The 134464-nt window shown below is 38.5% G+C and overlaps 1 protein-coding gene and 1 non-coding gene across 7 annotated transcripts; one reads left to right on the top strand and one right to left on the bottom strand.

Moving 5' to 3' along the window:
* The first annotated feature begins 6996 nt into the window (after positions 1 to 6996).
* Positions 6997 to 111883, top strand: LOC145978423 (uncharacterized). Of its 6 annotated transcripts, none has more exons than XM_083111057.1 (6): positions 6997 to 7149; positions 72201 to 73213; positions 81315 to 81469; positions 88322 to 88441; positions 97342 to 97423; positions 110872 to 111883. In XM_083111057.1, exons 2-6 carry the CDS (start codon positions 72229 to 72231, stop codon positions 111036 to 111038), a joined length of 1509 nt encoding a protein of 502 aa, XP_082967183.1. In that variant the 5' UTR covers positions 6997 to 7149; positions 72201 to 72228; the 3' UTR covers positions 111039 to 111883. The 6 variants fall into 6 exon arrangements, with proteins under 6 accessions (XP_082967183.1, XP_082967182.1, XP_082967179.1 ...); XM_083111056.1 differs by lacking the exon at positions 6997 to 7149 and adding an exon at positions 65573 to 65722; XM_083111053.1 differs by lacking the exon at positions 6997 to 7149 and adding an exon at positions 65760 to 66047.
* On the bottom strand, positions 62491 to 62562 carry TRNAT-UGU (transfer RNA threonine (anticodon UGU)). The gene has a single exon. It is a non-coding gene; the product is annotated as a tRNA-Thr (tRNA).
* Positions 111884 to 134464: the final 22581 nt, after the last annotated feature.

Consider the following 134464-nt stretch of genomic DNA (forward strand, 5'->3'; position numbering starts at 1 on the left):
GCTGAACATATTTTATTCAGCAGGCTACATGGAACGAAGGAAAACATAAATTTCCGCTGCAACGCAGCAATGTATGGTGTCCACACAAAATAAAACATTTTCGTCCATCTACACGTGACATTGAAGTTCGACCACTGTTAGAGGGGATCCTGTTTACCATGGTGTGACGCCGCCCCGTCGGCGAATAACTGTGGCAATGCGTCGGGGCATGCTGCGGACGAGTCGTTCAAGGTATTTCACATCGATGCGGTGCCATTCCTCCTGCAGGCAGGCGATAAGAGCAGCCACTGTCGTGGGTCCCCTCTGTTGCACACGTCGCTTAAGAACACGCCACACATTCTCAATGGGCGAGAGGTCGGGACTCGATGGTGGCCATGGCAGAGTTCGCATGTGATGGCGAGTCAGCCATTCTCTTGTCAGCCATGCTGTATGAGGCCTGGCATTGTCGTGTTGAAAGATGAGACGCCGCCTGTGGAACAGGTGCCTTCGCACTGTGGGAAGATGCCGCTCCAGTATGCGTGTATAGGCGTGTGCATTCACAATGCCCTCACAGACGTGTAGTGGGCCAACCCCAGATGCCGTCATGCATCCCCATACCATCACTGACGCAGGTTTCTGTACCCGACGTGCATAACATTTTGCTTCATTCTGTTCCTCCTTCCGACAAATGACTGTTTTCCGTATTTTCCCGTACACAACATTGAAAATGGATTCGTCCGTCCACAAAACCCTGTTCCACTGCCGAAATGTCCATCCCCGGTACATTCGTACCCACCGTAGTCGATTGCCTTTGTTCAACATGAAAAGGAAGGGTTTACGTTTCTCCTTGTACACTCGATAACTGCATCGCTGTAGGTAACGGCGAATGGTTCTGGTTGACACTTCAATGTGAAAGCGTTCTCGAGTCCACAGTCGTAATTCGGCCACAGAAACGTGATTGTTGGTCTGGATATAGCACCTAAATATCCGTAGGTCACGCACGCTCAGCAGGCGTTTTCGACCGGGGGCCTTACCTGGCTCTGTAGTACCCGTATTTTGGTGGTGTTTGATGATGCAGTGGACGGTTGACTTGGGTACGTTCAGTTGGCGCCCTATTTCCCGTTCACTGAGTCCATCCCGTTGCAACTCCACCACTCTTCTCCTCACGGTGTTGTCAATAGGTTTGCCCCTGGCCATGGTGACGATGCACTGCGGTTCCTCGGTGCACAGCACGCGCTTATATACGGCGGACTCCCTTATCGTGTCCGTGACGTCATGCTTCCGTCGAATGCGCCACTATCTGGAATTTCCCGTATGGGTCTGGTGCCTGGTCGAAGTTCAATGTCACGCGTATAGTTCCCCGTTTTCGTTCTTTACGTGACCTTGGGTTCAACATGCTGGGATCACGATTCTTACCTGCTCACACGCCTCCTCTTACACACATGCGTCACTTCTGCGGGTCACCCATTCCACCGCCTATGCCTCTGTGCATTTAATCAAGTATTCCTTTCTGGTCGAACTTCATTGTCACCAAGGTTGTAGGTGGCTACAATCACAGAGTCCATTTCCCTCTCTTGCTGATAATCTGCTATTTGTTGCTCAGAAAAGATGAAAGCACAAAATTGCAAGCTCAGAATCACGACCTCCAATACCTTACGCACCTTGTTTATACAGGAGGGTGCAAAAGTAGGTATAAAATTGTTACTTGTACATTGTACAGGAGTGTGCTAATGCTGAAGGTAAACAATTTAAATATGCAAGAGATTGTTGTTAATTCTCGCTTTTATGCGTTCCTTATTGTTATTTAATAAAAAATATATTATATTGTATTAGAAGTTACTTCTACATGTACAGGATGGTCATAATTGAAGTTGCCCTTCTCAGAGCCATCTGGAGCCCGTTTGATGCAATAAATTGCCGTTAAGCTTGGTATAGAGACTATGGAGACAATGAAGAAGCGAATTCTGATGAAATGAATAGATCAAGTTTTCACCACCAGAACAGACATGCCCAGGTCGGGATTCAAACTCCTGTGTCCTGGTGTCGTAGCGCGCTGTGCTAACCACTCCACTACGAAGGTAGGCTTGAGATCCAGTATCGAACACTGTACCCAGAGGTACTGCAGGCTAACTCTGCCTAGATTAATAATTATAGATACTCGAGTTTGGACTACAATTAAAACTTAGCCAGTAGAGCTACTGTATATAGAAACGGGTTAGAACAAAAAAGGGCCGCTATTGTCGACTTTTGCAAACGGTCCCTCTCTTTGAAATTCTATAAATAAAAAAACGGTTTGTACGATCCTGATGAAATTTTAGTATGCGACAGACATAAAGGTTCTAAACACAATATTTAATTTTCAGATTTATTTAAATTTGTCAAAAAACAGTTATTTTCAAATGTGCGAAACAACCTTTCTCGGTATTGGGTAGTCCTACAAATACAATATTCGTCTTGTTTTTAAGAACTTTGCATCTGTTTTCAAAGTCCATTTTCATTGTCAATTCACATTGCGAAACCGATTTTATGCCGATTTCTATTCAACGAGTAAAGATGCATGTGGGATGTGGCAACATGGTACACAGCAATGTCCGTTGAACCCATTGAAGGAACATGGAAGGACGATTTTACGGCGCAAAAGTGAAGCCGTTCTCTCGCTTAGTTACGCCAGGAAACGTGGGAGGAAAAGCAGAAGCAGACTAATTTTTCTGTGGCCGCAAATGGATTTTTACGACAGATTATTTCCGAAATAAAAGCCATAATTTATGAGAACTCATTACAATGACTACATTACCTGCATTCAGACACCACTTTCTATACATATTATTGTTACTTGTGATTAAAACGTGTGTAAAATACCTTTTAAAGAATAAAAAACGCCTAACATGTAAAAGTGATAACAAGAAGGGAAACTGAATAGAAACTAACCATTGGAAGGTGTTATCAGGGGTGAGCTTGTACGTAATAATTGGCATGTATTTACTTGTGATTAACGAAATATTTTTATTACATGAAATATCATAATTATAGCATAAATAATGCATAATTACAGTAAAAGTATCTGAATTATTCCTCATATCAACCAAACAAAACCTAAAAATTGCAAAATAAAGTGGGAAATTTCGAAACGTTACCTTTTCATAAAGTATTTAGTAATTACTAGTTATACTCAGTATTTAAAATTGATTAGAGTTTACCCGCAATAAATTTTAAATGTATTGAATATTGTTTTTTTTTTTTCAAAAACCTACTCTTCATGCATTATTACGAAAACGTTGATTTTTCCACAAATACACCAAATTTCTCTGATTTTTCCAGGATTTGTAGGCTGGTAGACACCCTGATAACATGCTTTTGGGCACAAAATTAATGCACAATTAACAGTTTTGTAAATAAAAGAAACTGAATCACGGTCAACAAACCTCAAACAATATTTAACATTTACTTCGAAGTATACTTTTTTTTCTTCCTGTGCGTCTTGCGCAAAACATACTTTGTATAGAAGTTAGGGGAGTTCCGGGTTCGATACCCGGAGGAGGCACATATTAGTTTGGATCCCACTTTAAACTGTAGGTGCAGTCCCGATTAGCCTTACTGTGCATAAAGTGGACTTAAACACCAAATCAATCAATCAACTGTATAGAAGTTGGGCCATAATGTCGAGACACTTTTTTTGGTGCACAATTAAAATTTCGGAACTACTGCTTGACATGCCAACAATATACACACATTGCTCGAGCATGGCATGTAGATAAAACTAATATTTTACGACAAAAAAATCTATCCGGAGGTTAATTATTTTAATTCCCTTTGTTACTTCTGGTTAACTTCTCTTCTTGATTCAATTCATTTCATATATAAATATTTATAAGTTATGAAAAATTCCAATCGGTTATTGCAAAATTTAATCACTTGCGACAGTGTATGAAACACGTGGGTGTAAACTCATTCGAAAGCTTTCGCTATAACATTTAATTATCGTCATCGACATTTGGGCGTAGTATATGTCGTATACCAATTGAACATATACGCCGGACTTGATCTGCATCAGCAGTGAACGCCAGACCTGGTTATTGAACGTTGTTTGTTATCAGTCTGTGTATTGCTTCTGTCATGTATGTCTCACTCAAAGTCATAGCCGTTCTTCGTGACGAGACTTCTTTCATTTATACCGATATGTAAGTTTTTGTACTTGTTCTGTTACTGTGTTCCTGAATTATACACTTTTGTTTGTGTTACAAATTCTGTCTTATTCTTAAATCCATTTCCTGGATAATCGAAGAACTGAAAGAACCCGAAACTCAACAATGGCGACGAGGATCTTGGAAACTTCATTTGATACTTACTTCTCGTAATTTTACATATTTCTTGTGATTGTCAAGCTGTCTGTTGGAGGTAAGAATATCTGTACACAATGCAAAAGTTGTCACAATTTTCTGAATTCTGCAGGGAGCAGGAAAGTATTAAACAATACTTCGATAGATTCGAGCATTTCTGCAAAGTTTCAGACATTCCCGATGATAAGACTAAACATGTTCTATTAGCAGCAATAGGGCACAGAACGTATGCTGATTTATACAATCTCATACAACCTAAATCAATATCAGAGCTCAGTCTTATACACATATTTTAAGAATGATACCGATAAAAAGTGAACCCCGGAAAATTATTTAAACGATTCTTATATCCAGACCCCGAACACCCACTTAAGACTGGATAAATTGTTCGAAGAAAACACGTCAACTATTAATGTAGCGAAGAAACACTTAATAAGACATTCATTTATAGCACTGAATGCATAACTATGGTTAAATTATGTTTCTTTTGGTGCTATACGAAAGCAAAAAGGCGAGTAAATACACGCTAGCTTATGGGATCACCATGTTTTCTTCCCTTCTTCCTTGGAGAAACTAATCGCAAAAGTGGCTTCAGTTTTCGCGGCCGATCAGCGTTGCAGCGAGCGTTCCAGATACGTATATATTGTTCAATGGTTGAACCGTGGAAACCGCTGGCCGAGAGAGGCAATGCGTGCCTCAAATTAAGAGACACACACACTTGAAGGATGAAGGGGGTGAGTGCTGCTTTCCCTGGTCCTCTTTTGAAGGCAGTGTCTGCCGCTGTTGAGTATTATTTAGTTCAAGGACTACTCTAAAATTCTACAGAACCCATCTAAAAGTTCTGGTTTCTGATATCAGATCCAGGATTCTAGATTTGATGGTGAAATTCTAAATTCGGAATTTGAATACAATTTTTAATACACACAATTGGAATTCGAAAGTCCATTACAAATTTGAATTTTGTCAAAATCACAAGAAAATGTATTTGAAGTATATCGGCTTTTTACAGAATTCACGTGTGACTGAAAACATAAAAAAATTGCATTTTACGAATACAAAATAAATCCACCACAACGCTTGACTGCCTTTCTTACAAATTTCATTCGAATATGATTTAAGTGCTGTCGTACGTAGGAGGAGTTGATGGGACTACAGCTCCTCCAGAAATTTTGAGATAATGAACATTTTCAAATAGAAGCAGTGAAGAGCACTGGAAAAACGAAAGTAGGAAAATCAAACTTCCCTTCAAATAACTTCCGATCACCATTTTCGTCTTTGAACAGCTTTTAAAACGAAGGTTCAAAATGATTGGTGCTTGCAAAATATTTTATAGTTTAACCCACCCATACCTTGAAAGCAAGTATGTGATTATCATTTTTATTAATCCAGCCCCCTCGGAAAAATCCTGCGTACGCTACTAGCTTTAAGTCAAGTCTATTATTGAAGTTCTCTGAACAATTCTGTATTCCTGAGGGTTGTATTCGGTGAAATGAATGCTTAATATATGTAGCGTATCTTCGATTTTTTTCGAATGGGTTTATAAAAGTTGTTTGAGATTGGACACGTGTATTCGTGTATAACATATGGGCACCCGCAGGGGGGTGCAGGGGGCATTTCCCTCCCCCTGAGATTAATGGAAAGAGTTAATGTAATTCGAATGGTGAAATTGTAGAGATATTTTACAACAGAAAGTGCCTGGGTTCGATACCCGGTGGAGCCACATAGTGGTTCGGATCCCACTTTAAACTGTAGGTCCAGTCCCGATTAACCTTACTGTGCATAAAGTGGACATAAAACATTAACTCAACAACAACAACAACAAAAAGTATTTTTTTCTGTGACTTACAGGCCCTAAGTTACAGCAACAATTGTTATTATTATTATTATTATTTGAAATAGGGTTACATTTAAGCTTAGTCTATTTTACACTGATTATCTAACTATAGAAAGCTTTTGTCCTACATGAATTAATGTTAATCATAGCTACAGTTATGCAAATTATACATAAACAGAATATGGAAATTACAAATGTATGTAATTTTAAAAAATACATATGTGGTACTAATAAAAATGTAATAATAATAATAGTAATAATAACAAGAATAAAAACAATAGCAGTAATAATAGCAATAATAATAATAATAGCTATATTATTATTATTAATAATAATAATAAAAGTTTCTGTGGCTGTCCCCCTGAGAAAAATATTCTGCGGCCGCCCTTGGTATAAAGGTATATATTTTTTAATGTTTAGCCTCCAACCTCACATTTCATCACTGCAGAGAGAATTCCCGAAACAAAATCTTTTGTTTACTTTAACAGAACACTGGCTACAAAGTAAACAGCTGTTTTACCACATGACAGTCACAGCATGTGAACGATAAACATAGCCTTGATAAACAACGAGTGAAGTTCGTTGCCTTATATTCAAGAGATAAGGTCACGCAACAGTTCGTAGCTTAGAGATCAGAGGTAAGGAAATCACACGAACACAGTATTAGATGATATATTTTGCCTTGTGGTGTTGCTAACAAGATTCTTTGGAACGTGGCCATTGTCTGAGCTATGTTTGGATCAACTTTAACTTTGCAAAAGATGTTCTCAATCTATTACATAATATCACGGATCGTTGCACAGTGTTGCCACATTTACTTACGCAAACATCTCGGAGCTGTGGGCAAACATTCTTCTACAATGCCATGATAATCTTGGATCACAGTGTAAGTGGCAAACATCCCGTTCTTTGAAGCAACCTCGCGGTTTTTGACTTCTTAAAAAAAGTAGAAGAAAAGGAATTCTCACTGTTCTGAGATAGATCGTGCAGATTGGTTCGGTAAGTGTAATTTTCCTCTTGTCAGGTTACTTTACATTCTTACTGTCTTCTCATCTTACTAACAGATGTCACCACCGAAAATTGATCTTCAAAAGTTACTTTTTAAAAGTAAATGAGTTAGTTACGGTGAATAAAAAGTCGACATAAAAAGTGACAAATATTGAATTAGATTTAAATTTGTTATTAATCACTGGACTAATGTAATAATGTAGCATATTTAACCTTCCTCAGACCAATATCATCATATTGATTTATGCTTATTTTTATTGATATATATCTCTTTCTGACCGAAAATGTATGATTGACAAATTTAGATCTTGATTGTAATTTTAAATAGATGTTGGTTTTAAGAACTGTACTGAGAATAATGTTTATGCACTGTAACTCACCCACATAAGTCAACTGACCGGACGAAGAAGCAGAAGGATGTTAACTTGCTGACGAAACACTTTTTTGCCAGATACACACGCCAAATATATACGTGCAAACTAGTCCAAACACTAATTAATACCGTGAATTTAAAAAACAGCACTTATCATCACGAAAATAAAGGTAAAGCGTTTCCCTGTGCTTAGCACCACGCCCTGATCATCACGTGCACACAGCAAATATGTATATATGCAAACTATGTAAATTAATCAATAAACAATAGTTCCAACACAAATGTTTTAAGGTTAAGTAAGCAGCACTTTAACACAGCAATTATTGAAAAAGTTAAACTTGCTTTAATTTATTACGTACAACTGAGTATTTATAGGTACATTATGATAGTGAGACTTGTTGATGTTTCCTGTCCGTTAAGTTATTAATTATGGAATGAATTTTAGTAACAACTAAACTGTGACAGTCAGACAATTGCAGATGGTTTCTGTCTTTCGTTTTAATCACAACCATGGCAAAAATGCATTTTAACAAATAAACAAGAAATGTCATTGCTGTACATGTAAATTTGTGGGGGGTCTCTTTTCAAAATCTTTAAAAACGCCAGCATCCATGACGTCACAGGATTACAACATTTAATATATCGCATAAAACGTTAATATTCAGTTTTCTGGCTGAAACGTCCTTTCTTATTCGTTCAGAAAATTGCTTTCACCTCAAGAACACTTCAAATGTTATATGGCATTAGAAAATATGTAAAGAATATTGATGAAAGTAAAACCTAAATCCAGTGTTTACCGCTCTGCATAATCAACCTTTATATTTCAAATTACCAATGAATGAACGGAGATATAAATAAAATATTATCCTACATTTGAAACTTACTCCAAAGAATTATCATCGTTAGTATATAATTGCTATTAAATTGCTGTGTTATGAAAACTTACGGTGCAAGTTACGTGTGCAAGACACTTTTGTAAAAGTTAACGTACAGAAAGTTGAGGAATGAGCTTCAAGATTGGAATTTCATACTAAATAATCTTTCAAAGTTTGTCAATTTCCATGTGTAATTTTAATAAATTTCTGCCCGTTATACAGTATCTCGGAGGCCCAGGTTGAAACCAACACTTGAAACCAAATTTATATAGGCCAAAGCTTATGTAATCACTTGTATTTGTTTATTTCGTTAAAAATGTAAATCAATTTAGCAATATCCACAATTTTTATTGAATGGAGTATTGTTAATTTGAATAGTTCTAATATTATTATAACAATACCGTAAATCAACACTCTTGAGTGTGGTTTACCTCCACGAATAACACCAAATCACGGTTCCTCAACATTACCTTCATGGCACCGGGATCGAACCTCGGGATGCGTTACTCCCGTTGCGTTGGACTTTAATACCTTTATCACTGAACCGGCATGATTAATGAAAAGGGATTACCTGTCTCGTGCAGCAGATCTCATCAAGTAGGTGTTCCTTAGTCTTCCACACACAGGAAGTCTATTTAACTGGAACTCGGTAAGTTCACTCCGAATGACATCTCCCTTCTCTCGAAATCGTTAGAGTCCAAAACTCAGTTTTTCTCCTGAACTTTAAACGACAGACTCACACCCAACTTCGTCCCAAGATCAACCCTTTCTCTTCAGATCCAAAAGTCAACCCTCCTCTCTCTCTCCAAAGCAACAAATGACTCCCTCCCTGAAAGAACACTCCCTTAACCTCTCTCTCGACCTCCAAACATTCGTTCATTCCACTCAATTAACTCCTCCTCCCTTCTCCTCTTTTATCATTCAAAGCTTCCAACAATGTACAATACCTTCTACCTTACTTGACAGTTGACACATTCTTGACTTATCTACCAGCTACAGGAAGACTGAATTACTCAGGAATGCTAAGGATGATACGATACTATTTGATTATTTGATTGAATATCTTTAATTTTTATAGGGTTAGTTATATATATTTCTTCACTCGCCATTTCGAATAACATTTTAATGTGAAACGCGATCAAGATCAGAAATACAGTGTGTCCCACGAACGGCGCAACTGGGAATTAAGAGTGGCGTTACTTTGTAACCGAAACCTGTACATACATAAGTCATACACCAAATGTTAGCCCTGTCCAAGTAGATATTTTTAAACATAGAAACAACAAATGGGGTGCAGTGTTGCCAAATGTAAGTGAAAGTGTAAATTTATTTTTTCACAAAGCATGGAGAATTGCATGTCAAACATTCGTACGGAAATTTGGACGTCAATTTCCACCTTGGGTAGGTGGACTATTTCGCCATCTACAGTTCAGAGAAGAAAACCGATCGTTTTCGCGTATAGCCAATCCTGAAATGCCTCGTAAAGGCGAACCGGTCCAAATGGGTGTTTTAAAAAAAATATGAGGTACAGTGGCAACACGGTTGATGTTTGAAGGAAACAAAAGGTGTGTTTAGTGATGGTCTATGACATGGAAATACTGGAAACAGGAAAAAAAGAAAATGAAAATTATGGTGAAAAAAGTGTTATTTACCTACTCCTGGCAACCATGCAATGCGATAAGAGCGCCCACCGAACGAGAACAAAAGAATCAGTTAGTTGTGTACTCAGAACTGTTTGAGCCGTGCATTTCGCATTGTTCGTAGGGGAAGATTAGAATTGTTCTGTGAAATGAAGTACTCTTTGGAAGAGAGGGTGTTCATTGTGGAACATTATTTTTGTTCAAAATCGTACGCTAGTGTAAAAACTGTGTTTCGCGAGAAATATACGAATAACAGTGTTCCAGAAAATTCGACGATATATCGACTTGTTTCCAGATTTCGTGAAACAGGATCAGTTAATGACAAACCCTACCACAGACAACCACCAGTTTTGACACAAGGTGTGCTGCAGGATGTGGAGCAGAGAATATCACAATCTCCCAGGAAATCTGTTCGTAAACTTGCTGCACAGTCAGGTGTATCAAAAACAACAACTCGCTGAGCGTTAAAACAATTGCACCTACGTGCATATAAGGTACAGGCTGTGCAAGAACTGAAGGAAGCAGACAAAGGTGCACGTGTAAGATACTGCCAGTGGTTTAGAAATTTTATTAGAGACAATGGTGTGAATATTTTGGATAAGGTTTTTTTCACGGATGAAGCATGGTTCCACTTAAATGGATATGTCAACAGTCAAAATTCTCGACACTGGTCAAGTAACAATCCCCATTTGTTACATGAACAATCACTTCATCCACAAAAGATCGGTGTGTGGTGCGCGATTTCGCGGAGAAAAATAATCGGTCCATTCTTTTTCAACACAACAGTTGACGGAATAGTTTATCGTGACTTTATCACACAGTTTATTTCTCTGTTGGAACGTGATGAACGTGATTGTTGGTTTCAACAAGACTCCGCAACATGTCACACGTCTAATGAAACTTTAGACATGTTGGCAGAGTTTTTTGGCGATCACATTATAAGCAAAAACTTATGAGCCAGTCGCTCCCCGGATCTGACGTCTCCAGATTTTTTTTCTGTGGGGTTATTTGAAACAAACAGTTTACATTAATAACCCAAGAACACTTGATGATCTAAAAATAAACATTTGCACAGCCATTAACAATATAAACCAATCAACCTTGCATAAAGTTGCTTCCAACATGATAAAACGTGTTGATGAATGCCTCAGGGAAAATGGTTGTCAATTTCAACATCTTTTGTAAAGCTACACTGCCTGTTACGCGCATTGCATGGTTGCCAGGAGTAGGTAAGTAACACTTTTTTCACCATAATTTTCAATTTCTTTTTTTCCTGTTTCCAGTATTTCCATGTCATAGACCATCACTAAACACACCTTTTGTTGCCTTCAAACATCAACCGTGTTGCCACTGTACCTCATAATTTTTTTAAAACACCCATTTGGACCGGTACGTCTTTACGAGGCATTTCAGGATTGGCTATACGCGAAAACGATCGGTTTTCTTCTCTGAACTATAGATGGCGAAATAGTCCACCTACCCAAGGTGGAAATTGACGTCCAAATTTCCGTACGAATGTTTGACATGCAATTTTCCATGCTTTGTGGAAAAATAAATTTACACTTTCACTTACATTTGGCAACACTGCATGAACAACACTGCACCCCATTTGTTGTTTCTATGTTTAAAACTATCTACTTGGACAGGGCTAACATTTGGTGTATGACTTATGTATGTACAGGTTTCGGTTACAAAGTAACGCCACTCTTAATTCCCAGTTGCGCCGTTCGTGGGACACCCTGTATTTACCAATAACATTGGATTCATGTACAAATGCAAGTTGGAATTTGACAATTATACACAGTAGAATGACAGCACTTCGTTCCTACGCGTCAGCAAAAATTTGATGCTGCTGGTGTTATGTTACATCCGGTAGTAGCGGGCCACGAGCGGTTTTATTGTTGAGTCAGCAGAACGTGTCTGATCACGTTGAAGACATCGGAAGCGGTGGGGGGAGGGGGTCAATGGATTTGTCACGTTGTTTCTTGATGTATGCTAACCTAACACGTGCATATGTTTGTGTGTGTGTGTGTGTGTGTGTGTGTGTGTGTGGAGGAAATGCGATTGATAGATTGAGTTAGTTTTTTTTAAGTCCGTTTTATGCACGGCAAAACTAATCAGAATTGGAGCTACAGTTGAAAAGTGGTGATTCGGACCACTATGTGCCTCCACCGAGTATCGAACCTGGGACCCTTTGATTACAAGGCGACGATGTCAATATTGAATGTTCTCGATTAGCCTGTGTGTAAATAAAGGCAACAAAATGGTTGAGTTCGAAAATCGAGTTGGGTTAGTGGTTAATGTTGTCACCTGGTAATGAAGAGGTCGCGGGTTCGATTCTCTAGGTAGTTAAATTAGGCCAATTGTTTAATCCCGCCATTATAGGTCCCCGATTAGTCCATCTGTGCATAAATAGTGTTTGAATAAAATCAATATGGCGGCCTTGGGTTAGTGGTTATTGTTGTCGCCTGGTAATGAAGAGGTCGCGGGTTCGATTTTCTAGGTAGTTAAATGAGGCCAATTGTTTTGTCCCGCCATTATAGGTCCCGATTAGTCCATCTGTGCATAAATAGTATTTCAATAAAATCAAAATGGCGGCCGCGTTTTGTGTTTAGCGGCGGCGGCGGCGGCGACCGGGGCGCGGCGCGGGGCGGAGCGGCGCGGGGCGGGGCGGCGCGGGGCGGGGCGGCGCGGTGCGGCGCGGCGCGGTGCGGCGCGGGGGGTGTTTTTTATTCCGCGAGATGTTTCAACCAAGTGGTTGAGGGTTCGATTCCCAATGTTGGTGAAAATTGGATATTCAATTGTATTTGTTTAAAAGTTCCGATTAGCTTTTTGTGCACAAAGAGAAAATGAACTAATTGGAAATAGGATGTTTATGCTGTAATGAAAAGGTCCCCGGGTTCGATTCACAATGTCAAATTGGCTGATAATGATGTTGTTTTTAAAATAAAAAAAAAAGAAGTGTGAATAAATTAGAATCTGTTGTTTTGCCGTGTGGGGCCCCAGTAACGATTATCTTAAATGCATAAAGAGTAGGTAAAATAAGCAAGATGGCTGTCACTATTGTTTTGTGATCAAAGAGGAGTCACAGGTTCGATTCAATCAAAGGAGGCAACATTCTATGTTTCAATTCCATGTAAAAGTCTAAAGTTATGTTTCGATTAACCTCAATGCATAAAGAGGAATTAAACAAAAACAAGCAAAATGGCGACAGATGTGATAAAAGAAAAATTGAATTAGTTTTTTTATAGTGACAAGAAAAAATAGCGAATCACTGTTAGAAATAGAATGAAAATAAAGATACTTGCCTTTGCGTGTCCAGCGCTGTGCAGAAAAGCTCTCATGCTTTATCTCCGACAAGTCCACAATACACATTTTTTTTTATTGTATAGTTAATTATTAATGTTATTAACACAGATTCTTACCAGTGTGAAGAAAAGCTCTCATGCTTTATCTCCGACAAGTCCACAATACACACTTTGTCATTATATAGTTAATTATTAATGTTGTTATTAATACCGATTTTTACCAGTGTGAAGAAAAGCTCTCATGCTTTATCTTCGACAAGTCCACAATACACATTTTTTTCATTATATAGTTAATTATTAATGTTGTTATTAACGATTGTTACCAGTAAAAATATAAACCATGAGGATTTTTAAAGGGGAGATAAATGAAAAAAAACCAAGACATATATTTTATCCCTGTTTATTACCAATATTTACAAAATTCAAAAGAGCCGCACACACACACATACATATGTAAAATGTTTATATTGTGTCACCAGTTTATCAGCATGTTATTTAACAAGTTTTTATTCTTCAAGTTTGTTCACTCACCCACATAATGAATTGTGTCACTATCATATCCATTTTCTGCTGCAACCACTGAATTAAAATGTTTCACTATTTTTTCCACAAGCATGTTCTCGCAAAAAAGAAACACTTCTTTGGAAAGTCTTTTTCCGTCGATGTTTTGTATAGACAAAGGCTCAGGTTTTGTACATCCATGTAGATGGGAAAGCACAAACTTCTCCTTATTACATGCATGGACAGGGGAAATATCTGTGCAACCGAAACATTGTTCGCGAAGGTCGAGAATGCAAGATTCCACACAGTTTCCAAAATATGATTTCAGATACGGCGACACTGTTTCACACATAACTTTCGCATGCTCGATGCACACAAATATCTTCATAAAGTTCCGCCACGAACTTTCTGCGATGAACATATCTCCAGGGAACCGTAAGCTGGTTTTTTCCTTATAATGATCTGACGACGATTGTACAGTGTGGTTATCAGCAATTCATGTTGCTCACTTAGTGGGTAGGAAACACGAGGCTGCTCACCTGGAATAGCGATGTAATTGTCGATTACTGGAAACAATTCCTGAAGAGCGTGCCACTCCTGCAACTGTAGTTCAACACCGGCCGCCCCGCTTCTGTGTAGCCTGACCACAGGTTGGAAATCCAGATGAGAGGAAAGTCCGATTGAGATAACCTTTGTTTTCGAAGCATTCAAATAGTAGACGTGATCAAATAATATCGACTGGCGTATAAGACTAGTTACTTGTTTTTGTTCTTCAGGTAAATGCTGATCGCTCTCTTTCTGAAGAACCCCCTTGAAATTAGTGTACGGTTGAAATCTTTTTTTCAGCGGCATCGAAATAGAGGATTCCATGACTAAGAACTGCGAGATACTGCATGTCGCAGCGTGCAGATATACATTTGAAGAAATGCGTGGGTGTGTTTTTGAGACGCATGCGCGCGTAGCAAACCAAGCATGTGCTGGACAAAAAAGGTGGAGGGGGCGGGGCGTTACAAAGATCAATGGTGAGAGAAAAATCAGCAGAATATCATAAACGTCATATTGAGGAAATATTGGATAACAAATATTAATTAATTTAATTAAAGCATCAACCGCATTGTCGATCTGAAATTATGTTTATAGACAGGGGGCAAAATGGAAAATATCGACGATGTTCTAGTATTGGATTGTTTCTGTATTTCCATCGGTATAATCCTCCACCACATTTGAAGCATACTGTTTTATCCTCTTTTTGAATGTAAAATAATCCTGCTTCGGACAGAGCTTCTACAAACGGAATTCTTTTGATTGCCAGTTTCTGAAAGAGGACAATCTAGCATTGAAAGATCCCATCTCTGGATATTGCGTCATTGTTCTGTAAAGACACAAAACAAGATAAAGATTATAAGTAAGCTGTTGTAAACTGTAACGCTACAAAATTATTAATATACTATTAGGACTATATGTAACTTGTATAAAATTTCAAACAGTATTTACTGTCAATATTTTCTAGTATACGTACCGAGTATTATAAATTTAATTTACGAGTCAGCAAATAAGTTGTTATAATATTGTCGTTTTCTATCGGTACTGGGAATAAAATTTGAAATTTATGCATGGGTTTATGGAATAAATACAGAAAACAGTAATGCCCACAGTACACAGACCCGTAACTTTGTATCTGATGAGTGTTGTACGTATAGAATTTAGAGTTACTTTCCAAAAATCGCAAATGGTTATGCACATGTGGAGGTTTTCCGTAACTATCAAAAAATTCCCCCCGGGAGTTACTGTCTATGTAAATTGCTACCCAGTGCTTCCCGGGGCTATCTTTGGGGTCTGTATTTACAATCAACGCTGCTGGTAGTTCCACATGTACAGGTAATTCATTAGCTGCGAAAACCCCAACATGATGATTGTCAAAGGCTCTATTTGATATTAACCCGTGAAGCAAATTTAAAGTCGACAGCATTGCTGGACACTAAATAGTAATATTGTGCAACTCACCTTTTTATACTTCAAAGTAGACGGTACACGTCACAGTAGATTCCAGAACCAATTTGATCTGGGCCACCAAGCTGTTTATCGTTGTTGAAACAATGGAGAGCTATCTAACACAACGCTGATGCTCGGAATATGTAGGCGGGGTTTACAAACGCGCATGCGTACAATGCTATCTGGCATTTGTTGTGCTGTTGTAAAATGAATTTTGTACTATAAGAAAATTGTCTGTATGTGTGTGTGTGTGTGTGTATATATATATATATATATATATATATATATATACACACAGACACACACGCATATTTATTTATTGATGAAGTGTGTATATATATATATATATATATATAATACAATACAATATAATATATATATATGTAATTTGAAGATACAGCATATCAGTAAAATCTAACAACTAGAAAAATATTCATAACATTCGACTTTTATATTATATGTAATTTAAAACATTCTTCACAGTTTGAGAAATGGAGTGCTTGTGGAAACACCCGTTCTCTGCAATATTGGCTGGTCCATCAGGATGTGGAAAGACATATTTTGTGAAGCATTTTCTCCAGTGTTTACCCCAAATGGTAAATGTAAAGTTCAACAATATTTTGGTGTGCTACGGGGAATGGCAATCTGCATACAATGATTTCCCTGGTTTTGTATAATTTCGGGAAGGAATGCCTAATATTGACCAATTTGTGCCAAATTCTGGACCTCATCTTATTATTATCGATGATCAGATGAGGGAATGCGATCAAAGAGTCACAGATTTATTTACAAAAGGGTGTCATCATCGTGATATTAGTATTTTCTTTATCACTCAAAATCTATTCCATGAGGGAAAAGGGAATAGGGATATATCTTTAAATAGTCATTATATTGTATGCTTCAAAAATCCAAGAGACAGAGCCCAAATTAATTATTTATCTAGACAAGTATACCCGGAGAATCCAAATTTTATAAAAGATGCATATTACAATGCCACCGCTGAACCCCATGGATATTTGCTGTTTGATCTGAAGCAGAACACTCCGGAAGAAGTACGTTTTCGGTCGCGGATATTTCCCGACGATGATATCAATTATGTATATATTCCTACAAAAAAAGCAAGCATAATCACTAGTCGTTTATTCTGTCATCATGGCTCCAAGAGTGAAACACGCTAAAGTGCTCCAAGTTTTGTCGGATGCTAAACCAGCTCTTCGCACAGCGATATAACAAGCTGCTGATTCTTCCTTAGTTAATTCAATCTGTGAGTGTTGTTACAATGTTCTAAAAGGGAATGTTCCTCTTTCAACACCTCAGAAAACAAGATTGAGCCGGTACAAGAAGGTGATACGTAATCTCTCTGCCAAAGGACACTCTACAAAGCAGAAGAAACAGATACTAGTGCAACACGGAGGATTTCTACCTGCGTTATTAGCCCCTTTAATAGGAGGTGTGTTATCAAGTTTATTTAAGTGAAAAAAAATCTGAACATGGAGCATGCCAAAAAAATTGTTATAATACCTCAAGAATTTATGGATAACATGAGACATCCTGTTATGTCTGCACCGTCTACATCCTTATCGCAATTGGATCAGGATATGCAAGTAATTTTGAATCTCAAAGGTCTTTCGGATGATGAAAAATGGAATCGTTACAGTATTGTGCTAAAAAAATTTCTGTCTATTAATCGAAAACAAAAATAACCTGTGTCGCTACCGATTACAGAATCTACTGAGAAGTTGACTGATATGAAAGAAGAAATTCTAGCTGCTACACCTAGCATGTATCGTAGAAAAGCCGAACTGTTGTATGAACGTCTTTTACATAATAGTAATATTGATTGGGATAAATATGGGGCAGTTTTTATTAACAATAATAAAATTGAAGGCTCAAATATTATCGATCTAGTATCGGATATAATTCGACCACGAAAAACAAGCAATCCTGTTGGGTGGCAACTATTCAATAGAGCTCTGGCGTTATCTAATATTCCTCAAGAATATATTGGAAACCCCCGGAGACAGGAGTTTATTCAACAGATTGTTTTTGGCAACCCCGGACGCCATGTTCCGCTGTCCGGAGCTAACCAAGAAGAGGCACAAGAATTAACAGAAGCAGAAGAAGAAGAAGAAGAAAAGGAACCAATTTCTTTTGTATCATCATTTCCAGGACACAAACGTAAACGTACTGTTCCAGTTTGGTCAAGATACAAACCATGAGCGAAAAAATATTAGAGAATATCTGGTACAATCCATCTCATCCACCATCCTATTCTACAGCTTCAACACTATGGAAAGCTGTAAAAAAAATCCATACCATTGTCAACAATCAAACATAGGTTGATAAAGCAAACTGCATACACTTTGCATAGACCTGTAAAGCGTTGATTTCCGAGAAACTTTTATTTTATGCATAATATCGATGACCAATGGCAGGCTGACTTGAATGACATGCAGAGTTTGCGGAATCACAACAAAGGGTACAGATATATACTCACAGTTATCGATATTTTTAGCAGGCATGCTTGGGCTGTCCCTGTAAAAAATAAAACTGGTGTATGTATAAAAAAGGCTTTCCAGCAAATTTTCAAACAAAGCTAAAGAAAACCTTTGAAATTACAAACTGACAAAGGCCGTGAGTTTACCAACAGTATTGTGCAGGAATATCTCAAAAAACAAAATGTAATTTATTTTACAACAAAGAATCCTGATATTAAAGCTAGTATTGTTGAAAGATTCAACAGAACTTTAAAGGAACGCATGTGGAAGTATTTTACTAAGCAAAGAACCAGCTGTTATGTTAATGTACTCCCAAAGCTTTTGAAAGCTTATAATCATAAAATTCACTCGAGTATTAAAATGGCACCAGCAGATGTTACTCCTGAGAAGGTTTTGAAAGTATGGCACAATATGTATGACAAAAAACTCAAATCTGATTCATCTCCACTATTGTCATTGAAGATGCCATTCAAAATAGGAGATACAGTGAGAATAACAAAAACCAAAAAACGCTTTGACAAAGGTTACATGGAAAATTGGACAAGAGAAATATTTGTGGTGGAACGTATTTTGAAAAGAAATCCTCAAGTGTATGAATTAAAAGATCTACAAGGACATAAAATCGATGGAACATTTTATACGGAAGAGTTGCAATTGGTCCGCTTACCGGATATGCATGAAATTGATAAAATCCTTGCGACCAAAGGTAAAGGAGCCAGTAAAAAGTTGTTAGTTCATTGGAAAGGTTACTCCAGATTATTTGAGAGTTGGATTAGCGCATCGTTTTTGGAGTCAAAAAAAGAGAGAGAGAGGCATACATTTTTGTAGGTATTCTCATCAGTGGTACAAATAACCTTCATAACACATCATGAGAAAAGCAAACGCTTTCTACCTTACTTTGCCTAGTAACAGTTCCATGAAATATTTCCCAAGTAATACTCTAACTAATTACACCACAAAGCTTCAGAACCGTGTGGAGTTGGACACCAACAAATGGGAGATGGCATTGGTAGAAGTGCATTATCCCTATTCAATACTAAACATTACAAGATTTAACAACTATATTCAATATAAATCTATGGATGATGTCAAATGGAACGAACTTCGAATATCCGAAGGCTATTACGCATCTATAAACAGCATTGTTGCAGAAATCAATAAATATTCTGAAACATTAAATTTTAGTCTCCGAAATCATCCTGCGTACAAACATGTGACTGTTGATATATCTACCAAGCAGAGAAACATAAATGTACGATTGTCACCTCAACTGGCACGGATATTAGGTTTTAAACCGACCGATGATCTATCAGAAGTAAAAATTGGACGCTCGCCTCCAAATGTTGTGAGAGAAATTCCTTCCCAGATGTATATTTACACAGATATTGCGGAATCACATATGGTGGGAGATGCTGTCGCCCCTCTATTACGTATTATAAACATTAATCCTATGGAACATACTTTTGGAAGTGATGGTGTGCAAATTTTCGATTCACCACATTACATCCCAGTGCAGAAACATAATTTCGAACAAATAGAAATTGACTTAAGGGACAGCACTGGTGCACACATCCCATTCTCCTTCGGACTAGTGTGTTTGAAACTTCATTTTAGACGTTGTGGTGAAAAGCTCTGATTATGAATGACCCATATTTTCAATACTACCATCAACAAGCTGGATCTGGTGTGGGTAACATATATTACGGTGCTGCCTATCAAAAAGGACATGGCATTGGAAGTTTTCTTGGAGGACTTTTTCGGTCAGCTTTGCCTCTTATCAAAAAAGGAGCGAAAGCTGTAGGGAAAGAAATGTTAAAAACAGGGGTAAATGTGTTAGGTGATGTTGTAGACAAAACACCCCTAAAACAGTCACTACAATCCAGAATTTCGGATGCCAGATCAAATCTTAAAAGAAAAGCTGAAACAAAGCTAAAGGAAATGATTGGTTCAGGTTATCAGGGGCATAAACATTTCAAAAGGAATCACTCTGCTTCGGGACAGCGAACTGGAAGAATCGCTCAGAGAAAGAAGAGATCCAGTGCCAATACAAACACCAAGAAAACAACCAAACGCAACCGTAAGAAAATTCAAATAACATCAGATATTTTTGATTAGATATGGCGCTAATTAGGGAGAAATCATGTGAGTGTTTTAAAAGTGAACTGGATATTTTCTCGGTAAAACCTACTCAGACAAGCATCTTAGAACACCACACCATCGGATACAAACCTGTTAGTTCTCTGGCAGATAATGCCCCCACCGAGTTTGTAATACCTGGACATGGTGATGATTATATGGATTTAGCACACACAATGTTGAATATAGATGCCAGGATTGTAAAAGCGAATGGTCAGTTATTGCTACCCACAGATAAAACAATTGGACCTGTCAATGATTTTCTCAATGCAATGTTCAGCGAAGTACAAATCTACTTAAATAACAAACTCATCTCGTTTCCATCTCACATGCACCCATACAGGTCTTATTTTGAAAAAGCACTGAACTATGACATATCTGCAAAATCATCTCATCTCCAAAGTGCATTGTGGTACAAAGATACAGCAGGCGCTTTTGATAACGTTTCGGAAGACAACAAAGGCTTTACAAAACGTAACCAACTAACAAAACAGAGTAAAACATTTGATATGTTTGGTTACTTGCATTCTGATATTTTCAATCAAGAGAAATTTTTGATCAATGGAGTGGAAATGCGAATAAAACTGATTCCTTCGAAAAACACTTTCTGCTTGATGGGATTAGATGACAGTGAAGGCAAAGTGGAAATTCTGGATGCTACACTATATGTGAGAAAAGTATCGGTCAGTTCATCCATCAAACTTAGTCACAATCGCATATTGCAAAAACATACAGCAAAATACCCTCTAACAAGAGTACAACTTAAAGCTGTAACTATTCCAAAAGATATTGTTTCAAAAACAATTGACAATGTGATACTTGGACGTCTTCCGAAACGATTAGTTGTGGGGTTTGTTACCAACGATGCATTCAACGGCACTCTGTCTACAAACCCATTCAATTTTCAACATTTCAATTACAACTTCTTTACTCTATATGTTGATGGAGTCCAAATTCCCGGCAAACCACTTCAACCAGACTTTGAAAACAACAAGTACATAACAGCATATCACACATTATTCTCTGGAACAGGGATACACTATATGGATGAAGGAAACAATATATCGCGTGAGGAATACCCCCAGGGATACGCATTACTTGTTTTCGATATAACACCAGACGCAGCTGCAAGTGCCATATCCCACTGCAGTCTTCAACGGCAAGGGGCTGTTAGCTTGGAAGTCCACTTCAAATCGGCTTTGGAATCTACTGTGACTTGTGTTATCTACTCTGAATTTGACGCTCTCATGGAAATTAATAATCAAAGAGATATTCATCTGGATTAATTGTATAACAAGGTGAGTTGCACAATATTACTATTTAGTGTCCAGCAATGCTGTCGACTTTAAATTTGCTTCACGGGTTAATATCAAATAGAGCCTTTGACAATCATCATGTTGGGGTTTTCGCAGCTAATGAATTACCTGTACATGTGGAACTACCAGCAGCGTTGATTGTAAATACAGACCCCAAAGATAGCCCCGGGAAGCACTGGGTAGCAATTTACATAGACAGTAACTCCCGGGGGGAATTTTTTGATAGTTACGGAAAACCTCCACATGTGCATAACCATTTGCGATTTTTGGAAAGTAACTCTAAATTCTATACGTACAACACTCATCAGATACAAAGTTACGGGTCTGTGTACTGTGGGCATTACTGTTTTCTGTATTTATTCCATAAACCCATGCATAAATTTCAAATTTTATTCCCAGTACCGATAGAAAATGACAATATTATAACAACTTATTTGCTGACTCGTAAATTAAATTTATAATACTCGGTACGTATACTAGAAAATATTGACAGTAAATACTGTTTGAAATTTTATACAAGTTACATATAGTCCTAATAGTATATTAATAATTTTGTAGCGTTACAGTTTACAACAGCTTACTTATAATCTTTATCTTGTTTTGTGTCTTTACAGAACAATGACGCAATATCCAGAGATGGGATCTTTCAATGCTAGATTGTCCTCTTTCAGAAACTGGCAATCAAAAGAATTCCCGTTTGTAGAAGCTCTGTCCGAAGCAGGATTATTTTACATTCAAAAAGAGGATAAAACAGTATGCTTCAAATGTGGTGAAGGATTATACCGATGGAAATACAGAAACAATCCAATACTAGAACATCGTCGATATTTTCCATTTTGCCCCCTGTCTATAAACATAATTTCAGATCGACAATGCGGTTGATGCTTTAATTAAATTAATTAATATTTGTTATCCAATATTTCCTCAATATGACGTTTATGATATTCTGCTGATTTTTCTCTCACCATTGATCTTTGTAACGCCCCGCCCCCTCCACCTTTTTTGTCCAGCACATGCTTGGTTTGCTACGCGCGCATGCGTCTCAAAAACACACCCACGCATTTCTTCAAATGTATATCTGCACGCTGCGACATGCAGTATCTCGCAGTTCTTAGTCATGGAATCCTCTATTTCGATGCCGCTGAAAAAAAGATTTCAACCGTACACTAATTTCAAGGGGGTTCTTCAGAAAGAGAGCGATCAGCATTTACCTGAAGAACAAAAACAAGTAACTAGTCTTATACGCCAGTCGATATTATTTGATCACGTCTACTATTTGAATGCTTCGAAAACAAAGGTTATCTCAATCGGACTTTCCTCTCATCTGGATTTCCAACCTGTGGTCAGGCTACACAGAAGCGGGGCGGCCGGTGTTGAACTACAGTTGCAGGAGTGGCACGCTCTTCAGGAATTGTTTCCAGTAATCGACAATTACATCGCTATTCCAGGTGAGCAGCCTCGTGTTTCCTACCCACTAAGTGAGCAACATGAATTGCTGATAACCACACTGTACAATCGTCGTCAGATCATTATAAGGAAAAAACCAGCTTACGGTTCCCTGGAGATAGTGTTCATCGCAGAAAGTTCGTGGCGGAACTTTATGAAGATATTTGTGTGCATCGAGCATGCGAAAGTTATGTGTGAAACAGTGTCGCCGTATCTGAAATCATATTTTGGAAACTGTGTGGAATCTTGCATTCTCGACCTTCGCGAACAATGTTTCGGTTGCACAGATATTTCCCCTGTCCATGCATGTAATAAGGAGAAGTTTGTGCTTTCCCATCTACATGGATGTACAAAACCTGAGCCTTTGTCTATACAAAACATCGACGGAAAAAGACTTTCCAAAGAAGTGTTTCTTTTTTGCGAGAACATGCTTGTGGAAAAAATAGTGAAACATTTTAATTCAGTGGTTGCAGCAGAAAATGGATATGATAGTGACACAATTCATTATGTGGGTGAGTGAACAAACTTGAAGAATAAAAACTTGTTAAATAACATGCTGATAAACTGGTGACACAATATAAACATTTTACATATGTATGTGTGTGTGTGCGGCTCTTTTGAATTTTGTAAATATTGGTAATAAACAGGGATAAAATATATGTCTTGGTTTTTTTTTCATTTATCTCCCCTTTAAAAATCCTCATGGTTTATATTTTTACTGGTAACAATCGTTAATAACAACATTAATAATTAACTATATAATGAAAAAAATGTGTATTGTGGACTTGTCGAAGATAAAGCATGAGAGCTTTTCTTCACACTGGTAAAAATCGGTGTTAATAACAACATTAATAATTAACTATATAATAACAAAGTGTGTATTGTGGACTTGTCGGAGATAAAGCATGAGAGCTTTTCTTCACACTGGTAAGAATCTGTGTTAATAACATTAATAATTAACTATACAATAAAAAAAAATGTGTATTGTGGACTTGTCGGAGATAAAGCATGAGAGCTTTTCTGCACAGCGCTGGACACGCAAAGGCAAGTATCTTTATTTTCATTCTATTTCTAACAGTGATTCGCTATTTTTTCTTGTCACTATAAAAAAACTAATTCAATTTTTCTTTTATCACATCTGTCGCCATTTTGCTTGTTTTTGTTTAATTCCTCTTTATGCATTGAGGTTAATCGAAACATAACTTTAGACTTTTACATGGAAATGAAACATAGAATGTTGCCTCCTTTGATTGAATCGAACCTGTGACTCCTCTTTGATCACAAAACAATAGTGACGGCCATCTTGCTTATTTTACCTACTCTTTATGCATTTAAGATAATCGTTACTGGGGCCCCACACGGCAAAACAACAGATTCTAATTTATTCACACTTCTTTTTTTTTATTTTAAAAACAACATCATTATCAGCCAATTTGACATTGTGAATCGAACCCGGGGACCTTTTCATTACAGCATAAACATCCTATTTCCAATTAGTTCATTTTCTCTTTGTGCACAAAAAGCTAATCGGAACTTTTAAACAAATACAATTGAATATCCAATTTTCACCAACATTGGGAATCGAACCCTCAACCACTTGGTTGAAACATCTCGCGGAATAAAAAACACCCCCCGCGCCGCACCGCGCCGCACCGCGCCGCCCCGCCCCGCGCCGCTCCGCCCCGCGCCGCGCCCCGGTCGCCGCCGCCGCCGCCGCTAAACACAAAACGCGGCCGCCATTTTGATTTTATTGAAATACTATTTATGCACAGATGGACTAATCGGGACCTATAATGGCGGGACAAAACAATTGGCCTCATTTAACTACCTAGAAAATCGAACCCGCGACCTCTTCATTACCAGGCGACAACATTAACCACTAACCCAAGGCCGCCATATTGATTTTATTCAAACACTATTTATGCACAGATGGACTAATCGGAACCTATAATGGCGGGACTAAACAATTGGCCTAATTTAACTACCTAGAGAATCGAACCCGCGACCTCTTCATTGCCAGGTGACAACATTAACCACTAACCCAACTCGATTTTCGAACTCAACCATTTTGTTGCCTTTATTTACACACAGGCTAATCGAGACCATTCAATATTGACATCGTCGCCTTGTAATCAAAGGGTCCCAGGTTCGATACTCGGTGGAGGCACATAGTGGTCCGAATCACCACTTTTCAACTGTAGCTCCAATCCTGATTAGTTTTGCCGTGCATAAAACGGACTTAAAAAAAACTAACTCAATCTATCAATCAATCAATATTGACTCTACCAGGAATCGAACCCTCGACGCCTCTTGTTTTACAGAGCAATAACCTTAGCCGCTAAGCTTTCGGGGTAAAGCACCTTCGGCGCCATCTTTAAATCATTTCTTCATGTGTTTGCATCATACGCAATGGTTGCGCGCGCATTTCCTCCAAAGACACACACACACACACACACAAACATACGCACGTGTTAGGTTAGCATACATCAAGAAACAACGTGACAAATCCATTGACCCCCCCTCCCCCATCGCTTCCGATGTCTTCAAGGTGATCAGACACGTTCTGCTGACTCAACAATAAAATCGCTCGTACACCGCTACAACCGGATGTAACATAACACCAGTGGCATCGAATTTTTGCTGACGCGTAGGAATGAAATGCTGCCATTCTACTTACACCGCTACTAATACTGCTAAGAGTCTACTGTATGTAATTAATAATATTGTAATCCTCCCTTTCACGCACTCCACGAGTAACAAAAAAAACTACCGTCAGATGGAACTGAAATATAAAAACAGAAATTATATCTATAGACGAAGAGTGTAGACAATACATAAATGCAAAAGCAGGAGCTAGAAAAACATATTCAAAAGGAGTAAACAATATTACCAAAAGGTTTCTCTCGTGATAGAACTCATCCAAAAACAATAAACATAGTGAAAACTTGATAAACAATATCATCGAAAGGCCTTTGTATAGAACGCATAGGCTACAATATCCAATTTCGCCTTACATTTTATTCAAAAAAGCATTGTTGATATCGCTGCGATTAACACCCAGTATATCGTTTTACAAAGATACAATTACAACAAGATGCTGTTAACATATTAACATTTGCTTGAGAAAATATTAAACAAAAACTTAATATGAAACATGCTAATTCCGATTGGAAACATTTTTTTAATATTTTGCTCAACTCTTAATTCGCTTTAATATATTTCTTGTACAAGTTGAAGTCCACATTGTGAAGACCGCACAAAGTTCTCTCTTAATTTCAAAGAACAATTAAATAACAAATATTTTATTGAATCTTATTTGTTTACAGAAACATTTTTATGCCCTTCCTGTCTTCAAGATATTTACAACGAGATGCCTCGCAAATCATTTCATTCATACTGCTAATCATCGACTTCCACATTCTTTGGACCACAAGCTGACATAAACAAACGTCCATTTGAAGTTTCTGTCCGTGAACTCAAAGTTGATTCTCTGATCTCCAAGCTTCTTAAACAAACGTTGATTGTCTGGCTCATAAGCTATTTAAACAAACGTTGATTGTCTGGTCTCCAAGTTATTTAAACAAACGTTGATTCCCTCTTGCCAACAGGCTATTTAAACAAATGCTGATTCTCTCTGGTTTCCAAGCTAATTAAACAAACGTTGATTGTCTGCCTCATAAGCTATTTAAACAAACGTTGATTGTCTAGCCTCCAAGCTATTTAAACAAACGTTGATTCTCTCTATGGCCTCTAAGCTACTTAGACAAACGTTGATTTTCTCTGACCTCCAAGCTATTTGAACAATCGTTAATTGTCTGGCTCATAAACTATTTAAACAAACGTTGACTGTCTGGCCTTCAATCTATTTAAACAAACGTTGATTTTCTCTCTGGCCTCCAAGTTATTTAAACACGTTGATTTTCTGGCCTCCAAGCTATTTTAACAAACGTTGATTCTCTCTGGTCTCCAAGCTATTTAAACAAACGTTGATTGTCTGGCATTCAAGCTTTTTTTTTTCTCTCCGTGAAATCAAAGTTGATTCTCTCTGGCCTCCAAGCTATTTAAACACACGTTGATTCCCTCTTGCTTTCCGGCTATTTAAAGAAACTCTGATTCTCTCTGGTTTTCAAGCTAATTAAACAAATGTTGATTGTCTGGCTAATAAGCTATTTAAACAAACGTTGATTGTCTGGTCTCCAAGCTATTTAAACAAAACGTTGATTCCCTCTTGCCAACAGGCTATTTAAACATATTTAAACAAATGCTGATTCTCTCTGGTCTCCAAGCTAATTAAACAAACGTTGATTGTCTGCCTCATAAGCTATTTAAACGAACATTGATTGTCTGGCCTCTAAGCTATTTAAACGAACGTTGATTCTCTCTGGTCTCCAATCTATTTAAACAAACCTGATTGTCTGGCCTCTAAGCTATTTAAAAAAAAACGTTAATTCTCTTTGGCCTCCAAGCTATTTAAACCAACGTTGATTCCCTCTTGCCTTCAGGCTATTTAAACAAACGCTTATTGTCTGGCTCATAAGCTATTTAAACAAACGTTGATTCCTCTGACCCCCAAGCTATTTAAACAAATGTTGATTCTCTCTGTATCCAAGTTATTTAAACAAACGTTTGGTTTTCTGGCCTTTAAGTTATTTAAACAAATGTTGATTCCTCTGGCCTCCAAGCTATTTAAACAGACGTTGATTCTCTCTGGCCTCCAAGCTATTTAAACAAACGTTAATTCCTCTGGCCTCCAAGTTATTTAAACAAACGTTGATTCTCTCTCTAGCCTCCAAGCCATTTAAACAAACGTTGATTCCTCTGGTCTCCAAGCTATTTAAATAAACGTTGATTGTCATTCTTCCAAGCTATTTTTATACAAACGTTGATTGTCTGACTCATAAGCTATTTAAACAAACGTTGATTGTCTGGCCTTCAAGCTATTTAAACAAATGTTGATATTCTCTCTACCCTCCAAGCTCTTTAGACAAACGATGATTTTCTGGCCTCCAAGCTATTTAAACAAACGTTGATTCCTGTGGCCTTTAAGTTACTTTTATGCAAACCTTGATTGTCTGGCTAACGTTGATTGTCTCCTCTCCAAGCTATTTAAACAAACGTTGATTTTCTCTGGCTTCCAAGCTATTTAAACAAACGTTGATTGTCTGACCTCCAAGTTATTTAAACAAACGTTGATTGTCTGGCCTCCAAGCTATTTAAACAAACGTTGATTGTCTGACCTCCAAGCTATTTAAACAAACGTTGATTCTCTCTGTGGCCTCCAAGCTATTTAGACAAACGTTGATTTTCTCTGGCGTCCAAGCTATTTGAACAATCGTTAATTGTCTGGCACATAACCTATTTAAACAAACGTTGATTGTCTGGCCTTCAATCTATTTAAACAAACGTTGATTTTCTCTCTGTCCTCCAAGTTATTTAAACAAACGTTGATTTTCTGGCCTCCAAGCTATTAACAAATAACAAAATTACAGACAAAACATTGGGCATGACTAACAACTATAGTGTGATTGATTTTATGCGTATTGTAGGCTATATTTCGCCAAGAATATTGCCTGCTGCTCGTTTTTATAAGCAATAAATACATTGCTTCGATGATTTAATATCCTGCACCAAAATATGATAACAGAGAACGTTTATTCTCTCTGGTCTGCAAGCTATTTAAACAAACGTTGATTTTCTGGCCTTCACGCTATTTAAAGATACGTTAATTTTCTGGCCTCCAAGCTATTTTGATTGTCTGACCTCAAGCTACTTAAACAAACGTTGATTTCCTCTCCCCTCCAAACTATTTAAATAATCTTTAATTATCTGACCTGTAAGCTCTTTAAATAAACGTTGATTCTCTCTGGCCTCCAAGCTATTTAATCAAACGTTGATTGTCTGGCCTCTAATATACTTAAGCAAACTGTGAATGTCTGTCCTCTAAGCTATTTAAACAAATGTTGATTGTCTTACCTCCAAGCAAATTAAACAAACGTTGATTCGTAGTTTCTCCTTCTCTGCTCCAAGCTATTTGAACAAACGTTGACTTTTTTCTCTTCGGTTCACTGTATTTTTCCTTGTGTAAGATCCGAGTTTGAATCTTTTGCTCCATAACTGTAAAATCCGAAAATAAGAACAAATATAATGGTGTATTGTTCATATTTGACCCTAGAAACGCATTATGATATTTATTTGTTATTGATACCTTGCTTTAGCAATGATTATTGTTGTTTTCTGGCTGCAATTCATAGAAGGACAAATCGATCGAGGTATAAAATACGAGAGGCATGCAGAAAGTAATGAGCAACAATTTTTTTAAAAAAATAGAATCCATCAATACACGCAAACAAAGTAGAAAATCGCAAAATATAGACTTTACTGAACATGTCGAGGTAGTGTGACGTCATTAATCTTGATCGCATGAGCGCAGGCAATTGTTTCAAAATGGCTGACAATGATGTATCATTTCGACTACGTGCTGTGATTGCATTCCTTGTTGAAAAGGGAATTCCTGCTACTGAAATTCACAATAGACTTCAGTGTGCGTATGGAGATGCATGTATGGGTGCTAGCAGTGTTAGAAGATGGTAAAACATTTTAAGGATGGAAACACGAGCATCATAGATCAGCCTCGGAGCAGTCGCCAACGAATTGTTGACAAATTTATGGGCACAGTCTTCTGGGATGCAGAGGGGGGTGCATTCTGGTTGAATTTCTTGAACCTGGGAAAACCATAAATGCTCGCCGTCTTATTCAATGCTCCGTCGTGCATTGCGGAATAAACATCCTGGAAAGAAAATCATCCTTCAACACAATAATCCACGCCCGCACTCTACTCAGTTCACCTCACCAAGAGGAATTTTCGTTAAAATGGGGTGGAAACTTCTGCCTCACCCTCCCTACTGTCCCGACATTGCAACCTCCGACTATCATCTGTTTGATCTTGTAAAGGAATAGTTACGAGGCCAACGCTACCAGATGATGGAGGACATAGAGAAAGCAGTGTCTGTGAGCACCTGGAACGGAGTTCTACCTTAAGGGTATTTTCAAGCTTCCAAAAAAATAGGGGAAATGCGTGCAAGGGAATGGAGACTTATGAAAAGTAAAGAAAATTCTGTAGATTATGATGTAGCCTAGTATGTTCTTCAATGAAACCAAAACTTATTTCATGAAAAGTTGTTGCCCATTAGTTTCAGTATGCCCCTCGTATATCATTTTACCTGCTATAATTTCAGTCCACGAATTTTATCATCCTTCGTGTAATAACTTTATGAGCAATCAATAGATATGGACAAATTGGGAAAATTTTGTGAAATTACGTTAACATATATATTTTTCAGTACATCAAATTACATGTACATTATATTTACTTCTTGTGTAAATAGAGCTATATGAATAGAAGGTCAACATATATGGATTGTTGACCTTCTATTGTTTAAAAGTCGTGGAGAGAAATTCAGATCGAGGTTCTTTGTATGAAGTTGGTTTAGTTACAGTGCCTTGAATAATGTAGTGTGGAAAACGAACGGTTTTGGCCCCTCAGGCAGGTTCCAATCAGAAATGATACCGCTAGAGGCGCTGGTGTCAGTACAGGTGCATGGCATTCGTCTGCTTGTAATGGAAGTAAATGGAGTTTTCGCTGCAAGGTCTGATTCTTTTCCTTGTAACATTTCTTTGTATCAGAAAATTGTTATGATATTTGGTACAGTATTCGCGAAAATATTAAAGAACATTCTGAACCGTCGATCATGACCTGTCCTTGAGTTTTATTTATTAACAATACGGAAGAAAACATAGGTATGGATTGTTACTCGTAACTCGTAATATGACAATTGCAGCGAGAATTAATATTGCGTATGCATTATCCTGAAAGGTTCATTAATATTGTCATTGCCACAAGTAGGTGAAATGGGCGACTCTGGGCCTGTCCTTTGACCTACTTTTGAAATGACTTACGACATTTTACTATAAGGCTGTCTCCCCTTATGATGTTTTTCTGTAAGGCGTATGTTCTAGCAACGCCTATTGACCTACTTTTGAAATGACTTACGATATTTTACTATAAGGCTGTCTCCCCTTATGATGTTTTTCTGTAAGGCGTATGTTCTAGCAACGCCCATTGACCTACTTTTGAAATGACTTACGATATTTTACTATAAGGCTGTCTCCCCTTATGATGTTTTTCTGTAAGGCGTATGTTCTAGCAACGCCCATTGACCTACTTTTGAAATGACTTACGACATTTTACTATAAGGCTGTCTTCCCTTATGATGTTTTTCTGTAAGGCGTATGTTCTAGCAACGCCCATTGACCTACTTTTTATTTTACGACGTTTTACGCACTAAACTAACCTACAATGAGAGAAAAAATGGAGAGAAGAAGCTCTGGCATCACTTTTTAAGCTATTTTTTATCCTATTTCAAATGTAGCTCTTATGCTACCTCACTTTTTGACCTACATTTGAAATGACTTACGACATTTTCCTATAAGGCTGCCTCCCTCTTACTGTAAGGCTGCCCTCAGTGTAATCTACTACAACCTGCTAATAGGCTTTTGCTCTCAGCGTAATCTGTTTTACGCACTAAACTAACCTACAATGAGAGAAAATTAGACAGAAGAAAAGCTCTGGCATCAGTTTTTAAGCTATTTTTTACCTTCTGCAAATGTAGCTCTTATGCTACCTCGCCTTTTGACCTACATTTGAAATGACTTACGACATTTTCCTATAAGACTACCTTTTTTTATTGTAAGGCCCCCCCCCCCTCAGTGTAATCTACTACAACCTGCTAATAGGCTTTTGCTCTCAGCGTAATCTGTTTTACGCACTAAACTAACCTACAATGAGAGAAAATTAGACAGAAGAAAAGTTTTGGCATCAGTTTTTAAGCTATTTTTTACCTCCTGTAAATTTTGCTAACATCGCCCTTTGACCTACATTTGAAATGACTTACGACATTTTCCTATAAGGCTGTCTCCTCTTACTGTAAACTCCCCCTCAGTGTAATCTACTACAACCTGCTAATAGACTTCTGCTCTCAGCATAATCTGTTTTACGGGCTAAACTAACCTACAATAAGAGAAAATTAGACAGAAGAAAAGCTCTGGCATCAGTTTTTAAGCTATTTTTTACCTTCTGCAAATTTTGCTTTTATGCTACCTCGCTTTTTTGAGCTACATTTGAAATGACTTACGAAATTAAACAAAAATATGTTCACTCGAATATGGAGTAGGTTGCGAGAATGAACAGGAAATTACATTGTGTTGGTTTCGAAATACCGTCCTCTTATCTCTAATGAAATTCTAAAGCCTTTTTATTACATTGAAATACCTGTAATGCGAAAGGAATTTCCCCGTGCTATCAACATTGATGCAATAACAAAAATTCAACAATATGTAGACCTTGGGATGACGGAAATATATATAGTAATGTCAGTTAGCAGCATAGATACCAGTAATGCAAGTCCTCTTATCTCTAATGAAATTCTAAAGCTTTTTTATTACATTGAAATACCTGTAATGCGAAAGGGGATTTCGCGTGCTATCAACGTAGGCCTTGGGATGACGGAAGTATATATAGTGACGTCAGTTAGCAGCATAGATACCAGTGATACAATACGATACATTATTCAAAATGATGTGGCTGAAATGTAGGGGAAGAATCTTCTAGAGCATTTCTGCAGTATTTTCCAAAAGTAAGTAACTTTGTTTCTTAGCTTGCATGAGTTGGCTTTGATTTATAAGTATGGCTTTGCTTTTGTGAGTTGATTTTTGAAACTAGCCAAACAGATATAAGAGATTGTAGAAGGAAGGTATAACTTCTTGAAAACCAAATAGCTCTTATGTATTGTGGAAGAAAATATACTCACAAAACATGCAAAAAGAGAGAGAATATAGAAGATGTTTCATGTCTCTCTCTGCTTTTATATATTTGAAGCATGCATCTTGGTAGCTGGAATATCTTTTTTTGTTCCGTGTGCCGTTGTTGGTAGGTAGGAAATATGTGTGGGGGGCATATTTAAAAAAAAAAAAATGTGTTAAATTGTTAGAGGAAAGCAATTAAAAAAATAGAGGAGAGTTGCGTGTTTTTTATATCTAGTGGAAGTACTGATTGATTTGATGTTTTAAGTCCACTTTATGCACAGTAAGACTAATCGGGACTGGACCTACAGTTTTAAGAACTACTTGTGTGGGTATCGAACCCTTGATTACAAGGCAACGACGCTACCGCTGCGCCATCGCAAAGGCTAGTGGAAGTACATAGTTATTCGAATCTTATTTATTTAAAATATTTAGTTTTTATGCACGCTTATTGATATTAAACCTCAAATTAAATAAAATCTGACAACTATATCGAATTATACTTATGGCTACAGAACGAGCATTCGCAAAAAAGTGGCTTGAGATTATTTTTACCACGTAAACAAAATGGCCGACATGCCGAATATTAACAGGCTATATAGATTTGAGAGAGAGATGGATAGGAAAAAAAAGTTAATTAAAATTTAATTTCATGATTGCAACACACGGAACTTAATGATTGATTTATTGATTTAGTTTATTTTACTTCGCGTTTTGTATCTTTTGGCTAATTTGCGAAGATTGGGGGTGAGTGATGAAATGGATGAATAGACATTCACAAACAACCAAGCCCGACCGGGATTTGAACCCGGGACCCTTGGCGTCGCAGTGCGATGTGCTAACCACTCGGCCACAGGGTTGGGCAAACACGGACATACATAAAAATTAAATGTTTGGTGCTGATCACATCACATATTACCAACTATGTATTGGACTTCCCATATGCACAGATATGAATTTATTTTTGCTTGTTGTAGTGCAAATATGTCGTCTGGGGCCTCCTCCATGGTGCTGTGGTAGGTAGGTTTGTATTCAAGGGTTCGATACTCGCTGGAGGCACAAGTGGTTCTTGAAACTGTAGGTCTAACCCCGATTAGCCTTACTGCACATAAAGTGGACTTAAAAAAATACCAACTCAAATGTTGTCCGGTTTGGATGACCTAGATATACAGTCTAAAATATCATGGTATTATTATTCCTGCAATTATTTGCAATCTTGGCCAGAGAGAAAGGAGGAGGAAAAAAAATAATATTTTGTTTCAATATCGAGCTTATATTTAAATTTATACATGTGCGCATGCGCGCAGGGGGTAAATTTTATTTTTTGATCGGGGTGGGTTGTAAGGTGAGTGAACATGTAGGAAAAGTACTGGTATATTAATTGATTTATTGATTTAGTTTATTTTACTTCGCGTTTTGTACTTTTTGGCTAATTTGCGAAGATTGGGGATGAGTGATGAAATGGATGAATAGATATTCACAAACAACCATGCTCGACCGGGATTCGAACCCGGGGACTCTTGGCGTCGCAGCGCGATGTGCTAACCACTCGGCCACAGGGTTGGGCAAGTACTGATATATACATAGATCAAAGTTACATGGTTCTAGGTCCCATAGGAGCCAAGAAAATCAACGTCTTGGAAAACGTCTTAAGACAAATATCTTAATCTTTAAGAAAGTCGACTTCCGGTCTGTCAAGATGTTACTTCCGGTCTGTCAAGAAAATTTTCTTAAGACAATTATCTTAAGACGTTTTCTAAGACATTGATTTTCTCGGCTCCTAATTGAGCTAGGATGATGATTGCGGGTTTGTTGGATAGGTTTTGATGATAACTACTCAACTACAAGCAAGCGCTCCCCCCTTTTTTTTCCTCCCCCCCCCTCAATTTGTTTAAAAAATTCGATTTGATCCTAAAAAACACTCTACATCCTATTAGAGTGCTTTGGATGTGTTTTAGATTAAAAAAAAATTGTAATAAGTTTTAGAAAAACTATTTTTGCTCGATGAAGGCAATATATTTTAAAACTGCTCTGTGACCCTCTCGTTCTTCACGTCGTGGATGAAGGACTTCTCTGCGACCAGGATGACGCTGCACAGAGTATCGGCAGGCAGCGCGTCGTGGAACTCGCAGACGACCTTGATGTTGGTGCGATCGTTGACTACCACCTGCTTCCTTTTTGTGGTGTTGATGACGAACATCGGCCTGCGGATTTTGAATTCGCTGGGGGTGTAGTACATGTCGACGTTTCCCTCGGTCACGCGTTTGTAAGCCGTGTAAGCTTCGTAAAGTTTGAGGTAATCGTCTTTGGTTATGTCCAGGTTGTAATTTTCGCGCGGGAACACTTCGTTCCTGCCATTCTTCAGATAAACGTTCTTGATCTTGCAGTCGTCGAATTTACTGGAATCTTTTTCCTGATTGTTATCGCGCCCGGTCTGAAAGAGCACCACGACGAAATCTGGCATGTCGAACTGTATGTTGTTGAACTGAGTCGTCACGTCGAATTCCATGTGACTTCCCGACGCCATCTTCTGCACGCACTGGTAACCGTGAAAGTGAATCGGCACCTGCGGACTTTTCAAGATCTCCGCTTTGTACTTGAGGGCGTAGTTCGTTTCGTATTCCACGATCGGCATTCTCAATTCCATGCTCCGGATGACGCACTTGGCTGCTTCGGGTAATGTGTTGGCTATCGACGTACCGTCGGCGTTCAAGTTGGTGTATCGCATCAGTGCGTCGTTGTCGTTGGCCGCCCTTCGAAAGGTGACGCGCAGTCCTCCCTTCCACATGATCTCCTTGTAGTCGGAGAAGAATCCCGGCAGCAGACGCATGGGAAAGAGCACCGTGTGACTTCTCGTCGATATTTTGGTCCCCGCTTCGAATCCTCCCGCTTGATAGTATGCCGCGTCCGTTTTGGATAATTTCAATGTTCCCACTGCCGTCGACGTGATGCCTGGATAATCTATTCTGTCGATGACGGTGTTGTGTTTCCTCACCTCCACCTGCGAGAACAGGTGAGGCACGAAGTTGTCCACGAGTTTCAAATTCGCATTGGGCGGAAACGCTTCTCCACTTTCCTTCTTCACCACGTCGAATTGAAGGTAGAGGTCTGCTCTGTGAGGATGAACGAACCCATCCCGTACGTCCACGTCGTATTCGATCTCCCTGTTCGCTTCGTTGAGATTGGCAAACGTGCGACGGTTGGGAGGGAAAGATTGCAATTCGTAACTTTCGATTTGCTCCATTTTTTTTTTTCACTATGTGTGTTATTTATTATACGTTGATCTCCACGATGGCAGTGGTCGTTGCACCTGCGAAATCCACCACCTCTCCTTTCTCGTTCGTCACCACCAACTCTATGTCGTCTATGCGGTTGCGACATACTGGAAAATAGATCGGCGAAGAAGGTGTGTAGATGATTGGTTCCATGAACTCGGAACTGGGTTTGAACGTGGCGATGATTCCCGTCTGCTTGTGACTTCCTAACAATCCGTCCGAGGATTTCGTGATCATGCCTTCCGCCACGTTGCAGTGAACGTTCAGAGTTTCGATGGCTAGAAATTTAGGAATATTGACTGCCGTGTGCTTGATGCCAGCTTCGAGTTTGGTGTTGTTCTCGAAACCTAGAAGTTCTCCTATGGTGCCCAGGTCCACGGTCTCCGTCGCGGATAGGATTTCCACTCTGTGCGTGACCGAATTTTGAGAAAGGTACGTGCCTTTGGGTAACTGAGCTTGCAAAGTGGAAAGATTGTATTGACCTGGCGTGACGACGATGTGTTCGCTTCCGACGCTAATTTTGTTGTTGTGCTGCGTGACGTTAGGTATGAGGTACATGCTGTAGAGTGCACGCAGAGCCACGGATTTAGGATAGACGATGTCGTCGTGCAGCGTGAGTTTCAAGATTGAAGATTCGCTCGTGAGATGGAACACGCCCATCGTGTTTAAGGTTCCACAATGCTTTCTGAAAATGTTCCACCGACGGGTTATTTATTTTAGACATGTATGCGAGAACGGAAAGGCATAGGTGGCCGCAGTTAATATCGGTGAAACCCTGGATGCGTTTGTCATTGTAGTAGAGGTTGGCAACACTGAGATACTTCACCAACCTGGCAGGTGGTGTGCCACCGAACGAATCGAAAACAAATGCATTGTTATCGTCAATTTTGAGGTAGCATATCCAATGTGTACCAGGATTTTTGTAACTGTCCAGGTTGACCACGCCATACTCCTTTTTCTTCACAGCAGTGGGTAGAGAATCGGACATGAAAACACCCCTGAAGTTTTTTATTCCCAACAGTTCGATCAGAGATTCAATATCGAAGTTGGACAGGGCTTCTTCTTTTTTTTATATTTTTTCAAAGCATCGAGGTTGCTTTTTTGTTTTTTGGTTATACCTTTCCCCTTCTTCTCCATAGCCAGGTTGTGACGTTTCTGTTCTTCCAACTCGGCCTTGTTCTTCTTTGAGTCGATGACGGTTTTCGCGATGGCGGCACTTCCGCCGGCCAAACTTCCAACGGCCCCCAATGCTGCCAGGATGGCTGGGATGCTGAATATGAAACCTCCGATTTTTTGCTGTTTCCGCGAACGCTGCAACCGTCTCAATTGAGGTGTGCTGAGAGGTAATTTCATTCCGTGTCCTTTCGTCAAGCAAGAACGTTTCTTCTCGCGTTGTTTCTTGGTGAGTAACCCATCGAGGGCACCTAGATTTTTTAGATTGGAGTATGGTATCTGGTACACGACACCCTTGGGCTTCATGTTTTTTTTTTTCACGGTATGTTATTTATATATAAATGTTCTGAGATTTTTTGTGTAATTTTTTTTACGGTATGTTATTTATATATATGTATGTTCCGAGATTTTTTTTTTGTTTCGTGCAATTTTTTTTTCAAGGATATACTCCGCGCAGCGTTGTTAAACAAATTCTATTACGTGCTTTGTTTTTTTACCAAGAAGTTCCTTTGTCCCCTTGTACACGATTCGAGTTTTGTTCTCGATTAAAATAGATAGCTTCTCGTCGGATAACATGTTAGCGTATCGATCCGGTAAAAATAGACTGTATTGTGCGTTGAGCAACAGACGCACCCTGGGACCATACTGGGTAGAAACAATTGAACCGGAAGTTATCGTGTAAGGTTTGTCGACTTCCAATTCCTGAATTTTTACATACTCTACTGACAAATTTAGCATTTGTTTTAATGCTTGGAGGTCACTCATTTTTTCAGTCGTCATATTGAAGAGAAATTTTTAGTGTTAGAGAAATTTAATTTTTTTTCACAATGTGTGTTATTTATATATACACCGAAGATTATTTTTTTTCGCGATGTGTGTTATTTTATATATATTTTTTTTTCACGAGATTTTTGTATCGAAGATTTTTTTTTTGTCTGTGTTAGAGGAAGAAAGTTTGTGCTTCGGAAAACGCGATGATGTGCGTGATGATATCTTCCGTCTCTTGTTTCGACTTATGCCAATCATCTGAGAAACGTCTTCTCCCCTGCCTCGCCTCGTGCAGTTCATCTAACCTATTGTTTAATTTTTCCCCTGCGACCGAAAAAAGAGTGTCGAGATCGCCGCACCTCATGCCGCTAATTTCCCGAAGATAATCCTTGACAGCCATTTCACAAGGGGTGCGAAATTCCGGCGTTGATCTGGCTATGATCAAAAGTTTTCTTATATCCTCACAATCTCCGTTTACTGCATGTTTGAATATTTTACACAGCAGTTCGTGTGGCAAGTCGGTTATACCAGACATGATGTTTTTTTTTTTACTGTATGTTATTTATATACCCCACCCAAGTTTTTTGTTTTGTGTTCATGGCTATGGTGGTGCCCAGTGCCGCAACTCTTTCTCCCAGCGATGCGTCTCTGCTAACGAATCTTTCGAAAGCTGCGTGCTCTAACTTTCTGTCTGCTTCGTGACGTGCATCCAGATCGGTGCGAGTGGTGTTGTAAGCGATGTCGTGATCTTTGCACGCGGCATCCAACGGATTCACACCCTTGTCTCCTCTCTCCAATCTTTTTCGAGTTTGGTACCCGGTCCACAGTACTGGTAGCCAGGTAAATGCATCTCGAAAGGTAACTTGTTGATGATGTCGTTTACGAGTCCCTTTCCTTCGGCCACGTTCCAGAATCTCGGAGGCAGCGTGTTGATAATTTTGATGAGGTAACCTATGCCCTTGTCGTCGTTCACGATGAAGTTGGAAAGTTTGGCGCTGATCATGTCCACGATGCCAACCTTCTCGTTGTAGAAATTACGATTGCCTGCATTCTCCTCTCCTGCAATAACCAACAATCGGTCTATGAGCTTGCGCACGTCGTCCACCCACACAAACTCTTTGGGCAGGGTGTTGTAGAGTTTGACGCCGCTGCCTGTTTTGACCTGGTTACAAATCGGTTTGATGAGATTTCTGTACTTCTCACCGCTGCTCGATTTCACCCTATTCTGCGAGGCGTCGTTGTTCTGGTACAAGGCATCCGTCATAATCAAAATTTCCTTGTAACTTTGGTAATCTTCGTCGGTGTAATCTTTCGGCTGCTTTTTGGCAACGAGTTCCCACAGTCCCACCGTACCCGGATACCTATTCCAACTATCCTTCTCGCCTAAATTAACCTTAATGTCGTTGCCTTCGAAGGTCACCTTCGATTTTCCAATCTTCCAAACCACACCGCCGCCTTCGTTGCTCTCCATGCTCGGATACAATCCGAACACTTCATCCTTGTCGAATTTCCCCGTGCTCAGGTAGTCTCGTGCCAAAGGTCCCAACTCAATCTTATCCAAAGACGTGGACGTGCTACCTATGGCTCGATGTCGTGCCGGTACGTCCTTCAGTTCGAACGGCGTCGAAGGAATGCTCGAAATAGGCGTGGGTACGGTGTAACTTTTAGCTGCAAGTGGTACGAGTTCGTTGATCAAATTTTTATTTTGTTCCGTGACGCCTTTAATTTCTTTACCTAGATCGCTGATGGCGTCGATCACAGGTTGATCTTGACGTTTCTTCTCTTCGTAGAATCCGCGATTCTCGGATTTCCAACCTTTGAAGCGTTTCGCGAGGTAATCGCGAAGCTTGAGATTTTCGTCTTCGATTTTTCGTTTCGTCATAACGTTATTTATACACGTCGTTTCTTACAACGTTGCAACGTTTAGAAAGTCGTTGATTTTGTTTCTGTATTTTCCCTCGTTGGGTTTCCTCGTCATGTCGATCGTCGCGAATCCGAAATCGTCACTGTTCCAACAGTGGGAGCAGCAGCGTTCCGAAAATTGATTGTAGTTCATGTCTCCGCCTACGTAGTCATCGTACGCGTGCTTGAGGTTGGTGTGATCTTGACGAAACAAACATATGAAATTAGCATTGTCGCGTACTAACTGTTTTGGAATTTTGGAAAACGTTTGAGCTAGAAAGAAGCAATCCATTCCTTTGTGACGACCTTGCGTGAAAAAGTTGCGAATTTCATTTTGATTTTCCAGGATGACATCGTCGAACACAACAACTGAATTTTCACGACAATCATCGAGAGGTTTTATTTCCGAAGAGAACATTGCAATGTCCAGACCATCGTACAGTTTCATCAGTTGCTGGTATTTGGATTGCTCCAAACTTTTCGAGAACACGTACAGGTGCCTGTTCTTCCAATCTAACCAATTCGGTGCGAGGAGAAAATTGTCCACGAGCAGTGTCGTTTTCCCACACCCCGAAGGACCTACGATCAGGCAGCGGATGCTGTCGGGGAGCAACTCGCCGTTCCTTTTCTTCTTTCGATTTTCCGAATCAGGTAGACGTTTCACGACATTCCACGCACTCATAGAATCACTTCGTTTGAATCGATCCAACTCGTGTCCGGAAGTCCCAGCCATTTCACCAAAAGTTTGTCGCCTCTCTTACGCAAAACTTTTTCGATAAGGTACGTGTCGGGGTATTTTGTTTTAGAGAGTTCCTCCTCGTAGAAGCGCCCCAATAAAATTTCACCGCCACCGTCCTTTATTATATACGTGTGACGGTTTCCGGGTAGAACTCGAACCACGGTAAAAAGTTCCGTGCTCCAGTTTCGTGTGAAACCCCTGTCGAACGTTCGCTTCAATTTACTGACCCTCACCTGGTCTCCAATTTTGTATTTAGGTTTTTTTGTCGTGGGAGTGTACTTTGGACAGTAAACTGTATAAATTAATCGCTGCTCATCGGACTTGGTAACGTCAGCTGGCTTCATGCCTATCATTCTGTGTACCGTATCATTATAGGTATCGACGAGTTCCGGCAGAATGTCGACCCATTTGTAATTTCCCCGAAGCGTGAATCGTTTCCACATGTGTGTTTTCAAGGTTCGATTAAATCTTTCCACGATGCTGGCTTTGATGTGACTGAAGGTCGAATAATGTCGAATGTCATGTTTTTGAATAAACTTTTGGAATACGGCATTGTAAAATTATTTACCGTTGTCTGTTTGCAAAAACCGCGGTCGTCTGCCGCTTTTGCGAAAAATTGTCTTGAATGCTTCCGTGACGCACGTCCCCGTTTTCGCCTTCAAAGGTAGAGCCCATGCGAATTTCGAAAATGTGTCTATGACTGTGAGGAGGTACTTGTTGCCCTTGTTCAATTTATGTACGTTTTTTAGATTGCCGCTGCTCATCTCCACGAGGTCACTTTGCCAGAGGTCATCGATGCTCTTGGTTACCACCGCCAAACGTTGGTAGTTGCGGCGTGCAGGTTTATGCAATTCTTCGACGATGGCTTGCCTAGACATTTTTTAGAGATTACGTTTGAAGAGAAGCACAAGCGTGATGGGATTCAAAGAGGGTGGCACTTCGCTCGTGTTTTGAATGATCAGCTTATCGCCGGCACTCACGTCAAAAACGGTGAGATCTTCGTCTTCGTGTATTTCATATATGTTGCGCGTTTCGTTCCAACGTGCCAGAGGAATGTTTCCTGCTTTCTGGACACCACGATTCGATATCAAGGTCATGGTAGGAACGCTAGCTTTTCTGCCGTGAGACCAGTACGAAAATTCATTTATCTGAATTGTGCCATCGAGGAGAAACTTGTAGTACGGATGATAAGGATGTAACATGTACAGTTTGTTACCTTCGACGAACGTGGAGATTCTTTGTTGATTGGGTACGCTGTTGATTTCGATGGCTTGCAGAGAATGCAGTTTAGCGAATTTAGTATCGACGCTAACGAGGTTGCTGTGAAGCTGTCCCAGTGTATTTTGTACGGGCAACAAATGTTCGACGATGGTATCCGTTACTGTAGAAAATGACGGTTTGATTTTCACTTCCACGTTCAACTGCTTGAAGTTTTCGTTGAGTTCTTGCAACTTGGCACCGAAAGAGGCCAGCGTCGATTCGTGCGTGGATTCCAGCACTCCAACTTGATCTCTGATGTTGACGACAATACTCTGAAGGTTCTCGACTTGATTCAATTTCGAACTTTTCTCGGTAAGATCGTTCACGATGCTTCGCATCTCGGTAAACTGCGTGTGAAGGTCGGCGACGCTCTGCGAAGTGGGCAGCGTCGACACCAGCGAAGCAAGTTCGTCTCGAATCTGTTCCACGTTCGCCGTTTCCGTTTCCAGTCGTTTCAGCATACGTGATATGTTCCTTTTCAAAGCATGTAATTCTTTGGAGGTGGGGAGATTGGCCACCCTACTCTCGAGATCGCTCAACGAACTTTTGATGTCGCTCGATTCGGATAGTGCCGTCACCGCCGTTTTCAATTTTTCCAAATCTTCGCTCGAAGGTACGCTCGTCCGTAACGATTCCAAATCACCCTGTATGTTGTCGAGTACGTGATGAAAATGAGCAAGATTGGATTCGACGTTCAAATTTTCTAAATATTCGATCTTCTGCTGAACCGTGATTAACGTGTCCTGAATGCTCGTCAACGCGCTCGCTTCAGCGTGAATATTTTTAATTTCTTCGTTGATCAACTCCAGAGACGCCTGAAGCGTAGCGATGGTGGTTTGAATGTGTTCGAAATCTTGATAAGCCTCCAATTGAATTTTTATGTTCGCAACGCTTTTGCCGATGACCTGCAGTTCGTCTGACGATGGTAGGTTCGTCATTGTATCTTCCAAAGTCTGTAACTTGGATTTAATTTCTTCCAACGTGCTGGCAAATTCTTCTTGTAATTTGGAAACGACGACGTGCAAGCGTTCTACATCAATATCCTTCACGACGGTTTGAAGTTCAGAGAAATTCTTTTCGATTGCAGAAGTTCGTTCTTCGATTTCGAGTTTCAATTTTTCCAAATCTTCATTTTTCGATTGAAATTGCTGTAATTTGGCCAAATCATTTTGAAGCGAATCCACGCTCAACTGTATATTTTGAACGCTGTCGTAAGAAGGTACGTCGACATAATTTTTTATGAGCGTTTTCAGTTCGGAATCGATTTTCAGAATGGGGTCGAGACATTGCGTTTGGAGCGTAGCGATTTCCGACTAAACTTTTGTTTAAGGTCTCCTGCAAAGCGATCAAATCGCTCCTCAACTTTTTAATTCGGACGTCCAACATGAGAATCTCTTCTGCGTGGTCTACACGCTTAGTGTGGCCGAAAATGTCGTTAGGCATTTTTGGTTAATGGTTATTTATAATAGGATAGACAATACGTAATTCTACGAAGAGAGGAATGAGTTTATCGTAATCTCCTAGGAGTTGAACGTAAAGATAATCTCCTGCAGAAACATCGTACGTAATGTTAGAAAGCATCTTGTCGTGCTTGATTCGAAAAATGTTCTTGCCGGTAGATATTTTGATTTCGCCTACGTTTTCCGGATTCACGGTGATTTGAAGTTTCCCACCGATCGGAATTTCGTAAAAATGTAAATTGTTGTTGAAGACGTAAAACATCTTGCCCACATCATCATCCAATTTCGTCCAAATACTGTTGAGATGAACAATCAGTAGACCATTGAGTTTAGTTAACATGGAAGGTAGATCTGTCGTCGTGCGGTGTACAGTCTCCATGTTGGTTTGTTTTCGAAAACCAAAGAGATTCATGCTGGTTATTTAAGAAAAAAATTGAGAACATATCTAATATAAACAACACCACAAATAGTAACTTCATCTATGGTAGATCATTTATGGTTTTGGGGGCTAATATAAATAACACCACAAATAGTAACTTCATCCATGGTAGATTATTTATGCTTGGGGGTCTAATATAAATAACACCACAAATAGTAACTTCATCTATGGTAGATCATTTATGGTTTTGGGGTCTAATATAAATAACACCACAAAAAAAATGAGTGCAATTTAGTAACTTCATCTTTTTTTCTTAGCAAAAAAAATGGAGAAGAAGGAAGCGAAACGTGCATGTGACTACTGTGGGAAATATATATCTATTTCAAACTTGAGTAGACATCTGAAGACTGTGCATGGGGAAGGATCAAGTAAGAGAGAGCTCGATGTTGACGATCAAGCGCCACGAAAAAAGCAGAAGAGTGCCGGCGAAAATATTAGAAATATTTTAACCAAGGAGACTTTCCAATCTAAAGAAACATCTGATCTAAACAACTTTTTTCATTCGGTCAAAAGCAAGTTAAGTTCGTCTATCACCAAAGCTTTGTTGCAATGCTCGTTGAAAATCCACCTCATCGTTTCCGTCATTTACGAAAACGTAAAAAAAGAGCGAGAAACTTTCCATCATTACACTGGTGTAAAGAGCCTCCACGCCGCCGATGTCGATGAGCTGGATGCCATTTGCAACCAGATGTTTGACGCTTTGTTGAACAAGCACGAGACTTTCCAACAACGTGGATCGGGTTGGACACTTTGTGCTTCGCCTCACACTTTAACTTTGAAGGTGGCACGATACAACCCGATGGGAGCATCCAGCTACATCGATTTGCCTCTGGAAATAGCTGGTAAGAAAGCCATCATCAACATTCAAAATGAGGATAATAGATGCTTTTTGTGGTGCATCATTGCCGATCATCACCCAGTCAATGATCACAAACATCGTTTATACCACTACAACAAGCCAGAATATCTCTCAGAATTTGAAAAACCTATGGCTGGTATTAATTACCCTGTAAATCTACGAGACATTAGTAAATTTGAGGCACAGTACAAGACAGATAAAAACGAAAGTATAGCAGTACACATCTTCGGATTAGACAAAAACAACACCATCTACGTTCTCAGACATAGCAACATTAAAAGTAATCGTGTCATCAGATTACTTCTGATCGAAGATGATGATAATTATCATTATTGTCTAATTCAGAATCTTCCAAAATTAATAAGAAGTCAAATTACCACACATCAACATAAAATTCAAGTATGCGACAGATGCCTGAGTATATTCTACGGTCGAGGAAAAAAGAATGCTGATGAAGAACTCCAAGATCATCATGAAATGTGTAGTAAACATCCGGCTGCGGCTATCGAAATGCCTTCTCGAGACATGAAATTTTCCAACTACAAGGCGCTACTTTGGCATCCCGTGGTGATATGCGCCGACTTTGAAAGTTTCCAACTTCCACTCGCCATCTGCGAACCGAATCCCAGCATATCGAGCACCACCGAAATTCTACATCACGAAGCCTGCGCTTTTGGATTGATGGTCAACAACACAGGCAATGTTATTTTACATCGTGGCAATGATGCTCCACAAAAATTCGTTCAAACCTTGAAACAGATGGCCATACAATTCGCTCCTCTACTAAGAGAAGACAAACCAATGGAGCCTCTTACCCAGGAAGAGATGGAAGCATACAACCTTGCCTCTCAGTGTGATGTGTGCGAATGTAACTTCACCCTCGAAAATGTCAAAGTTCGCCACCACAATCATCACACGGGAAAATATGTGGCCCCCCTGTGTAACGACTGTAATATACAAATCAAGAAACCGACTTTTATTCCTGTATTCATTCACAATTTGGAGGGCTACGACGCCAAAATCTTCATAAAGGAGATGGGATGCGACGCTCAACCCATTAGCGTCATAGCTCGCACCAACGAGAAATTCATTTCATTCAGCAAGATGGTGGACGTTGGAAATGGCAATCACATAGAAATTCGCTTCTTGGACTCCTACAACTTTCTGTCTTCGAGTTTGGCGACACTTGTGTCTCAACTCACCGACAATGATTTGGTTGCCACCAGGAAATGTTTTGGCGACCAACATTTAGCACTGTTGAGACGCAAGGGTGTTTACCCCTACGAATACATGACAGATGCTTCCAAATTCTCAGAAACATCGTTACCACCGAGAGAAGCATTCTACAGTCGTCTTAGCGACACCTGTTGCACTGAAGAGGACTACCATCATGCTCAGCTTGTCTGGTCTACATTCTCTTGTCAAACTATGGCCGACTATCACGATCTGTATCTGAAACTGGATGTTACGCTATTGAGCAACCGTTTTCATCTCCATCGCTCGAGAGGAATGGCAGCATATGGTTTGGACCCCGTTTTCAGCTACACCACACCGGGTTATTCTTGGCAGGCGATGTTAAAATCCACGAAGGTGAAGATAGAACTCATCAAGGACGTCAATCAACTTTTGTTTGTCGAAGAGGCAAAACGTGGTGGAATCGTCCAGTGTCCCCTTCGATACGTCAAGGCCAACAATCCATATGTTGCCGATTTCGATGCAGGGAAACCGACAAACTTCTTGGCATACTGGGACATGAACAACCTGTATGGTTATGCCATGTCCGAGTCTCTGCCCATCGGAGAATACAAATGGATGAAGGAGCAGGAACTTCAAGATTGTTTGGAATGGAGCGAAGATCATGAAAATGGATGTTTTCTGAAAGTAGATTTGGAATATCCTGCATCGCTTCATCGAGAACACCATGGATTTGCGATGGCACCTGTGATGGAATCGGCTCCGGAGAAGAAGCTGATGCTCACCTTCAAGAGCAAAAAGAATTACGTGGTGCATTATCGTCTCCTACAATTCTACCTCCAGCATGGATTGATTTTGAAGCGTGTGCACTCGGGATTGAAGTTTAAACAGACCAGGTGGCTAGCACCCTATATCGACGGCAACACTCAACATCGAGCATCAGCTTCTTCTTCCGCAGACAAAGACCTATACAAATTGATGAACAACAGCATCTACGGCAAGAGCATGGAAGATGCCAGGAAAAGAAGAAATATCAACTTGGTCTCCGACCCGAAGAAAATAAACAAGCTCGTCGCTCAGCCCACGTACAAGAACTTCACGATACTGAGCGACACATTGGTATTGATCGAACGTGCTCTCAGGAACATAACATTCGACAAACCAATCGCCGTGGGAGTCGCGATCCTCGAGTTGTCGAAGCTGGCCATGTACAAGTTTCACTACGACATCATGAAACCACGCTATGGAGAGGCGATCGAGGTGGCATACACAGACACGGACAGCTTCGTGTACAACATCCGCACCGATGATTTATACAATGATCTCAAAAGCATGAGCCAACATTTCGATTTCTCCAATTATCCGAAAGATCACGCTCTCTTCGACGACAGCCAGAAAATGACGATCGGGAAGATGAAGGATGAAGTCAACGGCCACATCATCACAGAGTTTGCTGGTCTTCGAGCGAAAATGTACGCCATCAAAGTTCAGGATGAGACCGAAATAAAAAAGGCAAAGGGGGTGGGGCGTTCAAGCACAAACAAACTAACCGTAGAAGATTACAAGTCGTGCTTGTTCGACAAAAAAATCAAACGCGTGACCGAACATCGGATCACGAGCACCATCGACCAGTTGCGTACATCCGCGATCAACAAAGTGGCGCTTGATCCCCACGACACCAAATTAAGGCTACTGGACTGCAACATCCACACCCGAGAATGGGGATACCATGACGAGGAAGAAACCTGCTCGCACCATTAGACTTCTTCATCAAAAAAAGTACGTATTATTTCTTGCACCACTTTTTTTTTTAAAAAAAAACAATCATTCACACTTATTTTTGCATTCACACTTTTTTTATATTTTTCTATCATATTATGTTCACTATTTTGAGGATATTTTTTTATTTCTTTCAGATGCTGCACCCCCTACGGAAACTTTTTTAGTTCTTACACTTTCCATTCTTAACCAAAAATTTTTCTTCTCTTCAATCATAAAACACACACATTACACACGGAGGTCCTCTGTAGGGAGTCATGGGGGAGTTAAAAAAAAAAAAACCATGAAACTCTACAAAGGCAAGGCTTTGTTAGCCGTGGCCATTAGAACTGTGTTGGGCACCACGCACCCCTGGCGGGATATTTTCTTTTTTTGGGGGCCAGGGATTTCCTTAACAAAAATAAATTTTGATTATCACACACACACACACATTGTAGAAGATCACACCTGAGAGTTTTAAAAACAAAACATCGTGGCAGATTACGCTGAGAGTGCAAGGTCGTGGTAGATTACACTGAGGAACCTTACAGTAAGAGGAGGCAGCCTTATAGGAAAATGTCGTAAGTCATTTCAAATGTAGGTCAAAAGACAATGTTAACATAAGAGTAGGAGGTAAAAAAATAGCTTAAAAACTGATGCCAGAGCTTTTCTTCTGTCTAATTTTCTCTTATTGTAGGTTAGTTTAGCCCGTAAAACAGATTATGCTGAGAGCAGAAGTCTATTAGCAGGTTGTAGTAGATTACACTGAGGGGGAGTTTACAGTAAGAGGAGCCAGCCTTATAGGAAAATGTCGTAAGTCATTTCAAATGTAGGTCAAAGGGCGATGTTAGCAAAATTTACAGGAGGTAAAAAATAGCTTAAAAACTGATGCCAAAACTTTTCTTCTGTCTAATTTTCTCTCATTGTAGGTTAGTTTAGTGCGTAAAACAGATTACGCTGAGAGCAAAAGCCTATTAGCAGGTTGTAGTAGATTACACTGAGGGGGGGGGGGCCTTACAATAAAAAAAGGTAGTCTTATAGGAAAATGTCGTAAGTCATTTCAAATGTAGGTCAAAAGGCGAGGTAGCATAAGAGCAAAATTTGCAGAAGGTAAAAAATAGCTTAAAAACTGATGCCAGAACTTTTCTTCTGTCTAATTTTCTCTCATTGTAGGTTAGTTTAGTGCGTAAAACAGATTACGCTGAGAGCAAAAGCCTATTAGCAGGTTGTAGTAGATTACACTGAGGGCAGCCTTACAATAAAAAAGAGGCAGCCTTATAGGAAAATGTCGTAAGTCATTTCAAATGTAGGTCAAAAGGCGAGGTAGCATAAGAGCTACATTTGCAGAAGGTAAAAAATAGCTTAAAAACTGATGCCAGAGCTTTTCTTCTGTCTAATTTTCTCTCATTGTAGGTTAGTTTAGTGCGTAAAACAGATTACGCTGAGAGCAAAAGCCTATTAGCAGGTTGTAGTAGATTACACTGAGGGCAGCCTTACAGTAAGAGGGAGGCAGCCTTATAGGAAAATGTCGTAAGTCATTTCAAATGTAGGTCAAAAAGTGAGGTAGCATAAGAGCTACATTTGAAATAGGATAAAAAATAGCTTAAAAAGTGATGCCAGAGCTTCTTCTCTCCATTTTTTCTCTCATTGTAGGTTAGTTTAGTGCGTAAAACGTCGTAAAATAAAAAATAGGTCAATGGGCGTTGCTAGAACATACGCCTTACAGAAAAACATCATAAGGGGAGACAGCCTTATAGTAAAATATCGTAAGTCATTTCAAAAGTAGGTCAATGGGCGTTGCTAGAACATACGCCTTACAGAAAAACATCATAAGGGGAGACAGCCTTATAGTAAAATATCGTAAGTCATTTCAAAAGTAGGTCAATAGGCGTTGCTAGAACATACGCCTTACAGAAAAACATCATAAGGGGAGACAGCCTTATAGTAAAATGTCGTAAGTCATTTCAAAAGTAGGTCAAAGGACAGGCCCAGAGTCGCCCATTTCACCTACTGCCACAAACATTATTTTTATGGAAATTCACACAGACAATACTCGTTTAATTTTCAAAGATCCGTTTTACATCCACTCGCGTGTTGTTTAACTTACCGCCCAAAAACTCGCAAGCGTGAAATATGACACTTTTCGTTTCCCGCTTACGTAAAACTGCCGACTCCTTGGCTCTTCCTCTGTCTGCCTTACTCAACAAATGTTTCTCCAAGGGTGTGTTTCCTAAAAACTTCAAACCGGCCAACATTGTGCCCATTCACAAAACAGGAGATAAAAAATGTGTAAAATCCTATAGACCAATCTCACTTCTATCGCCACTATCAACTAGAACTAAACTAGAACTAAACCCTCAGAAATGCTCTTTCCTTACATATTCCCTAATAAAGAACAAAGTGCTCTCTACTTATTCTATTGAAAATAATCCAATCCAAAACGTTTCCACCCAAAAGGACCTAGGTATTATCATGGATGAAAAACTCACTTTTAATTATCATATTATAGCTATCACTAAAAAAAACCATGCGCCTTCTCGGTCTTCCATACAGATTTAGCGAAATTCAAAACCCATCATCTCTTGCTTTATTCTTTAAATCTTTCATCTCGCCCATCCTTGAATACTGTTCCCCAATTTGGGCAATGGCCTCAAAAACCAATCTCACCAGAATAGATTCTGTTCTCAGTTTCTTTCTTGCAATTGTTCGCCATAGAATACCTTCCTTTCGACATGTATCCAAATTAGACACCATTACTGCTCTGAACATTCACTCTCCATCCTTTCGTCGTGATCTAGCTGACATGAAATTTTTATACAAGATAATAAATGGCAAAATCAGAACAGATCTCCTAATCAGTGAATTCACACTTAGGGTACCCCAAAAGCAAACGCGCAACCTGCAACTCTTCCACAACCCAACCACTAGGCTATCCCTTCTACAACGCTCCTTGTTTTACAGGCTCCCAGAAATCTACAACAAGCTTCCCCTGAACGTAGATATTATCCTTCCAGAACGTAATTTTTGTATATTACTGACCAACAACATGTAAATCTATCCCATCTTGTTATTGTTTTTATCTTTTGTTATTTTTTGTTACTACTTTATGTCGTTTCAGTGTAAAATGGCCAAATAGACTGTGTCTGAAACTTTGAGTAAATAAATAAATAAATTTAAAAAAAATGTAAACAACGCGTTGGTTGAGTTATATGTTCACCATGTCTCGAAGATATGATCGCCACTGTTTAGTGCCTGGTTGTTCTAGTGGATATCGTTCAAGTAAAGAAAAGGATATTTGTATATTTAGTGTTCCCAAACAAAAATATAAATTAGCCGAGTGGAATCGAGCAATTCCCAGAGCTGACAAGGAACTCTATGACACAGCTGGTGTTTGTGAATTGCATTTCGATAAATAATACATTAACAGAGATTTTGTTCATGTAATAAATGGTAAGGAGGTAAGGTTGCCAAGGGAGAGGATATTATTAACAAAGGATGCAGTGCCTACGAAGTTCCCAAATCTGCCAAATTATTTAAAAAAAAACTGTTCCTAGAAAGATAAAATGCAGAGAAATGTGTGGATCAAGTGCAAAAAAGCCAAAGAACAGTTTGACATTTAATGAAAGTTTGTCCATTCCCTCGCTTAAAGAAAACCTCACGGTACCCACAGAATTTTGGGGAAGGCATGTATTTGTACGCCACGAAACATTTTTTCTCCTTCATGACACTATTTCGATTTTATTAGCATACAAAAATAAACTTGTGTACACAATCCAACGTTTGACGTCCAGTCTCACATTGCGATGTTGCTGCTTGTGTTGCGTTGCATATAAAACGTATTTATGTTACTTTTCTGTGTAAATTAATGCCATTTCGTGACTGCAAATCGCTCCACAAATATAACTGTTTCCATCAATTTACTTAACGCCTTTCAAGACAAACAAAACTAACTAAGCCCCAAAATTAGCACCTGTACGGATCGCACTGCCATCTATGTTGCCATCGTCTCGGGAACCAGTTTCTTGGGTCGTTTTCCACACTACGTTATTCAAGGCGCTGTAGTTTAGTATTTGGCAGATGTTCTGTTGGCAGATATTGTTTCTATTTTTGATTTCTGCAAATTCCACATCTGCCATAGAATCCATGTGCCCTATGGGACTCACTAAACATTGTGTTTGTGTGAGGTCAGTGTGGTTAATGATAGAGAATCACAATAGTTATTAGAAGGTACACTAGATTTCAGAAAAGTATTCTTGTGCAACTTTTAGATGTAGTAGAGAAACTTGGCTCTATCTGATTCACTGAAATCTTGTTGTCGTAGCATGACCATCATGTTAAGTAATAGAGGCCATAGATAATTGCTCTAGTAATTCATGTTTTTCTACATATGTAAAAGTTATCTCTATTTGTATGACTTGGATATTATTATAAGTGCTCTAAAACCTCAATAATCTTATTAGTGGTATTCCAGCTTTCTACTAAGTTCCATGCATATTTTTAACTCCCCAAATTTCATGAAAATCGGAGAGGTCAGGTCGGAAGCTGTGTTGATTTCGCATGGAATGACTCTTTGGATGCTTAATTAATATTGGGCATTGTTCAAATTGGTAAGATGGTTCCTAGGTTACTTGTCTTGCATTGTTCAAATAATATTATTACACAAGCACGTAGACGAAATTGTTGTGACAAAAATGCCATTGATACGATGGGAAGTGATACAAAACTTAATGCTTCCCCTACGGTCTACATTTTCTAGGCGACTGCATGAGAGCTACTTGATAGATGTATTTCACCCTCCTTCAGATTGTTCAATTTTTGATAAGCAACCCCGCCTCTTGAGTTAAGTGTTTTGTTTCCCATGTCCTTCATACAGGCCCGTACCCATGGGAGGGGTCATGGGGGCCATAACTTCCCTCAAACTCTGAAATATTTAAATGTGAACCTATAAAGAGCTACGAGAAGGAGATGACGATTTTTCAAATTAAAAATTTCAATGTTGTGCTTGCATAAATAAATGAATGGGTTGTTTCTGGAGAGAAGCAGCCACCAGAAGTTTTCAATCTGCAATATTGGGAGTTTTATTTCATAACCATTGATGCGAGGTTACAAGATTTAGTCAAGATAGTCTATTCTTTTAAATCCCTATTCCGACTTTTTTTTATTGCAGTCGTGTTGCGAAAATTTCTATTTTTTTGTTAACTCACATTTAGACATGTTCTTTATTTTGATAATCATTGATAATACTCAACATTTAATTCACAAATATATATTATTGTATATATATTATAACTCGTATACCATTCAAATACTTATGAAAACTGAATGTAAACAAAATGCATCAAGCTATACGCCGTGTGATAGTCTCTGTGTCTGAAAGCGATACAAAGAATTAAATACCTTAATACTGGGTGTTCCATTTACAACGCAACCTGGAGTTGGGGATATAGTACAACTTTTGAACCGGAAGTGGTACACATATAATCCTTATACCAAATTGAAGCCTTGTTCATGCATGTATTTTTAAACCGGAGAACTATGATTGGATTTCATTAGTGTCCACGCAGTGTTGCCAGATGTATTCACAAAGCATGAAAAATTGCACATAACACACATGTACGGACATGCCGTCGGTAATTTTCAGTTTGGTTAGGTGGATTAGCTCGGCATCTATGGCAGTGAAAAAAGAAATGTTCATTTCTACCGATAGCCAATCGGATGAGGCGTCTTTAAGGGAGAAGTAGGAAAATCGTTGTTTTTAGAAATTAAGACTGTTCATTGACAACACTGCTGGTTTTTCAGTGCCACAAAGGATTTGTTTCAACTGTATACGTCATGCAATTACTGAAACAATAAGAAAGAAACTTGGAAATTTTCATGAAAATAGTGTTACGCACCTGGCAACCATGCGATGCATCAGGAATGGAATTCTACTCACAGCGGCGTTGTACAGACGGGATCAAATGAAATGTACTTCCGTTCTCCTACCAACTCAGAAGCGAGTTGGAAACTCTTCATTGCTCCTGCATAGATAAGAAAGTGGGGGAGGGCAGTAGGAGACAAGGCCATCACGAAAACTTGTTTCCGGCAAGCTTTCCGTTGAAGTCTTGGCAGTTTGTGGAAGGATTTTGTGTTCCTACCACCCGTCTCTCCGCCTCTCTCTCTCTCTCTCTCTCTCCTTGTGTTTGAGGGTGCGTGCGCGTGCACGACACCTGTTTCATTTTAAGTTTGACTTATTTGTATTGCATTGACTAATTGCTGGCACGACTGGGAATGAACCAGGTTAGCAATGGAGACATAATGAAGGATCAAAAATACAAAAACTCCTGGCATAAGTAGTTAGTAGTAGTATAGGTAAAGCAGGCGCGGCTCGTGCATAATTTTCCTGGGGGTTCACCAAAATTATGAAAAGTGGACTTACCTAAACCTTTTGAGACACTACACGCTTTGGTTCGTAGAGATAGTTCTGGGAAAATTATCAAATTTTGGCCGGTAGATTACTGACAAAGTTGATTTGCTTTATGTTCAGATAACAGTGACAGCACCAAGGAGTGTGTGTGTAGGGGGCGATCATTTTAATTTAAGATTTTCGTATGGTATTGTATTTAGGGGTATCTCAGAATTCAGAAAATATTCTCGCCTCAATTTTGCCTCTTCCACTCTTGCCAACTCTTTTCTGGTCCCACCACTGTCAAATAGACTATATTATTGAAACTGGATCCTGAACCTACAGTTAAAAAATACAAATCTCTGCCTGCTAAAATGAGTATGTATCAGTAATCGAACCCAAGACCCCTTGATTACAAGATAATTCTTATATAACTATTCGAAAGTATATCGCTAAATCAAAGCGATTAGATTCTATTCTATGCAATATGTTAACTTCTCGCACAGCAACAACTACACTCCTTCCAATACACAATCCACCTCACTTCACTCAACGTATCACTATGCCATATATATTTCAATCACCAGCCATGCACTTCAAAACAAACTAACAAGTATGCAGACAATGACACGTAACAAAGTTAAATGCGCGCGTCCCTTCGAACACCCTCTCGCGCTAGAGTATAACTGATCGCACGAAACCCAAACAACTTTTTGGTCGTCTTCTGACGTAAGTGCGAAATGCCTTCATTGTTAGGTTAGGCTTGAATAAATAGCAAATATTACATTTTTGGTCAAGCACGGTAAGCCCCGAAAATTGAGTGTATATATTCTAAGACAACTAAACCTAAAAAGCCTAACATGTCAACGAAAGCATTTAGTCTGACGTAAGAAGACCAAAAGGTTGTTTAAGTCTTGTCCGATAAGCGACCACTCGTCCTCGCGCTATTTTTGACTTTTCGGCTCCTTCCACCTGAAGTGTTTCCATCTTAAAGATGAAAACTCTGAATGTGTAGGCAAGTTGTTTTCTATCATATTTATCTTATTTGTCCCATCATCTTTACTTCTAGCTTTCGTTCGGAGTTACCTCTACATTTGTATTACACCCTCTTCATTAATCTAATAAGTCTTGTAAAATATAAAAATACAAAGAGAATGCCAAATGAATTCAAATTGAAACACATAGTGCAACACTGGAAGAGAGAAGAGCGTGATTCACTCCAGCTCGCTGGTGATCCTACGAACTGCGCATGTCCGTTTTGACGAGACGACCTTCCTGGAGTAGCCGACCGCATGTATTTTCGCCATATGTACGCGTCGAGCTTCTGCTAGCCGTCCTAAGCTTTTAGCATGGTAGGGGTTGCCTTGCGGAGGTTCAGCGGAGACTTTGCACGAAACGGAACTAGAGGGGAGCTGAGTGGCTCTGGCCAGCGGTTTCTTCTTCTCACTAAGAGAATTTGCCACTCTACGCTTATGAACATCTCAGTTATTGTTTATTTTGTATATTACTGGGGGTTCACTGCACATTTGCGCTATACAGCCAACCGCGCCTGAGGTAAAGTAAATTTGGTCGTGCCTATAGAACCGTGCCATGAAGGAACATTTAGGGGATGTGGCAGTAGGGAGCCGTATATTCTCGAATCCGGCCATTTTGGAGATCATATGATCAGCACCATGCTCCAGCCGTCTTTACTCCCCAGGGATGTAGTAGAAACGATTTTGATTTGATTCTTTATTTTATTTCGCTTTTTGTGCCACTCTTGGCTAATTTGCGAAGATGGGAATGAGGGATGAAATTGATGAATGGACACTCAGAAACATCCATGCCCAGGCCAGGATTCGAACCCGGGACCCCTAGCGTCGTAGCGCGATATGCTAACCACTCCGCCACAGGGGCCGGCTAGTAGAAACGAGAACAAAAAAATACATTCTGACTATGTGACAGTATATTTTTTATATTGTCTTGGAAGTATCTGTTAACATCCTAACCTGCAATTTTGTTTAAGGATAAAACTAGTTGAAGGCCACGAGTGTTCCTGAGAAGTAATGAGCATATCACATAGATTAATGCGAAATAGTATAGCTCGGGTTTTTCGAAAAAAAGAAGGAAGGATATACAAATCAATTCTACGAATGCTTACGTCATTGTGACCATGGAGTGCATTTTGCACACTAACGAGGATCTGGCGTCTAGACATAAGGCCCGTATAATGGTCTGTGGGGTTTGGACTGTGTCCTATCCATCTACGTTTGTAGTTGTCCTTTCACAAATTTCATCTTAACACACCTTTTATTACCCAAAAGTGGAACAAAAGCGAAATAAAATAAATCAATCAATCTGTTATTGTGTCCCTGCGTTTTTCAATTTTTCTTCATGACCGAAAATTAATGTTTCACTGATGTTATGCATCATTATAATCATGTGAATTATTTTCCATCATCATCGTGTGCTTAATCATTCCTTAAATCATAGACTCTAACGCTGTTGTCCTTAGTGTAATTGATCTTATTGTGTGGAAGTTTTGATGTAGGCAAAATGATGGTTAAGAATAAATCTCAATTGATTGTTCGAAATTTAAAATATTATAACTCCGACGTGACGAATATTAATTGTTCTTAGATCGATGTCAAAGAACGATTTCTCCTAATTAAAAGGATTCCGGCCTCCGTGGTAGAGTGGTTAGCACAGCTTGCTTAATCACCGGCCTTGGCATTGTGTTCATTCGGTGTTCATTGTGAATGTCCCTTCATTAATTTCATCATTTCATAGGCCATCCTCATCGTCGCGTTTAGCCAAAAGTAACACAAGAAGCGAATTAAAATAAAACAAATCAATCAATCAATAGAACATAGGGTCTCCAGTTTCATAGAGCAGTATGCAAAGCACTCAGTCATGGAGGCCCTCAAAATTGAAATAATAATTGCAACAGAAAACCTGATATTAGAGTATTTTAAGAGTTTAGGCATATTAACAATTCACGTCAACCAACAACACTTTCACCTGTATTGTGTGATATATGGTTCTGCCCTAACACTTCATTGATTAATTTGCTTTTATTTTACTTAGCTTTTTGTGCTACTTTTGGCTTATTTGCGAAGATGGGGATGAGTGATGATATGATGAAATTAATAAATGGACACTCACAAACATCCATGCCCAGGTCGGGATTCGAACCCGGAACACCTGGTCCTGAGATTTCGGCCTGTGTATGGAACCGCTGGCCATCCACAGTCGTGAGGAAATTGGGGAGCTAAAAATGAGTAGCGTGATTCGGTCACGGAAACCTACAACGACTGAAGGCTTGTCTTGCTGACCACAAGTCACCCCATAATTCCCACCTCAGCAGGTGGATGTGAGGCCGGCAGTCTGTAGGTAGGACCTGGCCTTCACGGAGAGAGAGAGAGAGAGAGAGAGAGAGAGAGAGAGAGAGAGGCAGGCGGGGAGGGGGGTGGTAGGAACACAAAATCCTTCCACAAACTGCCAAGACTCCAACAGAAAGCTTGCCGGAAACAAGTTTGCAAGATGGCGTTGTCTGCTACTGCCCTCCCCCACTTTTTTATCTATACTGGAGCAATGAAGAGTTTCCAACTCGCTTCTGAGTTGGTAGGAAAAGAGAAGTACATTTCATTTGATTCCGTCTGTACAAAACAGCCTAAGAATGTCCGCCTTTTGGTGGATGGACTTCATTTGGTGATGCTAATCCCTCTGCTTTTCTTTCTCTCTCTCTCTCTCTGAAAGCAGTGGTAATTAAACGTTGACTATGACTACATAAAACTCGTCATGTTCGAAGTAAATTAAATTCGGTCTATTGTTCCTATTACCTGTTCCTAAGGCAATACGTGCTAATAGAATTAATAAATTAATATAACTATACAATAGACAAGAGACAAAAATAAGAATTTCAACTAAGACATGGAGATAAAGCCACAACATGAACTAGAACAAAATTGTCGAAACTTCAAAATAACTTAACCCGCCATAATAACTTTTCATCTTGATCTTTGATGTACTAAATTTAGATACAAATAAGTTATGGACATAATCGACTTACATAAGAGTAATTCGATACCATTTTGACCAATTTTGAATTAATTTGTCTCTTCACCAATTTTAGAAATATTAATGTCCCCCAAGTGTTCGACATTGAATTTATTTCAGACTTGCGTATAGATCTGGCGGCCACTTTCAATTAGTCGGCTGTTGTGATTTTTCAGTTTTCAGACGTTTGTGAAAATTATTGTAACTTCTGCTCTATAATTCCAAATGCAATTATTCAAAAAACATTTTCTTCAAAAATAAATGCTCTTTCATTTTGTTTTCACCATTTTTGCTCTCACATTAGTAGTTTCCATGATAATGAATCGGATGAATATTTTTTTCATATTTTTTATTTATTTATTAGACACAAAATAACCATGAAAGGGGCAAAAACGCCTTAACTATATTTCTTGTGTTTACTATGCGGTTCCAAGTAAGTCCGAAAATTGTTACAGGTTTGAGGGGTTCGAATCCCGGCCTGGGCATGGGTGTTTGTGTCTTCATCATTTCACCATATCATCACTCATCTTCATCTTCGCAATTAGCCAAAAGTGTCAGAAAAACGAAGTAAAATTAACCAAATCAATCAATGAACATTTGATGTGTCTGGGTCCCCTCTTTTTCTATAAGCTCCCAAAAAATAAATTATTTTTTTAAAGAAGTTTGACGCTCTGACAGAGAAAAATCTGAAATTTACACTACAGTAAGCCCTTTTGTGGTCCAACATAATATTAAAATTTGGTGAAGGTGTTTTTTCGTAATAAGAAAGATATTTAAGATAAAATTTAGCCAAAATTAGCTTCTTTACAATACAAATAAGTGTGTCCAAGTGTGATTTAAATTACCCAAAAAATGTCTGAAATAGAGTTCATCAAATATGTTAGAAATTCTCTCATAAGAATCCCACAGGACGCCATACTTTCCAGGAACAAAACACTGAGACCGACGCTCTTAAAGTCGATAAAATAACTGATATCATGTTCGCAAGGTCAGTTATTCTCGTGCGTTTCGTTATGACTTAAGGAACGTGCCCCCAGTTCGGAACAAATTACCACTGGTAACAGGTACTGTACTAAGTCTCTTGTTGATGTTTGCACTGAAACAGAATCGAATCCATCTCGCATTTAGTCCTAGCAAAATCCAGAGTAACTCGCCTAATAAAGGGAAAAGGGTGACCATTCCTGCTAAATTGAATGCACACCCGAATCATGTGGACCACAAAGCAGTGGGAATCCAACGCAATGACAAAACCACCCGTCAATTAACGTCAAAACTTGACATGTGGAGAATTTGCTGGCATGCGTGGCTCCTAGGCGTTTAATTCATCACACATTCTTGTACAGATTGTAGGTCACGTGTAGGGTCAATTCAATTCTTTTGTTGGTTTTTTTTTTTCCTACTTTAATGTGCGCAAAATATTCTGGTTCGTTGTCATCGTTGCTGTGAGATAATTGCTGATATTTACATCTACACTGTAGTCTGTTTCACTGTGGTATTTAATTATAGTGAACAGGACATTTTGCGAGGATTTTACCAAACCATCATTTGTAAATGAGAATCAGAAGTACCTCAATGTAAGAAGGAATGCTGCAGGTTCACCTGCCCTGTTGAAAGCAAGACCTTTCCCCAAAAATACTCATTCAGTTTCAAGTTATTGTGTTACTGCGCCAATTTGCTTACGAGGGTCACTATTTATATTTTCAGCCTAACAATGAAAAAACAGGAATTTGGCATTGAAAACTGCTTTATTGTTTTTCGAAGTATTCTCCTTTATGTGGTTTATTTCCGCGTTCCGCAACAACAGAAGATATGTAAACGAGGGCCCGTGGGTATGAACAGGGCCCTCCCGATTGCGTTGTGTAAACGTCGTCGCCTTGTAAACAAGGGGCCCCGGGTTCGATACCCGGCGGAGGAAAATAATGGTTCAGATCACATGTTAAACTGTAGGTCCAGTCCCTATAGGCTATGTGCATAAAGTGGACTTTAAAAAAACTCAAGCCCATGGTTAAGAACCGTTGGTACACTTGCTGCAGCTGTTGGATTGTTGTTTATTTATTTTTTGATTTGGTGTTTTAAGCCCACTGTATGCACAGTAAGGCTAATCGGGACTGTACCTACAGTTTAAAGTGGGATCCGAACCACTATGTGCCTCCAGCTACAGCTGTTGGAAACTGCTTTAAAGTTTGTTTCTATCATCTTTTACATTAAGTGACAATTTATCTCTACAATTTTTCAATCGAAATGATGTTATGCTTATTTTCGTTCATAGATAGTTTCGCACACGCACACTTGTCCTTGGCTGCTTGAAGCTGTGAACACCGTTTCGTTCGCTATCACGTCATACAAGACTCCCTCGAGTGTTGCTAACTATGTAATTCTAAAATTATATACAGAATGCCAAATGGCGCTGATGATTTTTAAAAAAGGTTCAAAATGTAAATCTTTGTTAGACGTTTTATTTTTAAACTGGTGACAATGTTATAGCTGAAACTTTTAAATAAATGTATTGCATACCAGTGGCGGAGCGTGACCTTTCCAACAGTGTAAGCCTAGCATGATGAAGGCTTGTGTTTATTTTTGGGCTGGGTCAGTGATTTATCCACAATCATCAATCCCTCCCCCATTTTTTTAGAACACTTCCCTGAAATTTTTCACCAAACCCTAATTTTGGCACTAAATTTAACCTTACACCCTTTAAAAACGAAGTTACACTAAATCAGATTAAATATTCTGGATAAATCCCTGAGCCTGGTGTTTTCTTTGCTAGGCTGTATATCTCCTACATTTCAACTGATAATTACGTCAGTTTTATTCCTATCACAATGAGTAACTTATCCATAAAAAAATGCAAAGTTAGATAAAATGAAGAATAATGATAATAAAGAAACGAAAACAGAAAGAAACAGAAAAGTGCTGAATACTTTTTACAACCGCTGCATAACCAAGTATCAGCTCGTACCATGAATCACAAAATCGGGGCACTTTATTTTTCGTTTCTGTTACCGTGCCTGCTAGACAAGTGGTGGGCCTACCATCCACAAGTTTCTTCTTGGCAGCAAAATCCTTGCTGGACAACGGCGTCTTCAACAAGTTCTCCACCCCACCACACAATCATACTCGTTTTCTTTCATAATGCAGTTGTTGTTGTTCACTATAACACTACAGCAGACGAATGACAGCCCCCTTTTCAATGGATGAAAGTCGCAAAGAAATACCGCGAGACTTTAACCATGCACACAACAAATGAAAGGGGAAACAAAAACAAATCACATCCAAAAGCGGTCACTGCTCAATGCTCTGATGTTTCGGACTCAAGAGGGGAATATCCCTTTCGGACATAAATAAATGCCCTCTCTTGCCTTAAAATTCCCTTATATTTCGTAAAAAAAGAAAGACAAAATAAAATATGAAAGAAATGCTCGCTAATTCTGAGGATTTATCCAGAAATTTCTGTGAAAGGAGATGTAAGTGCTATCTAAGGGTAGTGTAAAAGAAAATCCTGCACCTGAAAGACCATAAACAGCCATTTCGTACGTTGTTCGAAGAGTGTTTAAACCACGGACTATGTAATTAATAATATTTTGTTCACATTTGACATGAGATTTGTAAAACTGGCTCAATATTCAGTTTTAATTAAACATTTTAATTTTTGAAAAAGTTATTGCACTTGTTAGCTCAATTACTACCAGCTGAGTTCAAATATAAACGAAAAACAGAAATATTAATATTTCCAATGTTTGTGCTCTCCTACAAGCGAAAAACAGAAACAAGCGTTTGTATATCTAATTTTCACGTTTCTCGCTCATTTTTAGATGTTTCTCCTTTTTCCCCTTCCTGTTAGTTTTTTGCTTCAGAATTCCCTGTTCCTGGAAAAAACCTCCTTGAAACACCACTGGCTCAAATTTCCTTTGCAGCCAACCATTCATTCATACCCGACAACGCTGGAGAACCCTCCTCTTGCAGGACCTGGGTCTCGCTCGCGCGTGTTCACGGTTAGCCAGTGAAGCCAACCCAAGCATAATGGTGCTAAATCTCGCACAAGTTTGGTTTGGTTTGAGTTGCTGTTTTAAGTCCACTTTATGCACGGTAAGGCTAATCGGGACTGGACCTACAGTTTAAAGTGGGATCCGAACCACTTGTGCCTCCACCGGGTATCGAACCCGGGACCCCTTGATTACAAGGCAATGACGCTACCACTGCGCCATGGAGGCCCATCGCACAAGTTTCAAATGTCGTTTGGAAGTTGGGGATATAAATTAAACAAGAGGGCCGCTGTTCGTGGTGGTTGAATTTTCTCAAACTTTTCACATATGACGTCGAACTCATCCCGTTGGTTGAACCATTCGAATTTATATTTATTTCTTGTTACAAATAAATATTAATAATATGTAGATCGAAGAACAATTTAGTAGTATGTAGCATAATTATGGAGTTTAAACGAGACCATGGATGTCCCGAAGGTGCAAGGGGAGGAAGCTCTTCCTGGAAAATGAATGTCAACCATAAAATAATATATTTCACACATATCATTTCATTTCAGTCACATCAAATTATGTTAATTATTGTAAGGGCGTTGCAGAAAAATGTTAACTTCAAATTGAATTTGTATCTTTTGAGGAGGCAACTTTATTATGGGGGAAATATACCTAGTTTACCCCCACCCCTGAAAAAATTACTATGCTTAATCCTCCCTGGTGGAAAGAAATACTGCGGACATCCATGAACAACACTTTTTGTAAACATAAGGTTTGCAACGCTGTTGTAAGCCTCTGGCCGGAAGGTTTACACACGTGGGTTTTGGCCCGCTCTTCCCCACCCAGAGAACGGGCCTTGCACCCAGATAGGGTAGGCACTGCTCGCTCGCGGTCAGAAATTTGTAAGGCAAAATTCAGAAGGCTTACAGCTTTCCACAAGCAGAAGGCGGGAGATCCCATGTGCCGCCTGGCGCTGAAGTGTTGCAATCTAACAAACATGATCTCGAACACTGGTGTCGACCCGATTTGAACTTGGAAGTTGTTTACGAATTTTTGCCAGATAATTACATACATTTTACTACAACTAATGAAGTGTAAGCCCGGCTTACACGGCTTACATGGACGCTCCGCGCCTGTTGCATACCATTCCTGTGTTCCACAATAGAATTAAGTAGTTTGTCTTAATTAGCAACACTGGTGCACCTGCTAGAACTTTGTGACAGTTGAAGGTTAGTCCGCGTGCAAGCAGTTCTCCCAACCCTGAAACAGTTAGTTACACTAAAGTGAACTTCAGGCTGTATGAACTATAGACCGTGTTAAAAATGTAAACATAAACATTGGTGAGGTCTTGCCCGGTCCCCCCGGAACTTCCTGTTTAGGCCAGTGCAGATTCACCAGCATACGAAGTAAGAATTGAGCGCTTGTTTTCATCAGTTGTGCGACGATAGTCCAGAAAGGTATTTGTTAAAGTTCTACTATGAAGGAGTGGACGTCTAGAATCCGTCGGATGATCAACTGCAGAGCAGATTATTAAAATATGACGTGTCTTTGTGGCCGCCAGTTGTATATGTATATTACACTACGTACATACAAGTATCTCATGTACGTACACGCACGACGAACGTTTAGATATATTCAATTATTTTGTAAATGGAAAAGTGAGGGAAAGATAATTTTATAAAACTAGTGATATTATTATATTATAAAGTATGCTTAAGTGAATGTTTGCCAACAAATCTGCAGAAGTAATGACACATAACAAATGCTAATAAATATTTGTGCTTTCAACGTCGCCTTTCCGCCTGAGCGATTTAGGGAAAACCTATGATATGGCATGCCACTTTCACTTGCACGAATTTACTTCAAACAACAAGGGAGTTTTCAGACTGAAGCGACAAGCGATATCGGGATTTCGCACAGAAGCATTCGATCTAAAGCAAACCATTCACCAATCACGCTTGCGCAAATAATACAATACAATGCACGGTATTGATAAAACGGCCCAGTCCGAGCGACAAACGACACCTGCAATTTGTCGTTCGGAAGGTGTTGTTTATTTTTTAATGTTGGTATCCAAGTGACACGTATCGCTGCAGTCTGAAAGCTTCCTTTCGAACCAATTCACCACGAGAAAATGCACGTGTCGCTTGGACTGGACTGTTGTTTTCTCAGTACCATACATCGTGTCGCCTCGCTCTGTTGTACTTGTATGCAAGGTGAAGTGTTTCCTTTAGAGTAAAGGGACTGTTGCTTGTCGCTTTGGTGTGTAATCTCCGTGCCACTTAAAATAAAGTGAATCCTCAGTTATCAATGAAATTTTTCGAACCGAAGTGACACAACAAGCTGCACGTGTCGCTCAGATTCCCAATGGTGTGTATTGTGCCGCATGAGACTTGATTTCCCATGAGCGGTAAATGCTTATTTATAGACTAAATGGGCCTGTGCCGCTTCTCACTTCGGTACGAACCACTGCTGTCGCGTGTCGCTTCGGTTTGAAACCTCACTAAGAGGCGTGCTTTTCACCACACCACAATACGCAGATAAACCATTAACATGCTTGTAACAAAATGCAAGTCGCAAATATCCTTTCCAGGTACCAATCCTTTCTCGTTTTGCTTGTATCAACAGGTTTCGTCTCACTACGTCCTTCGGAAACCTACGAAGTGACTTGACTCAATAAATATGTTCCCGATCGAACTGTGCAACCATATGCTACACAGCTGACACCCTATTTCCTTGTAAAAGAATCTCCACTTTGCCCTTTCATATTAACGTCCATAGCATCGTAAGCGTAACCGGATGTTCGAGGGGGACCAGACGAGTGCGCATGCTCCGCAGTAGCTCCGCCTTTAACACCGTCTATGCAGGATTTTTTCCAGGGAGGGGCAAGGAAGGTATTTTCTTCCAGAGGGGGCACACAAGTCACATTTTCCCCCAAAAGAGAGTTGTTCCCTAAAATACATTGCTTAAATTTGAATTTATGGTGTTCATGCAATAATTAACACATATTATTGTGGCTAAAATGAAATTTTATGTGTGAAATACATAATTTTTGATGGCTTTCATTTTCCAGGGGGGGCCACGGCCCCCCTTGCCCCCCTTTCGGACGCCCATGGAACTATATATTGTTAATTATTAATTGAATAAACGAAAGTGTGTGTATTTTATCGTTTTAGCACGAATAAGTAAGTGCCGTAATACTTAAACATGAAGTGTCGTAAGAAACCAACTCTAATTACTTTTACTGTGGGTTGTCAACACTGAGAAAATGAAGAGCATCCTTTTAAAAAGCAATCAAGTCATCACGTAATGCGAATATAATGATCCTTTGCTGATTAATGTGACCGGTCAGTGTTTCGTAGTGGACACTGTGCGATAATATACTAATCTCGGCAAGGTATGTACGGGCACAAAGCTCAAAGCTTTTATCGTCTGCTTGCGCTAATTGGTTTCGGTGGAGCTGTTTATTTTTATCTGACACAAAAGTATCTTTGTGTGATATTATGTTTTATTATAAGTCTGATATGGTCTTGGAATAAGCAAGCAACATCAAAGCTATTTTGCACAAGATGGGCTATCTGTAAACACTCGTACGGTATAAATGTGTCGGCTCCGCAGCTGAGAGGTTAGCTGCTAAATTTGGAAACTAGGTAGGAAAACATAAAGAAAGGACAATTGTGTGCCTTTGTGTGCAGCACGTCTGGGAAGGAGCCGTACGCCGGGTAAATTGCTCCTAATGTAAGACTAAAATAGGATATTTCGGTAAAACATTTAAGGCATGCCTAAGATTAGTATTTTTGTGCAATTAGTGATTTTATATGCTAGAAACATCTGTGAACTTTAGAAGTAATTAAGTATTTTATTAGTGATTTATATTTTAAGGATGGCCAAGTCCATATTAAACACATGAATATGTGTCCGTCCTTGTGTAAGTGTGTGTATGCTTCAATCATAATCATGTAATGTGAAAATTTGATAGTGTGCATAATGACTAAGCATATATCACATTAATATGTATTTCTATTGAAATTTCACATAGAGTATGTGGAATGAGTTTTAGAATTTAAGTGCAGGTCGATCCTATTGAACGAAAGTATTTAATTATTTTCTTTGCTTCCCTTATTTTCACTTTTTGCAAGTTTTTTCACTGTGACTACTGCATGTTCATATAACATCGTTTATTTGATGCAGTACTGGTTATTTATTTGCATGGTATAGTTTTCTGTATACTATCTTAGCTTTCGAGTACAATCTCTTTCATTTTTTGTAAATAATCACATGCCAACATCAAGACTTGCATTAGGAATTAAGGTCCAGTAAGCATGTGTACTCCTTAAGAATCAGACATATTTTTTATTGTTCTGTTTGAATGCTTAATTTGTTACTATTCAGAGCTGTTTAAGGACTGTGGAAAATACTATGGTAAAAATTTACTATCCTTCAGACACCTATGACTTCTTCGTTTCGTCAATGTTTGGCATTCGTACTTGCCTAGTATCCTTCCCAATACCTGGCTATTGATGTTCACTGTACTACACCATGGCAGAATTCTTCATTCTTTTGTATTTCCTTTAGATTAGGCAATTTGTTTCAGCTTTCCTTCCTAAATATTTTATTACTGCCCCAGTGGCCAATTTCTTTGTACTTTTACCTTTTTTTGTTCGTAAAGAGCATTTGTATGTACACATAGTTAGTAGGGGAAAAGCATGTGTAATTGATATCGCTACCAAACTTAGCACTCCTAACCTAACAAATACATTGAAAATTACAACCTAACACTCCTAATGATAATTTCACTTCTATTTTGGTTTTGTAACTTTTCAGTCCTTTGTGTTTCATTTACTCTATTTTACAAAACATTTTACTATAGAATAATGAATATTTGTTGTAAATTTATTGACTTTTATCATTACTATGTCGTGTTTATGAAGAGGTGGGCACCTTCCCATCTGGTGCTGTTTTGGATTGTCATGTCAGGTGCTATTTTCAACTGCATGAAAGCTTCAGCCTTGGTTGGTTCGAGCTAATGTAACAGATGTATTACTTAACTATATCGGAGCGAATTTACAATACTGGACCCCTCCCCGATTTTTGTAATATTCCGCATACTCACTAATTGAGGCCTCCTAATAACGAATTTGAAGTTAAAATTTGGGGGTCACATGTAGAAATTGCAAAATAAGCGAAATCGAGTGGTCCGTGATCGGAACAGACATGCACGATTGCTCATTATTTACCTGAAGATTTTGTTTAAAAAACTTAAAAAACGAAATATACATTCCTGACATTACTATGACCCCAAATTTTAACTAGCCTTGCATAACCTAACCGTGAATGGTTCGTGGGGCTATCTGTCAATGGTTTGTGCCTTTCTGGGGTTACCCGGGCATGGTTTTACGACCCCAATTGTCAACTGTGTTTGCCTAACTTAACCTAACCTTACCGAGAATGGTAAGTGGGGCAATCCGTGAATGCTTTTGCGCTAATTGTGATAACGAACCAATAAAAAATCTTATTTTCGTAGCATTTTAACGGCAAATGTTCTTCATCGAAGATGCCATTTTCGTATCCTGCAATTTTACCATCGATGCATTGTTGCCAAACTTACCTGTAATCAACGACTTTTTTACTGTTCTCTTCCGCCATTCTTACACGATCCATGCTCTCCAAGTATAAAATCAACAGTGTGGCAATGCTGTAGACAGCGTAACTAATTGCGGCCGTCAATTGTTCATATCAACAAATATGGTTCCCATACTTGTAAACGGAGAATCGTTGCAAGAATAGAAAAGCTTATTTTACAACTTCTACACGTTAATGAACAATTTCTACACCTCTTCCCAACATGTTAACCTCAGATAAATCATCGCGACTAATTATTTCGTGAGTATAAGCAGTAGCATAGAAATTACAGAAAGGCCCAGTATTGTAAATTCTTGCCACTATTTTATATCTCTGTAACAGTGGCATATTCTAAAAATTTGAGCCGGTTTACCGCACCAATTCTTATTTATTGTATATATTAATTAGATATAATAGAGATAAAACACCAATGGAGGCATGGAAAAAAACAAATACAGAAGCCTGACAGCTGCAAATTTTCTGTCAACTTCTACATGTGTGAAAAATGTCGGTTTACCGGCAATAAACCAAGTAACATGGGAGAATACGCCACTGGTCCATGAGCTTATAACACTAGAAAATGTGGTGCCAGTTTCATAGATCGGAGACACATTAAAATCACATATTTTGTGTTTCACATGGTTCGTACTTACCAATTGTGTATTGCGGAACATAGTTCAAGGTGCCATTATGCTTTTTACATGAAAACAAACACAATTTTTCACATTCTGAGTACTTTTTTTATTCCTTTCTTCGGTTCCGGAACACACAATATGGCGGAAACATCATGACTCACGTTGTGGGTATGCAGTGTTTCAACCGTCTTCACCGAAAAATTCCTACTATCGTGTTCGTCACCGGTGGAAATTATACATTATGCATGGGTAGCTAACTGATAGCACCATGAACCATTCACGGATAGCCCCACGAACCATTTCCAATAAGGTTAGGTTAGGTTTGGTTACGTTAGGCAAGCACAGTAAAATAAAAGGGGGGTTGAAAAACTGACAGGGGCTTATGTCATCAAACGTATGCAGCATCTGGTTGTCGTAGAGCAAGCAAATGAAAGCAATGGCAATTGTGCGTCGGTGAGATATTTCTCTTGAAAAATACATGATTTCCCGGTCAAATATATTCCACGATGAAAGAAAATACCTTGACGAACGTTGTAAACCTTGGAAAAACTCATTTCCGTAAGTAGTTTCTTGTGTAAAATTGAAGAAATGTGTCTCCGATGTATGAAACTGTTACCGAAAATGTTCATAAACATCTTCACAAATCTTGCAAGCAGAGTTTTTCACTTTCTAAGGAATGTGCAGAAGGTCAAGGGTGGTATTTCCTTTCAATTTTCTTCCTTCAGTCATCCTAATTGTTGCACTGGTTGAAAAACAATGTATACAATATACTTTGCTAAGATGGTGTAAGAACTGATGTATTTTATCATTGCATCTATTTGACAATAGTTCTTCAGAGTTACATGGGTCAGGTTTGGTTCTAAAATATAATTTGGAAACTATGTGAGTATGGTAGTATTATTTATGCACTTGGATTAGGATTGACTTAGTGTTTATTTCATGCTCTGTACATGTATAGGGAACAATGTTTTCCATGTAAATGGAACACTTTAGATAGCATGAGTTACATTCACGTAATACATAATTCACCACAATTTCTTTATGTGCTAATATATTTAAAATGCACAATTTTTTTTATATAAATTACTTTCCACTCTCTTTTCCAGTATTCTCATTGCCTTCCTTATGCTGCTGTGCAACTTGTGAAAATCAATACATACATTTTCTACAAAGTTATATTAATGCGTTACTACTCCAACCTCACAACTTTAGTGCACCCTTGATTGAGGCAATGAGAAAAGTGCTCATGGATTCATTCTATGTCAACACGCAATGCAGAACTGGAGCAACCCAAGGGTGGAAAATGCTCACTCGGTGGCCAAGTGCATTTACTGATTGCCTTTCATTCTTGCCACCGAAGTTTACAGCTTCAAGTCCCATCCCGGGCATGGGTGTTCATTGTGGGTGTCCTTCATTAGTTTCATCTAATGATCTTCATTGTTGTGCTTAGTCTAAAGTGGCAGAAAATAGATGCTGAATAACAAAAATACAATTACAGAATTTTGTGAGATTTTGTTTCTGCTATTGCATTTTAGGGATACAAGAAGGCTGATGGGGAATATAACATTACTTTGTTCAATTGCAAAACCAGCACAAGAGAAGAGGCACTCAAAGTGGTCCTGTGCTTTTGACTCCTCCCACAGTCTGTGACTGAAAAAAAGCATTATTTGTTCAATAAAAGAATGTGTGAGGGCTGGCTATGGGGGTCTGATTTCACAGAGAAAAACATTTTGGTGAAATTTGAGGATGTCAGTAAGTAAGCGTAATGTAACATATACGAGGGGCATGTCAAAAAATAGAGCTGATTGGTTATTACAGAGAATAAAATCAAGCGAGAAAATTTTTATTTTGATGCTATACAAGTGCATACCCTGGCTATTTTTCTACATAGTCACCATGATGCTCCAAGCATTTTTGGTACCGTGGAATAAGTTTACGTAGACCCTCTGCGTAGAAATCTGCCACCTGGGATCTCAGCCAGTCGAGAACTTATGTCTTGAGAACTTCACTATCATCGAAATGTTGCGAATCAAGCCACTCTTTGAGGTGAAGGAACGGAAAGTAATCACTTGGGGCGTGGGTGATTAAAACGTGCCCATTGGAATTTTTGAATTGTCGCAACAGTACGGTCAGCTGTGTGTGGGCGGCCGTTGTCATGAATAAGCACAATTCCAGACCGTAACATTCCTCTTCGCCGAATTTGAATGGCACGTCACAGATTAGACAGTGTTTAGACACATCACATCTGGTGTGATGGTTCGTCCCTGTTCCAGGAATTCCACGAAGATTACACCTCTTTGGTCTGAAAACAGGGTTGCCATGATTTTGCGATGTGATGGTGTTTGCTTGAATTTCTTCGGTTTCGGTGAACCGGAGTGACACCATTGCTTGGATTGCTGCTTCGACTCACCAGTGAGGTACGATATCCAAGTTTCGTCTCCAGTCACTATGTGAGAAAACAAGTCATCCCCATCCTTCTCCCAGCAGGCCAAAAAATCACGTGCTGATTTCATTCATTCATCTTTGTGAGTGTTTGTCAACATTTTTGGCACCCACCTCGCACACAGTTTGCGATAACCCAGATTGTCCGTTACAATTCGGTGCAATGTTTTATCAGAAACTTCAGGAAACTCCTTGCCTAGATCAGTAATGGTGAAATGGCGATTGGATCGCACTTTCTCATCAACACGTTGCACAAGGTCGTCCGTCTGAACACTAGGCCTGCCACTCTGCTCGTCATCATTAACTTTTGAATGTCCTTCCCGAAAAGCACGGCATCATTGTCTTACCTTTCCTTCACTCATTGCTGTTGGTCCGTAAATGGCACACAATTCCCGATGAATGTCAGTTACACTCAGTGCTTTTGCGTTGAGAAATCTAATCACCGACCTCACCTCGCATTTGGCAGGATTTTCTATTACAGCAGCCATTTCAACTTCCTGCTACTCGTATGTATGCACCTGCACACTGAGAAATATACCTCTGTTGCAGGCACAGAATAATAAAGCATGCTTCCATGCACGTGGAGCTTTGTCAGTGTTGCCAGTCCCAAGTAAAAAATTATGGGCCCTTTTTTAGACATGTGCCTCATAGATCTATATACAGGCTAAATCTGTGACTTCATATCAACCTCATAAATCAAAAAGATTTTATGATAGAGATTTTTTTGTGACGTGATTGAACAGGGAATGTCATGTGCTGAATTGAATGGTGACATCTATTTTTACATGGTGGACACCCCCTCTCCCCCTAAAGGGGTACAAGGGTTGACTAACATCTTGTACATTTTCATTCTCCCCTTACCTATGCTAAGTTTCTCCGACGCATATTCTGACTATATTTTTTTAAAAAAAAAAAGTTTGAATGGCACCCTAGGTTTTACCCCCCCCCCCCTCCCACCTTACCTACCCTTCACTACGGGCCTGAGATCATTTCAAATGACAACGGACAACTCCTCAGTCTAGTAATAAGTTAATAACATGCTTTGCATAAATTAAAGCTCACTTCTTTAATGTAAAATGCAAGGAAAATATAACATGTTAATTATGTAATAGAGGATTTTACTTACCCATTAGACCAAGAATGAGTTACATGTTTCTTTTTTTTATATAATTTCAGGTTGTCATAAGATCCAACTCTAAACAACATGATGCCAAAGTTATTAACACTACTGCTGTTGCTCTCGGTAACAGTATGGATGTGTGGAGCAAAAAAGCATTACGATGACAACGACCAGCACAATTATAAAAAACAAAAGAACGATAGAGATTATGACAATAGAAGAGATGTTGACAATCATAGAAGAGATGTAGATGATCGTAGAAGAGACGTAGACAATCATAGAAGAGATGTAGATGATCGTAGAAGAGATGTTGATGATCATAGAAGAGATGATGATGAGGATGATGATGATGATCGTAGAAGAGATGATGATGATCATAGAAGAGGTGTTGATGATCATAAAAGAGATTTTGACGATCGTAAACGTGGCAAAGATTTCGATAAATACCATGATAAAAGGGACAATTATCAAAAGAATGACAAAGGCCATGGCAAGCAAAGTGACAGGCATCAATATAACCCCAGAAAGGATGATAAGTATGATGACAACAAGAATAAATATGACGACAAGAAGGATAAATATGATGATAACAAGAATAAATACGACAAGCACGATCGTGAGGATACACATGGGAAGGAACTAGAAAAGTACAATAAGAAACGAGACCAACAAAAATACGACAAACCCAGCAAGAAACATTACAAGCAAGACTATTACGATAGGGATTTTGACGGAGACAATAGCATTCAGGAGTTCAATCCTAACGACATAGACCCACCTTACAGATATGACGACAGGCAGGATTACCCTCCGAGGTACGACAAACGACATGACAATTTCAATCCCAAATATTACCAAAGAGACGAAAATGAGTTTGATACTCCCGGAAGATTTGCTGATCCAAAGCCACACAAGGCATACAAAAAGGAGAAGGAGTTTGATTTTTTTGGGGATACCTTGAGGAAACCCTTTCCGACCTATGGGTACGGGGAGTTTCCTCTCTCAGAGCCTTCACCGCCGCCCCCATCTGAAGTGGCTAAGATGGCTCGGTATGTTGTTCACGAAGCAGGTAAGATCTCAATGATATTGTATTGCTTCTAAACTGCAGGAAGTTGCCAGTTACATTCGCTATTTTTTGGCATGTTATACATATTTTTACATTTAAGGTGCATAATATGATATTATACGGGGTGGTGCAAAAGTAGGTTGACAGTTCACAGTTGACATATGCCAAGCAGGTTTAGCATTGCCATTTATTACAGCAGTGACATTATGTAAATCCATGGACGTAATGCATGGGGTTCGTGGGGGCTATTAAATATTACCACTGTAAAATAACGTGGATTGATTTAAATCAGGTGATTTTTTTGTAAATCAATTTAAATAAAAATTTTACAGAATAATGTACATAAGGATTTTGTAGATATCAGAATCACTTTTGTGCCCTTTTGCACCAATGTTGATTTATTCACGAGTAAGAGTAAACTCAGAGTTAACCCACGAATCGGCTGATTACACTGATGAACAAATTCAAACTTTTTTTTGCTCCTTTGAACGAAAATAGGTAATTATTTATAACTCGACCCCGCTGAATCCAAATCTGAAAGTAGAAATGCTGTATCACCTATCGTTTTCCCTAGATTTTCATTTTTTGTTTTTAATAAAAAAAAATAATTCCCTTTGTAATAATACATCGAAATTTGAAATTATTTTTGTTTGTTTGCTCATGAAATAAGATTTAAATATTTAAGTGAATAACTATGAAATATTAAAAAAAATAAAACGTACATATAGGACCGATTTTGACTGTTCAATGCAGAAATTTCATGCAAAAAAAAGGAAAAACACACATTTTTACTCACATTTTCAAAATTTCTTTCTTGAACTCTGCCGTTTGTAACTGCCACCAGAAACCTCTTCCTTGAGGTTCCAACAGTAGTCTGCTAACATGTTCTGTGCCGATTTTCCTGCATATCGTTTCTCCATGACAGAAATATCCTGGTGAAATCTCTCGCCGCATTCGTCACTAACCGCGCCCAAGTTATGGGGGAAAGAGTCCAAATGCGAATGTAAAAAGTGAATTTTCAAGGACATATTGCACCTCATGTGCTGATAACACTTCAACAAGTTCTTAAGAAGTTCCTTGTAGTTGTCAGCTTTCACATTTCCAAAAAAAATTACAGCATACTTGTCTGAAAACTAACTATGCGCATATCTCTTTTTCTGTTAGCAATTCCACAAAGTTATCATGAATGATCTCACGGATTTGCAACCCAATAAATATTCTTTTAACTTACTATCACTGAGTTTAGGAAATGTTTTTCTCAAGTACCCAAAACCCTCACCGTGTTTATTCAAAGCCCTAACTTTATATGCAACGGTGGTAACAAAATCTTGTCTTTCTCAAGTAGAGGGTGATTCCTAACACACTTCTCTCCAGGAATTAAGTTTTTTCGTATGGGCCAATCCACAATGTTGTAATGTTTATCTTTTGCCCAGCTGTCCCATTCGCAAAGAAAGCAACAAAATTTTGTAAACCCAGACTTCATGCCTAACAGCATACCAATCATTTTGAGGTCTCCGCATATCTACCAACCATATTTTTCATAATTTATCATTAGGGAACGGAACTTTATGTGCTAAAAAACTCAGAAATATTTATTTTTTATGTGTCATAAATGTTGAAAATATGTGATAAAATCAGGAAAATATGTGACAAAAACAAACTGTAACATGCATTTTAAACACCTGAAATTAGTTTCTAAATGATTACCTCTTAGCGAGCTATTTTTTGGAAGAGTTGCAGTGGATCACCATAGTTTTTTTCCAAATTCTCCATTGTAAATCTGTGACGATTATCTCTAAAAAGCATCTTATATTGTGAGAAAGATCGCTCCACGTCACAAGAAACAATTCTTGCATATTTGAAGCACGAAATGCCACTAACGCTGAAGTTTTCCAAAGCTTCCTCTTTTTCTACTTCACCTTCCAAAACACGTGCAATTTGGCACAAAGTTTAAAAACTTTGGTTTTTCCCAAAAAATTCTGTACATTTAGAAATTTAGATCCAGTGAGTTCTTTCAGTTTCGTTTCTACTATACGGACTTCAGCCACGGAAGCTGCCAAAGTGCTCGCGGACGATTCAAGCTTTCATATGGAATTAGAAAGGACATGTTTGTTGAGATGTATGCCAATTCGACTTTTAAGGAGGGATCCATCAACAGTTCTTGCAGAATTCTTCTTTGTCGAGATCATTTACAACAGATACAATTTTTTCCAAGTTCTGGGCATAATATACAGCTCCATCCAACCAAGTGCCCCATCGCGTAACTATAGGTGTAGGGGGAAGGGGAACCTCAGGTCATTTTTGTTTAAAAATGTCTATTCTTCTAGGCGACTTGATAAAAACTTTCTTCCCATTTGAAACCACTTTATCGACATTGGGATAAAGAGCTCTTACCTTTTCACATATTCTATGCAACGCATGAGCCTCACATGTAACGTGCACCATTTTGGGGTAGCTAACGGCAAGGCCTACTGCAGCTTTTTTCATGTAAGCTGCAGCATCTGTCACGAGAAGAACATTTTCAATTTTTATGCCTTCCGACCACAATAGCTGCATTGCTTCGTTAAAAAGCCTTGCTATCGTTACGTGTAGCCAGCCCCAGCTACTTACAGCTATTTTCCCCCAATAGGATCGTAGGCGAGGCGCCTGAAGTCTGCCAGCGAGCGTATTCAAAGACAAAACAAACCTGACACTCTCGATATGAAAGAGGTGCGGAGAATAAATATTTTTCCTTGACGATTTCGAGGTAGCTGAAGTCAATGAGCGATTTTATGTATTTAAAATGAAAATTCGCAAAATATGTATTTACATACGGAAAACTGGAAAATATGTGTTTTTATGTAAAATAAAATTTGCTGTGTTGACATATAAGGCCATGATCAGAATTTTGGCAAAAATGAGGGTTTCTATCTTATCGCAGAAAAAAACATTTATTTACATAAAGTTCCTTTCCCTATTTATCATTTTTAATTAATATTGTATCCATAATTTCATATGTTTCCTTCATGGTGGAAGAAAAGGCAAGGGGTACTGATGGGTATATATTCCCATTATGCAACAATACTACTTTTAAACTATTCTTAGATGAATCTAAAAATAGTCTCCACTCGTTTGGGTTGTGACTCCTTCCAAGTTCTTGCAGAAGGCCTTCTACATCATTGCAGTAAGTTAACTCATTACTAACAGAAAAAAAATGTGTCAGTGATTGTTGGCGTTTCCGATATGACACCTGAACACCATCTTGTAATAAATTCCACCCTCGGAGACGAGAACCTAATAATTCCGCTTGAACTTTAGAAAGGTTGAGGTCTCTGACTAGATCATTTAGTTCGGATTGGGAAATAAAGTGAGGTATACGTATTTGGATCAGGAAAATTTGGATCGGTGTTTGAATATGAGGGTCCAGGTTCATCATCTGGAGAAGCACTGCTTGGTTCTGTTTCATCCACTGTCCATTCTTTAGGAGGCTTAGGAATTGGTATAAAATCATGCCTCGTAGGTTTCTTGGCTGAAGGAACATCAGGATAAAATATAGAATGTTTTGATTTAGAACTATATCCCACTATGTTTGTTAAACAGAAGTAACAATCCTTAGTATGATCTTTCTGTTCTGTCCATATTACAGGGTTTCCGAAGGGCATTGTTTGTGAGTGCCATTAAGCCAACCACGTAAAGTTCGCGAGCAATTACAACAAATTTCACCTGGTACCCAGCTTTTTCCCTCGTCTACTTTACTTCCAAAATACAACTCATATGCTTTTTTCACTATAGGAGTGATAGTATTTCTCTGTGACTTCGGAGTTAATTCCCCGCAAACACAACAAAACAAGTTCGGGTTATTCACACATTTGCGTGACATGGCGAACTCATTAATTGAGTTATAATATATTTCTTTAAAAAAAAAAACAATTATGAATGCTCTTATCGTTTTGTTAAAATACAACTTACACTTCACTTCACTATACACAATATTACATTCACAATTTCACGAACATACACAAACATAAAGTACGGCTACTCGCGAAGTTATCGGAAAGGAAGTTAAGACTCGACTAACCCACAAAAGAACAAATTTTAACAGAGAAACAGGAAATTACTCTACTGCTAGATGTTTCCTTCACGAAATATTAAGTGCCACTCATAAACACACAAGGTCGCTAAAAGATTCTTATCCGTTTGCAAGGAACCAAACGTTAAGCCGGATGCGGAGCAGGGTGCGGAAACCTAAAACTATAAAATGTGGGTGTTCTGCAAAAAAATTAGGTGATACAGGAAAACGGATGCGATATTCGTTATCAGCACATGTGAATACATAAAGATCACTCAGTTTTATTGAAAGGAGTATTTCATTGTTTATCAGTGTTATCTGTTGCACCAACAGAAACTCCGGGTAAGCTGGGAGTAAAAGCACGGTCAACTTTACCCTTCAAGATAGGTGAGTAAAAGTGGAGTAAACCCACGCGCTGTTGAGTAATGGCTGCCGTCCGCAACCGGTAATGTATCACTTCAGAAATTCAAAACTAAATAAACGTAAAATGGGAAGTAATAGACTCAAACTGCATATGTAAAATGCAAGAAGTATATAGTATGTTATTAAATATATACTTTGGTAGACGTTTACTGTGCACATTCTGCAGTACAGAGTTTGTAAATTTAAACGTGCAATACAAACAAACATACACCCACTAGCCGGTGAAAATGGAATAGCCCTAAGCGATCGTGAATACTACGTGAAGGTACATGTATACATCAAAATCTACTGTAAAAATCACTGTAAAACTACTTACTATGATCGCAAGCTGCAATAAAATATCAACATTTATTCACGTAAATATTTCCCCCCTGTCTTTATCACGTGCTTGAATTTCTCTTGTGGCAGTCACTTGTCACTGTTTACGGAGATACCAAAATCCCGTTACCGCCACCCTTTCTCTCTTTTCCTGTCATGCCATGCAGCCACACCACGAGGTCAGAACAAGGTGCTACGAGTTGAAACAGATAGGCAAAAATAGCAAGCGTTTTGTGTAGAATAATATACAAATACTAATCATGTTAAACTGTAAATACTGTCATTATCATTAAGCTGTGAATAATCATGGCAGCTGATGTTTTGCAAACTATCATTAAAAGCAATTGCCAGAATTCAGCTAGAAAGACTATAAATCATATTTTAAGTTACAATTATGTAGTACATCCAGAATGCTTTATTTTTACTTGAAGAAAAGTTACTGAAATCATTAACGCACTCAACAAACATATCCATAGCAGGTTCATATATACAGTATCAGAAACACAAAATGTATATTTACATATATTTTTTATTTGCTTTAATCAAACTGTTTAAATATTTTGCAGGGCTGTTTACTAGAAAGAGCCTATCTATAAAAAACATATATCCACATGTATGGTGCCAAAAACCATACAAGCAATTATAAGCTTGTTTTTTTATTTAGAAAATCGATTTAAATAAAAAAAAGTCATCAAAAATGTTTTTTTTAAATAAAAATCACTATGTGAACCTACTTTTGCACCATACTGTACATGCATAGGAACTTCCATAAGCACCATATGAAAAATATATTCCCTGATTTCTACTTTTTCTGTTATGAATGGTGAAATTCTCTGATGCTGTCATTGAATTTTCAACCCTAAGGGATCGATAGCAATGCAACTGCTTCCATGTAATCTTGCCCCTGCATTGCCAAAATGTGTGGTGTTCTTCAACACATTGTTGTCACTTTATAAATTGTTTGTATCATCATGAAGGGAAAAACGTTATATTTGAATTTTTGACAACGAAACGTGGTAGGGAATTTATAAATATGGCAACACATGAGCATTCAGACACAAGCAAGGCCTCTCCAATGGCACAGTGGTAGCGTCGTCATTTTGTAATCAAAGGGTCCCAGGTTTGATACCAGGCGGAGGAACATAGTGGTTTGGATTCCACTTCAAACTGTAGGTCCAATCCTGATTAGCCTTACTGTGCATAAAGAGGACTTAAAACACCAAATCAATCAGACAAGCAAAGGGATACATTTTTGTCTGGGTTGACTACGAGAGAAGTAAACATATGCCTGACCACTTTAGTTCGCAAGTTTCTCTGTGGTATGCCTCTTTTTTGGTACGACTGTATGTAACAAATTTGTGTAAATGCTAGAGGTGAGAAAATGTTGATTTTAGGAGCTTGCAGTTACATTGTAACAAAGTTTCAAACATATGTCTATGTTTCACATTTAGAATTGGCAAACGTGCAAATATGCAATTGCTGCTTAAACCCCTATGGGCGATAATCACCGATATATAAAAAAACATTTGGAAGTTATCATATATCTAAATTATAATGAATTTTTGTTGAAATCAGAATTCTGACACAAAATTAATAAGTTCAAAACTTGCTGGTATTTCACTGAGCATGTGGATGTAGTGTAAAGTATTAAAACAAAGTATTCTTTACAATTTGTCATGTGGGAACCAGAGGGATGTACTCCAATTTATCAAATTTACAGAATATAGGAAATCATGTATTCGTAAGTATATATCTGACTGTTAAAAGGAGTCAGTAAAATGAGGATACATGACTCCCTCCACCTTTCTGTTAAGGATTAGCAGGGTTGCTACGCGTCTGGAAAACAGGGAAATGTCAGGGAATTATGCAGATTGTCCGGAATTTGCGTGCATTTTGGAGTCTGCAAGAGAGAAAGTTGCAAAATGAACAAGCAGTCCACTTCCACTACTGGATTTAGTTTATGTGATTCTCAGTCTTGCGCAAAATTATGGTTCCTTCAAATTTCTACTTTTATAATACTAGATATTAGAAAGAGTATCACAGTAAAACTTGCAGTGTAGATATCTGATTGATAACTGAAGTACATTGACAATATGATCATAATTATCGAAAAGGTTGGTGTAGATGAGGTTATAGTCTATTATTTTATAGATCTTAGTCTTGTTGGCATTTCCTATAGAATTCCAATATGCAACAAAAAAGTCTCCAGATGCTGTGTACTTATAAATGTAAGCCAAAAAGCAGCATTAAAAATTGTGTATGGTTTATGAACTTTTTCTGTTGTTTTTATATTCTGGAGATCTGTTGTGGTGAAATAATGCTACTCTGTTACCTTAGCCTTAAGGCTAGATGCACGTGATTGTTGCACCCAATATATTTGATGCCGATTATAATTTTACCCTTCGAATTTTCACGTTCTTGTGTGTGTGTAGAATGAAATTTGCTAAAAAAATGTTGTGAAAGTGAATATTCATAATTATTAACGGATTATATATTTAATTGAGAAATACAAGTTTCAAAAGCAAAAAGCGTGATGATAAACATGTCTGGAAAAAAAATCAATTTTTGACTAGAAAACCTGCAAATGTCAGGGAATTTCATAATCAAAATATCACAGCAATCCTGATTAGAGTTGGAAATATGTCAATCTCAATCCAAGTAGAGTTCTTCAAGGGTGATATGTTACACAAAACTCATAACCTTATTTTTGGAGTTACGTTCCTGTGGTTTTCATATGATGAATTGTACATTCTTCTTAATGGTGGCATTGCTTGTTGCGCTTCTTCTCCAAAATAAAATGTTACATAACAACAAGCATTATATTTCTTGAATTCATTGCAATTTTTCAATATACCCACATGGTATTTTTGTCAAACCATGTAAGAATGTTACTTGTAGCAAGTATCGGTTGATGAAGATACTATTAGGTGTTGTCAGTTTAAGAAATGTAGTGCTAGTTTACGTAACATATATGATTTTATTGTTTTAAAGTTGACCGTATGTGTAGTTCTTTTTCCCTTTGGTATCAGAAGCAAATTTACTGGACAATAAAGAGAGAACAAAAATGAAGTAACAATTTTTTAAAGTGTGTTTGGAAACTTGTCCAGGAAAACCCAGAATTAAAGTTCTATTTGTCTAGGTTAGCCACTTTGTGATTATTTATGTAGTTTGAGAAGCAAATCTATATAAATTCTTATAAATTTATTACTACAGTAGATTCTATTTGACTTGTGTCTCCATGTCAGGTTATTGAACGCAGTTCATAAAAACAAGCCCTGAGTCTTTATTGATTGCTTTTTGTTTTGTATTTCCTAGAATGGCTTAGCCTTGCAACAGAATCCTCCCGACAAAGCACATTCGGATTTCCATTTTCGAACATACTTTCAACAAGCGATGGGCCACTTAACAAGTCTTCTGGGGTGCCTTTCTTCTACATGACTCCATTGGACCTGACAGCTGTAGACCTAACTGTAAGTAAACTCACAAAACTCTGTTGTAATGTTTCGTTATGTAAAAGGTATGTGGTGTAAGAGTGTCTTGATGCATGTATGTCATTTCTTGCAAGACTGGATTGTGTTATGGCATTTTGAATTTGAAGTCTTTTTGTGGCAACTTTCGAAAAATTTTGGGATCCTGACTACTGTGTAATATATCTCCACCAAAGATTGAAGAGGGGAACCCCTTAACTACAAAATGACAGTGTTACTACTGTCTCTTCGCTAACTTCCCCCTTCCCCTTGCACACAGACCTATATAAAATAGTTTGTTCTGAGTCATTCTAGTCTTAACATGAGTAACTTAGATTCATTAGCTAGCCACCTCTGTGCTTGCATGTCGCATGTCCATCTTGGCAAAACGCAGGGGCACTGGGTGGGCGAGGGTGGGCTCTAGTCCACCTTAATTTAGTCTCAGCCCACCCGTCTGCCCATTCAAATAGAATGAATACATAATATATATTATTTAGATAATGCAAAGTAACAAGCTAGTAAATAATTATAGTATAAAGCACACAAACTGCCTTAATAATTGACTGACTCAGTTTCACTTCTAGATTCTCCAGTAGGTTGGTCTCCTTTCATTAATGTGCAAAAATTATTACGTTGCACCAAAATAATCAAATTTAACTTTTAACACATGTAATAACAATGAGTAAACCTACAAAAAATAGGACAAATTTATTGAATATATTTGTTCAAAATGGTTATTCCAGAATTCTTTTTAATATTTGGGTAACTGTGACTAAATGAGTTTTGGTAAATTAAATCTTTTTTTTCTAATGTTGTCACTTGAGTATAATTTATCTATTGTTATGTTTACAAGCTTAGTTTGTCTTGTAAGATCATAGAGAAACTTTTCTTTAACCGATGAAAGCTAATTTCCCTGTATTTTTATAATATACATTTTTTTTAAACATACTGGAAATTTATATGCCAAATTTTCAACAGTAATAAAAATTGCACACAAACTGTTTGTAATAATTGCATTATAAATATGAATTTGAGCCATGAACAAGAATGCTCCAGTACAGCACAATGTTCATGAATGTCGCTCCTCCTTGAAAAATTCCCAGTGCCGGCCCTGGTCATGATCACCTAACCAGTGCCCACCTAAATATATTTTATCCACCCTTGAGCCCACCCCAAGAAAAATTTCTGGCTACGCCACTGCAAAAACATTATACAGCGTGAGCACAAAAACACTCCCTGGTTTTGAAAGGGTATAACTTTAATACCAAAAGTAGTATTCTACAGAAATGTTCACAGTAGTTGTAAAAACTCATAAAGTTCGTGGTGTTCATTGGAATTACAAATGCTCAATTTGCACGCTACCTGTTACGTGGGAAACATCGATACGATAATCCAGCTCCAACCACACCTTCTCAAGCGTATCCGGTGTGATGAAGTTGACAGCTGTACTGATGCGTTCCTGAAGATGATTCCAGGTTGTGGGTAGTGGAGGTACATAGACCTGGTCCTTCACGAACCCCCAAAGAAAAAAGTCACAAACTGTCATGTCCAGTGATCGTGGGGGTCACTTGCATAGATTTTGATCATTGGGTCCAGCTCGTCCTATCCAACGGTGTGGGAGGTTGTCATTCAGAAAGCTGCGTACAGATTGATGCCAGTGTGGGGTGCTCCATCTTGTAGAATGTAGTCACCTCTCTCTGCAGCAAGTTGAGGAATTAGCCAGTCACGTAGCATTGTTAAGTAGCTTTCACCTGTCATTGCTGGCCCCTCAAAGAAGAACGGACCGTACACTCGACGCTCTGACACTGCACAAAAAACATTCACCTTGGGTGAGTCACGTTCCACATCAAGAGTGGCATGCGGATGCTCGCTTCCCCAGATCCTAACATTATGCCTGTTCACTTTTCCACTCAAGTGGAAGGTTGTCTCATCACTAAAAATGATCTTTGTCAGAAAGGTTTCATCGTCCTCCATTAAAGTGTGGATAGTCTCACAAAACTCACGTCGCTTTACCTTGTCTTGTGGATATAAATTTTGAACCAATTGCAGTCGGTACGGGTGAAAACGCAAACACTTCCGTAAAATCTTGCTTACGGTAGTTTGTGGCACCTGCAACTGCCTGCTGGCTTGACGTGTTGATTTTCTGGGACTGCGTACAACGGCTTCTCGCACACGCTCCACAATTTCCTCAGAGATGGGTGGTCGGCCAGAATGTTGTTTTCTTTTATCACAAATGCATCCTCTCTCAACAAATGTTTTATGCCTCTGCAGAATGGATTTGTGTGTAGGTGGATCAACATTAAACTTCCGTTTAAATGCATGCTGCACTCACACAACACTGCTTGTTTTGGCAAATTCTAACAAGTACCAGCTTCTTTGCTGCGGAGTGAATGCCATTTTCGATGTTACTGCCCTCTAGCTACCGAATTCACAACTAGCGATTCTGAAAAAAAAAGAGATTAAAATATTTTGAGTTAACTGAGCTTTGGATATCAATTTTATCAAAATATTCAAGTAACTATTAATTTTATGACATCTTGAAACCAGGGAGTATTTTTGTGCTCATGCTGTACTTTATCACAGTACTTCTAAAAAAATGTAATTTTTTTTTTCTGAGATGAAGAGCAAACTGATCACTGAAGATATTTAGTACAGGGAAGTTCCATGAATATCATTATGGGGGAAGGGGATGGAATAGTTAACGTGGTTGATAAAATCAAAAGCCTAAATAAAGAGTATTACATTTAACATATTTTGTGCCACCACTGTGGTGCAGTTCTCAGCTTAGCATGCTACGAGGGCTGCTGGAAAAGTTTCTGCAATCAATATGAAAAAATACATGTGAAATTCTGGGAATGGCTTTATTGTTTTTCAAAGTATTCACCCTTAAAATGGATACACTTTTGCATACGCTCAAACCAATTTTGAAAGCATTTTTTCCACTCTGAAGCTGATACCTCAGAAACCTCTGTTCAGAATGCGTCAACAGCTGCTTCAGGCGACACAAATCACTCATCACGCATCTTATTTTTCATGTGTGGGAACAAAAATAAGTCATTAGTTTATAAATCAGGTGAGTACGGACAATGAGTCATTAATTCGACATTTTTACTGGACAAAAAATCAACAGTTTGGTGTGCTGAGTGGGAACTGGCGTTGTCGTGGTGAAGAATAATGTGACGATTTGGGTTTGTTTTAAGCAATTCATGATGACGTCTGGAAAAAAATTGTTGTATATTACTCAGCATTTACAGTCCTTCTATCTTCTAAAGCTATTGTTGCCACATGTCCGGTATAACCGAAGAAATAAGCAATCATTTGCTTGGCAGCACTCCTCGAACGAACAACTTTTGTTGGTTTCGGCTCACTTGGGAACACCCAAACAGTGGATTGCTGTTTAGTTTCGGGTTCGTATGAATAGAGCCAAGTTGTAACGATGTTGTACACCAAATTTGACTTGCCTTGGTTCAATTTTTTGAGCATTTCTTTACACCAATTTACACGAGCCTGTTTTTGAGCTTCGGTCAAGTTGTGTGGGATCCAATGGCTTGAAAATTTCCGTACGTTCAGATGATAATGCAAAATCGTATGTATTGCTTTCATGTCAGTTTCCAAGGATGCCTGAATCTCACGGTATGTCACGTGCCGATCTTTCTCGATCATTTCACTCACAGCATCAACATTACTGGCAACAACAGACGTAGATGGATGACCTTCACGAAATTCATCACTGAGAAATGTGCGACCACGCTGGAATTCGGAAAACCAATTGTACACGGTCCTATTGGATGGTGCTTCATCCCCAAAAGCCAAATGAAGTCGCTCTATGCATTGTTTCGGTGGTAAATCATAAAAAATCATTGCCCAAAACTGTTCACGAGAAATTTTCATTTCTCACACGAAACTACTACTTCAAACTGCTGTGAAAAATAAACGAATATGCTTAAACAAACAATCAAAGATAATTTAAGCATAAAAGAGGTCTATTCTTCCAATTTTTATAATAGCGGAACACTAGCACCACTGTTGGTGGTAGTTTGCAGAAACTTTTCCTGCAGCCCTCGTATGATGCAAAAAAATACTAGGTTCAAATCCTGGGTAACAGTTAAACATGTGTGTGTGCCATCATGTATTTCATCTAATCATCATTCATTTCACTGCTGTGATTAACCTAGAGATGTAGAAAAGTGACACAAAATAAGCAAATGGCCATGTGCATGATCTTGCTTTATAGGGTCAAAAATTGTAACCATATTTTAAGTTTTATTATGTGATACCCCTTCCCCCTGTTGTGAAAATAGTCATAAAAATAAAATCCACTCTGTGGACAGATAGGTAATTGGAACTGAGGGTACAGTTTAAAGTTGGATACACTGAAATTTTCCTTCTCAAGGAACCCAACCGTGAGTACAAAGCCAAAGCATTAAGCATTACACATTCTAGGAAGCTTAGAATCACACTCTTTGTGAGATATTTTAGAACGGAATGTTTTACTTAATTTAGTGTAATCATTCGAAAAGTACCTTCATTATCAATTCTTTACCTATGGTGACAGGAATGTGAAAACTTTCTATTCATATAATTTTTTATTAGCATCCAATTCAGTCAACTGAAACAGTACAAATTGAATGTGTTTTTGTAACATAACCTGAAAAAAAGCAATACAACTTGAAACTTGAAAAATCCCACCAGTGTTAGCTTTTTTTTTTTTCAAAATATCTGGAATAAATGGTCAACCCTGTCTTGAAGATAGTGACAGCGAGTGTAAAATGAATAGATTTAAAAAAATTAACTGATTCTGAAGATGGTTGTTTGTCATAATGCAGAATACAAGTTTTCTAACATACCTTTCATATCTTTTTCTTTCTTCAGGTGATGTATTTCCACATGCTATACTGTGCTTGATTTTAAATGTGTCAAATTAAAATTGCATCCATTTCTAACTTTTTCTTCTAAATCATATAGCGTACGGCAGGTGCTCTATATGCTGACAATGAAAGTGGGGAGCAGAAGCAACCAATCCAGCATGATAAGAAATGCAGCATCCTGTAGAATAAGCTGCACGTAGTAGTTTCTGGTTGGTCTCCTATGTATTCCCGCTCCCCACTTCCCTTGCCAGCATATAGAGCACCTGCCATAAGAGTAGAAAAGACCTATAACAAATATGAATATGCTGTTACATCACACAAACTTATGTGCAGTTAATATAATTTTTTACAGGAGTACTACATCTTATTAACAGTGTTTCATGTGCATAGACGTAAAGAAGATAATAAAAGTAACACAGATATTTGCCATGTCAATAGTGATACTATATAATTAATGATTAATGTGATTTTAAGATGGTTTCCTGTGAAACACCTTTGTTAATGGAGTGTAAACAAAAAAAATCAAGATGTTGCTCACAAAGGTTCATAAAAGATTTTAGTTACCGTATTTACTCATGTATAATGCGCACTTTTTTTTCAAAATGTTTGCCCCCAAAATCTGTGGTGCGGAATAATTCAGACAGCCAACATAAAACCGTACAGGGTCGTTCCATAATTTTGGGACACTTGCATTGATTTTTCATGTTTACGGAACCATATCATGTTATATATCATTGTAAAGCTTGAATCCTGCAGTTTCTGATTATGGAAACAGTATTCCATACAAGATGACGACACTAATGTAAAATGCGATTGAAATAAGTTCATCAAAAAATGAAGAAACATTCTGATTTTTATAGTACTTTGGATGAAAGAAAACAAAGAAAAAGATAATAAAAATTTAAATGTATTACTGGCCAAATAATATGACATACATGGAGTGTGTAAATTCCTTAATGGAAGAAATCTTGTGCTGCTAACTGCTATTTGGAAGGTCCTGAATGTGCCTCGTATAAATGTTACATTAGTCACGGAAAGAAAAAGTATATATTTTCAACAAGAAGGAATGAGCAATCGAATAGGTATGACGTCATTCACTCTTGATCAGCATAGCAACAGCTTTACAACCTACAACTAAGAAACACATTTCTTGAAACTGGATTGTACTGCGCATTATATACGAGATATAATTTTTTGTCACTTTTACCCATCCAAAACCAGAGTGCGCATTATACACACACGCGCACTATACACACGTAACTACGGTAAATTGTTATGATGAAGAGTGTGGCAATACAAACAGATCATTGAAGAAAAATATGAAAATCATCAAGCTAGTTCACTTTATGTGTAGAACCTGGCAAATTGTTAGAACTGAGTGAACTCTTGTATATTTACACTTAAATATTTTTGAACCCCACATGCTTGCACCTGTTAATGTCCGATAATAACAAAGAAAGCGCAGCACAAAATAACACACTAATAATAACTTGACCTTTCACTGATTTCTGAACTACATTGTCAACAAAGAAGTGAAGAAAGATTAAAAACAAGATAAAAGCAGTTGTTTTGTATTTTTTAATGTATACTTACATATTTTATCGTATCATTTTTTTGTGTCTAAAGTCATGCTTCATTCAAATTTGTTTATTACACAATTTAAAATCTGGTGAAATAATACATAAAGGAGTATATTATCAGCATATTGTATTAGAGTATTTTCGACACTCAAACTTTTTTGTATTATTTTTTTGTAAAAATCCAAGGACATAAATTTTGATTATCTGCAAGTTATGTATAGTCTTGTAGAAATAGTAATGCACTTTTGTGTTGTTGTTATGAAAGTAGGCATCCCATTATCAACATTTGGCTTTAAAGCAAATTCCTTTTTCCCTTAAGAGTAAATGCATCTTAATAATAAGCAATTTATGTCAGTTTTGTTAATTTCTTCTACATGCCATTAATAGTCATTAATTATATATTTTAGAGGGATAACCGCTGCTCAGTTACAATCTCTTTAGCAGAGACTGACTTCTGCAAGAATAAGTCATTAGACCCTGAGGATCCTAGATGTGCAAGAGTCATTCTTACTGGTAGAATGAAAAATGTAAGTTGAAAAACTTCATATAGATTAAGGCTGAGTGGATACTGGTAGTTATGTATATGTATTTGAAGCAGGGGTGCCCATCCCCACCAATGTCTATGATGCACTCCCCCCTCCCCAAAGGTAGAACATGCCCCCCTTTTAAGCCGAATTATTTACTCAAATTATTTTGGTCAGACAATATTTGCGGAACAATATAATACAGATAAGGTAGGTGAACCAAGGGGGGAGCCCTGGTTAAGCTTCTAGGGCAATTTAGAAATCTCTAATGAGAGATAACTTTCTGAAAGTAAAGAAAATAACTCCTATAACTAATTAACAATGTGTACCAAATTGATATTTTGTAATATTGCTTGTAACTTTATATATATATAAAAAAAAAAGAATTACAAAACCCTTACATCTGTTCCCAAAGTGGGTGTGGGTCCCTTATAAAGGGTCTTTCATTAAGAGTGATCCTTTTTAAAATTTGAAAAAAAAAAAAATAATAATAATAATAATAAATAAACCACTCAACATATCAAAGTAAATTGTGCTTTATTTTGAAGCTTAGACTGAGCTTTATTTTGAAGCTTAGACATTGCAGTTATGTTCTGAACAAAATATTGTTCAAATGTCCACCACGGCTTTGAACACACTGACACACACGATGGCTCCAATTGTTAATCACTCTGTCCAACATTAGTGGCGTTATGTCTGCGATAGCGTGACGAATGTTCGCCTCCAAATGTTCCAAAGTTCGTGGCGTGTCAGCATAGACCTGGGCTTTGATGTAGCCCCATAGAAAAAATCCATGGGTGTTAAATCACACGACCGTGGCGGCCAATTCACACATCCACGTCTTAAGATGATCCGGTCGTCAAACTTCTCCCTCAGCAAATCGAGCGTAGCATCAGCTGTGTGGCACGTAGCGCCATCCTGCTGGAACCACATGTTTTCAATATCTATGGTCTCAAGTTCTGGCCACAGAAATTCGCGTAATATGGATCTGTAGCGGTTGCCATTGACGGTAACGGTTCTTCTCTCATCATCTCGAAAGAAATAAGGTCCAATGACGCCGCCATGCCATAAACTGCACCACACGGTGAGTTTTCCTGAATGCAATGGCACCTCATGGACCACTTGTGGGTTCTTCTCGCTCCAATAATGACAATTTTGCATATTGACGAAGCCACTAAGACGACAATGCACCTCGTCTGAGAAGATGATTTTTCCACTGAAATCAGGATCAGCTTCCAACTGCTGTACGGCCCAATCAGTGAACTCACGATGAAATTTGTGATCGTTTGGCTTCAACTCTTGAGCCAATACAACTTTGTATGGATGCAGGTCCAAATCCTTTCGCAAGATTCGCCAAGTTGATGTCTCAGATAGCCACAACCGTTGAGATCATCTTGAAAGTGACACATTCGGCTCTTCCTCAATACTGGCCGCTACTGCTGCGATATTGTCCTCACTTCGTGCTTTACGTTGTCTTCTTGGTGGCTTCTGGTCATGTAGAGTGAAATCCCACTCAAACTTGGCAACAGTGCAGCATATAGCTTGAATAGAGAAACTGTGATGGCAACCCAATTCTCTGGTGAACAAACAATGAGCACCCACAACTGAGCTGCCACTTTGGTAAAATTTTTTAATGATTTCTAAACGTTCAGGAAGCGTGAGTCGCTGCATGATGAAACTGCAAATTGTGCTGGATATTTTCACACCTGGAAGCACTTAAAAAAATATATTAGAAACTGGAAATTTCAATTTTAAAAAGTATCGCTCTTAATGAAAGGCCCTTTAGTTGGCTTAGAAAATAATGCTTGTGCTCAAAAACCCATATTCATTCATGTTTATCCACGTTTCATCATCATATTAGAGAAAATTGTTGGTGTCAAACTTTTGATTGTTCATATGCATTGTATACAGTAAGGACAAATAGCCGACCTCCGTGGAGGACTGTCTGCACAGTCCCTACGACGCCAGGGGTTCCACAATAACTTAAATAAAATGGCTGCTCTCAATCCGAGACAGTTTGTTTTCTGCATAGTGCACCTGAGGGGGACTGGGTATATTGATGTAGTGCCATTTGTTAGCTGTGTTAAATACTTATATGATTCATCATGAATTATATGATTTTCTTAATGTCGGCCACCTTGGGAACACAGGCTACCTTTGGCTCACCTACCTTATATTTAAGCAATATATGTTTACTTTAGGTACTGTAGGCTCACTGCCATTGTTAGTGTACTGAACCTTATTCTTAACAGTTTGTCTGCTTTAATAACCTTGTTCTAATGTGAACAGCACACTCCCCCTCTTCTAAACCGATTCTAAAGGCATAAGAGGTGGTGTCTCATTTCAACCCCATCGCTGATATCAACCACAGGTAGGTAGAAAAATTGTACATAATAACAATAACTAAAAATCAATAACAAGTCAATCAAAGAAACGATCCCCACCATTTTTGTGTTAAGATATTAGGCGCATCCAGAAAGTATGTTTCCCATTCACCATGCGTATTGAAACCAGTTTAGCGCATGCGTGAGAGGCACATGCCCTGGCAAGTGAATGTCCTAGAAGACGCCTCCCGAAAATCCTCGGTAGTGTCACGGCAGCGATGAAACATGGCGGCTCTTATTCCATCTCCCGCCACGTGCGAGGTTTGTTCGGTGATCAAGTTCTTGAACGCACAAAACATACAGCCGATCGAAATTCATCGTCAGCAGTGCCAGGTGTATGGGCCAGACGTCATGAGCAAGCAGATGGTGCGTCGTTGGTGCAGGATATTTACCGAAGGCCGGCAAAATTTGCATGAGGGCGAGGGCAGTCTGCGGCCATCGGCCGTTATGGACGAGCTTGTGGAGCAGGTGCAGCAGCGCATATTGGAGGATCGTCGCGTCACGATCGCGGAACTCATCAGCCATTTCCCGCAGATTTTTCGTTCGTTGTTGCACGACGTTATTACCAAATGCCTCTTGTTCCGGAAATTGTGTGCCCGGTGGGTGCCGAAACAACTGATGCCTGAACACAAAGGAAAATGCATGGGCACGGTGCTGACATTTCTGCAGCATTACCATTATGATGACGATTTCCTCAACCGGATCATCACAGGGGATGAAACGTGGGTTGCATACAGCACCCCAGAAAGTAAGCAGCAGTCCATGCATTGGCATCACAGTGGATCTCCATGCAGGATGAAGTTCAAACAGACTGTGTGATCACGAAAAGTTATTTGTACGGTGTTCTTGGACAGACAAGGCATTCTGCTGATAGAGTTTCTGCCCAGAGGTGAGACTTTGAACGCTAACCATTACTGCGAAAACACTATGACAAGTGCCTGAATTCTGGCGGGAATTATGTTGACAAGTAAATGGACAAGTGCTGTATCTGTGGCAATAAATCATTGAATAAAATAATGTTTCCTTTATGTACACGACCCCAGGGAAACTTACTTTCTGGATGTGCCTAATATATAGAATTGTTATAAAATTTTGTCCCCCCAAAAAACTCCCATGATGCTGGCACGTCATCAATCCCCCTGTGTTCACCCCTGTTTGAAAGTATGGGATCAAGATCCAATCTCAACAGATATGTCTCTGAAGTTCCACAATCCTACAATACATGCATAATTTCTCAGGTTTCAAATATGCTGACAATGAAATTACGTAAGCCAAAATTGTGTGACTGAGCTGAATTTTATGAGTATTAAATTAAGAATCAGTAATATTCCCATTGCCTCAGATCTGCAAGGTTTGTTCTATATTTAATTACACTTTTTTTTTTACTGTAGATACGAGGGGCATACTGAAAGTAATGAGAAACAATTTTTCATGAACCAAGTTTTAAATAAAATAAACAACGTTAAATTGTATTAAGTTAAGTTGAACACTACTTACGTAAGTGAGTATGAAACTTTTTTGGAACGATGTTTCAGAGTCCAACAATCCCTTAAAACCTCCACATAATTAGAAATGTGTCAGGGATTTTTTAAGTGTTTTCAACCTAACCCTCTTTTAACACTTTTCAATGTGACACTATGTTCAGTGCTTAGGAAAATATTACGAACCTGAAGAAGGGGGCAGTTGGACCCTGAAACGTCGTTCCAAAAGAGTTTCATACTCACTCATGTAAGTAGTGTTAAACTTAACTTAATACAATTTAACGTTGTTTATTTTATTTAATAGTGAGTAATACACACCAAGTTACAATATGTTATTTTTATGAACCAAGTTTTGGTTTTATTAAAGAAAATCATACATCACAATCTACAGACTTTTCTTTACTTTTCAAGGAAGTCTTCATTTCTTTGCATGCATTTTCCCCACCTTTCTGGAAGCTTGAAAATGCCCTTACAGTAGAACTTCGTTCCAGCTGCTCGCAGACACTGATGCACTGTATGTCCTCCTTCATCTGGTAGTGTTGGCCTTGTAACTTTGTTCACAAAACTGAACAGATGATAGTCGGTGCAGCCTCACCCCATTGTAAAGATTAAACATAACACTTTGACTGAAGCTTTTATCTAGTGCATTGCTAAACATGGTAAAAATAACAGGTTTCACCATGATCATGTTTCATTATGATGTAAATACCTGGTTTCTCAAAACATGGTCTCCAAAGTTAGCACACCATACTTATCAATAGTTTGCAGCTAGAGCTGATGAATAAAAGATTTAAGATTTCGGTACAAAAACTGGGCACATTTAGAATCACAAGCGGTATATAAAATGGCATTTCAGTGTTAAAATGTTGATAACCCTAAATTTGAATTTGAAACCACACTTATTACAAAATAAACTTTTTCCTCGTAATAACACATTTATGTAGTTGTCAGAGTATTAAGTTTATACTTGTGTAATGCTGTTCATTTTTATTTCTCAAATATTCACAGCAGAATTAATCAATTTTCTGTGATTTGCATAACTCACAGGATAAATCAGGAAGTGTTGCATTGGTAAATAACTCTCAGTTTTGTATTTTAAGAGTTATTTCGCATTCGCATCATTTCGTGATAAAACAAGCAGAAAAATGCACCTCATGCCTTTGAAAAACATTAAAAATTATGTTATTTCACATTTCGTGTTGCAACGAACCTGCGGTTCTTGCATTTTATTAGTTGAAGCAAAAACGCAGTTGGTATCACTTGGGTTTGTTAGCCTGAAAATTGATAAGTGGCAGTTTGACATGGCTGATTGTTGAAGAACAGCTCTGAGTATATTTGTTTTCATTGTTGGTTGGTTTATTTTTATTATCTTATCTGCTGCACTTCTCAGTTCCTATTGTTCTTTTATAACTTAGCCAAAAGGCTTTTCATTTTCCAACATGTATATTTGGTTATTTTTTGCTTTGGTGTTTTCTACAGTACTAAAAAGGGTAATTTACATATGCTTAGTAGGAAACGTGTAAATATTGGAGGTTTGCTATGCATACCCGATAGTTCCAATTTTGGCCACCATGTTACAGCGACACTTTCATATAAGTAGCGTGTCAGGGTTGCGGAGCTCAGTTGTCTGCATGATGCCAACTGCAATGGACCTGTTTCCTGGGGTGCAAGCCCCAGATGAACTTCCTCAATCAGGTTCCTAATATGGATGTGTCCCCCCTCAAGTTCTGGTTCCCGGGTTCAAATCCTGGATGAATTTCCCAACCAGACTTTCCCATCTGTTCCCAACTGTGGGTGCTCCAACGGACCTCCCGCCTTTTCTTTCTTCGTCCATTCCTGAACACAGGCGCACCAACGGGCAGCTCTTTTTCTTATTCCTCTGTCCATTCCTGAGTACAGGCGCAGCAACGGCCAAACCCATATCTCTAACTCCCCTTGCTCTTTGTGAATAAAGCTGTATCTTTGTTTGGGACTTTTTCCTTTATTTATAGTGGCCTCTTAGTTTCGAGTCCCTTGACAGGTGTTTTGGGTAGTTATATTAGAAAATTATTCTATTAATCCTTTAGCTCGGGAGAAGGCCTCTCTCATTTGAAGAGTAGAAATAATTATTAAATGCAGAGCATAGTTTCTTGGAGATTAAACAATGTACAATGGGAAGTGCTGACCTAGGAAATGTTCGTTAATAAAGGTCTCATACACTGTCAAAGGTTCTGTAATAGTTTATGTAGTAGTTATTATTTTTATTTAAGCACTGTATAGAATTTACACTTAAATACCTTGCACTTTTTCTTGTTATTAGTTCGCTTTTGTAATAAACATGTTAAATCGAGCTGCAGTTTCTCTGAATCATTGTTTTCACTGTTCTTGTGACTTGCATTGTTTCTACCCAGCAAGCCCTGAGGTAAATATTAGAGATCTCATGTCTAAGACTGTACAAGGCTAGCATTTATAAAGTATGCAACGTGGCCCCCCTTTGTTAAAGTTCCACATTTCTCTTAAAAATGTTGTAAACTGCTCTGCGCAGCCAGTGTATATATTGCAAGGTCCTAGTAACATTTCTTATACTCTTTTTAAGTTAAAAACCTTAGTACCCTAAGGTAAGTCATAGCAAGGACCAGGTTGCAAGTTTGTGTTGGGCGACCTGCAACGTAAATAAGCAAGTTGTTTGTGGGGCGGAAGGAATGTTGCAGTGTTTCCGCCAAAAATGAAATATATATCCCACTATTTGCAATGCCTAATCCAAACTCAAAGTAAATGTAAAGGAAGATACAACTGTAACCAAAACTAAAAGTAGCCTAATACTAATAATAACTGCAGCATTCGATTACTGGCATCATTCCATTTTACTGAGTAGTGTGTGTATTTTTTTATGCTGACAGTAGGGATGAGGTCCTCTGGAATGTCAATGACCCATTGTGTCCTTTTATTTCCATGCTGTTTGGTTCCTGTTTCAATGGTCAGTAGGAATTTCTATTAAAAATTTTAGTAGTAACGCAGGAGTTGAGGTATCACTTTAAAAGTTTTCATGCACTAACTGTGGTATTTTATGCAAGTTTTGTGTGTGCCAAATAGATACATAGAGCGTTGATAGTGTAATTTAAAGTCACAATTATATATATTTATTAATATAGTCTGGCGAAGCTAAAACCTGGTGTGGGGACTGCCTTTATGGTAGTGTCCCACTGTTGCCTTGTTTACCTATGAAGAAACTTACTGTCAAAAAGCTAATTAGGCCTAGCACTGCCCCCCCCCCCCCCCTTGGAGCAACAAGCGAGAACCTTAGAATTCCTTCTCCCAGAAGCAGTCAGCAGTGAAACAGGATTTTGTCAAAATAATCATTCTGCGCTGTGAATATGGGCCAAGAGGTAGTTTAGTTTGGCCGAGGTATAGTTAATGTTTGAATATGATCCCTTGCAAATAAGTACTGCAGCAAGCCATACATTCTTCCAAGTAGTGCCGGACGCTGTCCATTACTCATTCTAATATATTTGTCAGGATACTGGTAACATCATCTCTGATATGTTCCTTCAGTTCCAAAATTGTGGCAGAGCCTGTTTGGAATAATTCTTGCTTGATGCAAAGAGGGACAATTACACACCATTTGTGCATTTATTTCAATATCGTCGAATTGGGCACTGCTATTTTAAAAAAAGGGATTAGTATTCAAACAAGTATGAATTTCTCTCCATGTTGCAAGTGGAAACTGTTTTTCAAGTTGATTAATAAGCTAGACACGATGTTTGAAAAATATGATTAATAAGTATTTACAGAATCCCATGTATTCCATATGGGAAATCAACTTCAATTAACGGCTAATCAAATGGGAGTTTCAACTTTTCCTACTACTATGACATAGTATGACATGTCCCTTTTCCATCCATGTATTTTTCTACGTCATTGGATGTTTGATATTCCTGAGACAACAAATAAAATAATGTTCCCATAAGCCTTATGCATTTCTCCTTGCCTCCTAGTGCCATCCTGGCAGTGTTGCCAAACCTGATGTGCATAAAAGAGCTAAATTTCACCATTAATAGAGCTAAAGATGACTTTAAAGGAGCTAGATTAACAAAGGCTGCATAAAGTGCCTCCTAGGGTAATTTAGATGTCGGAGGGGTGGGGGGGGGGGTGCTATTACCCTTAGCTTTAAAGTAATGGCAATTTATTCTTAATTTTCACTGCCTAGATTTTGCGGCATCACCCATCTCAATAATCCACTGATGCTCATATGAAATTGAAAATAAAGGAGTGCTGCTGCACCCTGTATATAATAAGACTTAACAGCTGTTTACCTGAAACTGTATTGAAAGCATTATCTTAAAGAATACAGTCTGTATTCAAATGAAGGCACAAATGCAACCATTGAAATTGTAGCTTTCCTGGTGATGTGATTCGAACAGGTGCTCTCTGGTTACCAGCCAGGTTAAATTGGAGTCACCTTCCAACGTTTCAAGGTCATACATTGCTCTCATCTTCAGGTAATGTAAAAATGGATACCAGTGTAGGGATATATATATTTGACTATGATGTGGTGTAGTTTGGGCTGTCTTCCTATTGGCTCGCTCTGGATCCTGGTGTTCTCGTTGGCTGGTGTCTCGTTTTTACGGAGGAGTGGGTTCCAGGCGTGACTGAGCTGAAGTTCCACGTCTTTGTTGATATTGGTGCTTTCCCGTGAAATGGCTATGGCTTCCTTTACCCATCGGTTCCAGTAACCGGGTTCCTCCGTAAAGACAAGACACCAGCCAATGAAAACACCAGGATCCAAAGTGAGCCAATAGGAAGACAAAATCCAAACTCTGCCACATCATAGTCATAGATATAACCCTACACTGGTCTCCATTTTTGCATTCCCTGAAGATGAGAGCAATGTATACCCTCGAAACGTTGGAAGCTAACTCCAATTTAACCTGACTGGTAACCCGAGAACACCTGTTTGAAATACAACCATATTTGTGTCCTGAACGTACTTACATAAACATGATTTGTGCCATATTATTTGCCTTTCTGTAAATATTACATGCACCCCATATCTTTCCAGATCAACCCTGGAACAAAGGAAGCAGAATTTGCTCAAGAAGCTCTCTTTACAAGGCATCCAGTTATGAAGACTTGGCCTGCAGGTAATGTAACTTGCCATATAATGCTTTTTTTTCTTCAAGTGTTTCCACCATGTGATATGGAATCGGTAAGGTGTTTGACTAACATGCAAGAAACCTGGGTTTGATTCGCAAAGTGAGATTCAGGTGGGAAGTTTCCAAGCACTGTCCCTGCACGAAGCTCCGGTGTTCACCTAGTCTCTTAATAAATGGGCAGCCGGAGCAGGTACTCACCACATGACCTCACATGGGTGACTGAAGGATCTGTGGTAGATACTTGCAGATGCGGTCGTCCCTCAACATCCAAATTGGATGAAAATGTACAACTGGTGCAGAATACCAATATGTTTGTTCATAGTCTCGCAGTCATTAGCTTGGAATGGCAGTTTCTGATGGTTGTAGCATCCACTGAAGCACAAGGTCCGTGAACACCCTGCCACCATCACTGCTACACTTCGTAACGAGATACCAGTTGGGCACGCACACTCACACAGTGTCAGATGTAGCACCATTACAGCCTGCTCTTGTCATCGTCAGGAGAAAACACAGATTAGCAGTTCTACAGCATCAAGGATCACAATATGTTTTGTTTCATGCAAATGTGGTGCTATTTACAAAAGTTATAAGCATTTTTCAATAGGGAGTTACTTTCCACCCACCCTGTACTCATTTTTCTCTCATGTAATAAGAATTACAATCCCTTGCATCTTAATTCCTTTCAGCAATTTTTTTTAAATAAGATTATCCTGAATTATGAATTGCAAAATTGAATTCAAATGGTATGCTGATGTACTTGTATCATGGGTGGAAAGAAATTATTTGGTTCTAATTTATACTCAGATGTTGGCCAATTAGATTGAAGAGTCCGAATATTCTGGACATAAGAAAAACACATTTTTTGGTATCAATATAGAGAAGTAGCTACAGATAATTCTTGGCAGGGTACAGAAAGGTACACTTGGTTGGATGTAACATGGGAAATGGGTAGATTATTCTGCAAATTAAATGTAGTCCCATGTGCTAATACAATCCCAAGTAATCAAAAGTGGTTGGCCCAACGTTCGGCCAAAGGATAGGTTTGTGTTCTGATATATACATAATTTATTGTGATGTCAAATGTAAACAATAGTACAAATTATTTATGAAAAAAAATTACAGCATTTTCTCAGTCACATGGTGTCATTGTTTACAAGGCACCTTACCTTCAAGTGGTAGCACAACAACCTTCTAGAGTTTACTTAGTTTTCTACCTTTCATGGAATTTAGTCTGCAAATAACATTGTTTAACCATCTTCACAATAATACCTGTATGGGTGTTCTTGTTCTGCTACAGCTAAACAGACAAACTATAAGCAATTCCCAACACATCTTTCATCCATGGTGGCTGACAAAGGACTGGTGAGTGACTGCAAGTTAAAAATAGCTTCTACTTTCATTAAAAATATATTATATTTCCAGTATGTGCTGCGACTGATATATTTGAAAAGAAACACTGTTACATGTCATTTATTTTACACTACAATTTACAGCATACTGCTGAAAGTTGTCTTAACATGAAAAAGTTGTTTTTAAAACTGATTTTGACTCACTTTTCAATGGTTGGGCAAATGTTGGTAACCACCATTGGCCCAAAGTAAGACCAACGCCAATTTGCCAACCATCCTAAAGCCGACCTTTCCAACATAAAAACTGACGTTGTCCCAACAGTTGTGGTTAGTTGGGATGTGTTTCAGAAGTCACGCAAGCATAGCTTTGATCGCTTATTATGTGAACACTTCGAAAGACATTCACACTGAGTTTTCTGCATTATGAAGTCTAATCCATTGGAATTTTTTTTTTTTTTAATATTTGGAGTAGCCAGTTCATTCCATGCAGGAAATTCTAAAAATTAACTGAAGATCCTGGAGTAAAACATGATAATGAACTCAATAATGACCAAAATGTCACTTAAGAACAAAGGTTATTAGAAGCAGCACTGTAGATAAATTGTTTTCATAAATTCTGAAGTGTGCAATGAGTCCAATGCAAATTACATGACATGGCACATACATGCGAAAATTGAAGAATTGCTCTTTTTACTTTGTGTAACTCAGTGATGAGCAAAATGTCACTTATCACATTTTACCCCTGAGCCCTTAGTTATTGGCTAAAGTCGTAGTGAATTTCATGGGAGAATAGATAATCAGAATTTATCAAGGTGATTCCATGTTAATCTGATGGGTTTGAAAATGAGCAAAGTGAAAAAAAGTTGTTTATAATCTTGGTTGGCAACACTATCGGTCCAGAATTTTGTCAGTAGATACAAGCAACATGTACTAACCCTAAAACGACATGACAAATTGTAAATCATAATTTTGCCCCAAAAGGGAACTTCTGAAAATATTCTTGATTGCACCTGGCTACCCTGATTTGGCTTTCTTATGTACCTTTGCAGCTGTTGTGGTATTGTACAAAGTCCTCTGAGATGATTATGCTCACCATCATAAACTAAGTACTGTTGCCAGGTGGAATCAGATTTACTGTCAAAAGAAAATTTCATAGAAAAATTTTTATTCATCATTTTCCATCCAGTTGTATGATCAGTACTTGGGTATATGTTGTCTGCTTCTGCTAACAATATTCTGCACTGCTCTGCTTGTGTTGCTAATTAAGATTGCATGCCACTTTTTTCACTTTGCCCATAAAATCACTATTTCCAAACCCATGAGGCACTGAAAATTTGCAATATTGGTCACAAACCAGCGATCGACATGGCGTCATTCATAAAACATTAAGCTATGACTCTGACAAAAAATGTTCATCCCTCTTCTCCCTTGAAATTAGTATTGTCGAAAAAGAAGTTCACTTCCTACTTTCCTCATTAATTCATTTCCTAATCATTGACAAATATGTCAATAGCAGAGGTGTTAATTTTAAATCAGCCCCTCCCCCTCACATGCCGTCACCCTCATGGCCCACCACAAGAAGGGATAATATAAAAATTAAAAATGAGACGGAGATACGAAACACTCACCACAGGCTGGTAATATTTAAATTTTTGCGGCCACAGCCCAAGAAAATTTAAACATTTCCAGTGTCTTCTGGTTGTTTGTTATTTCTTTATTCTTTTTTGTTACTTAATCACTCAGAGGGGAATTTGTTTGTGTAAGATAATAAATCAGGGGTAGACAAAAAAAATAATTCAGTCTCCAAGCTCTACAGCTACATTTCTTTTCAGCATTTTGAGGTAAATTTTGACTATGGCAACAGCGTCAAAAAAATCGACAATAACACTTTTGCAGGAGGTTTATAAAGACAGTCTATTACTAGATTGTAAGTACAGTAGAGCGTCGATTATCCGAAGTAATTGGGGGACATGGGTGTTCGGAAAACTGGTTTGTTCGGATAATCGAACTGTACATGTTTATTTGCCAAAAAGAAGTACTGTACAGTAAATTTATTCATAAAAACAGGCATCTCTTTAAGTATGTATTACAAAGTAACGTACAAAGGCAACTTTAGTAGGAATATATAGTATGTGGTACAGTTTATTAAACAAAAATATGTACATATTACATACGCATTTTGCATGAACAATACACACAGTACACAAAATTAACGTTTAAAAAAATCCTTTATTTTGGTCTGTCTAAGCAAGCCTACACGCTTACGAGCAGCTAAGTCACGTACTTTTTTCATTACAGATATCTGAAAGTGAGCGAGTACATAGTTCGGTTAAGCGGTCGTTCGGTTGACCGACGTTCGGACAATCGACGCTCTACTGTACCTTTATATCGCAGGTTATAGATATCTGCATAATTTATTTCATTAGTATCTGAATAATTCTAATATCTAGATAACTAACTGACATATATGAATATATTCCGGCTAACGGCTCCTTTTTTTTTGAGCTGCATCTCTATTTTGGGGAGAAACATGCCTCGTTTTCAGCACCCCTGGAAGGCCCATGTGTTCTCCCCAACACTGACGGAAGTCACTAGGGGACTGTAATAGGTCGTCGATTTTTATTTCTTTTAGTTGGGTAGTTTTTAACATAGGGAATTTTTTCACCAGCGAAGATTTTTTCGGAGTTTTATGCTGCCACCGTAAGTTTTTTTTACCTTTTCTATCCTCAACCTGAATCCTCAACTTACGATTTGACAACGTGGTACCATGTTTGGCACCTAAAGTTTTTTATTTATTACCTGATGAAGGAAGTAGTACAGACTTCCGAAACGTCCTTCTAAACCATTTCTACTCACTCATGTAAGTTATTTACATATTTTATCTGTATTGATAGTGAGTAAAACACACCATTGTAATATACCCCTGGAAAAAATACCTCATTTGCACCACCCCCGGAACATATCCTGTGTATATCCATGGTGTAAGAGACTGCAAAATGCCATTAATTACTGTGTAAAATACAACTTGCAGTGCAAAAATGAGCGATTCATAGCAATAGTATCAGCAATAAATGGCTCAGTGCATTAACAGCATTGACCATTGTCGGATATAGGATCTCACCAGCAAGAAATTGTTAGAAGATCGATACAACACTTTCTAGAATTATAATTATTTTTGTCATAATATTTGTTAACAAATTTTTAAATTACGTCAGTTTCCTCAATATAGTTCTGTTTCGCTTTTCTGTTACTTTCACTGATCATGACAATGAGGATGAATATTTTATTTAGTAATTCTCTTATCTAGAGTTGCTTTCTGCCACTTTTGGCTAATTGTGAGAATGAGGAAGAATGGTGAATGATGATGAGCAGCATGGGGAATGACGGAGCATGTGACGCAACTCAATATTTATTCTCAGGGAAAATATGTTGATATATAAATGTAAATAATCCTACCAAATTGTATTTGTGTAGCTATAGTTGTAATCATTATTTTGGGTATCATCCTAATTGCCTGTGATGCCAGGGGTCCCAGGTGCGAATCCCGCTCGGGCATGGTTGTTTGTAAATGTTCATTCATAAATTTCATCACTCATCCCCATCTTCGCAAATTAGCCAAGAGGCACACACCGCGAAATAAAATAAAACAAATCAATCAATCATTCTAATTGCAATATTCGTATATCAAATTTGAATTTATATGCTGCTTACTGAGGTACGTTATTCTCAAACACTATAGTAAAAATAAGTAATCGAAGTAAGACTGTTATCAAAATTATTGAATGACAGGAATCATGATAATAAATAATCTATTTTCCACTAAGAACAACTATCATACTAGGGGCTTCTTTGAATATCCACATGGTTGTTTTAAGTTTTTTACGGAGTAGTAGTGCAAAAGTAGCGAGTAGCGAACAGGAGTAGCATAGCAAGCTACTTTCTGGTAAATGTAGTTGTAGCTGTAACAGAGCTACATTTTGGAAGAGTAGCTGTAGCTGTAGTGAAGCTACTTTTAAAATGTAGCATTCTGATCACTGGCTATGCATATACTGTAATGTGATCTTAAAACATTTAATTTATTAATTAATACAAGGATTGGATTAAATGTACTTAAGCCTCGGCTGGATGTTGAAAGGAATTGCGATTTCGAGAGTGTCGTTAGTCCCTTTCCTAACAATAGTACGAAGAAGTGCGAGGGAGGCGTTGGCATCGCTGTCTACGAATTTCCCTCTGTCCCTATCAGACGTCTTCCATCTTCGCTGCCGATTTTTTGCAACTGCTCTCACTTATCGCACCAAATTCAAACCCCTTCTTGGTCTAGCTCTGTATTTCGTCTTCTGAAGCCAGGCCAGGTTAAATGTTTTCGTTGTTAGAGTGTACTTATGCTGAGAGATTGAAACTAACAAGCCTCCCTAACCACGAAATCATTCCACGCTTAGTCAGAAGATGAAATACGGTGCGTGACCAAAATGGTGTTTGAATTTGGTGCGATAAACCATGCCCTTTCGGCAAATCGGCCCCGCGGCTAAAGAGGAGGAGGGGAGGCAGTCAGGAGGGAATGCTCGTGGTCACTACCAGATGTGATTGAAGCATGTTTTCTTTTAAAACTGAACCATAGCCTCCAGAAAGTTTTTCCAACTTGCTTTGAGTTTTGAGATAACCAGCCCCGTTGCGCTGTGAAGTCCCTGTTTTAGGTTTGAAGGTCACAGGTGTCTTGGGTTCGAATCCTGGACTGGGTGTAGATGTATGTGAGTGTCCATTAATCAATTTCATAAGGTCATCACCCATCCCCATCTACGCAAATTAGCCAAAAGTGGCACAAGAAGCGAGGTAAAATAAAGAAAATCAATCAATCAATATTTTCAATGGAGAGAATTTTCCCTTTTCTTGGAAATTTCAGGGACTTGAGTGAAAGATAATTTAAACGAAGTCAGAAACTCATTGTACAATTATGTTCACATAAAGTAGCATACTCGTTTGAGATGAAACCAACCGTCGGAGATCGAGTGAGACAGTACACTCGGAAGTAAATGTTCGAAAAGCAGCACCCTCGATTACTAGTAAAATTGTCCACAACACGCAGGAAATTTTCTGAATTGATAAGACATAGAAAACGGTTACAGGAAAGCTCTGCTTTGACATAGAAAACGGTTACAGCAAAGCTCTGCTTTGTATTAATGCAATACAGTATCGAATTTTACAGTCTAAGGGCAAGTAAAAATTCCTGAAAAATTGTTTGAAAAACTCAATATGCAATTAACTATTGCAAAAATAACTACCTCAATTCATTCATTTGCGACACTTTATTTCGAAGCAGTGAGCAGTGGATGATAGTTGTATTACCTCTTCCCCCTAGTCAAATGTAACAGCAAATTAGACATTTAAGATGCTCTATACTTTGACCTTGAAGTCTCACGTTAATTTTCTTAGGTTTCTTTCCCATTAACCATGGCCTTTGTCTTATTCACATTTATTTTCATCCCGAATGCTTACAGTCGGCACTTACGTTTTCACCGTTCACACGTCTTCTGCTAACAAAGTCATGTTATTTGCAAATCTTATACATTCAGTTCTTCTTCATTCTATTATTAGCACCTCATACTCTGGAAACAGTTCTTTACTAGTTTTTCTAAATAGATGCTGAATAATGTTGGTGATAAGCAAGGACGTATTTATGGGGGTTTAGGGAGTCCGGACCCCTCCCCCGAAAGTTTTATCAAGTACTAAAATTAAATAATGAAAAATATATTATTTTAGCCTTTGTTGTACTCTGAACTTACTGGAAGACAAGAATTATATTGGAATCATAGGGCTTTGAAGGACAGGAAGGACGTATTTAGGAGGATCCAGGGGTGCGGACCCCCCCCCCCCCTCTCAAAAGATACGAAGTACAGTAGAACGTCGTTTATCCGCAACGCCAGTTATCCACACATTAAAAAAGCAAGATTCAACGAGTGTTTTCTCATGTCGTTTGTTTTCTTGTACTGTATACGTATGTAGTATTGTGTACTGTATGTATAAAATAAACCTGTAAGGTACGTGCTTTTCTTTGTTAAATAAACACATGTTTGATTATCCACAGAAATCGTTATCCGCATAACCTTCGGTCCCAATTAATGTGGATAAACAACGTTCTACTGTACTAAAATTAAGTAATGAAAATATTAGTATTTGTTGCATAATCGATGGTTATTAATTTCCTTTGAAGTTTTTAGAAGGCAAGGATTGTATTGGGATCATACGGCTTTGAATGACATTACAAAGAAGATGTATGTACACTACTACTCAATATGCATAAAATATTAATCAGAAACTTACTTTTCTCCAACTACATGTAAGATCATTTTTGTTATTCGATAAATTTTCAATTATTCATCAATTTGACAATAATTTCATTGTCAGGGCACTTGTCTTTATGTAAATTATTCCGATCTTAACTACAGGTAAACTACGTAATGAATATGTGCTGTTATATCTCTATTCTTATACAGTCCTTTTACCTATTCTTGTAGTTATAATATAATATTAATTTATGTATTGTATTTAGTATTAATTTTATTTAATATAATTATTTTAATTTAAACATTACCATTATTATTTCTGAGACACTTGGTTCGGCAACCCCCCCCCCCCCCCTGCCCCGAAACATATTTCTAGATACGTGCCTGGTGATAGGCAATATCCTTGTCGTACTTCTCTCCTAATTTCACTTCCCTCTATCATTTCTTCTACTCTCAGTTTAATTCATTCTTTCATGAAACAGATTGCTTATGATTATGAATTTCCACTCTTCCGAACCCTTCACCGATCTTATTCAGTATCTCTATACGTTTCATTTAATTCACTCTATCAAATGCTTTCTTCAGATTCACAAATACTATAAATAGTACTTCCTTTCTTTACGGAATCTTTAGCCTTTAAACTTTTTAAGGCGAGGAGACACACTTACGCACCATGTGTGCATTTATTTGAATATCGTTGGAATGGGTAATGCTACTGAAGAAAAATGTGGGGGTACAAGAGAGCATGAATTTCTCCACATGTGGCAGGTCGAAGCGTTTTTCAAAGTTGATTATTATGCTAGATACGACTTGTAAAAAATATGATGAATAAGAATTTTCGGAATCCTATGTATTTCTTATGGGGAATGAACTTCAACATCAAGTTACGGCTAATCAAATGGGAGTTTAGACTTTTCTGCTGGGCTATCACTTCTTCAAACTTCCCTCTTCCTGTTGATATCATTTTCTATTCCATCGAAAGTTTGATATTGACAAGATAACAAATCAAAAATACTCCCATATGCTCAATGCATTTCTCCTTGCCCCCTGGCAGTGTTGCCAAACCTGGTGCGCATAAAAGAGCTAAATTTCACCTTAAATGGAGTTAAACTGAATTTCAAGGAGCTATATTTACGAAGTGCTTCCTAGAGTAATGTTATTTGTCAAAGGGGTGGGGCGCTGCTATTACTGTTAACTCTAAATTGATGACAATTTATTCTTAGTTTTCAGCATTTAGATCCGGCGGCATGTATCACCCATCTCATGGTCGTACGAAATCAAAAACAAGGATTCCCTAATAACACCTGAATATCCCAGTGGAGGGAAAATTCTCTCCCTTCAAAATATTCGGCGAAACAGGATTTCCCTTCTCACCTTAAATATTACTCAAGTGGGAAATCTGATACAATGCGCCTATGGGCCATTTGGTGAGAGGAGAAGACACGGACCTATGCTATGATTGTTTGAGTTGATGTTTTATGTCCACTTTATGCACAGATACGCTAATCGGAACTGGACCTGCAGTTTAAAGTGAGATTCGATTCACTACTTGCGTCCACTTGGAATTGAACCTGGAACCCCTTGGTTACAAGGCGACGACACTGCAACTGAGCCATTGGGGAGGTCCACGAACCTAAGCTTTACTACAAAACCTGTGTGCATCGTAGAGTAGTTTGTTAGTAGTGTTGGGCGAAGACGATATATCGCGATATTGAAAAAAATATCGTCCAGGCTATATCAACTAGACGATATATCGTCATGATATTTGGCGATATATATCGTGCAGACGATCCCGTCATATGTTCGATCCCAACCACAGGAAAAAAATGCTTATCCGAAGACGTATATATATATATATATAAATAAAGCACTAGACCATGGGCAATGCCCAATCACCATATCACCATTGCATGATACCATCTTAAACTTCTTTCTTGAAATGCATAGTAGCTGGGCAGGCATATACGAGCCTCGTGCCTTTCAAACAACATCCCTACACAACTAATATAAAGAATTTCTGGGATCCGGAATCTATGGGAATGAATATCTCCAGAATCGGGGAACCCGGGTCCGAAAATTCTTGTTCATTCAAAGCCCTCAACTACCTGGAATCTGTGGCTGCCCAAGGATTTATTTGGTGGCACTGGGTGTTCTTCGTGAGTGTCCGTTCCTCAGTTTCCTGTCATCAACCAAGCCTCAGCTTCATTAGAATAAAATCTCGACAAAAATACGAGTACCAAAGGAATTTCTATTTAGCTCTGGTTTGTTTTTGGAGAGATGAAACAAAGGCGAATAGTTACAACTAGGTTGCTACATTTCATAAGTGAAAATCAGGGACGCCGCTGACCGGAAGCCTGGGGGAGGGATGGGGGTGCTTATTGTTTATTGATTTGCTTTAATTTACTTCGCTTTTCTGACACTTTTGGCTAATCGCAAAGATGGGGATGAGTGATGATATGATGAAATTGATGATTGACCACTGACAAATACTGACGCCCAGGTGGGGATTCAAACCCAGCACTCGTGGCGTCGTAGCGCGATGTGCTAACCAATCCACCAGGGGGCGGTGGGAGGGAATGCCGAACCAGATGAAGTATTATTATGTGTGCTACCATAATTATTATGGACAAAACACTAAAACTGTTGTAGGGTCCTTAGATAGTAAGGTACTTCAGAATCAATTTTCAAGTACGCAGAAGAAAATGAAAACACAGCCTTGAAGCCTAAAATTAGAAGACGGGTTTTTACAACAATAAAAAAAAAATCACGAAAATTGAAGATTTACAAAAAATCAGAAAGATATTTTTTCTCCTTACATAATTGATTGATTCATTGGTTAGCTTTATTTTACTTCGCTTTTTGTTCCACTTTTGGCTAATTTGCGAAGGATGCGATGAGTGATGGATGATATGATGAAACTGATGAATGTACACTCATAAACATCCATACTCAGGCCGGGATTCGAACCCGGAACACCTGGCGTCGTAGCATCCACATATCGTCCACAGATGTAACGAAATGCAGAATCCAGAGAGGAAATTACCCCTCATACCCACTGAAATGCCTAAGGAAGGACCAATAATAACCAGTAATATGGTTATCAGAATATCCGGACATTCGGAGAATCCAGAACCAGATATTCGAAAATTAGATAATTCACATACATGGATTGCTATTTCCTTTCTCAAGTTCATTAAGTTATTGTGGTTAGTAAAGTTTCTGAAATTGCAAAAAAATAATTATGAAATAAAGGTTGTATCATTCACAACTAGAGGTTGGGATGGTTTAAAACAGGGGTGGAATCATTCTCATCCTGATCCTCCTTTTAAATTCCATCAGGCATTAAAATGGATACATGTAGAGGTAGACCTATATTTGTTCACAATTTCCATTAAATCCCTAATGAGTGCAGAACAAGGCCCAAGATCTTCATATATTTCGGAATTATCTGTTTTTAAAATTATCAAAAATCCTCAAAAATCCTCAAAAATTAAGAAATAATAATTATAAATATTTCACTAAGAAACAGGAAATTCATGTGTCCTGTTCTAAAATGGAATTTTCCATGCCCCTACATTGTTAATCTTGTGCCCCTTCCAAGAAAAATGTTCCTGCGCCGCTTCTGCTTGTCAGAAGTGCTTATGCAGTTGTTAACATTAAAGCAAGGAGTGAAATCTTCTATATTATCTAAAAAATAATCCACAAGAACAATTTCCCATACAAAGCGGATTTTATGTTCTGTGTGACAGCACTGTGCTCGACCCTCACTTATTATTGGCCAATAGCCAGCGAGATACACTGAAAATGTGAAACAATGACGCGACGCCAGAGATTGAGTAAAGGGGCAGCTGCACGTTACACGTCACGTTAATACGTCAATTTAAATTGGTAATTTTTATAATAAATGTTGTTTTGAATTCATGGTGTGCAAAGAAATTTAGAATAATTTCCCGTCTCCTCACCACGTTCATACTTGAAAGCATTGCAGTCTTAATACCGCAGGTAAATTTTTTGCTGGGATGAATGCAGGACTAGGTGTGGGTGTGTGTGTGTGTGTGTGTGTGTGTGCGTGTGTGTGTACACACGCGTTGATTGTCTTCGAACTAAAAATATTATGTTTTATACAAGGAAGAGAATATTTTATTCTTTACTTTGAGTTTCAATAAATTCATATAAATCGGTACGAATGTTTGAAACCTTCCCGCCTGCAAAGATTCTGTGAGTTCTGGACTTTCGAAGTATTTATAACTATATGAAGTAAAAAAAATGTCAAAATAGGAATCTCTGTCCCTTCTTTTCTACATTTTATTCAATTCGATTACTGCATATATTTATTCCCATTATTGTGCATAAAGTAAATATATAGAAACAAACGTGAAGAGTTTTAATCACAGAATAATTGAACGACGTAACTTGCCTCTTCCTTCGGATCAGACTCATAAACTGCCGTAATTTGTGTGTCTAATAATCTTGACGATTCACTGCTTCGACTTCCAAAACTGTGTGTCTTGTTTTTTGACAGGAGCCTCTGAAGTAATGCAGTTCCCTCATTTCATAAAGGTCTGTCTCTGCCTGAACAACACAAACCCAGATGGCAAGAAAAGATAAGGTTATAATATGAACTGGCAGGTGAAACCTCTCTCCCCCCTCCCCCGCACTCTGAGCGGCACGTCCCGCAGACGCGAGAACCGCACGAGGAGGGTTGCGTGTTGAAGAACGACAGCAGCGCTACAAGCGGAAAATCCTCGAACTTTCAGAAGGCGTGGGAACTAAATACCTGTATAAAATTATAAACTTTTTAGTGAAAATATTGTGCAAACGCTTGGAATTATCTATATAAATTCACGATACTAAGATCCACAATATTGAGCCTAATTATTATAGAATTTTAAAACTCTTCAAACGCCCCATTTAAAGCTGCTTTTCAGATCCCATTAATGCTACTTCACTATTTTTTGTGTGCCAAACTAGAACCCCAAATTGTTTTCTAAGAATCTACATCACTTCGTGTATCCTACTAGAAAAGCCTTGCAGAGTATCACCGAAATTGGAAGCATATTATTGGAGATTTTGTCACTAAAAGGAGAAGCAGTTTTCAGCTGTTGAGAGAAACATCCAGCCGAGGCTTAATTCTTGCATGGGAGCCACCTCCTATAGAAGGCTCTACCGGTAACATCATGAATAACTATGTAATACATTCAATATAAGGCCGCCTCTACCATATCACTGAAGATTTAAAATTTGGCTAGCAGTGATACATGTGATACAGAAAAAACACAAACATTAAAAAACACATGCTATACTTGTTATTTTTAAAAAGAAACTAATGGAAATTTTCATAAGCGAACTATTAACTAAATTTGGAAATTCAGGTGCCAGGTGAAAATTTTCAGACAATCCATGGCGACCAGTCACCCTGTATTTTTCTACTCTGTTATAAATACTTTAGTGCTGTAGATGATAATATTGTGAAATGTTTCTTAGAAAATATATACTTGCTGTCTTCTAACAATACTCTGGCAGGGAGAGGGAGGGAGACAAGTGAATAACATCACAACTGTAGAATGTAGGCAGAATAATTTTGTGATTGTGAAGTATAGTTACAGTATAGAAGTATAGTATAAAACATGGTTGGCATCTGATGTGTAAAATTATTTTTTTCCATGTTATACTTCACTTACACTTAATTGTTTGTTTCAGTTCACATTACATTGAAATTCTTGATGTAATAGTTCAATTACACTTAATAATGCCAAAACATCAGGGCTCACATGGGAATATTAAAGAAGTTTCTTTCTTGTTCCAGATCACCACTGGTTTTTTGCCAAGATGAAAATCCACGATATTGTTGTTTTGGATTATTTTGGTGGACCAAAGGCAGTTTCTCTGGCTGACTACTTCAACGCAACCCCAGGAACCATAGAGCTTCTGCAACAACTCAGGGAAATCAAATTTTCCTTCTATCGCCCATAAAATGCATTACTTGGACTACTCTGATTGCATGTGCATAATTGTTGCACCCGAGAGGCTGTTATGCAGAGAAAAGGTGCAACAGTTTTTCACCTACGAGTTTCGACGTTTGGTGGCATTGTTCGTTGATGGGAAAGCATGGAATGGAATGTACTTTGTTCATGGAATCGGTTGAGGATATAGTTAGAAAGATTGGACATTTCATTTGTTTTTACCAAAGATGATGTTTGTTAAAATTTAACCATTTAAAAAGACACTTTCTTTTTACGTGACTCTTTAATTGGAATGTTTAATGGAAGTTATACCAATTTTTTTTTGTGAATTCATTTGCGATAAGTGCAGGGTATATTGCAGTGAAACCTCTCTAGATTAAGTGATTTACCGTATGATAATGCAGGAAACTTGTTCCGAGTTTTATCACATATATTGATAGACATTGTTCTTAGAGATGTAGCTTGAGGTGAAGTTTAGAGGGTTATAGGTAAAGAGAATAGTTCATCAGCAAGCTGATACTGCAGGCAGTATTTTGACATACAATATAATTCAGTAAAACAAGTATTGATTATATCTGTTATAAACTTTGTAATGTGTGGTAACCTTTTATATCAGTTGTTAATAGAATTTGAATACTTACCGAATGCAGTAATTGTACATGTCAGAAAATAGAATTGTAAAAAGTTATATTAGCAATAATTGTACTACATTCAGTTGTATTTTGTGATATTCTGAGTTGGTCCTAACATAACTCTTGAAAGACAGTTTATATTTTGCTCAAATAGAATGTGGTTCAACACATCGTAAGCAAACTATAGTATCAATTGGGCCTAACCTTTTTTGGTACTGTTTTCCAGCAAAGTTCCCATTGTATTCGATGTAATATAAGATTTCGATAGATTTATGTTCATAACTAATGTAAAATTATGTCTTCCAGCAATTGGAAATACATCAAATTGTTTGAAATTTGCCTACAGTAGTTATTATAGTATTGTATTTTACAAGGGAAGTCAGGCCCGTACCCAACGAGGGGGGTGTACATGCCCCCCCATCCTCGAGCCATGAAAAATTTAAATTTGAACTTGTAAAAACCTACAAAAATTACGTAGATGGTTTTTCAAATTTTGCATGAATTTCGATTTTGTCCTTGCACAAATGAATAGGTTGTTTCTGGACAAACAGGCTCTAGAAGTCTGCAGTCTGCAATATTGGGCTATTTTAGTTCTATAATCATTGATGCAAGGCTATCAAATGTTCCGATTTAGTAGGAATAGTCCCTTTTAATCCATGTCCCGACTTGTTCGTCTCTGCTCGGACACTACTTGCTATAGGCCTAAGGGAAGAAAGACTCTTGCGCCGCTACAGACATTGTATTGGTTATGTAGGACTTTCTGTAGAATACTGTGTACATTTTTAAAATTGCCTGAACTTTTTATTAGTCAAAAACAGTTGTTTGACACTCGAGAAATAGGAACCCATTGATTATTGAATGGTTTCTTCTTTTACAGTGTCTCTAACGTTTCACATAATTAGAATAGAGGGGAATTTTCTATACTCTTTACATTATGGAAGAAAGGTTCCTCATTGACGGCAATACAAAACCAACCATATAAGGGCCATTTAGCTCTCCACCCACACCGCAAGGTCTGTGATCCCTTTTCGCCACCACAGAGTACAAGAATAATAAAAAACATTCTCCAACGTCAGGGGTTTTCTGCAACTGATGTCCATTCTGCCACTCGATGACTTAGGGTTAATTAATATTATGTAAATAGGAGAATCCACTTCACAGCAGAACCGTTGCTAGATTTTTGGGGCAAAAAATTGCCTGAAGTACTTTTAACATGCATTGTTATTTGTCCAAAACACTCAAGAAATTAAGTACTGTACATTATTATTTACGAAATTCTGTCAATCGGAATTTGTTTTACTGCAACTTTTCTTCTTTTTTACTTGTAATTGTCTTGAAGGTAAATACACAGTACAACAGACAACTTTCACAGTGTGCAGAGGATATCAAGGCCAAAAATTTCGATGTTACAAGCTGTTGAAAGTGGCATTTTCTATCCCACATGTATGCAACCCCATTTAATAGCTTCTTGGTTGCCACTGGCATTTATTCTTACTGTCGAATAATATTCTAAAAGCAAAAATACGCCATAGAAACAATATTATGCCAGCACACACCACCAGGGTGAAGTCACTTAGCTGTTCCCTTCAGATAATTTATTTACAGGGTTTGCACTGACTCCAAAGTCCTGGACAACTGGAGGAGTCTGGAAAACAAGGCTAGGACTGAGGTCATTGGAAACAAATGATTTTTTAAAAAAGCTTTCAAAACATGGAAAAGTCAGGGGAATTAAATGATTTTTGCTTGGCAGAATTTGTAACCGGAAACACGGTTTGTTTTATCTTCCCAACAATCTTCCTTTTTGGGTAATATTACTTATAAAAATGTTGTTTCATTTTATTTTTAATTTATTTTGAAAAATGTTCAACAAACGTGATATTCATTTGATTAACTTACAAAGTTGAAGTATAACTTATTTTCTCAAGAACAGGAGATCGTATCAAGTTGAAACAAAAAAATGCACCACTAAGTTGGGCCCAAAGAATCCATAGAAAGTATTTGCAACAGCCCGAAAGCCACCCTTTGTGGTTTTAGTGGGGGGTACATGCCCCGTTTGTGCGATTTTCAAATGCAGATTTGGAAAGGCGGGGAAAAAATACGATTGTCGTATGAAACATTTGTCTGTACCACCTACCGTTTTCCGTGTAGAAAATGGTTTTGCAAAATAAGGAAGGTGAGACAAATTGAGTATACCGAGCTTAACAATTAAGATAAGTGCAGCACCATAACAGTTTCGGAAAGTGCAGGACACAAGCTTTCCAGTGATATTCCACATGATGACTGCGGGACTAAAAAAGGATGAAACCGCATGACCCAAAAAAGGAGTTCTAAAGTTAGGGAAGAACTCGAAAATTTCGAATGGCAACGGGGGGGCTTGAGTAATACCTCGTTTTTAAGGTCACAGAAAACGTGAAAAGGATGTGAACATGATTTTGTAATCCACTGACCAGTTTCAAAATGGCGACCAAAACAATTCCGACCCCTGAAGTTGGTGTTCCAAAGTGAGGAATTATGTACGTAAATAGCAAAACACAAACACTGGACAGAGTACGTAAGATCCTGTACAAACAATTATGGTAATGGGTCTGCTCTTGAAACACCATACTACTGTAAGCTTTGTTTGAGCTGCAACTTTGACCGCTCTTCACACTTTCTCCAGGCTTAGGACTGGCAACAAATGGTTTACTGTCACGCACAATAAGGAATTTGTTGGCATGCTTAACGGCTGCTTCGCCAACGAAAAAGGTCCTTCTCTCACAATTGATTGCCAAACCATTGTTTGACAAGAGGAATAGGCCTAACTGAAATGATGATAAGAAAAACGAAAGAGTAATCAGAAACCAATGAACAACGAAAATGAGAAGAATAGGTAAAGCACCCAGTGTGATGCACATTTAGCAACTTACAGTAGATGTTCGAAATGTCTTCCCTCGGTCTCAATGCATTTCTGCACACGGACACTGAAATCATTCTGTGCTGCAATAACTTCTGCGTCACTAATCTGCCTGCATGCAGCAACTATGCGCTCGCTCATGTAGGGCGATTTTGGTAAGCGATTTCTTTCAGTTGTCCCCAGAGCTAATAATCTAAACATATTAAGTCTGGTGACCTAGGAGGCCAGGGCACAGGTCCACCTCTACCTACCCAGTGACCACGAAACATTGCATTCACATGATTCCTCGCTGTCAGCTCAAAATGTGCTGGGCAGCCATCTTGTTGTAGCCACATGTGTGTTCTGATGTGTAAGGTGACATCTTTGAGAAGACTGGGCAATTGTTCTTGAAGAAATGTGCGGTACACAACACCCGTAAGCCTCGCTTGAAGAAAGTGAGGTCCAATTATTTGTCGCCGATGATTCCACACCACATTCACAGACCATCTACGTTAATGATCAACTTCTTGCATCCACCGTGGGTTTTCGGCGGCCCAGTAATGCATGTTGTGCCGATTTACCTGACCATCACTTTTAAATGTAGCCTCGACAGGCCACAACATTTCGTCAAAGAATCGAACATTTGCATTCACTTGAGCTTGAGACCACATGCAAAAGTCTAGCCTGCTTTGAAAATCAGTTCCGTGTAGCTCTTGATACAAGGACATGTGGTACGGATGAAATCTCTGATCCTTTAAAATCCTTCTCACTGTACTTGCGCTGACACCAGAATCATGAGCAACTTGCGTGATACTCACGTGAGGATTGAGATGGAAGGCTGCAAGTACACCAGCAGACCTCTCATCTCGAACAGGCCAAGCAATGTGTTCATGTTTGTGACTGCCAGAAGGCTGAACATTGCCCTTTCTGCGTACACGATCGGCAAGGGTGCGAAAAACATGTCTTGAACCATGTTCCCGATCGGGATACCTTGCAGCATACACACGAGCAGCAGCAGAACTATTTTGTTGGCACTCACCCAACACCATGAGCATATATAATGCTTCTTCATTCGTGAAAGGCATTATTAGTTCACATTCAACAATTTGCCACAGCGAATTAAGTACAGGAATGCACACTACCCACGAGGAAAGCACTGTAGAACGTCCTGAGGTACCACACAATGCCTTCGATGCTGCAACCACTTGTAACAGACAATGGTGAATGAGACCAAGATTGGAGGGACGTATTCGCGTTATCAGTGGAAGCACACTGGAACTGACTGCTATGCAGGAGATTCGTCACACCTCGACCCGTGGTACTTTCCAATTGCCTTTGTTGAACCGGGCAGTGGGAACCGTACGTGCAGTCGAATGGAACTGTACACACCGGCAATTGGCGTACTTTGTAATTTGTCGACTGGGCCAGCATGTTGTGTTGTGTACTGCAGCCTACCCAACATGTGGGCTTATGCTTATTCCTACTCGTACACAATGGACCTGAAGTTCTACTCACTGCATGTTGTACACTCACAGAGGCATGTACTACTACAAAACTGCAAACCTCTCACCCGAACGTTCAGTACACTGACGTTACATGTGACAGGGGTGGCATGGTCTGATAATGGTAGCGAACCAGTAACCATTTTTAAACGTTGTCATGAATAAACAGCTGTTCCGCTGGCATTCTTTGTACAGGATCGTATGTACTCTGTCCAGTGTTTGTGTTTTGCTATTTTCGTACGTAATTCCTCACTTTGGAACACCAACTTCAGGGGTCGGAATTGTTTTGGTCGCCATTTTGAAACCGGTCAGTGGATTACAAAATCATGTTCGCATCCTTTTCACGTTTTCTGTGACCTTTAAAATGAGGTATTACTTGACCCCCCTTGCCATTTGAAATTTTCGAGTTCTTCCCAAACTTTAGACCTCCTTTTTGGGTCACACGGTTTCATCCTTTTTTAGTTCCACAGTCATCATGTGGCATATCTTTGGAAAGCTTGTGTCCTGCACTTTCCGAAACTGTTATGGTGCTGCACTTATCTTAATTGTTAAGCTCAGTATACTCGATTTGGCTCACCTTCCTTTTTTTTTGCAAAACCATTTTCTACACGGAAAACGGTAGGTGGTACAGACAAATGTTTCATATGACAATCGTATTTTTTTCCCCGCCTTTCCAAATCTGCATTCCAAACATACCCTTCCCATTTGAAAATCGCACGAATGGGGCATGTGCCCCTCACTAAAACCACAAAGGGTGGCTTTCGGGCTGTTGCAAATACTTTCTACGGATTCTTTGGGCCCAACTTAGTGGTGCATTTTTTTGGTTTCAACTCTGATACACCCTGTATATATACATTGTATAATATGAGAGAAAATTTATGGAAATTCGCCTATGGGGTCTAACCCCCCCTCAAAAAATTCCTGGGTACGGGCCTGAGGGAAGTACGTTACCAGATTTTTTAACACATTTTTAACAAGCTTCAAGTTGTCTGCTCATCTAAGACATCTCCAGCTGGCTTGTCTTGTGAATATTGTGAGCCTCTCTCGATTTGGGTCAGTTCACTGACTGACAGATAAAAACGTGATTAAAAATCCCAACAAAAAATTACATTCTAAAGCCATGACTAAAAATGACCAAGGCAAGCTTCTTATTCCTGTTGCTTGTACAGGGTGGTGTAATGGTCATCTACTGTTTTCAAACATGCATTGTGCTTTTCTCCCATATCAATTGTGTGGAAATTTGCTATGAAACAATAAACTTTATAATAATTAACTGTTACTGTCAATACAGTCACAATATTGACAAGTAAATCGCCTGTATAAGAAGAGCCTATGAAGCCTACCGTAACAGGAAAATTTTGATCACACTAGATAGCAACTCTTCCTCCCCCCTATGGTTTGGTAGGGTAATCGATGCCAATGGAGAGAAGATGATGGATCTAATTGCTGAAACTAACCTAAATATAGAAAATCAACCAGAGAATCCGCCAACTTTTAGAGGTAGAGCTGGAGCATCCAGCAACATCGACCTAACACTATCAAATAGAAGTATGTGTCCATTAATAGAGGGAAGGCAGGTACTGGACATGATCACTACCAGTGAGCATAATGCCATACATTTTAAAATATGACTGGATGCTTTTCCAAACATCCCAAACACTCCAACAGGGCAAAACCTTTCGTACAACTGGAAGAAAACAAACATGGAAACCCTCCTCGATAGTATTGTGTTGCCGGATTATCCTGGACCTGAGCATAGTCTGGATGAATGGGCAGAGATACTTACTAAAGAACTCCAAACTGCAATACAAACATCCACCCCAATGAGAGGTATGGCAATACAAAAGAAACCATGGACAGAAAAACTCACAAAATTAAGAGCAAACATGCGAAGATGTAGTAAGGCATATCAAAAATCAAATATTCCAAACACTAGAGCGATCCTACTCGATGACTACCGCAGGGCCAAGGCTAGGTACGCAGAGGAGCTCAAGGATTTTAGAAAAAAAAATTGGCAAAAATTTGTAAATAAAAATCTCAATAAAGACAAATGGGGAATACCGTACAGGATTGCAACAAATAAAATTAAATAGGATTCAGGAATTACTACTCTCAGGAAACCTGATGGGTCCATAACCATGGACTTAAAGGAAACGGCCATAGCATTGCTGTATGGACTATTGCCAGATGATGATGAAGACACGGACAACGAGGTTAATGCCATTATTAGAAGCGAGATGGGAAGGTACCCAAATAATAACCCAATTCTTCCTTTTACACCTGAAGAAGTGTTGAGCGAACTGGCTACAGTAAGAAATGGAAAGCTCCAGGGCCTGATGGCATTCCTGCTGAGATATTAAAAATGTCTCTCCCTAAGACACTTCAATTCATTACGTCACTCTTCAACTTGTGCCTAATTGAGAAAAAAATTCCCTACCCCATGGAAGGAGGGGAGATTGATAGTAATTAAAAAGGAGGGAAAACAAGATGAGCTGGCATTAAAAACCTATAGACCTATCTGTCTGTTAAATAGTATTGGTAAACTACTGGAAAAGCTTATAAAAAGAAGACTTCAGGACTTTCTCAAAATGATTGGTAACACTGGAAATCAGTACGGCTTCATGAGGGGCTGCTCCACCGTGGATGCCATAAATGCACTAACAAAAGCAACAAGGGAAATGGGTGGAAAATATATCATAATTATCTTTGCTGACATCAGTGGAGCGTTCGACAGCTTATGGTGGCCGCACCTTTTCTCCACACTATACAAAATGAATTGTCCTGTGACCATAATCCAATTCCTGGAGATCTATTACAAAGACAGGAAAGTTAAATTAAATTAAAATGGCGAAACTGTGTCCAAACTGTCAACAAAAAGATGCCCACAAGGATCAGTGTTGGGACCACATTTATGGAATATAAACCTCGAGCCATGTTTGAGACTATTAGGAAGGAACAATAACGTCGATAGAGTCATAGCCTATGCAGATGATGTTGCCTTCATTTGTTCTGGAAACATGAGAGCTCAGGTGGAGAGAAAAGCAAATAACGCTCCAAGTGAACTAAACGGGTGGTGCCGTAATGCTAAGCTTCAGATATCAGCTGCTAAAACAAAGTATCTGATCGTCAAAGGTCGCCTCAGCAGAAGTAGGAATCCAACAATCAGAATATCAGGGAAATCTATACAGCGAGCAAATGCCGTAGAATATCTGGGAGTAACCTTGGAAGAGGGGCTAAAATTTGGAGCCCATATACAATCTATTACAGGTAAAGGGGAACTAGCCATGAATAAACTGACAAGGTTGGCCTCCCAGAATTTTAATCTACATCCTAGCATTATACAATCTTACATTAAATCCATATATGCACAAATAGTAACATATGTGGCTTCAACGTGGGTAGATGGCCTAAACAACAAAAAAAAAATTAAGAACAACAAGAGGCTCACAACGAAGAATACTTTTAAGAACGACAGGTGCCTTTGGTACAACATCGACTGAGGCGCTTCTGGCTGTCACAGGACACCTGCCAATGGATCTGGAAGCGAGATGGAAAGCCACTATATACCATTTCAAGAAGGGCAATGAAAGAGACATAATAAGAACGATAGGGACCTTCCACCCGACACTCCAAGAAATTCACAACAAAATAACCACGGACTGGCAACGAGAATGGGAAAGAGCAAAAAATGGGAGAAGAACATATGAATTCATCCCGAACATAAGAGCCAAAATTCCTACTGGTGATCTCCCCATAAGAGGACTTATTCACCTACTGACAGGCCATGGTCGTTATGGAGTTCACTTGCACCGAATTGGTAGCAGGCAAACAACAGTATGTGCCACATGTGGAGAGACTGAGGATACTCCAGAACATAAGGTCTTCTTCTGCCCGGCAGCTGGGGACTATATCAAGAATCTGAGGAAGGAACTACCAACGACGAATATCAAAATCCTTCTCTGTCAGCAACAAAGAGAAAAATTGAAATGCTTGACAAACGCAGTTTCCTTGGAGGAAATGAAACGGTTCAACTCACAGCTGCAGGCTCGACCTACTACACCTCTCATTACTCCCAGCCAGCCTCAAGATAGAAGGGTGACTTGGTCCCAAAATGCTCTCTCGACGTGTAGAGAGCACCCACAGTAGTTCCCGGGGAGAAGAGCGATAAGGAGGATGCACCAATAAATGCCCCCAGAAGGAAATTCTTTGTGACATCTACAGGCAGAAGTGAAGCAGCCGAAAGAAGATTTCGTCCCATGCGAATGTAAGGAGAAATACACAGGGACTACCTTCTGAGGGAGACAGCCTCAAAACAACACAACCCAAACTCATAAAATTATCAAATAAAACCCCTCTGTAGATACACATACTGGTACGCCAGTAAGAACATAGCACCGGAAATCCGGAGCTTCATAAACTCTTGTTTTCATTATTAATACTCATAATAATATATTATCTTATTTTCTTATTATCATTGTTATTTTTACTAGTTATCTTATTGTAATCATACACGTCGCCATGAATTAGCTGAAGTGCACACATTTCGGCCTACACATACACAAACATGGCGACGATCTTTTCTTTTATTTTATCTACAACTTCTCTTTTTCTCACTACAAATTGCAATACTCCACTATAGTGATGGAACTCGAGTGCTCTATACCTTGGCCACTTCCTCCTAAAGGAAACGGGACGGGACACCGAGGGCGGAACACCTAGCCTCTGGGGTGGAACAAACGATGAAACAATACAAACTAAAATGGTCTTCAACGATCAACTCACCCTCTCTCGGCAGCTGGTCCAGGAGCCTATTCATACCTTTAAAAACCAACTATATTAAATAGAGCACTCGAGCCATACAAATCCTCAATTTCTTAGATTCTGGTACCACAGAATCCGGTATACCAAACTACAATATAAACTGCAAACACTTTCATACAGAATCTCCATCTCACGAAGAAATAATTGTGTTCTGTAATACTGTGTCCATACACTATTTTATGTAATCATTTCATGTATGTAGTAATGTTATTTTCTTGTATACTTTCAAATATTGTAATGGGAAATTTAATAAAGTAGTAGAGCAAAACAATAACAGGGGAACCGTAATTCGAGCAAAAGACGTCCCAGTTTATTCACAGAGGCACTGGGACAAAGCGTATGCCCTCGAATGCATGAGGGTGGAGGTTTGGTAACATTCGGGGGTTCCCCCCTTATAATTTCCCCGCCTTTCCGAAGCTGCATTCCAAACATACCCTTCCCATTTGAAAATTGCATGAACGGGGCATGTGCCCCTCACTAAAACCACAAAGGGTGGCTTTCGGGCTGTTGCAAATACTTTCTACTGATTCTTTGGGCCCAACTTAGTGGTGCATTTTTTGGTTTCAACTCTGATACACCCTGTATATATACATTGTATAATATGAGAGAAAATTTATGGAAATTCGCCTATGGGGTCTAACCCCCCTCAAAAAATTCCTGGGTACGGGCCTGAGGGAAGTACGTTACCAGATTTTTTAACACATTTTTAACAAGCTTCAAGTTGTCTGCTCATCTAAGACATCTCCAGCTGGCTTGTCTTGTGAATATTGTGAGCCTCTCTCGATTTGGGTCAGTTCACTGACTGACAGATAAAAACGTGATTAAAAATCCCAACAAAAAATTACATTCTAAAGCCATGACTAAAAATGACCAAGGCAAGCTTCTTATTCCTGTTGCTTGTACAGGGTGGTGTAATGGTCATCTACTATTTTCAAACATGCATTGTGCTTTTCAATATAAATTAACTTTATTCACATGAATAAAAGAGACACACATGTTATTAAATTAGTCTTCCTTCTGTCCTCAACGATTCGTTAGTAGCTCAAGTTGGGAAATATCCTTCCTTTTTCTTTTTTCCTTTACGATCCGTTCATAGCTAAAGTTGGGAAGTCACCTTCCTCCTTTCCTTTATGATCCATTCATGGCTCAATTTGGGAAGTCACCGTCCTTCTTTCCTTTATTATCCATTCATGGCTCAATTTGGGAAGTCACCTTCCTTATTTCCTTTACGATCCATTCTTGGCTCAAGTTGGGAAGTCACGTTTCTTCTTTCCTTTACGATCCGTTCATGTCTCAAGTTGGGAAATCATGTTTCTTCTTTCCTTTACGATCTGTTCATGGCTCAAGTTGGGAAGTCACCTTCCTTCTTTCCTTTACGATCCGTTCATGGCTCAAGTTGGGAAGTCATCTTCCTTCTTTCCTTTATGATCCGTTCATGGCTCAAGTTGGGAAGTCACCTTCCTTCTTTCCTTTACGATCCGTTCATGGCTCAAGTTGGGAAGTCACCTTCCTCCTTTCCTTTATGATCCATTCATGGCTCAATTTGGGAAGTCACCGTCCTTCTTTTGTTTATGATCCATTCATGGCTCAATTTGGGAAGTCACCTTCCTTATTTCCTTTACGATCCATTCATTGCTCCAGTTGGGATGTCCCCTTCCTTGTTTATTTTACATTTCATTTAGGGCTTGAGTTGGGACATGGTCATCCTTTTACTTTTCGAAAGTTGATGATATTTATGTGTATTCTCTGAAATTGAGACACACATCCTCTCAATATGATCTGTATATTTCTTTTATCCTAATGGTATTTTTATTGGAGGTGAATGAGGAGGAAATTAATGTAGGAAAATGTAACATCATTTGATGTTTTTCTACAAACTCCTACTCTCTCTTTTTAGGTATTTTAGTAAGATGTTAACTGTCGCATGTAGGTAATTGTTAACAGATAATTAAACAGTATCGTTCAACCAATCCATGACAAAGTGATTCTACCACTTCAAAAAGTAAAGTTAGTCCAAATACTATTGAAACAGCATTAAACTGAAGCTTAAAGTCTACATTTTGTTGAACTAATCTAAAAATGATTTAAATTTCAATTATGTTTTTGTTTTAAGTAAGTATTTCGTAACACACATCAAGGGGCTTTTATGTACCAAAAAGTGGTTAGTTGGAAACACTATCAGGAACAGCTGAGCAGTTGTTTCCTGTCAAAACAATTTAGTGGCAGGAAGCAGCTGATGTGAAATTTCATTGCCCTTTAATTTTTACAAATTCATTTGAGTAATCTTCGAACCTGACTCAATTCCTATCCTTTCTTTGCAGTTAGTTTTAACTATGAAATTAGGGTTCCGGGTGTGACCAATATGCATGGTTCTGGATGTGGCTTAACTTTCTTCAGTTAAACTGATATTTATATCAATGACAGTAAGCCTATGATCAAAATTTAGACTAGCCTAGATAACTATTTTATTATCCCCAGCTGGATTAAAGCTAGTTATACAAATTCCTAATGGAATTCTGCTTACAGTACGATTTAAATAAAAGTTTCCCCTATTGTAGCATCAAATTACATGAAAATTGACTTCTTTACCTCACTGTAAGCATTAGTTTGGCATACGAGTATTTTATATTCAAAACTACAGTACCATATGACACTGAAAGTGGTGTAACAGTGTACGTATAACCTTGATTAGAAAGAGAAATTAAAAGTATGAAAGCCTGCAGAGATTATCAAGTGTGATATGAGGTAAATACAGAAACTGGCTAGTTTTAAAATACTCATGTCTCATGATAACACCATTAAGCCTTGTTTCCATGATAACCAAAAACTCAATATGCTAACCAAGGCAGAATTTATTTTATTTTAAATCATAAAACTAAACGTTACGTTTCAACCTTCTAGCAAGTTCTTCTTCAGAATTTGTATTTGGTACATGTCGTGACGAATTTAAGTCTCATCTCCATCGAGAAAGAATTACGTTCTAAGCTGCGAGAAGGGGATAAATCCAAATTTTATGAGGCGGTGATCAGCGCATTTCTCTCTAAAGAAAGAAGAATAGAGCTGGAATTCAAGTAACTCCAAGTAATGAGCAATTGATTTTTCAAAATTTACTTTTTGGAAGGATAAATGAAAGGTAAGGGGTAAAGCCGGGAATGTGCATGTGCATTTTAGCGATTGTTCAATGAACGGGTCATTTTTATGTCCACGGTATTTTTTGTAGGGGGTGATGGGAGTTCCACCAACCCGTCTGGTTGCAAACTCATGCTTTAAAAATTAATTGTATGGCGAAGTATTGAACATTAATTTTCACGCTTAAACTGTTCTTTGGCAGTCCTTGCTTCTCCTTACCCTTCAAATATATTAATATTTTAAATCAAGTATTTACTTCATTTAAAATAATTTTTGTAATTTAATGTTTTTCTAAATATTTCTAAATTTACACCAAAAATGTTCGGAGAAAATTTGTAATATTTGTTCACAGAAATGAGAGGGGGGGGGGTTAACATTCCTTCTTTGCCAACTCCTCAAGTTCAGGGTCAGGAGACACCAATGGTGGAAAGCCTTGTAATTTTTGGTTGGTGCCTGTCATCAGTTTCGTATTACATGCCTGTGCTTCAGAACATGGCAGAGAGGGTGACGTTTGAACTGACACCTGGTGGGAAAAGTGGCAACTATACTGCTCGGGAGCATTTCGATTCTGCCAAATGTACTTGATAGAATCCAAATCTAATCCCCTGTGGGATTTGTGATCTGTGACCAGTCTGTATCCATTTGAAATTTTCCTTTCATCATTAATCCTCATCTTTGAGGTTAGCCAAAACCGGAAGAAAAGTGACATAAAGCAATAAAGAGAACTGAAAGCAAAGTTTCAGTTTTCATGGATACAATCACTTCATGTCCAGATTAAGTAGGACCAATTGGCAGGACCTCTGTAATCGTAGTAACTTCGTATGTTGTTACGGAAATTCATTTGTATTGTTCTCTCTCATTGGTTAAATTTATAACAACAAGATAAGTGGGGTGATCAGAAAAAAATTTTACAAAGCATGTAAATAACAGGGTATTGTTTATAGCCAGGAAATGAGTATGTGGGGTGAAAGAGGGTACATGGCACTACTGCTCCACATAATCACCTGTTCCTGTTCAGACACTTGTCGCAGCATGAGATTAAGTTGTTCATGCTGGTGGAACAAAATTTTGTTCTAAGATTTCAGAAACCATCTGGAGGCAGAAGCACATGATCATTGTGCTGAAAGAAGTGTCCAGGTATGTGTTCCTTTATAGCAGAGAAAAGATGGAAATCATTTGGTGCCAAATCCAGACTTAAGGGATGGGTGGTCCAAGGTTTCCCAGTGAAACCTTCGCAGCAAAGAAGAAATGGTTCGAGGTGCTTATGAAGTTGTGCATTATCATAAAGAATGAACACACCACTGTGTAGAAGACATCGCCTTTTCCTTCTGATGGCCTCCTGTAAATGCTGAAGTGTCCGGCTGTAGCCATCTGCATTAATGGTGAGATGCCAGATGCATTCCCATAAAACAGTGTCCAGAACTTGTCTACCTGATGGGATCACTTTGAACTTTGTATTGCGTTGCTTCAAAGATAAGGCACTATTTCGCTACATGCTGCCTTGACATCACACCTTCACCATAAACTCCCAACACTATGAATCCATACAGGCGAAACGTTTTTGGCCCACAAAAAACGAATCACAACCCTCACTTCTGCTCTTTACCAATTTTCAAAACGTATGACCATTTTGAAGAGCCACAGCGTAGTTACTTCCGGTCAGAACAAGACATGCCTGCACATGCAACACACACATATTTACTTGAGACTACTGCAATTACACTGATATTTATGGTGCCTATAGCCTTTTTTTCTAATCACCCCACGTACATGTTATACGTGTACAACCCTTATTACCCAGATCTTATGATTAATAATAATAAAATAGAACAAACCTTTACTTTCAAAATTGAGTCAATTCGATGAATCCCTTGATATTAGTGCACCTTGATCTACCATGGAAATCATTTTATCCATTGTTGTCAACAAGGCAAGCCTGGTCAACAATAGTTTAAATGTTTCTCCAAGAAAGAGTGAGTTTATTTATTAAAGTAAATACTTAACAGGCGATCTATAAAGCACATTAAAGAGTGTTGTTGTTTTTATCGCTAGTGTGGTGTTTTTAAATGATGTATATAGCCAGGGGAGAATTATAAAATTTGGCCCCCTTGGCTATCCTTTGGGACATGCAGACACCATCATTATCATTATCATTATTATTATTATTATTATTATTAACGGTTTTGTTATGGTACTTCACTTCCCCTAATTGCATGCTCTGTATTAATAACACTTGTAAACTTTAAAATATATGTTATATTTTGCTATTATCATAATATTAAGAAATTTTAATACTTGATGGTCTTTGTCACTTCTACCCCTAGCCTAGTGGCAAAGCCCCTACTGGATATAGCAGGTTCAAGTGCGTATTTATTCCCTTTCTGAGCTATATTATGCTCTCGAAAAGTAAGACTTTGATTTGATTTGATTGAATTTAAAATTTTGGGAGCGTCAGCACTTAGGCTATTTTGCTCCCGTCACATTATACGGGGGCCAGCCCCTTATCATTACAAAGAACAACTCTAACGTTGCATAACTAAAAAATTTAAAATGTAAAATGTTCTGACTTCTGTTAAAAGCTGAGGCTGTAAAGGGACACTCAGCACACATAAGGACAAAAGAACAGGACAATACAAACAAAATTATACTGGCCATGGGGCCAGTCGCCAGAGCCTCGTTAGTCTTCAGTCCAGGGTGCACTAATGTGGAAGTGAGGTTGACATTTGGGTGTACTAGGTGGAAGGTCACCCCTTACACCCCAAGTAAGACTTTCATCCAATATGTGTAGTATGGCAACACTGGACCTTCACATCACAGATCACTACAAAGTGTACAAACGAAAGTTTTGAGGCTAATATCTGGTGCAGATATGTATGTTTCCAATGTAACTACAATCAGAGAAATCTTAGATCAGGAAACATTATGCGATTTCATGGGAAGGGAAAATAATCAAGTTCTTGACAAAACAGCCACATCATCCTAATGCAACCATTTACAACATCGGCCAATGAGATCTTAGAAGAAGGATTTATAAAATGCCAAGGCTTAAGTAATGTACAAACTATGTGAATATAGATGTGTGACCATCTTAATTATAGAGTTAACACATAGCGAATAAATTGTGAAACACACTTTAAACATGAGCAGAGGTTATGTAAATTCAAAGGTAAATATTATCAAACTATTATATAATGAACGGGTCTAGCTACCTAGCCTAGTCTAGAAATGTACAGGTGGTGGACAAAAAATGTGAACACCATGATACGAATGATACGACATAAAAATCTTTATTCGTAGGAAGTTGGCCCACCGTTGATCTAAATTACAACCTGTATCCGACGTGGGGTGGACAAGTGCAGGTCATGCCAGGGCCGCTGTTAGAGATATGCGACGCGTGCCACGGCACAAGGCCTCGCGCTTCTGATTTATTTATGTATTATTGAATCTTTTATTCACATTGATTTCCTGTGCAAACGTGAGAGAAAAAGAAAGGAAATATACAGGGTGTCATTTTAATGGCACCCACGGACAACAGATTCGTATAGAGGGCATCAAAACAAACAACTTTTCTCAGTAACATTTTTCTCGTTGGTGCGTCAATTCGACGTTACAGCCGTTCAAAAAAGACCATTTTGCCGCCTGGATGCTGGCAACCCAACACAACATTTGATCGTATCTGTGACGTCATTTCCTGCGTTGAAACTGCGTACTGCAGGGTTGCAAGGAACACACAAATTTTGTGAAAAATGACAAACTACCAACCACATTACTAGCTGTAAAACGAAGCGAGAAACGCGTCCAGTAGACCGAACATCGCAGCCTACCAGTCAGAAGATCAGCAGTCATCTCAGGGGAAGGGGGAAGTGAACCAAGGATATGAGATGTGGTAAAAAAACGTATTTAAAATGAAGTGTCAATATCGGATTTTGTCTCAGCCTACATGTCAAATATCAACAACAATAAATTTTATTGGACTTACAGCTTACATATGGCTGTTTACGCCCAGCAACATGTCGAATATTTGCAAATCTTGTTGCAAGGTTGATATCTACAGCAGGGTTGGCAAAATTTGTGTTTTTTAAAAAAAGAACAAAACAAACTGTTTTTTGTTTAAAACATGTTTTTGTTGTTTTGAACATAGTTTTAAACATGTGTTTTAAACAAAAGAAAGTCAACCTTTTCCCAGTAAATTATAGTAAAAGTCGTTTTTTTTATAAAAAAAAAATAATAAAAAAAAATAAAAAAAAAAAAAAAGAGGTGTGCGGGAACCCGAAGAGTCGGGACCGGGATCTGGGGGAAAAAAATCCCCACTTTTCGGGTTCCCGAGCAGTTAGTTTTTGTACCAGAACTGCAAAAACAAGCACTTAAGATGAAAATTACGTGTAGAATTTGAGATTTTCAGAGCTTCGGGAAATTTCGATCATTTCCCGTCCCGAAAATTTCCTGACTTTGTCGGGAAATGGCGAATATTTCCCGTCCCGAATATCGGGATTTAAAAAATGTCCCGTCCCGACCAAAAACATTGGCTGTGTCCGAAAGCTGCAAGACCATACTTGAAGCGAGCATACTTCGAGAGCATACTCGCAGTACGGTCTTGAAGCCTGGAAGCGGAAAGCTTTCGAACTGCACTTCAACTGCAGCGCCAGCACAAGTGAGGAATGCAACAAAAGTTGCTTCGAAACTAAAATTATCAAACATCGACTGTATGTGCCACTCTTGTTTTCCGTGAACAACACACACATGACTCGGCGTGCAGTTTATACAACACAGCACGTTATTAATTATAGAAATATGAAAGAAATTTGCTCTTTCAAATTAATTTTCACACATTCCGCAACATGGTTTACGATCGCGGAAAAAGAAATTGTTTTCTCACTTTTAAACACTTCTCACTATAGAAGAAAGAAACCACGCATATATGAATAAAACCAATAAATAAATAAATAAATAAATAAATAATATTTTAAAAACTTGTTTACTTACATTTCCACACAATGGAAGAACTACAACTACCAGCTGATTGACTTCAGACGTCCATTTTTTTAACAAATGAAAAGCAAGCACAGATCGCAAGTGTGCACCGCTCGTGTGCTGCGTGCTATGGTCTTGTACACTCGTTTGCTTGGCGCTTTCGAACTGCACTAGGTGACGTCACTTCCGTCAAGACTGTACTTCAAGTATGTACTTTGTACCTTTTGGACACAGCCATTGTCTCGTACACCTATAGAAGAAATACTCATTTTTATGAAACTACATTACTGAAGTACAGTGGCTGCAAGGACAGTTTGTATCCCTTTGGAGATAAGGTTTACCATACTGCAGGGAAAGGTTGTTCGGGACAGAATTTTTTGGGTCGGGACGGGAAATTCTTTAAATCCCGATATTCGGGACGGGATATGTTCGAAATTTCCCGAAGCTCTTGAAATCTCGAATTCTACACGTAATTTTCATCTTAAGTGTTTGTTTTTGCACTTCTGGTACAAAAACTAACAATTTCCGATACGTTCCAGACATACTCATATTCATATTCATATTCTTTATTTCCGTTGACCCATGTCCATAGGTATGGAAATCGTCATGTAACAATACATACAGTAATAAAATATTAATACAATTTTAAACAAGGATTACAGTAATGATTTTAAGAACTACTACATGAAGGAAATCCAAATACACTAATAAAATATTAATACAATTATAGACAAGAATTACAGCAATGATTTGAAGAACTTGTACATGAAGGAAATCCAAATAAAGGAAGAATACACTATTGGAGTGAAATTACATACAATATTCAAGGAGCGCACAATAATAAGCGAAGAACTTTTTTAGTGTAAAAATAAGATGTAAAAGTAAATATGTAACTTATACAACATGGAAGAATGCAATATATATACAGAACCGATTAATGATCATTTAGGCACAATAATAGCATATAGTGAATACTTCGTACATCATAATATAAATAGTATAATTCCATTTTCTGTACAACCGAACACGCTTTGTTGACAATTTATGTAATTTAATATTTACAAATTTAGAAATTCATTTATTGAATAAAAACAATGTTGTAATAAGAATTTTGTTAATTCCCTCTTAAATTGGGTAGTTGATTCCATTGTTTTCATGTGATCAGGTAATTTATTATACAGGTGGATAACTACGAATTTAGGACCTTTTTCAAGGAGAGTGGTATTATGAGTTTGTATAACCAGATTGTGATTTTTTCTTGTGTTGTATTGATGTACTTCCTTGATACGTTTGGAGAAAGTAGACATATCTTGTTTTACATAGCACAGTAAATGTAATATATATAGGCAAGATAATGGTAGAATGCCAAGATCCCTGAAAATTTTCCTACGTGGTTCATTTATTTTCTTTCCTGCCATAATTCGTACTACTCTCTTCTGCAAAATAAAAATTTTTGCACTGTTTCTAATATTCCCCCAAAATACAATTCCGTATGTTAGTTGTGACTGGAAAAGACTGAAATATGTTATTCTTATTGTCTCCCTGTTTATTATGGTTCTTAAGGTTCGTATACCATATATGGTTTTGCTTAATTTCCTTGCTAGGTGCTCTATATGAATGTCCCAGTTGAGATTTTCCTGTATCCAAATACCCAGGAATTTTATGGAATTTGTATACTTGACGTGTTCATTTTCTATTTTTATTACTGGTTCTTCATTGTTCTTATTTCTTGAATGATGGAATTTTATTGATAAAGTTTTGTTTTTATTTAACGTCAACTTATTTGTGGGGAACCATTTGCAGAGTTCGTTTGAGGTGTTTTTTATATTTGAATTTAGATTTTGCTCATTTTTGCCAGTTATCACAATGCTCGTGTCATCTGCATATAAGGTAGTTTTAACTTAGGGTAAGTTTGAAGGCAGGTCATTTATGTATATGGTAAATAGTACTGGCCCTAGAATAGAGCCTTGAGAAACACCACATGTCACTTCTTCTAGCCTAGAGATATGGGGAGAAGCATTTGTATTTGTCCCTTCTACATGTAAGATCTCTACAGCTTGACTGCGATTTTGCAGGTAAGATCTAAACCAGGTGTTTACTATACCCCTTATTCCATAGTGATTTAATTTTTTCAGAAGTTGGTCATGCGATACTGTGTCGAAAGATTTTGATAAATAAAGAAAGAGACCTACACACTGTTCCCTATTGTCCAGGAGTTGTCTGACATGTTCTACATTTACAATGAAGAAAATGTCGAGAATTGACGACTTTTTAAAATGACCATTCTGTATTTTCCTACTGCTTGGGACCCCTAAAAGTCGGGATCGGGACGGGAATTTCTTTTCCCGATCCCGGTGCCGACTCTTCGGGATCCCGCACACCTCTACTGCAGGGACAAAAGTAGGGGGTAATAGCCCACTTTTTCCGCCACTGCTGAAGTAGGTTAGGATTCATATTCATCTAAATTTCAAGGAACTAAATATTATAGAATTACTATCTTCGTCGTGGAAAAATCAGTGTGAAATATTTCCTGCTGCCTGAACAGTTTATATAGGAGAAAACAACCTGCAGTGTCATAATTGATTCTCCAGATTAATTTATCTACCCAAAGTACAAAATTGTGTTACCAAAAGTAAGCGTCTGCGCTTCATTCAGTTATACGAACGAATGAATCCTATCGCAAGAGAAAAAAAATTCACGTCATGATCAAAATCACGCACTGTGTATTCAGATACTTCCACCAGTCTCAAACTTACAGGACGGTACGAAACAAAGAACTGAGAAGTTTCGATTTCTACAGTAAAGCACGGGCCCTTCTTGTCGCACACCACTTTTGCTACCTTGTGCAAACCTAACCTAACAACGTAGGCATTTAGCCAAAATTAAAAAGCTTTCTCCCGTGATGTCAGACCATAAGGTTGCTCAAGTGTTGTGCGATAAGTGAGACACGTAAAGCACGTATTAATTGACACTGATGCAATGAAAAGACAGGGTTACAAACAAAAAAAATTATCACAGACTATAAAATATCAAGTACCAAAATGTGTTTTAAACACTTCTAAAAAAACATGTTTAAAACACATTGTTTTAAACGTTTAAAACATTTGTAAAAAACAAAGCGGTGTGTTTTAAACGTTTAAAACAAAGTGTTTTAAACACTTTTGTTTTAAACATGTCAACCCTGATCTACAGGTTTGTGTCCAGATGCCGTGTGGTACTTTTGTGCTGATAACGGAATTATCCGAGGTTTACGTCCTTACATTACGGCTAAAACACGTACAACCACAGTAAATTATAAATCAGTAGCGAATATACTTCCCTGTTCACAGTTGCAAACTATTACATGTGTATCCGGTGCATAGATAAACACAGTCATCGGAGAGCTTGTAATACTACTACTTATATCCCCGTATTTTGAACCATGTTTGCCACTTGCCTCATAATGCCCTGAATATACTTTATATTATGTGTTGCTTAGCTTTGGAATTTTGAGTTCTTTCATTTCTATTTTGTCATCTGTTCAGTGTGTCACAGACAACTAGTATCAGAAGGACGAATTGGATAGACTAAATTGTAGTTCCCAACTTAGTAACTAGATTTGCAAATATTTGACATGTAAGCTGAGACAAAATTCGGTATGACACTTCCACTTGAATTCTATTTTCTTTCTACCATTTTTCGTATAGTGTGTTTACTTCCTGTTAGGTTACAGAACGTGTTTTCTCGTTTTGTTTTATGGTACATAATGTGGCCGATTGTAGCTATATCATTTTTCATAGAATATGTGTGTTCCTGGCAATCCTGGAACGCATTGCTTCAGGACGGGATATGACATCACAAATGCAATCAAATGTTGTGTGTGGTTGCCAGCATTTAGGCGACAAAACGGTCTTTTTTGATCGACCGTAGCGCTGAAATGATGCACGAACGAGAAAAACGTTACTGAGAAACGTTGTTTGTTTTAATGTCCTCTCTACGTTTCCGTGGTCCGTGGGCGCCATTAAAATGACACCCTGTATATCTGTGATAGAGCTCTGTCTGTAATCAGCATACGTAGTATAGAAAAAGGAACCAAATTCTCAAATCACAACTGCAAGTCTGCTGTGAAAAGAAAATTTCCCCAAAACAAAATGTATTGTTTGTGCTCCCAAAGTTCTACCAATTTCTTTGTGTTGAAGCTGAGGGACACCAAATTTGAGGGTGTGCCGAGTCCACGCTCTCAGGGAAGAACAAAGGAAGAGGATAGACCATGACCATGATAGACCATGATCAAGACGTATTTGATTTTGAGTTTTAAGTACACTTTAAGCACAGAATACTAATTAGGACTGGTCCTACAGTTTAAAGTGGGATCCGAACCACCATGTGCCTCCACCGGGTATCAAGATGGGCTTTAGAATTGGAGCCGCAGTGGTTCACTTGGTATGACCACAGTCTGACTTCCACACCGACGGCCCTGGTTCAAATCCTGGGGTAGGGATCTAGGGTTGGAATATTTTCGGCCTTTTCCCTGCACAAAGCGGCTCTGGGATTCACCCAGCCTCCAATAAATGAGCACCTGGGTTATCCCTAAATGGTAAAGACAGCCAGGGTGTCAGTGGCGTGCCCAGGATTTTCGAAATGATTTTTGGTAGTCATCCCTCATTTTGCCATCCATTCCTACATATGACGTTCTTTCTTATAGGTATACTGGTCCAAAGGGGGGTTATAACCCCCACCAACCCCCCTTGGGCACGTCAGCTGATCATATCACTTGGCCTTTTCCCTACACAAAACGGCTCTGGGATTCACCCAGCCTCCAATAAATGAGCACCTGGGTTATCCCTAAATGGTAAAGACAGCCAGGGTGTCAGTGGCGTGCCCAGGATTTTCGAAATGATTTTTGGTAGTCATCCCTCATTTTGCCATCCATTCCTACATATGACGTTCTTTCTTATAGGAATACTGGTCCAAAGGGGGGTTATAACACCCACCAACCCCCCTTGGGCACGCCAGCTGATCACATCACTTGGCCTATTCCCTGCACAAAGCAGCTCTGGGATTCACCCAGCCTCTAATAAATGAGCACCTGGGTTATCCCTAAATGGTAAAGACAGCCAGGGTGTCAGTGGCGTGCCCAGGATTTTCGAAAGGGAGGGTTACGTACACTATTTTTGGTAGTCATCCCTCATTTTGCCATCCATTTCTACATATGACGTTCTCTCTTATAGGAAAACTGGTTCAAAGGTGGGTTATAACCCCCACCAACCCCCCTTGGGCACGCCAGCTGATCACATCACTTGGAAAAATGACCGCGATCTAGAGTGTATGGGGCCCCACCTCACATACCCCTTGTACCACTGCATTTTCTCCAAGTTGGTAACTCAACTTCCCCAAACTTTTTTTTTCCAGATATCTCAGGGCGCAAGTGCCCCCTGCTCCCCCCCCCCTCTGCGGGCGTCCTTGCTTGTATGAATTACTTCTACCATCCGTAAAGATTTTTATTTATGGAAGACACATTAGAGGGGGA

This window comes from Lepisma saccharinum, chromosome 24 (assembly GCF_977018435.1).
Source record: "Lepisma saccharinum chromosome 24, izLepSacc3.1, whole genome shotgun sequence".
Taxonomy (NCBI): domain Eukaryota; kingdom Metazoa; phylum Arthropoda; class Insecta; order Zygentoma; family Lepismatidae; genus Lepisma; species Lepisma saccharinum.

Excerpts from the sequence above, each read along its gene's own strand:
- LOC145978423 (XM_083111057.1), top strand. The coding sequence starts at position 72,229 with ATGATGCCAAAGTTATTAACACTACTGCTGTTGCTCTCGGTAACAGTA. Across the intron at positions 81,470-88,321 it reads TGACAGCTGTAGACCTAACT|AGGGATAACCGCTGCTCAGT; the intron begins GTAAGTAAACTC and ends TATATATTTTAG. Across the intron at positions 97,424-110,871 it reads TATGAAGACTTGGCCTGCAG|ATCACCACTGGTTTTTTGCC; the intron begins GTAATGTAACTT and ends TTCTTGTTCCAG.